The sequence below is a fragment of the Thunnus maccoyii genome, chromosome 15 (genome assembly GCF_910596095.1).
Source record: "Thunnus maccoyii chromosome 15, fThuMac1.1, whole genome shotgun sequence".
NCBI lineage: Eukaryota > Metazoa > Chordata > Actinopteri > Scombriformes > Scombridae > Thunnus > Thunnus maccoyii.
This window is the reverse complement of record NC_056547.1, coordinates 29,554,973-29,699,151: the sequence shown is the minus strand read 5'-3', so window position 1 is coordinate 29,699,151 and position 144,179 is coordinate 29,554,973. Positions and strand designations below refer to the sequence as shown.

The following is a 144,179-nucleotide window of genomic DNA, read 5'->3' as shown; positions in this document are numbered from 1 at the left end:
ACTGACTGTTAATGTGGACTGCAGGCAGTGAGTGTCTCAGGGGATCTGGCTAAGATTGTGCCACGGCAGCCATTTTGTGCCCATCTTACATTCAAACTTTCAAGCTCTTGTTGTGTGTGGAACAGTCTCATTGTCATTGATGATGTAAAACAGAGCAGAGAGACGAGGTAGATGTGTGTTAGAAGCAGGAAGGGACAGCCTCCTAATCATTTATGCAGATATATTCTCTTCTTTTACTTTTGAACATGTATTTGTATGTTGTATCACAGTTCCACACAGTACTGTAATGTGAATAATAATTGATTGATTGGTATTTGAAAATGTTTATCGGTGCTAATATGATACGTTTGGGTATTACTAACCAGGCAAAGGGGGCAACTGTCCCGGGCCCCAGGGCACCAGGGCCTCCAGGCGGCTCCTAAAGCCCCAGCATGACTTGTTTAACAGGGGCCCAGCAGCAGCTTAATCTTGCCATGTAGATACCAAACACTGCTGTTTTTTCAGCCCCACTTTGGGAAATATGAACATGATTTAACTCTTTTATTTTGTTTTAAACTTTTTGGTGAAGGATTTTGCCAAAATAAAAGGTTTGCTGGTTTAGATATCTGATCAAAGAAAAGAAGTGTAATTCAGTGATTGTCAGTACTGTGATGTTCAGTAATGTTCTGAGGTTTGATACCACTAATGAGCAGTTAGTATGTGAGACATGAGCATACTGCACCCTTTACTAAGGTTTTTAATCATATTTCACATTTTAAATAGAATTAAAAACCATGTAAACCTCATTAGTAACTTTATTTTTTTGTACCTGGTGTCGTCACACCACTAATGTTCATCTACCCTCCTCTCTGTTGTGTGTTGCATTGTGGGATAATAGTGTTCATTAACACCTCACACTGAGGCTGATAGATTTTAGTCTGCTTGCAGGAATTTAAATATATTTTATTTTGTCATTTTTTCTAGTGTGAACATGCTGATAACTGGAGCTGGGTATGGTTTCACATGTTCCAATACCAGTCGGAGCTGAAAGGATTAGTTGATGAATCTATTAGTCGTTCGACAGAAATGTAATCTCTAAGGTTTTTCATAATCAATTAGTCTGTGACAGTAAATTGAACATATTTGACTTTTAGACCTTTTGTTTTTGAAGATGTCTAATTGCATTCTGTGGTTGTGATGGAAATATTCCACTGTTTCCTGATACTTTGAAAGTGAAACTATCAATAATCAGCAGATGAATTGATAATGAATAAAATAGTTAGTTGCAGCTATAATACCAGTGCTGATGAGATACCAGAGTTTCAGTGCAGACACAAGGATGACACCAGTTATCAGCACTGATAACGCTCCAACACTCTAATATTAGAGGGCCACTTCACCAGTCTCCATGATGCTCAGTTTAATTGTTATGATTAGTGCACCTCTGTCTGGGTTAACCGTTGTATCATTTGTGTGTCAAGTCTGAGAAAATAACTTGGATCTAACCATTTAACAGCTTGTGTCACAAATAAGAGTTGGACTTCACCAAGCAGAGAGGGTCTAAGGAAATATCCTGTTGGTTGCATGTAGGAACCAGTGTTTTTAGAGTTTGACTCATACAAGGGAATAGGGATGTCAATGGTTAACTGTTAATCAGTTAACCATTGACACACACAGCGACTAGCAGCTAGTTAGCATGGCTAGCATTGTTAGCATAGCTATGTGTCGCACATAGACTGTATAAAAATAGGTGTAGCTGCAGTGTTTGTGGTTTAACAGCACCGTGCTGGACAGGTGACAGGTGTGTTAACAGTGCTTGTGCTCTGACAGACTTCACGTTGTGGATATAAAGTCACACAGCTGACAAACTGTTAGCCTAGCATGCTAATCCTACAGTCTATCTGTACCAATCAGTGTGGTAGAGGGCTAGTTCAGTACGTCAGGCCTGAGTACATCATGCCATCGATAGCTACTGGGACTAAACACATTGAAAACACTTTGAGGTGAAGATGGATGAGCTAAAAGTCAAGCTAACCAGGGCAGACAAGCTAGCTCTGACCACCAACTGCTGGACAGTTCTCACAAATGAAAGCTAACTTAGCTTTCTTAAAAAAAAAAAAATAAGCACTTAGTTACCAGGGTGTCGGTCTATCAAAAGCCAAATGAACTGAAACTGACATCCCTACTAGGGAGCAGAAGTCAGGATATCTGGGCCTCTGCTGCACATTTAAACCAATTCCCCCAACTTTATGAAAACACTAAATCACCAGAGTACCTCTGTAAATGTTGTCTGAATGCAGCATTTATAATTACAGTATCATAATAAACTTAATTTGTAGAGCACTTTTGTTACCATAGTTACAAAGTGCTTTCCATGGAAAATTAAAAATAAAATCCAGTGTAAAATTGGAAAATTATTTCAAGATCCCCTCCAGACATGACCAATACATACATACATACTCTGGTTGGAACAATAATGTGTGTTGATAAATCTAGAATCTATGAATACAAGATGTCTCCTACTTCACTGTAAAGTCATTCTCAGTGTTTGTGCACCGGAGGTTTCAAGTTTCCACATCACACTTGTGTAAGTTGAATATTGGACCACGATTGGTTCCAAACTATTTGTGATGTCACGAGTCCTGCTCGTAGACCCGCCCATTAAAATCAGCAGCTATTCCAGCAGATGAATGTGAAAACAAACTCTGCACAGAGAAGCTCAAACATCCGACTGTAGGAACAACAAACAAAAGAACACATTTTTGAGTTGAGATGGACTTTAAAAGAGATGGGAATTGTTAAGATTGTATTGATACCAATACTATTACTGATTCTATCTATCACTCCAATTCTTTATTGATTCCCTTATTAATTCCTGATCAATTTTCTGTGTGGAAAAAAAGTAGGCTTACACAGGGTTTCATCATCAATGCAACTGTTTTATTACCTCTACCGTTAATCCATCAACTTGCATGCTGATGAATATATATATAATAGTCCACAACCAAAAGTTAATAGTATTAATGAATGAATGAATTTGAAAGCTGTCTGTATGTTATTACCATCATGTGTCCAGCAGTGGAGAGCAGCCTCTCTGCTGCAGCGTTAGCTCCGGGAGGAAGCCATCGTTGTCCAGGACGCTGAGCGGCTGCAGGGTTTTTGCAGCGACTTGTTTTCTTCTTATTTTCTATTCTATTCTATTCTTTTCTTTTCTTTTTCTCATCTCAGAGTTGGTTGAAGTTGTTGAATGCTGCAGTGTGTGTTGGTCAGCTGGTCTCCACGCCGTAGGAAGTTCACAGTATACTTCACCTTTGTTTGGCAAAGGTCATTATTTATTTGTTAAATCAAAAAATGCTTGCAACTGCTGCCTTTTTTTTGAAGCTAGCTGAAGATAACTCTAGCGTGTGTGTGCGCTGTAGACAGTCTGGAGTGGAGTTCTGCCTTTTTTCGTTCCATCAGCATCACATGACTGGACATCAGTAAGAGGAATTGATAAGCTGGAAGGCATACGATTCCGATGGATTGGACAATTCAGAACCGGTTCTCAACAGGAACCAGTTCTGGATTTCCATCCCTAGACTTTAATTTGAAAACTAGCTGATCACTGAAGTAAAGAGGAGAACAAATCTGAGCAGATGTTTTATTCCAGCTTTTGTTCCTCAAAGCTTGGTCCTAGTTTTTCATACAAAGTATTGAAGTTCCATCGTCAGCCGTCCTCCCAGTACAGTCAGAGCTCAGCAGAGTGTGTGATTGGGATGCAGGTTCATCTCACACTCTGTGTATCCCACATGATATTGATTTGGATTCAGGGTTCTGCCAGTTTTGTGCCACGTCCGCCATTTTGCACCCAACACCACCATTTTGACAGTAGGATTAATGACACAAATGGAGGTGCTTGGTGATTAGCAGCACCGAATCAGAAGCTGCACTCCTTTTTTTTTTTTTTTTTCCTTTTTGTCTTGGGGTAGAGATGGGAAGTCAGGGCTGACACATCTGGCTCCTGCACCTCAGCGATAAGCCTGACATCCACCGATGAATCAAACAGCTGAAAAATGAAACACAGAACGCTTCCTCAATCGTGTGTAACAAGCAAGAGTCCAGGAGGAGGAGGAGGAGGAGGTGGAGGTGGAGGTGGTGGTGGTGCTGGAGAGAGACAGAAGGCGGACTGGGAGGAGTGGAGTTGCATCAGCCAAATGAATTGTCATGATGCAGATCATGCGTGAAATGAGCAGCAGATTCCACAGTGCAGTTGCAAATGGCCTTATTACCATTACACTCAGTCAGCTGGCACCGGGCCTGCTTGGCAAACAGAGTTAACCTGGTGTTGAGCAACCCGGGACAGACCGGGGACAGACCGGGACAGGAGCGTGTTTACAGCGGGAGCGTGCGAGGAAGACCGCTGTTTTGATTCTGAGGAGGACATTTTAGCAGCAGCCATCTGATCGACAGGCAGCTCTGTGCATAAAGAACATGGTGTGTGTGTGTGTGTGTGTGTGTGTGTGTGTGTGTGTGTGTGTGTGTGTTGGGGGATGGGAAGAGGGAATTAAGAGTTGGCATTATGTCAGGAGAGAGCTGCCATCTCTGCCTCCTTTCTACCCCTGCACGCACACACACACACACACACAAGCATACACACAAAGACTTGAAGACGGATAGCGCACGATGAAGAGTGTATCTCCTTTATTACCCCCCATACACACACACACACACACACACACATACACTGTCACACATGGCCGTGTACACATGCCTACACAGACTCCATATCCACTCCTGATTGGCCGGTGTAATATGAACAAATGAAGCCCTGAGCTCTGGCTACATTTAAGGGGCCCCTGAAAGTAAGCATGTGTTTATTTTTACAGTGAAAGAGGAGGGGGGGGGGGGGGGGAAAAAGACGAAGGGTTTGAGGAATTGGGGGAGGGTAGAGGAGCAGGGAGGGGTTTCTTTGTGGTACTGTACAGCTGGAGCAGGAGAGGGGGGGGGGTTACAAAATGCTGCCTTGTGTTGGAATGCTGTGCTGTATGTGGATGTCTGGACATCGTTTCTCTGCCGTTTTTATGATGGAGGTCTTCTTCTTCTTCTTCTTCTTCTTCTTCTTTGGCGCTCTCTCTCTAGTGTCACCAGCTTTTCAGTAAAGACGTCTTACCTGTCCAACTTTGTCTCGGTGTCGTGCATCATGAAAAGTGTGATTTTTTTGTTGAGGTGGAGCAACGTTTGCCCTCCGTCAACCTCCTCCACCCTGGTCGCTTTCTACCTCTCGCTCGCCTTTTTTTCTTTTCTTTTCCTTTATTGCATGGGCCTGGCAGAGCGCCCAAAGCCAAGAGGGGTGGGGTGGGTTGGGCGGGTGGTGGTGGTGGTGGTGGTGGTGGTGGGAGGGATTATGGGAGGAGGGGGTGGGATTGAGAAAGAGGGAGAAAGAGTGTGTGGCTGTAGCAGCTGACTGAAACAGTCATTATATTATGTAAAGGCAGTCGGCGGTGGCGGTGGCCGAGAGGAGGGGGTCGAGGAGGGGCGGGGGGGTGGGGGGTGGTGGTGGTGGTGGGGGGGTGGTGCCAGCGCTACTGACGTGCAGAACAAGGCCGTCCCCGATTGGCTCATCAGTGCCATTCTCAGCGGCGCTCTCCGGCTCATTAAAGGTGGAGGCTCGGCGGAGAGGTTGCTTGTGTTTTTCTCTCAGCAAATGGAGGCGACGACTTGGCTCCATCGCTGCGTCACAAATTAATTAGAGAAGAAGAAGAAGTGACGGGTGGAAGGCTGTATTGTGTGATCATTAGGACTCCTCCCTGTGTTAAAGAGGCTGCTGTAGATGCGAGGAGGATAACAGAGATGTTAGAGGAGGACAGAATGAACAGATTAGAGCGGTGGCAGCCAGAGCACCATGATACAATAGATGAGGGGAAACGATACAACGACACCAGCAGGAATAATCTCCTAATAGGAAGGTGATTAAGTGATAACAGGGCCAATTAAATCTCTGTTTGAATTGCAGTCACTGGTGCTCCGGCGTACATGACATTTTTGCCAAAATTCGGTGCGGGGTCCAGGTGTTGATGATGCGGTTGCTACGGCGCCGAGAACGAAAGCATCCATTTGCATGTTGTCGTCCACATGCATGATGTCCCGTCTGTCATGGTGGAGGAGGAGCCTGCACACACACACACACACACGAAAAGCACTGAAAACATGAAAAACTGTATATTGTGGGTGGTGGAGTGTAAGTCATCCAAAAAAAAGATGAGAATGTCACTACATGTGTTTCCATCCATGTGTATTTATTTGCATTAAAAAAAAAACAACCTGAGTGGAAACACCTCAGATTTGGAAAAAGAAAAATCCTGAAAAATTGAAGAAGTTTTTTTTATGCTGGCTGGTATATTAATACAAGCAAAATGTGACCAAGTGGCATGGAAGCAGAGCTTGTGAATAAATCATGACGTGCATGAAGCATGTGACTTAAATATCACTCAAGCTTCTAACTGAGGAGACAAAAAATAGCAGCAGACCAAAACATTGGTTAAAGCTACATTTAGATGGAAACTTGGCTGCTCCTGGACGTCAGAATAGTTTTCGGATGTCGTATATGTTGTAATTGTCGAAGCTTCTCAGGGGTTAATGAGATTTCAGCTGTGACTACCTACCTTTTTTTTTTTTTAGATTAACGTTTTAGGTATTTTTGCCTTAATTGGTCAGCGGGCAGTGAAGAGGCCGACAGGAAACGAGGGGAGAGAGATGATGGGTATGACGGGCAAAAAAAAAATGTCCCTGGCTGGCTGGAGTCGGAACAGGGATGTTGTGGTTACGTGGCATGCGCAGTAACAATTTGGCTACCAGGGTGCTTCTTTTTCTACAGTTTGATTCAAATAACACAACAGCTTGTTGCTGGGAGGCCATGCTTCTGAGTCTTTGCTTTTGAGTTTCACGCAGTTTCATCCAACAAGAAAACTGATACATCAACTTTACAGCTGCAACCATTAATCACTTCATCAATTAGTTGTCAGCTATTAAATGAATCGCCAACTATTTTTTATTATCAATTAATTGTTTGAAGTCATTTTTTAAGAAAAAATGTCAAAATTCTCTGATTCCAGCTTCTTAAATGTGAATATCTTCTGGTTTCTTTAGTCGGGACTAAACTAGACCATCGATGATCATCTTGGGCTGTGGGTAACAGTGATCAACATTTTTCACCATTTTCTGATATTTTATAGCCCAAACAATTAATCAATTAATCAAGAAAATGGAGAAAATAATTGTTTTCAACTTCCATTTGCTTACAACACATCAACTCTGACATCTATGTAGAAGAAGAATAGTCTCTTTTCTTTCTGTGGAGGTTTTTGGAAACAGCAGACAGAGATGCTGAGTGTTTACATCCAGCTGCAGTAGCTGGAGTGTTTCCTGGTGTTCACCGCTGCAGTCACTGTGTTCTGAAACATTGCTGACTCTGCAGCAGTGGCTTACCTGCTGAACATGCGTCCTGTAGCATATGCACGGCTAGCATTGTTAGCATTACTGTTGTCTGCTAATGTCTGATGTCTCCAGTCTCTGTGCTCTTATGTGACTGTAACGCATTATGTCTCTTGTTGTTTGTGTCTTTTATCTATGCTGCGTTCATGTTCACGTCAGCAGTAGGAAAGGTTTATGTTGTCAGAACTCTGACAAAGTCCCAACAACTATTTAAAAATTTAAAGTATGAAATTCTAAAGGTCATGTTTTTGCAGGGTTGTTGTTTGGGTTGCATTCTGTCAGTTTTTGTAACACTGATCATTTTTGGAAAAGCAGAAAAATGTAATTTTGCACAAAAAAAGTGCTACTAGGTGAACAATGACCATCAAGCAATGGAGTAAAGAAACACTGAGTCCAGTTGCAGGCAGACGTTTGCAGCTTTCCTCACAGGTCTACAACATGTACATGTAAATCCTGACCAACACAGGTCGTCCAGTCAGATGAAGAATGTGTGATGACAAATCAGTGAGGGGGGTTTGAAGCTAGGCGTGCAGGAAGCGTACAGTGAGTCTTTCTGCTTTGTCATTTCCTCGTCCAGCTCATGCTCTGCTGCAGTGTCTTGATTGGTTCACCGCTCTGTCTGCCTCCATGCTGAAGCCAGTCACATGACTAAGCTAATTCGCTCATAAGACTCGGCTTGCTGTCATCCTTACAAAAGTCTTCCTCGCTGGTATGAATCACATGGTAACACACACACACACACACACACACACACACACACACACGAGGCATCAAACATTTCTCAAATGTATTCGTCACCGTCAAGTAGAGAGATCCAGGCTATTCTTAGCCTGCTCTGTTTAACCCACTTCCATCTGAATGAGCTTACCATCAGCTGCTCATATTGTCTGATTATTTATTTATATGAGTTGCATCCTGGCATGTCACTGCACTGATTCTCAGGTCATTGAGGTTGTACTGGTTAGGATGCTTAACTGGACTGGTGATGCTGGATATAGAACATCGCTGCTCTGCATCATTGAACGTTTTTGTTCTTGTTTTTGCCTGTTAGCAGGAAAGCCAACAAGATCCCATCGGTTCCAACAGAAGACGTTTTTAAAAGTTTTTCTGTTTTTCAGTCATTTCTTCAAACAGCTGGTCACTGTAGGTTTTAGCAAATGTTACTCAAACAGGAGGAAACAGTGCATTTGTTGGGGACTATTTTCAGTGGTGGATGAATCCACACACTGATGTGTTTTTAGGTTTTCTGTGTTTTTAGGTTTTATTAGGTAAGTTTTTGAACAACAATGGAGCTCAATGGCTCATAGAAATAAGATATATCAGACTTTGATACACACAACACTACATATACTTACATACATCAATTCAGCATCGGTTTGAATCTGCATTCTACACATAGGAATGACAAGAAAACTATAGACTATGACTAGATATTTATAATTTAGTGTTCCATCCTGGGGGTCGAAGGGTTTTTCATCCCCCCTCTGTATGCTTCACTTCCTGTCTCCTCTCTACCATGCACTTCTCTCTGTATAAAGCAAGGAATCTCTGTATGTATGTATGTATGTATGTATGTATGTGTGTGTGTGTGTGTGTGTGTGTGTGTGTGTGTGTGTATGTATGTATGTATGTATGTATGTATGTATGTGTATGTGTGTATGTATGTATGTATGTGTGTGTGTGTGTGTGTGTATGTATGTATGTATGTGTGTGTGTGTGTGTGTGTATGTATATATGTGTGTATGTATGTATGTGTGTGTGTGTATGTATGTGTGTATGTATGTATGTATGTGTATGTGTGTGTGTATGTATGTGTGTGTGTGTATGTATGTGTGTATGTATGTATGTGTATGTATGTGTGTATGTATGTATGTGTGTATGTATGTCCTTTGCATATCTTGAGCACCGTTCATGCGATCAACTTCACACTTGGCAAGTGTATTGCTGGGGACCAAAGAACATGCAGTGTTGAATTTGGTGCAATTTGGACACGTGACACGTTTAATATTAATAAGCTTTGAATAAACAAGTGAACCGCTCAGCTCTGTGTCTTGAGTACAGCGGGGGGCTGAGTGATATAAACACCATCACATCACAGTGGGGCGGGGATTCTGGGCTCGGGCCTGCTGAACGGGACAAAGGCACAGAGGGGAGTAAAGGGACAGAGGCAGTAAAACTAGCCAATAGGACTGTAGACACGTTTGATTGGCAGCAGAATCAACCAATGGAAGACCTTAAACAGCTTCTACGGTTCAACCTCTGTTTAGTCTCACTGGTGAAGTTTCTGTCAGGATTTAAACCGTTTAATTTATTAATTCATTATCATTTTAATTGATACGTTTGTCAGTTGATACATCCACAGCCTGTGACTATGTTACTTTAACGTTAGCATACATTTTGTTGAATGTTGGCATGCTGGCCTGCATGTTTTGCTGTTTGTTGAGGCTTCTTGAGTTTTCATTCACATTCAACGCAGTCGCTGCTAGAAAATGATTGATGGTTCATACCTGACCCTAGACACTACTAATGAAAGGCCTCAAGACAAATACAGGTGCTTTTCATGATTAATAAAAAGGTGCATTGTGCTGGTGTAAATCAATCCAGTGTTCTAAATCCAGTTTCACATCCTTTATGTGTGGCTCCGCTAACAGCCGTTGTCTCCTTGTTTCCTGCAGGATGGAGCGGATGTCTGAGGAGGCGCTGAGGCTGAACCTGCTGAAGCGAGGCCTGGAGTCGCCCAGTGAGAGAGAGGAGGCGCTGGCCAAGCGTCTCAAAATGGAGGGCCACGAGGCCATGGAGCGCCTCAAGATGCTGGCACTGCTAAAACGCAAGGATCTAGCTGATCTTGCAGCCCTGGAGGTCGCGGGGCCCCTGGGAGATGGGAAGGGCCCCGGAGCTAGCTCCCTCCACCACCAGAGCCTAATGGGTGCCGCCGCTTATGAGGAGAAGCTAAATGGGAGTCTGAGGCTGGGCGGCCATGGTGGTCATGTTGGACCCAGTAAGAATGGGAAGGAGAACATGCTGGATGAGCCGGTGGATATGAGCGCTGGGAGAAGATGGTGAGATGATTTACTGGTATTTACTCATCAGAAGCAGAGTGAGGTGACTGTGGTGTCAGAATGTCAGCAGGACTAGTTGTGTTGAGAGGTTCAAACCTTTCTGCTGTTACATCATGGATTAGATTGGGGATGAGAGTTGAAACAGGGTTGACAAAATGTACACACCAAAACTTTGTAGACACTACTGTTGTTGATGAATGTATATGAAATTAATGTATGATATATATATATATATATATATATATATATATATATATATATATATACTTCCTCCCTGCTCTAGTGTGTCATACAACACTGTATTTATAGCTATGCTACAAGCAGCATTGTGACTGTTTGGTCTCTTACTTTGAAATTCACTTCACCTGTGTGCAGGGTTGGAAGTTAACAGAAGGCTTGAGGCAAAATGCCCCTAAAAAATATGAAATCTGGATGACGGGGGCTTTTAAATGCCCTCGTAAAATAGACAGTTGAACAAAGACTTCATAGGTTTTGCAAAGCGCAGTGTTTCCACTATCTGATTCCACCAGCAGTGCAGCGCCACCGCTAAATGACGAAGCCACTGCTGAAATGTCACTTTGTACATAATCACGACCAACGCAAAACACACGCACTCCCTCCGCTCGGAGCAGTGGACTGTAGCTGGCGGGGAGAGAACGGGAGGTTCGCTTCTCCGTCTCTCTCTCTCTCTCTCTCTCTCCTGTTTGCACGAGGGCGGGGCTGAGCTTCACACACACTCACACACAGCGGACAGCGAAGCAAAGAGGCCACAGAGGACAGAATGAAACGGACTTGAGGTGATACTTTACTAGAGGCAACTACGACCGCTCGCTGCCATAAATGCAACAAAATCCAGCAGTAAGGGAGACCGTACGAGCAATTTCTCAAACAACTGTTGAACAGGCAGAACATAAACTTCGATGTGTTTGACTTCCACACTCTACTCTGACTCCCCTCTCATCCACAGCCGCTGTGGTTTACAGACATACAGAGCTCCTTATGTTAATAGCGAACTGATCTGAACTCAGAACGGACGTTCATTGTTTGTAACAATCCAATCTAATAAGCTAAATATGTGAAAATGAGTAGAAGACTGTAGGCTGACAGCAGCCTGCCCCTCCTCTCTACCAGCACTACCTGCAGCAGTGAGTGTGAGCAGCAGCAGCAGCAGCAGCAGAGGAGATGGTGAATTATGCATTTTCAACATTTATTTCAACATCATTTTGACATTTATTACAACTACAGCTATCTGGGCCTCCAGAACCCTGCTGGTGTCAAAAGCTCCTGTAAATTAACATGAATATGAGGAACAATTCTCTGCTAGTTAAGTTTTTCCTGCTGCTGATTTTCGCAAATATGGATCCTGGCGTCATGCACGCAGCTACCAAAGCTGTCAAAGAGCCTCTGATATGATATGATATGATAGTGGAACAGCTTCATCAGCAGTATACTGCCATAAGGACAATCAGCAATGTTGCTGATGTTGAACTGTGATGTTGATACATAAAAATAAAATATGCATTAAATAAGTAAAACCACTCACGCAGTTCTAATCTGTAACTGGGATTATAACTCAGTGTGAGTATTTTTACGCATGAAATATTCTTGCATTATATGTTTGGCTGTTCCCTTCACTTTTTTAATAAGAATCATTGTCAAGGCCCTTGTAAAAAAAAAAAAGAAAAGTAATTTCCTACCCTGCCTGTGTGTGTCTGCTGGTTCTGTGATAAATGTACAGCCTCCAGTGTGAAAGGTGCTGGGCTGGAGCACACACACATTCACTGTGTTGTTTACCTGGATTACATCACCAACAGCACCACACTACTACAAAGTAATCAAACTCACTAATATACACATCATACTGGTCAGTATGCAGTTAACAGAGGTTTGCATCTGCATTATGGGACATATTTTACCTGGGAACATTTAAATGCAGGTAGCTGTGGGAATATGTCCAGACTCAGTGATCAGAAGAAGTTGTAACCTACTGCCTTTTTATACTGTTGAAAATATGTATTTGCTAGTTTTCTGACACATATTACAAGAAGATGAAATATCACTACATACTACTAAGCATAACAATAATCTGATCTTCCTCTTTTTAAGCACAGTCAGAGAAAAGTTCACTTAGCTGCTAGTAGCTATTAGTGCAGTGCAGTGAGGTAGTTTGTTGAACAGACGCAAAACCGCAGTCATGTCCTTTCAGATACCATAATGATACAGATGTGTTTCCTCTTTCTTGTCAAAAGCATCTTTTGGCTGAATGTAAACGGAACAGTCACCCCACATGCAAAGAGCTTATTAACTAACCAGACTCCATCTGACACTTTCATTTGATAGTTTGGCAAACTCACAGACATTAATTATCTAGAAATCATTCAGTTTGCCAGCAGCCGTTATCTTTTCAGCCAGTAAGGAGCACAAGCTGAACCTCTCACCTGGAGAGACCACAGGCTGTAGTCCAAGTCACAGCTGTTGTCGTTTGATAATTGCACTCTGTGAAATAACAATTAATGGTTCATCCCTACTTTTGTGCCTTGTTACTGTTACTGAAAACCTCATCTGAATTGTATATTTCTAATATTTGTTTGCCACTAAAAAATATCAACTAATTAGAGTTGTAACTGTAAAGTAATTGTGGAGATAGAGAGTTGTAGGGCTGGGCTTAAGTAGTTTTAAGGTTGTGTATCATCTACAGTGGTTTCAGAGATTATTCACTTTTTCCAATTTTGTTTTGTTATAGATTCAGTTTGCATTAAGTTCTGCATTTTTGGTAGTCTTGTAGTCTCTTGTAGGTATTTAGAGCCTTTGCTTTGGTGCTCTCCTCAGCTGCTTCCTGTTTGCTTTGATTATCTTGAGTTATCACTACAACTTCATTGGCGTCCATCTGTGGAGATACAAGATAGATAGACGTGTGTATGTGTATGTGTGTGTGTGTATATACAATAAGGTCCAACAATTGACAGTGCTCATTGAGCCAGAATCCAAAGGCCAAGCAGCTCTGTCTGACACCGCTCCCTGTTCACTGTATGGTGCTCTATATTTACTGTCTGAGTGTGTAAATGTATTCACTATATAGTGTCCTGGAAAATCCCACAACAACAACATTCTCTACACCTGCCAATAATGACACAAATGATGATGATGATGATGATGATGATGAGTGAGTGTCTGAAATCTGAACCTACTGCTCACTACTGAGTAAACTGTTATACAAGGAGTAGTCAATGAGCCAACGAGGGAGTGATTTAAGCCTCTGTAGACCTTCACAATCAAACTGTGTGGAGGCACAGATCTTAGTAAGGGTATTAAAGAGTTAGTAAAGACCGACTGTTCCCAGGAGCACAGTGCGTAGAGCCGGACATCCTCCAGAATTCTGTAACTCGGCAAGAAGGACCAAGAGCCTGTTGGCCACTAAAACAGAGCTTCAGAAGTTGTCTGCAGAGTTAATCCTAAGTTAAAGACATATGACAAAACCTGTGGAGTTTATCAGACGCCACAAGGAGATTGGTCAGAAGTCATGGAAGGATGACCACACTCACTGGTGTGGCTTCAGGATCAATCTGTGAATGTCCTTGAATGGCCCAGCTGGAGCCCAGACCTGAAGCAGACCTGAAGCAGACCTGAAGCAGACCTGAAGCAGACCTGAACCAGACCTGAACCAGACCTGAACCAGACTTGAACCAGACCTGAAGCAGACCTGATCTGCCAGGAAGAATGGGAGAAACTGCCCAGAGCTTGTAGAGACAAACTTGAAGGGGTCTTTCAGCTCGTTCCAGCTCTTCATTGAAGTTATATGATGTTTCTACTTACCAGACTCCTGTTCATTTGTTTGTTTGTTTGTGAATTGCTGCACCATCCATAGACACAGTTCTCCAAAATCCAGCCAGAGAGATTAGCTGTGTTTGGAAGCTTAGAGATGTCCACTAGAAGTCCAAACCAAGACCTCACTGTAAACTAATAGAAAGAGAAGAATTATAAGCCTTTATATAAAGAACCTTTCTTTATATAAATATAAAGAATGATGAAATTCAAAGCTTCATGTCCAGATCAAGTAGCATATTTAATGATGATCATGAGTGTTATTCCAAAAGCTGACGAGACATTTTGTTCTTCTCGTTTTCCCATCCAGCGATGCGGACCACGATAGACGAACTCCGTCTCCAGACGTCATCATCCTGTCAGACAATGAGGCCTCCAGTCCCAGAACAACGCCTCGCCCCGAGGAGCACCTGCACCATGCCAACCTGGACATGTTCAAGGTAAAAACATCGGCAGCTGTCACTTCTTTCAACTCTGCACAGCTCAAAAGGAAAAAGGCTCTCTAATTAACTTTGAATTGTACAACAGTTTTAAACCTGATTAACATGTCAGAGTCAGAGCTGTCAAAATGAACGCCTTAATTGTCCTGGATTAATCAACATAATGAAAGCATTAATAAGACATCACAGCAATAGAGCTTCTACATGGGAAATCATTAATGATGGAAAACTGTAGTACAAAGTACAGTAGAAATTGAAATGAATTGTAAGGATCACAATCTGAAACTGCTCCATTCAATGTCTTTATTTAAAGGTGTGTTCAGAGTTCTCAAGGAGGATATTCAGCTTAAAAGTTGTGTAACTAGTTGCCTTAAATTTGCCATCTCAAGACCATGTGTCACTGTTATTGTGTGTGTGTGTGTGTGTGTGTGTGTGTGTGTTCCAGGGGAAGACGGGAGAGGAGAGGCAGCAGATGATCAAAGCTCTGAGAGAGGAGCTGCGTCTAGAGGAAGCTCGCCTGGTGCTGCTGAAGAAGCTCAGGCAGAGTCAGATGCAGAAGGAGAATGTGGTGCAGAAGGTCAGTGCTGCTGCTAACACACACTTACTATACACACTTACTACACACACTACTAGCTGCTTGGCTGACATTGTGCTGCAGAGGTTTGGTTTACCTGCTGACCTTGCTGTGGTGTAATGCATATTAACAACATGACTAGACACTGACAAGATTCTTCCACAGTATACATTAGTGTTTAAGATCTTTAACTCTTTTTCTTACCATGTAAGCAGCCATTTATTTCACTAAAATATATATTAAAAAAAACATTTTCAATCACATCCTGATGTAGGCAATCCTTCAAGGTGAGCATCATTAGGTGAGCAGGCCTTAAGGGTCGGAGGCTGGCCATGAAGGAAATATAAAACAGTGGCTCTCAAAGGGGTCCGTGAAATAATTTGCTATAAATTACTTGCGCCACGCTGTGCAACAAAACAAGTAGCCATACTCATAGAACCTGAGGTTTGTGTTCATTACTCCCACCCACGTTAGCTTTGGGCCAATAGAAACTCTGATATGATTGTGACACATCATGTCAACCTATCATGAATCACTCACTTCAATCACAGCACAAAAAAGCGTTCTGCTGCTGCTTAGCTTGGCTTATTAGCCAGCTAGCTAGCTGGTGAGCATGGAGAGATATTTGAGTCAGTCCACATTGTCATGTGACACTAAGCTCATACTAGCTAAAGTGAGAAAATATGATGACAGCTGTGTAGATTAGTTTTATTCAGAACAGCAACAGGAGATCAAAATGCCTCATATGTCTTCAGGTGCTAGCGTACGAAACCATGAAGCTACCACGCTAAAGCTACATCTGATTACTAAGTCCTCCATGTTACAGATCAACTGGTTTTCCTGTTAACTGGTTACTTTTGTTTGTAAACATCAGGCGTTTCTCATGGCAACAGCAGATGTCCCAAAACCAGTCCATCCCAGGTGTGACACCTAAAGGAAAACTTAGGGTGCATTGTGCAGGACCAGTGAGCCGTGCAGCTTTCAGGATAACTCATACACCCAAACACACTGCCTGTTTTCAAGCAAAAACAACTGCATATTGTCTTCCAGGTTTAAAATACCTCTGCTAGATTAACTGGTGACCACAAGACCATCCTGTGAGCAATTTTCCATTCAGTTGGATGAATCAACGGACGTTGTCGCTTAGTTGATTGTTTTGGTTCACTATCCATGGGAAGGGAACGTTTTAGAGGCCTCCGTAGTTTAAGGAGGTGCCTGGGAGGATGACGGGGGAGGATAAATGTTTAAAAGTATGTAAGCATAGAGATATTAACATGATTCACATTGAAACATGTTATAGTTTATCAGTATGAAAGAGGTCTGAAGTGTTTAGGTTGAAAAGTTTTAGAATACAAATAGTTCCAACGGCATCTAAGAGTACAAATGGTGGTGAGCATGTGTTTAATGAGTGTAATGATTATGAGGGGGTCCTCTGTAAGGGGTCCCTGGCCCCAAAAAGAACCTCTGGCCTAAAATAACTCTGATCCAACCTCTTTACTGTGCTGTGTTCTGTCCACCTCAGCCTGCTAGTGTTGCAGCATTGCTCGCCTCTGCAACTGCCTACAGTGCATCATGTTGCTGCACATACAAATAAAAATTAGCACGTATGAATGTAAAAAAAATGATTGATGAATGAGGGTTCTCACAGCCAGTTCAGCAAAATACACAGATTCACTAAACTCAGAAGCTCACAAACCTGTTATCTCTCCTTGTAGCAAAGCACAGTGTTCAGAACATTTAGGTAGCAGCTGCTCATCCTTGGCCAACACTGACTTTAATCACTCACTTTAATGCACAGATGAAGGAGCGTTACCACCAACACATTCAGTACATGGACGACCAGCAGCAGCATTACAGTAACCTGGACATCTGCTGAACTTTACTGTGTATCTGAAGTATTTTGGGAGTATTTCTACCAAGAGCAAAAGCAAGCATGATGGTTACTGTGATGGATCATCTAACTGGAGCTGATCTTCACACTGTACAGAAACAAAAGGCTGCCTGGGAGGAAGAGATAACCAATAACACATGTAGAATACTATGATGTGCTTCTAAAAATGAAAAGTGTGATCCGAGCATGAAGCTTCAATCTTAAACCTTAGAAACACAAGTCAGTCAGTCATCATGTGAGCTAAGCTCTGTTGTAGTCCTTTCAGATTGGCTGTTGTTAATCTAAAGTAAGCTGTAAATGGGTGCTGTAATATGATCTAAAATATAATATGTAATATGAAGTGAAAAAAGAATATTGTTGTTTTTAATAATGTGTTGATGCATGTGTGCAGGTGCCGGTTGTCCAGAACGCTGCCTCCTCTGTGCAGCCTCCTCCCATCCACAGCTCTCCTGGCCTGGGGAAGCTGCCGGTGCGGCCGGGCCTGCACAACCCAGAGCCCCAGAACCTCCGCACTGCACAGGTGTGTGTGTGTGTGTGTGTGTGTGTGTGTGTGTGTGTGTGTGTGTGTGTGTGTGTGTGTGTGTGTGTGTGTGTGTGTGTGTGTATGCACACGCTCCTATACATGTCAGAAAGGATTTCATTGCTTTACTTGGGGTGAGGACATGATCTGTCCTCTCTTTTTCAGATAGGAATGTAAGAACAGCATAAACTTTGGTTAGAAGCTGGATGTGGATACTAGCCCTTGTAGACTCATACATACCATGATGTCATGACACTGCAAGGACACTGGGCCAAAAGGGGTTAAAATGCCATCTAAAACCACTTTTCTTTAAGGTTTAAAGGGTGAACTGCCTTACATATAATAGACTGAAAATGTTCCTCTACTTTGAACTCTCTATTGAGGATCCTTACTTCATAGATGATCCAGTTTTTTTCTTAGTTCCTGTCTAACTGCAGATTATAATAAATAACTCCTGTGCATATTCTCAACATGTCAAATATCAAACCTCAAAAAGCTTCTACATCAACAATGAGGAAAAAATGTTCTAAGTGAAGTGTGGTGAAGTCTGTAAGGCTGCAACGATTAGTGAATTAATCGATTAGTTGTCAACTATTAAATTAATCACCAACTAGTTTGATGATGGTAATTGTTCGGAGTCATTTTCTGAGAAAAAAGCTTCTTAAATGTGAATATTTTCTGGTTGCTATAGTGACAGTAAACTGAGTATCTTTGGGTTTCAAAACATTCAACATTTTCTAACATTTTATAGACCAAACAACTAATCCATTCATCGAGAAAATAATGGACAGATTAATGGATAATGAAAATAATCATTGGTTGCAGGCCTAGAAGTCTGCACCCCAAGCGGACTCTCTGGAAGTCTCACAAAGTCCGTTTGAGGCCCCTTGTGGACTTGGATAGGCCAGTCCTGACACATCTGGACATTTAGAGGCTTAAACTCAACCCGTTAAACTTGAATTTGACTGTGTCTTAGCTGTGGACTTGATTAATGTGGTCTTAGATGCGATTCCTCTGAAGGAATCTTAACAGAAAACTAAGCAGAGATACAATTTCATCCAACATAGGTGAATGTTCCAAAACTCACAGCCAGCAGAATGTCTAGCCTAAAGATTCTCCAGCTCTCTTCAAAGATTCTCTTCAGCCCTCTGTGATCCTAATGAGACAGAGGTCTGCTTCATCAGGTCAGGGTAAAGGTTCAGGTGCAGACGTTTGATGTAGTGAAGCCGTGGTGTAGACTGACATCAGGACTGAGTTCAGTGCAGAGAATGAATGGGTTAGTGGAAGGTCTCACTGTGTGTGTGTGTGTGTGTGTGTGTGTGTGTGTGTGTGTGTGTGTGTGTGTGTGTGTGTGAGAGAGAGAGAGAGAGAGAGAGAGAGAGAGAGAGATAATGAGTCAGTCTCCTACTGAAAGCCTTTGTTCTTGTGCTTTGTTCCTCCATTACATGTTGAGATGGTATTAAATATTCAGCGGATCTCTGTGTTTATGGATGACTGTGTGTATGTGTGTGTGTGTGTGTGTATGGGGGTCTTTGTGTGTGCTGGATTGTCTTGTTAGCCTGCTCTGTATGGATGATGATGTTCTGCCTGGTTTGTCAGTTCACTCACTAAGCAGCTGCTGCCCTCTGCTGCCTACACTGTGTAGAGTATCTGTACAAACACAACACACATGTAGCCTACCTCATATATTAACAAGTAGATATCCACCTAGCTAAAGCTAAAACAGCTCAATCATACAACAGTTTACAAAATCAATACAAACTTAATACATGAATAAATTAAGAAAAAAACAAGACTTAATATGAGAAACAGCTGTCAGTATAAAACACATTACAGTTCAACAGAGGTCTCCAAATGTAAGTAGATTAAAGTGAACTCCTGGTGATAGGGCTGGGCTTTGATAGCATTTAATCATATCTGCCAAATACCTTCCAATCACTTCTCCAATCAATTTATGTTTAGCTTCACTAATTAAAGTAAGTCAGCTCTTGTTAGCTGTAAAGACAAAAATACACATACACACATATTGAAATAACTGCTGATTTTGACACATTACCAAAACAGATCTAAACAGTGAAGGTCCTGATTCACATATTGATATGAAGGTATCCTGGTGGTTCAGGGGTTAAAGTTACAATAAACAACATTCAGCCTCACTAGATGTCAGCAAACAACTATTTGCTATGTAAAGATATAGTGAATTAATGGCGACCTGAGCAGAGAATGAAGTCACACTCCCTCTGTGTGTGTTGTTATCAGCTTCTCTGTTCTTTATTTTGGTAGCCGATCCAGCCATGCATGCATTTTATTTCATGTTAGTGCATTTGAGCATGTACGTTAATGCATGCCAGTCCCTCCGTGTCCTCCTTGTCCATTTCCAAGATGGCGGCCGTGTCACAAACTTTCTCAAATTACAGCTAAACAGTACACTAAAATATGTTTCTGAAAATGTTTGAGGTAAGAAATGGGCAGCGTAGTAACAGAATCTCAATCCATGTTGGATCAGCACTGCCTAGTTTGATCTGAGCTTTCTTTCTTTCTTTTTTCCAACTTTATTGAGTAAACAATGCACACATTTTGGTCTTAGATGTTGGTGCTATACTGCGACATCTAGTGGCTGAACGTCATGTATTGTAACTTTAAAGACATTGAGATGACTCATCACTGTGTTGGTGTTGTTGGACCAACAAGTCCACTTGCGGTTGTGGTATATCGTCACAGAGTAGTGTTTCTTTTTTCTCACAAACTGGCTGATTACAGACACCAGCTTGCAGAAAGGAGAGGAGATCTGTTGTTTTCATTTTCCGCACACAAGATAAACAAAAGTATCTTTTAGGACATGGAGGACTCTGAACTGACCAGACTACAGCCCAGTTTAGTTCTGGACTGTTGTCAAATTATTTACAGAATGAACATTCATTATCTACAGCTGATGTACTCTGATTTGACTGAAACAACATACATACAGTAATAGCAGTGCTGCATAACAACAGATTACTCAACCCCCACCCACTCATCACCCTCCCAAAACCTGCCATCTGCTAGCTGTTGGCTGGATTCACTGCAACATCAAACTTAGAGCATATTGCTTGTTATGTCTGTTTTAATATAAAAATACATACATTAGATGCTTAACTCACCATATTATTATTATTATTATTGTTATTATTATTATTATTATTATTATTATTATGGAACAGGCCCTCTGTAATGTATCTTTGATGACATTATTCAAACCAGAAGGTTTCTGTCCAACAGAATGAAATGTCTCTTTATTCTCTTTATTAATGCTTGTCTGTTTTTTTCCTCTCTGCAGGGTCACACAGTCATCAGGTCAGCAGCCAACGCCAACCTGCCGCCCATGCTGATGTCCCAGCGAGTGATAGCACCCAACCCCGCCCAGCTGGGCCAGCGGGTTTCCTCCAAGCCCGGCATGGGCCGCTCCAACTCCAGCATGGGCAACCCCATCAGCTACCAGCAGGTACAGATCCCAACCAGTCCCAGCTGTCTCTGCACTGCATCCAATAATACACTGTGTTGACTGAGGAGGAAGCATCTCTCTGTCTGTGTAAACTAACATTAACAGTTGAGTGAACAGGTGAGAGCAGCGGATCCCACAGCAAGCCAGACTGAAGCAGGTTGAATTAGAGCTATGAGAACGAACAGGCTGGACTGAAAGTTGCAGACGTTTTTTAAAGCCGTGTTTATGAGCTGCGTGTTAATCATGACGTTCAGCATGTTGATTATTTTCTGAGATGAGCGTAGTTTTTGTCACTTTCACCAGCTACCCCTGCAGTTCCTCTGGATACATGTATTCACCAGGACAATATTAGTTCAAACAACACATAGCATGTTGACCACAAGTGTATATTCACCATCAGTATGTCTCTCTGTGTGCTGGGCAGACGGACCATCTCCTCCTCATTATCAACCATTAACACAAGCATGGAGGAGTACTGTGATGTGCAGCAACATGTTTACTGTGTCATTCAGGCAAACACGGTGCTGTTGCTGCGTCTAAAAACCAAAATATAAAATATGAAGTTTTTTTTAGGTCTAATGTGTTTACTGCACATTGCTGAGTCATGTAAAGGTGAAAGGTAAAGTGCACGTCATGTTCCTGATCACTTTATGTCTGCTTCTGAAGGGGGGAATGTTCTAAACAGCCACTGCTATACAGAGTGAGCCTTGTCAAAGTAATAGTCATGAGAATTTCTAATAGGGTTTCTTGTTTATTCTTATTATATGTTTCATATGTTTGATATTCTTATTATATGTTTTATTCTTATTTATATGTTTCACAATGATCTAAAGTGGGATGTGTGTTAAAATACAACATACAAACAGCTACAGTAGGTGAGGATTTTGAAGGGTAAACAGAAGTGACGTTTTTCATCACCTTTACTTTGATAAGGCCAGACAGCAGTTTTTGTAGCAGCAGGAGAGATGAAGCCTTACAGACAACAGTTCAAATGATTCGGTGTATCTGACAGGATGTGGTGAAAGACAATGATCCAGGAGTCATATGCTTCAGATGATTGTAGGTGTTGTTTTTGATCATAGTGCAGGGTGTGCAGCTGCTCCGACCACCGACTATCACAGTATAACAGAACTCTGACACATTACTAATCAACAGAGGATGTGTGTCTCCCTGTAGGCCAGCCAGCAGGTGGCAGCTTCCCAGCGCTCAGGCTCCAGTGCCATGTACATGAACCTGGCCCACATGCAGGCAGCAGCGGCGGCGGGGGCCAGCGGGGTGGCGGGCGGCCTGGGCGGAGCCTCGGCCGTCAGCCCTTCCACCATGTCCAGCTCGGCCAGCGGCGGGGTGAGCTCCATGGCCGACCAGGCCAGCAGCCAGGCAGCAGCCAAGCTGGCCCTGAGGAAGCAGCTGGAGAAAACCCTGCTGGAGATCCCCCCACCCAAACCCCCAGCCCCGCTCCTCCACTTCCTGCCCTCTGCAGCCAACAGCGAGTTCATCTACATGGTGGGGCTGGAGGAGGTGGTACAGAGCGTCCTCGACAGTCAAGGTAAGCAGCAGACACATCTGCATCACTTTCTCATATCATTGTGTGAATGTCTGACGTGAAAACCTGTGAGGGATAAAGTAAAGCACCACATATAGACTGAGCCACTTCATGTGTCTGGGGCAGATTGAACAGCCATCCAATCATCTACATGGTGCTGTTTGTAAAAATTGAAAGGTGATTGTGTAAAGTAAAGTGTCCCAACACCCACACATGTAACAGTCAAGCAGCTACTTGTGTGACGTGTATCCAGTAACTGCCGACAGCGTCCAAGAGCCTGTTAAGACCTCATGCATGTTGAGGACACATGCAGATACATGACTCAGTGAAGCTCAGATGTTTTGTTGGTTTTATTTCATTTCCGCAGAATGAAGAAAACAGTCAGATTAATCAAACTGCATTACAGTTCTAATCAGATGTCACACACATGCAGGAGCTGAAGGACTAATACAATTAATGAAGCAATCAAACAGAGTTATCTAGAAGCCTGCAGGTGTTCTGCACATTTGCTGTTTTCTATGATTGATTTTTTTTACATGGGAAGTTGAACTGATAAGCGTTACATGGACCCAGTTATGTTTGAACTCCTAGACTTTAGTCACTAATATTTTAAGAGAGATATATCTCCACACACTTCTTTCTACATTGATGTAAACCTACTCAACTTAAAGCTGAAACTTTACACCTTAATGTCATATCTATTATTTTATGTACAATTACCTGTATTTCATATTAATGTTGAGAGACTGTCAGGTAGTAGTATTATCAGCCTCATTAAGAAAAATAGATAATAATGTTAATATCAGCTGGTAAGCAGTGATAATCATCTGTAGAGGTTCTGCCATAAGTCAACAATAAGTCCAGCATGTCATAAACGTCAACTTCTTCATGTTTGTTCATTATTGTCAATCTTAAAACAAGTTTACAGGTGCATTACCACCAACAGCTGGGCTGCTGTTATACAGTAGACTGTGGTGAATTGTGGGATACATTTGGCTGTAAAAGTGCTTCAAAGTGGTATTAGGAGAAGTGTTCATCAAGTGCAGGTTAAGTGGACTGTGTGTTGTTATCTTTCTGACGTGGTACACACTTCCCTGCTAGTGTGTTAATGTATACACAAGTGCACTTTAGACTACAAGTGTGGGTTAGAGATGCTCACTGTATCGATGGTTGATAGATTATTGGTCAACAAGTGAGAAAATTAAATCATTGTTATTGTTCTGATAATGACATTTCAGCTGATAATTACGTCTGATAAAACGGAGCTGTGGCTGCAGTCTTCTCCTCTCTGCTGTCTGTCACTGCCTGTTTGCATGAGGGCGGGGCTACACACACACACACACACACACACACACACACACACAAACTGCTTGTTACAAACTAGTATAAATTAATGTATCATTATTGTAGCGATGGTGAATACTCTTAACATTAATGTTTTAAAAAGAAGGGTTAGGGCGTTAGGGTTAGGGGTTAGGGCGTTATGGTTAAGGCGTTAGGGTTAGGGCATTGGGGTTAGGGTTAGGGTTACAGGGTTAGGGTTAGGGCGTTAGGGTTAAGGCGTTAGGGCGTCAGGGCGTTAGGGTTAGGGCATTAGGGTTAAGGCGTTAGGGTTAGGGCATTAGGGTTAAAGTTAGGGCGTAAGGGTTAGGGTTAAGGCGTTAGGGTTAGGGCATTAGGGTTAAAGTTAGGGCGTAAGGGTTAGGGTTAAGGCGTTAGGGTTAGGGCATTAGGGTTAAGGTTAGGGGGTTAGGGTTAAGGCATTGGGGTTAGGGTTAGGGTTACAGGGTTAGGGTTAGGGCGTTAGGGTTAAGGCGTCAGGGCGTTAGGGTAAGGGCGTCAGGGCGTTAGGGTTAGGGCGTTAGGGTTAAGGCGTTAGGGTTAGGGCATTAGGGTTAAGGTTAGGGGGTTAGGGTTAGGGTTACAGGGTTAGGGTTAGGGCGTTAGGGTTAAGGTTAGGGGGTTAGGGTTAAGGCATTGGGGTTAGGGTTAGGGCGTTAGAGTTAAGGTTAGGGGGTTAGGGTTAGGGTTACAGGGTTAGGGTTAGGGCGTTAGGGTTAAGGTTAGGGGGTTAGGGTTAAGGCATTGGGGTTAGGGTTAGGGTTACAGGGTTAGGGTTAGGGCATTGTTTACAGTCTGCATCAATGAAAACTGAATACCTATACACTGAGTCAACATCAACTTTATTACAATAGACATTTTCAATCACTCTTTGATCAAAATGTTGAAAAAACATTTAGACATACAGTTTGTGTGGTTTACAGTGTGTGTGGAGCCACAGCTTTATAACCAGGTGAATGGGGTATAAATAGATGAACATTAGATTGTTCACTGTCCATCATGGTTGAAGCAAGAAGCAGCACACCACCATCTCCACCTGTCATCGTCTGCTCTCTCTCTCTCTCTCTCTCTCTCTCTCTCTGTTGTAATGCACATGTGAGCGAGGCTCCGGATCGTTACTGTCGCTGTAAGCAGTCATGTTGGCTCTTCTCCGTAGGTAAACTCCGGGGGACGCTGGCCCGTATGGAACCCTTCTTCTGTGCCCAATGCAGAACTGACTTCACCCCCCACTGGAAGCAGGAGAAGAGCGGGCGAATCCTCTGTGAGCAGTGCATGACGTCCAATCAGAAGAAGGCTCTGAAGGCGGAGCACACTAACAGGCTGAAGAACGCCTTTGTGAAGGCTCTGCAGCAGGAGCAGGTCAGCAGCACTGTCCTTCCGCAACACATCCAGCATCTCTCTGCTTATGTATAGTTGTAATTTATGACACAAAGGCCATCTATATGTTCCTACTAGGAAGTTAGTTTCTGCAATTTTAATGAAACATTTCTTATATTTGTATCAACTAAAAGTTCTCTCACAAGATACAGTATATGGCCTTCATTTGACCTCCTTTGATCATAGTCTGTGCACCTTTGTGCCTTTAAAGAATAGATATGAGAGTGAAGAGTTATAAAAGGGCAAACTGTGACCCTCAGAACTATTGTCCTGAGGATCGTGAGTACAGCTGGCCTTTACTGTCACTATCTGTTAAAGGCTGATGTAGACCAAGGGTATGAAAGCAACTGTTGGGAACCACTAATTCAGACACAGTTTAATTGATGTGAACACTGCTCCATGTGGATTATTGAACGCGTGTGCTTTCATATCAGGAGATTGAACAGAGGCTGCAGCAGCAGGCGGCCCTCTCCCCCAGCTCGGCCCCTACTGGCCCCAACGCCTCCAAGACTGACTCCATGATCCGACACCATGCCCTCCGCCAGGTACAGCGCAGCACGACACCCACCAGTCCCGCTTATAAAAGTGTCCCATCCAGATATGTTTTAAGACACGGGAAGATACACTGCTTGAAATAATCATGTCAACTAAAATATGTAATGATAGAAACCAGTCTTAGAGTGTGTATGTCTTTACATTTATATTCACTTTATATCAGTGAATATATTGATATTTTTGATATTATTATTTATTAAATATGATAGACAAGCTCATAGCAAGTTAAAAGGGCTCTGAGTTTGATTGCATGATTTTAATATTTAGTACATTCAGCCAAAGATGACACGTTCATGATGGCATGGAACAAAGAAAGCACAGCATGTTTTAAGCTGGTAATGTATAATTGACTAAAACTAGTAATGCATGAACAAACTGTTGTTCACCTCCAGTTTACACTGTATCTGTGTAATCTGTGCACTGTGTGGCCATGGTGGTGGAGTTCATCGGATGTCTGTACTGTCTTCAGGCTCCCCAGCCTCAGGCCTCCCTGCAGAGAGGTCTGTCCAACTCTGCGCGAGGCGTCCTGTCTAACTTCGCCCAGGCCTCCCAGCTGTCAGTGGCTAGCAGCCTCATGGGGATGACCAGTGCAAAGCACTGTGGCAGTGGAGGCAGCAGTAGCAGCAGTAGCAGCAACAGACTGCAGCATGACAGCCGTCGCCAGATCTACAACATCCCAGGTACCTACAGCATACTGTAGTGTTTCTGTGTCGGCTTCATCTCATGTTCACATTTAGGTCCTTTTCCACTGCAGGAACCTGGAGCTTCCCTTTACCTGAACTTTGAAGGTCCTTGCAATTCCACTGTATTTTACAAACTTGGTAGGCTAATGCAGCTGTGAGACAAACAACAAACAGGCTCATAAATCAGAATCATAAAACAGTAAGGTGTCTTTATTGACCTGGTAGACAAAAAGGCACAGTGTGCAGTTGAACACCATGTATATTCATCTACTTTATAAGACTAGATTACTTTCACTATTACTTTCATTATGATGAGTGGATCCAAAACCACATTTTACTCTTAACTAGCAATTATTTTCATTATCAGTTCCCTTCTGATTATTTTCTCAATTAGTGGTTTTGTCTATAAAATGTCAGAAAATAGTGAAAAGTGCCTGTTATAGTTTCTTAAAGCTCACAGAGATCCTTGCCTGACTGAGGCTTTTATGCTCAATGCGTTCTCCATTGCAGTACTGTCTGAAACACCAGGGACAATACTGTCATAGAAATAAAATGTTCTGTGAAGAAGCAAGAAGTCAACAAGTGTTGCCATAGAACGTCACAGACCAAAACTGTGTGACGTGCTGCAGAGCTTCTCAGTTTGTCCCCCTGAAGCAAACTCGTGATACGGGCTATTCAAATAAAAACTGACTTGTCTTGATCAGAACAATAGTCATGTCACAATCACTACTGCTCTCAAGTTTCTCTTCAACAGAAATCATTTTCTTTCGCTGATTAATTCCAGTCATTTCTACTTGTTGCTGTTTTTTTCATTCGGTATTAATGAAACTTGACACTCGCTGCGGATGTTTCACATTAAAAACGAAATGGAGGAATTGTGTGCTTTAAGCCACGGGAGCTCTTAATGTGAAACATCAGCAGGAAATGTTCATTCACAGTAGTAGTAGTAATGCAGAGTGGTGAGTGTGACATGACTCTGTGGTAGAAATTTACAGTAAACGTAGAGGAAAAGTTGAGTTTGCATCAACAGCAAATTGAAACAGGAGCCGATCAGAAAACAGGGAAGCTTCTCAAAATATAATGAAATATACTTATAATAATGCCAATATTTTAGAATTGTTTGTGGACCTTACAGTACGCTCTCTGTGTTTCTGTCTCATCCCCTCCACAGGGTTAAATATTGCCTATCTGAACCCAGCGGCAGTTGGAGCCCATAAGAGCTCCAGCTTAGCAGACCGGCAGAGAGAGTACCTGTTGGACATGATCCCACCTCGATCCATATCGCAGTCCATCACCGGACAGAAATGAGCCCCGCCCAACCCTCCCGCCCCTCTGAAGCCACCCCCCCCCCCCATCCCGCCCTCCTACCCCACACTGAAGCACTCCCAGATCAGCCAACATCCCCCACCCCACCCCACCCATCGCATGCAGTGCCTGTCCGTGTGCCTACCTTAAACCAACCCATGAAAATCCACCAAGTCAGACAAAGACACTAAACTGTCAGTGCATCTCAAATTTTCTTATTATAGTAAAAATTCTTCTTCGTCAGCGTTGTTTAACAAATGTAATTCCCATTATTATCGCTGTTGGTAGCACTATTATTATACCTGCAACTACCTTTTTTGCTTCAGTTACTATTACTCATTATGCTTTTTTCTTTTATAAGTGTTTGATCCATTTTTTTTGTTTCTCTGCTGTCACTCCTTTATTTTGGGGAGTGACAGTGTATCATTGTAGGGTCGCTTTAGGCCGTGATCATATAGGATTTTTTTGCTCCACTCAATTATAAAACTTAGATGTGAGTATTGCTAGTAACAGAAGATCAACAGGGTGCATTCTGGTTGCTATGCAACATAAAGTTTAACGACTTTGAAGCTTTGTAATCAGTGTTAGCTTGCTAACTTGAAGTAACAAAGTGGATAATATTGATAGGAACAAAACAGACAATATTAAGTTAGTAACTGCTCTGCTCGCTCTTCAAAAGAGGATGAAGAGCTCGTTCTAAAAAACGGAGAATGTGGGGGGAGGGCATGAATTTGAGGACAGAGCACCCACACTTGTATCATCTCGCCGAAACGGCCCATTTCAAGAGCTGTTCTCACACTGATTCGCAGCTTAAGTTCAGACACATTCAGCTTGGAGTTCAGGGCAGCACCCCCAAATTTCGAGGAGTCACCCCTGCCACCATCAAAGCTAATTAACTGGAAATGACTAACAAAAGGTGCAGACGTGTTCAAAAGAGAATCCTATGCGATCAGAGTTTTGAAAACCTTTTTCCTTTGCTAGTCGGCTCCCACCATTCCCCCATCAGTTTCCTCATTTCTGATGTCAGCATCTCCTGTCCAGATTTGACAGTTACTAGATGGATGTACACGGGACACACTGTAGTTGTACTAATCAGGACGGACAGATGCAGCAACATCCCTACTGCACCTCCAGCTGACCAGCAGAACAATACAGACTCCAGTAAGGAGAGCTGATGCGTCCACATGTGTCATTGCTACAGGCCGGAGATCATCTAGTATTCACAGGGAGGAAGATGGTCTCCCCATCAGAGAAAAAGCAAGTTGATTTTCCCTTCCTGGTTCCATCCCATCTCACCACCTGCCGCTCACCCCTCCATGTCCCCCCCCTCAATACCTTTGGTTATCCAGTATGCACAGACTGAACCCTTTCTACCCAGCAGCTCCTCTTTGACATCACATGTTCTTTGAAAGTGAAAAGGACTCAAATCTGAAGGTGGAAGCACGTTTTGTGCATCCAAACCACAGATTCTGTACCTAGAAACCTAGAACCCTGGGTTCCTTTTCTTGTTATATTTGGGTTTTTTGATTGTTTTCTGATTGTTGCCCCTACCCCCCACCTCCCCTTTTTTCCTTTTTGGTTTGTTTCTTTGTTTTTTTGCGGCGTCTCCTAATGAAATGGTGGCGTACCTGAGAGGTATCAGCCCCTGGAGACGATAATAATCAACATAGCTAAAAACAGAAACTATTGAAATATCTGTATGGATTATGTATAGATACCTAGCTTCAGAGAAAAAAAAGGATGTGGATTATATCATTTATGGGAGAGACATGGATCAATCATTGTGTGCACGCTCTGCACACAAGTTGCCTCACTCCAGAGGAGCACTTTGCATATTTCCAATTGGAAAAACATTTTTTTTTAAAAAAAGAGGAAAAGAATGTTACAATTGAGAGTCCCTAAGGTCTGGATGCTGGATGATGGCCTACCAGAGAGTCAGGGGAGATATCCTTGAGTATTGTGGATTGCATCAAGTTGTGTTTTAATGGGTGATGAATGGTTTAATCCTAATTTACTTTGCCAGTGTTGATCTCTGTAAATGTTGGACCTGAAGTGTCAGTTTCCACATCCCTGCTGTCCGAGGTGTTGGGTTAGACCCAGCCTGTGAAAAAGATGCTGCTGGCCTGCGTACATGTACCTGCATCAGGACAGGGTCTGACTCACTGTCTGGAAACCTGAGCCAGTCAGCTCAAGTAAAGCTATGCTCCATCCTACCTTGCATTTTAGGTCTGAACTTAAGGTCTTTGGACCCCATCCAAAACAAATCTGTGATCAGAGCTCGGGTATTGGCATACTAATACACTGACCCGAGACCTGTGCAGTAATCTGATTAGACTGGGTATAGTTTGGATCAGGCCTTGGATATTAGGAACACTCTTTCTTACAGAATGACAAGGCATTCACCACTTTGCCCTCATTAAGTGAAAGTCATGAGAAATCTTCTTCTAGCCCTTTTCTGTTCAGATTTATAGCAAGATCATTTCAGGATGGATCATGAGGCCAAGCAGTGAATGATTTCAAACCTCAAAGATGTTTTTTGAGAATTCCACACTGTCAGACAGTTAAGACGACTATTAATGCATCTGCAGTTGCACTAGTCTCTGTTGTGACCTCAACACTCTGAATGTTACCCAGTGATTCAGTCATATCATGTTCCCAACACAAGCCTGGGGGGAAAAAATCCAAATGTCATTTTTTTTGTGTTTTTCAGCAGCTGGTTGTACCTTCAAATGCAAGCAGCTGATCTGTTTTCGCCCAGGGTGAAACCTACTTTAAAGCCTCATGTTTTCACAGTTCTTCTCCCCATCACACACTTCTTGTTGTGGAGCGTCACATCAAATGATGCACGTCAGTCGACGCCTGTAGGACACACCGAATGTGTCATACAGATAGAAGTAGTCAAGGTACAGAAGTCGGGATGTGCAGGTCTTCAGTCTGCTTGTAGCATCCTGAGATCACAAAAATAATATCTAAGAGGATGCAACCCATGCTGAATAATCATTTATCTTCACCTAATGTTGGCATTGGGAACACAGTGTGACTGAATGATGGAGAAACATACAGAGTGCAGAGGGCACACATGGAGCTATTGTCGCTCTAACTTATTTATGTTCTAAACAGACATTCAGTGGGATACTGTCAGACGCTGCTGCAGCAACACAAACCAGCAGCATGTTCTTCACAGATGAGGGTTTGACCATTGTTTCAGTTTGGCCGTATGGATGTCTCCTCGGTTAATGGCTAGTCACGTGGGACACCTACAGCACGGAGGCTCTTCCCTGACCACAGCTACAGAAAGACAGTCTGGAAAACCTGAAATGCAATTTCATTTGATTTTCACATTTTATTCATTCAACTGTTCAATCTGTTCTTTGTAAATATTTCATTTAGAGGCAGTAATATGTCCCAGTGCTTCACCAACATTTCCCATCAATACACAGGCTGTGTCACCCCGTCTTTAAGGAGATAACTGGTGTAAAGCTCATGCAGGCTACATCTAGTTGACTTTTTTTTATTGAACGCTTAGGTCATCAGACTTTCATCACTGACTATTTTCTAAAGTACTAACTTTGCCGGGTCAGACCCACCCTGACCAAAACAAAATAAAGCTTCTTGTTTCCTGTGATGTAGTTATGCTGCACTGACGCTGTGCAGACAGGCAGCCAGAAAAGACCACTGGTACCAACACAGAAATACACCTTAATGACCATATACAGAATGTCAGTAGAATGGGCTTTAATGAGTGTACTGCTCCACAACCCTATCAACAAGCAAGTGTTCAGTCTAAGTATGTTGTTTTTTGGGATTGGCTGTGGTCCATATTGGCATATCCTTGATAGAAAGTGTACTAACAGCATTTAGCTGGTTTCCTCAGGAGTGGTGGGCTCCCAGTTTGCAGTAGCTCAGGCATTTCAAGCAGTGTTCAGTCAGTGTGCAGTATTATCCATGGAACATGGTGACTCAGAGGCTGTGAGTCAGTCTGGGTTTTAGATGGGACAAGACATGGGGCTTTGAGCTGACTGTCCGACACATTTCAGTTTTATTAGTCAAATAATTGGTCAAGAAGGCAGAGCTTATACAGAAGTCTTTAACTTAATCCAACTTGTGAATGAAATGTTATGTGTGACTAAGAAATATGGGCAAAATACCTGGCAAAGTTTAAGAGTTTTAGTGAATAATTCTAGGCTTGAGCCTATTGAGAGTCCAAACAATGTCAGTCAGAGACACATCTTACAGGCAGGACACAAAGTGTTCATATTAGTCATTTTGTCAAGATGTAGAGTACAACTAGAGTGTAGTGTTGTGAAACAATGTGGCACAGGTTCATCGTTGAAATGAGACTGGCACACTGTTGCAGAGGGTTACAGATGGCCTAACACACCTCCAGACAGCCATGTTGGGTTCCTTCAGTTCTCGGGGAAACAGCTGATGTGTTTCTAACTAAATGTTTATCTCATTTTCTGTGCAGTTACTGTGTGACTGGGATAGTCACTGATTACTTATGTGTTTGGATGATATCTGCTTGTTGGCTAGCTGACCATAAGTCTGGTTACTTAACACACCCATGATAAATTCTGGACACACTCTCTTTAAGTTTTAATCCTGTTGTAAACAGGTTGTACAGACATTCATGTTCCCCACAGGCTGAGCTATAGTAATTAACCAGCAGGCCTCAGCTGGACTAAGTGTTTAATGATAATTAGCCATTGTTAGCATTCTAACATGCTAAAGTAAGATGGCAAACATGGTTAATTACCTGCCAGTTATCAGAATGTTGACCTTTGTCAATGTACGTACGTTAGCATGCTGGTGTTAGCATTTAGCTCAAAGCTCACAGCTGAGCCTAAGTACAACCTCACAGCTAGCATGGCTATAGACTCTTGTTCAAGCTTTTTCTGATGAAGGGCAAGTGATGCAAAAATGGAAAAAAAAGAGTCTAAGTTGAAAGTTAATATCCTTTTGTAAAAAAAATATCAGTTAAAAACAGCTTAAAATGCTTAGCTTTGGGGAAAATAAACTAAAGCACTTGATATTGAAGAATGTGTGTGTGTCTGGAACCAGCCACTAATACATCTTGTCAACACATTTGATTTGAACAAACAAGGCTAACAGTAGAAGTGTTCATGTTAGTTGATTTGAAGTAGCCCACCAGCTAGTTAGCTAAGCTAGCTAACAAAGCCCCACTCCTGGGTTCACCTGTGTTCCACCAGTTTTCACAGTGTTATTTCTTCTAGAGGCTTTTGTCTTCATTCTCTCTGAAAAGCTAAATATGATGTTGGATTTCTCTGTCCATGTTCTAAACGAAATTTGTATCTGCTCCTGGAACAGCCATTTTAACAGAGTCACTGTTCTTTGTTGAACGATGAAGTGCTCAGTTTTTTCTAGCTAGTAGATTATGTGATAGTTTTGGCTTTATTGAAAGACCAATGAAAGCCTTTACGGGAAAAACACAGTTACTGGCCAAGGCTGTTGGAACACAGTTCTTCTCAAGCCAAGACAATTTAGGACAAACACAATAGAACATCATTGTTATACATATTTGGCAAAAATATCTGCCTTTTCAAGCTTTTCACTTTTACTAAAATGTTATGTCTTAACCCAACAGCAGTCTTTCTAGGTGTCTCTGGTTCTGTGGCCTCGACTATATTTAAAGAGAGTACAGTCAGACACTAACTGCACAGCCTCTGCACATCTCCTGTGATTGTATGTGTTTGTGTGAATCAGTGTCACGTCACACTTATTCTCCACATCTTTTCAGTTCCATGACCCATATGCACACAATAGTCTGTTGTTTTTTTTTCCAGCCAGACTGTTAGATGGATGTGTTCTGGTTCATCACTTTATGATGCAAGAAAAATCCATTTGAGGAATCCAAACCTGCTTGATACTGCGTCAGAACGATCTGATGATAAACATCCCATTGAAATGGAAGACTGAATCAATTTTCCCTTTAGTGGAATGCTTGAAATTGGATGTAGAGATATATTTTCATGAATTTTTAATGTCTGGGGTAAATTTTTACTACCACTCACGATTTGATTTTAGCAACTTTTTTGCCATGCATCTCCTTTTGCTGCCAAGCTGAAGTTAAAAAAAAGAAAAAAAGCTCCTGTCTCTCTTGCTCTTTTGCAGATGCATCCACACACCTTTGTATTTGGACTGCGGATTCTTTTCAAATGTCAATTTTTAGATTTCCAAAGTCTTTTCTTTTTCTGATGTCTCAATTGAGTTCTGTTTTCTTTCTATTGCAGTTTTAAAAAATAAACAAATGTATTGACTATGAAATAAATGACACGATATTTGCTAGGTTTGAAGTAATAATGACTTATTGTACATAAGCATTTTTTCCTCCCTTGTACTGAAAAAAGAAATTAAATGGTTGTATATTGTGTAGAAAAGCAAACAAAAGCCATGAATATTGTGAAGCTTGTCATTTCGTTTTGTGATCACTGTGTATTATTGTGTAACAAATGTGCAAAATGTTTGGGATTCTTTTTTTTTTTTCCCTCCTCTGCTTCTTGAAGCGGTCTCCCTGGATGCATTCGCTTTGGTTTTGGACTAGTTAAGAGTTTGCAGGAAAGTGCTCATTGGTGCAGACAGACGGGGTCTGCAGTCTGTTACACAGAACACGTTCAGACATTTCTTTTGTTTTCTCTTATAGCATTGAAACTTGACATAACTGTTTCTTACAAAATCATTTGCTGAATTTGCTCTAGATAAAAGCACTTTGAATATTTCACCATGTGTGTTGGATTAGATGACCCTCCTGAACTAATAGTTTGATCTGGGGTCAGTTTGCTGATACTGGACTTTCACTACAGGACCAGACTGGTGTTTGTGCATGTTCACCACAAATCATGTTTATCCTACGTTACTGCTGACTATTTCTATATGTCCATGCATTCAGGCAGCCATTAGCTTTTTATGAACAAGTGAGTATTGAAATTTAAACATTAAACCTAGACTTGAGTCTAGACTAGACCTAAACCATCCATTGTCTGTTTTTATCCCATATTACCACACAGATTGATATGAAAAATCTGCACTGCATTACCATGCAACAGTAAAGTCATGTTGACAGCAGAAACAGACCTGATGCTCACTGAGAGGGATTACCTTCACTCAAGCTGCTTTTATGTTAAAACTAGTTGGAGTTAAGTGACACTTCATGGTATCTAGACACGCAGATAGTTTTATTTGTCCAGGTTTTGAGATCTGTCTGACATTTCTGCCTCTAACCCAACACAATGGAGGTCATTAGAATTTAGTTTGTGCAGCTCACAGTAGTTAAAAATTATATTTAATACTCAGCAGTAACAAGTCATTCCAGAATCATAGAGAGCATTTCTTCAGTAGAAAGCAGTTGCAGCTGTTCCCACAGTTTAAGATCAGCAGGATTCTGGAAAGAGAAGTCATTTTTCAATACTGTGGGCAGCAAAAACTAAGTTTCATTCATCTTCATTCTATTGGGGTTGAGACCGATATCTCAAAGCCCGGACAAATAAACTTACAAGTGTTTGCATTTGGGTTTTTTTGTTTAGTTTTTTTTTTGTATTGTTGGTGAACCAATCCTTTAATTGTAATGTTTTAATAAAATGAGTGGAAATCCATGAATGTCTAGCTGATAGGGAAAACACAAATGAAAGAAAAATCAGTGACTTGCTTAATGGACAATGATAAATGGTCAGTAATGTGTTCATGATTAGCAGTAAATAGGGTAAAAAAATAAAAAAAAAAACACCAGTATGATCCTTTACTGAGCTTCAACAGCTTTCCATCATTTAGATGCTGTTTCTAAAGCTTCACAAAGACATTTCTATTGGATGTTTTGGAATAAAGTGATCACATTTATACAGAAGTTTGGCACTCTGTATCAGCCAACAAGCTCTTACATCAGTGGAACCCTGGTCAGACCCAATAACACGTTCTTTTGTTAAATGGTCTCAGCTCTGCTTGAAACGATCAGGTCTAAACCAACGCCAACACCAGCATACAACATATATGGTCCTTTACTCTGGCTTTATCTTCTATTAGTTGTTGTTGCTAATGCAGGGAAACATTTAATTGCAAAATATTTTTTATCAATCTTCAGTTGCATTTCTTTTTGCATAATGTTGACAATGTTGCAAATGAACATCTGGGGAAGCAGAAACAGATGATGAAATTGAGCGGAGACTAATTTACGTCCTTTTTGTTTTGCTTACATCAATCCTGACCTTTTGCACATACTTGATATTTAACGGTCTTCAAAAAAGTAAAAGAAAATAATGCTGTTTGAATACTGCCAGTTGATTGACAATTATGCATTGATTGAAAAAATAAGCTAATTTTGGAGGAAATAACTTTGTAATATTTATCTCTTGCAAGCTATGTTTAATAAAGGTTGAAACAATTTGCTTCCAAGTGTGACTTCATTAATGTTTTTTTTTCTTATAGGAACAGACTACAACTCATAACTCATGACTCTGTCCACTTCTCTCTCATCTAATGTGACTTCATGAGTATTTCCTGGGGGGGGTTTAGCAGGTATTCACCATCATTTTGTCCATCATTCATCATGGACAAAACAAACTACAGCCTCCAAAATGACCACGTTGAGTCAACATCTCTTTACAACAGTCTGAATGAAAGCTGAACATTAGAACCTGCCTGAAGGTATTCGCTGCAGGGTTGCTGTGTTGTTGCTAGGTGGTGGACCTAATCTGTGTGTCAGGAAAATGTATTCAGTTGTCTTCTCACAACTGAAATAATTCTCATTCTTATTAGAGAAGCACTTATTTTGCACATGAAATTCAGTTTACTCTAGATGAGGAATACTTTTCAGCCTGTGGAAACAGTTGGATAACGTCATCTGTGGCTCTGGAAGAGAGAAAATAACCCTGATGATGTCTTCATTTGCCTCAGATTGGGTGAGACAAACCTGCATTACAAACTAGAGGTGTGGGGACTGAAATAATTATGCATTCATGGGATGGCATTAATGAAAGACACTATTGATTCCATTATGGGAAATGTAGTATCCAGTTTGACTGTCACCAGGGCCTAAAAGTCAGGATATCTGGGCCTCAGCTGCACTGATTTAGACAATGCTTTTTAAAATCTGTCCCTCTGAGTCCCCCACCTTTATGGAAGTGCAAAAGTAAAATGCTGGAATACCCCTTTAAGCCGTAAATATTGTAGAGACAATTTAAACAGGTTCAATATTTATTATCATTGTGCTGAAAAAGTGACACAATATTGTGAAATTGTTGAAAATTGGGTTTCAACCAATTCACTTCATTTAGTCCATTTTAGTGGCTGTTCCAGAGCATTTGATCGTATCATATGATCTTCATCAGCAGAGGGAGTTGTCCAGTTGCCATGACATTGTGATGCTTTTCTAGGGTGCTCCAGGGGTGCTCGGGGTTCAAGGCGCTGACTGAAAACTGCAACATCACAGGTTCATGTCAGGGTGAGAACTCTCCCCATTTCTCTCTCTCTCCTCATCTCTACTGCCAAACTCTCTTATAAAGGAAAACTAAATTTTCTAATCTTTTTCCTGAGAACTTTAAGGTCTTCTCATCAACGTTGGCTTAATAACTGAGTTGAAAGTTCATTTTTCACCAGAGGACACAACAATCTCACCTCACAGTGTTTGGATCCTGTATGAACCACTAGATGGCAGAGTGATGCAACAATAGATTTTATTCCAGACGTAAAATAAGTTGAAAATCTTTTCTGTCTGGGTTTTTATTAACTCAGGTTTCTGAAGGTGTGAAGCAACATGAGACACTGGAACCTCCAGTGAAACTAGGATGAATCAAACTTTAATTCAGAGTTGACATTTTAATACAAAGTAAGGGTTAAATGCCCCCAATCCCTCAACTATGCAAATGACCTCTATAAATACCAGTGTTGACCTCTGCTGTTGGAGATCTTATCTATTTGTCCCGTTTATTAGAATCAGTGCCTATATTTCTTTATGTTTTTGTCTCATTATAAATTCTGCTTTACATCTCTCTATGACCTTTCCATGATGTCATTTTTTGAGTGCTGAGATGCACTGGTTGGTTTGAGTAGAGTCTGATAATAAACACCACCCAGTGTTCACTAAATAGCCATCTTTATTTATACACCCTTATGGCCTTATGTTTAGATGATTGAGCAACAAATGTATGTGCATCATGGCCAGCTATAAGGCCCCAGCCTTTCACAAGGGCCCCGCACAAAGATTGTTTTTTAACCTGCTTGGTGGTGAATCCAAAACATGTCAACCCCACATACTGCAGAGAAAACCAGTCGCACAGCGATAAACATATTATAGACCTGTACCACTGAAGTAGTTTACTGTTGAACCATGAAATATGACAATTCATTTTTGTCATATTCTGCATACACTTTCCTTTTTGAGGGTTAGAAACTGGAACCTTGCTGCCTTTAAAGCGAATCAGTTAGCTTCATATACTGTGTCTGGAAATGTTTGTTTTAAGACATATACAGACAAGTGTACAGTGTAACTCTGGGAGTGTCCAGAGGTCATCAACTCAATCATAATCCTTGTCTGTGTCTCCTTAATTTTTTATCCATTATTTTTTAGTATTAAGTCTGCAAAGACAACAATCAGAAAATCCTGGATGACTCCTGATTATCTGGATGTAATCACACACACGATGAATTATCTCCTGAACATATTAAATCTAGGTTGTATGACAGCGAGGCTGAACATACTCAGTCCGCTGCAGTTGAGGTCTGGTGTCCATTATCAAAGGACATCTTAAGTTTTATATATCGCTGAGGAACTGAAAAACATAGACTGTTGTCAAGGACAATAATATACTCGTGATCTGCTTTATTTTTGTTTGTGTGTCCTCCATTGGTCTCTATTTTTTCAACATATTGTGTGTAATATGTCTGTCTATATTATGGTAATGTAAAGAGTTATTTCAGGAACTGTTCCTTACAGTTTTACAGTAGTTTCTTTTAGACTTGTTGTGTATGGGACACAGTCTGGCTGGGCGAAAACACATCATGTGAGCAGGAAATACAAGTGTGACTCGTGTATCAGCTCACAGAACAGCTTTTATAGCTTCATTTGCAGCTGGTTTGGTGCATGTGGGTGAGCACAGACGGCTTAAGGTGAACTTGGACTCCAAACAATATATTGTATAATGTACAGATCAAGACAATGTCAGACATGCATACAGTTTTAAGGATATTTCCAGGAATTCCAGGTCTGCTAGACAATGCCCATTCAACTGTATTATCATCCTCCTTGACTGGTTCATTGTGCATTTCTTTCACCTCATGTTGAGGTGCATGTAAGTTTCTCAGTGCTGTGTTTCCACTTAAACATGTTGATTAAAGGTATGCTATGCAGGATTTTCCTAAAAAACAATATAGACTCATACAAAAGTAATCTCTCTCAATCATCACTTATGATACTAGAAGTGTGTGGTGGTGTATGTATCTGCAGAGACTCTACCCTCTGCCTGTATTTTCTTATTATTTTGCTGTGTTCAGGATGCTTCTGGGCATCAACCTTTGGGCAGTGGGTGTGTAGCCCCCAGCCATTAACAACACGCAGGGTGTGAGGTGGGGACTCGTAGCGTAGCAACCAGGCTACATCACTGTCTCTGTCTCTCTCCTCTGTTCCACTTTGCTCTCTGTCTCTGTGTCATGGATGATTAAAGAGCTGCAGGTCTGTGTGTCTGTTGACCGAGGGCAGGGCTGAGCTACACATACACGCAGAGCAGGAAGGCCACAGCAGACAGGATGAAGCTCTGCATTCACACAAATCCAGCAATGCAGCACCTTCCTGCAGGGTTGTGCGGAGGTGTGGGTGTGTTTATTGGTGCTTTAGAACATAACCGCTGTGAAACAATCAGAAAACATTTTATTTATCTGATTCACATTTTTGTTCTCACCAGCAGCATTTGCTCTCTTCATTCACTCCCTAGCTCACTCAACAACTGCTCTCTCTCTCTCTCTCTCTCTCTCTCTCTCTCTCTCTCTCTCTCTCTCTCTCTCTCTCTCTCTCCAGGTAGAGGGGCTAACTTTGACTGCTGTGTGTTTACAACACCAACTGACAAATCCTGCACAGTATACCTGTAAGTAATCAGTTTGTGGATGTGTTTCAAGCATACAGACATGAACAGCTGCACATCCTTGTCAGTTCGTCTGCAGGAGGAAAACACATTACGTAACCTCAAGGTGGTCATGTGACCTGTGAAGTTTGGCTGTAAACAGCAAGTTAGAGGTACAATATGTGTCAGTGGGTGGGGCCTGAATTCTGAGAATCCCAGTTGAACGTGTGGAACACGAAGTCCTTTTAGTGTTTACACTCAGGTCTTCCTCAAGGACAAAGACGCAGCTGCTGGAAGACTTAGAGATTTAGAGACATGCAAAACACCATGGACTAAAATTACATTTATGCTGCAAAGGACCACAGACTGCTAGAGATTCATATACTGAAAAGCTTCAGACTCTAACATGAGATTGTTTGAGGCAAAAGTTGTATCTGCTGTATGATGACCTCCAGGGCCGTAACAGTGTGACCTTCCACATGTGTTCCAGGGAACTGCTCTCAGACTTTAAAGCATTCAGTAATTCAGTTCTCCCCAGTATTTTTAGACTGTGACACCTTAAAAAAAATAGTTCAGCATTTTGGGAACTATGCTTGATCACTTTCTCTCTGTGAGTGAGATGTTCAGATCGATATCAGTCTCATGTTTATGTGTTAATTGCAGAGCTGGAGTGAGGACGTGCTTAGCCTAGCTTAGCATAAAGATTGGAAGCATGGCGGAAACAGCTAGCCTGGCTCTGTCCAAAGTCCAAAAATACAGCTAGTTCAATGATTAACACGTTTTATCTTGATTGTTTAATCTGTCCACAAACAGAAATACCTCTGTGTGGCATCCCCGGCTATAATCGGGTTTCTAGATACAGTTGGTGAGCACAGTCTCTTTACAGGCACGATGGCACAAAACTACAAGACATCAGGAGGCTGCACAGTCACCGCACCGCACGCTGTTGTTCACCAACAAACTGTTCCACCACGTAACTCCCCTAAAACCTAATTGTCATGTTAGCATGTGTGCACTTTGACACAGCCATGCTAGCTGTTTCACTTCACAAAGAGGACAAGAAGACCTCCACCTGACCTCAATCTGCCTCCTCCACCCTCCAACCAATCAGCTGTTTCCCTGTTCATTAAAATGATGTCTACATGTGAGCCTTCATCACAGGTAATGACCTGCAGGTGTGGTCAGACTGAAGTTCACTCGCCATTCATTTCAAGTAAAGAAGGGGACAAGATGCATTTGGTTGTGTATTTCTTGAATTAGAGGCAATCCTCCACCCCCTCTATCAAATTGGCTGGACATTAAAGAGCTTTGCAGTTTCACAGGTGCAAACAGATGCATATACAGATCAAACACTGTGCAAAGCAAACAGAGTGGGATCACTTCTCAGCTGGAAGGAAATATATCCCCTTCTTCAAGGAAATATATCTCGCCCCCTTCTTCACTGAAATGAATAAGGACTGAATTTTAGTATGACTGTACCATCAGTCTTCATCAGCAGATGTACTTTGCTCAGTTGTCATGGAACTGTAGATTTTACGTGCTTCTCATCCATTGTGGCTTAACATTTGAGGCTGATGGTTTATTCTTGACTTTGGAAACAGCAGTTGGAGTAATTGGCCATTGAATTGAAACTGTTTTATCTTCTGCTGTTTCCAAAATCGATTGTGAAGATAGTTTTTAAAGCAGGGTTAGTACATCTGATAGCAGGTGATAACTCTGCTGTGTTCAAAAAAACTGAACTGTACACAGCCAAGATAAAATCATTAGTTTTTTATATGTCAGGAATTAAACTCCAGCAGCTTCAATATAAAATGAAAATAGTCAAAAGTAAGTGTTTGCTCTTGGCAAGTTTTTTAGTAAATATAAAGACTAGCAGCATCTTTTCTGTAACCTTGTGGTCATGTTGCTCTCAGATCACAGACTGATCTGACTGTTCCAAAGATCAAGTTAGAATACAGACAGCAGAACAACCTCTGACGCACTTCCACCTTCATGGAGTCAGTCTCCTCATCATCAAATCATAGCTCAGAGTCTGTCATATTTTATCGTGCTGTTTAATGTAACAGTTGGGGATAAATAAAACCTGACAGTAAGCATTATGACTGATACACACATACGCAGCTAGAGAGGACACAATACCATACTGCGACAGTGTTGATTCCTTCACTAAACAGCCTTTAGTTATTCATTTCCTCCATAAGTCAACCCACACTTATATAAATGAATTTGATTGGTTGGAGGGTGGAGGAGGCAGATTGAGGTCAGGTGGAGGTCTTCTTGTCCTCATGGTGAAACTTGTTTTTCAGGCGGTTTGCTGAAGGTGCTGCCAGACATTCCACAGTCCCTCAGTCTGTTTACTCGCTCTCTCTCTCTCTCTCGTTCTCACAGGCCCCGCCGTGCACACACACACACACACACACACACGACATACAAGATGTGCACATATTTTTTTTCTCTCCAGGAAAATTTGTCCTAATCAGATCTATGTGCAAAAAACAACATCTGCAATTCATGTTCCATCTTGTATGCTGTGTTGTATTTGCAAGTGCAGAAGCTGTGTTTGCACGGGTGGAGAAACGGTGTGTGCAGGTGGAGAAGCTGTGTATGCAGGTGGAGCTGTGGGTGCGGGTGGAGAAGCTGTGTGTGCATCTGAATCTGCGTGCACGGGTGGAGAAGCTGTGTGTGCAGGTGTAGAAGCTGTGTGTGTGGAGAAGCTGTGTGTTCTGGTAGAGCTGTGCGTGTGAGTGGAGACGCTGCCTTTGCAGGTGGAGAAGCTGTGTGTGCAGATGGAGAAGCTGTGTGTGCAGGTGAATCTGTGTGCTCGGGTGGAGAAGCTGTGTGTGCAGGTGTAGAAGCTGTGTGTGGAGAAGCTGTGTGTTCTGGTAGAGCTGTGTGTGTGAGTGGAGAAGCTGTGTGTGCAGGTGAATCTGTGTGCTCGGGTGGAGAAGCTGTGTGTGCAGATGGAGAAGCTGTGTGTGGGTGTAGTGTGGCAGGAGAGACTGTTGGTGTTTGTGACTGGAGAGAGAACTGAGGGGTGTACTACGAGGAGAGATTCATGTGTTAGTGAGGTATGTTGAGACTAAAGCAGTGTTTTCAGTGACATGAAGGTGGCTTTCTTTTAACCTGGCTATCACCATGGTAACTGATGCTGCAAACTTAACCTGATCCAGAGCAGGTTATGTTCTGAGTTTCGGCTTAAATCAATTATAAAAGTGTCTAACTTTCACTAACCACCTGATTTGCTGCCAAGTCTGTTTAACACTGCTGGTACTGCGCTATTAGAACACTGATCAGTCTTTTATCATACATACCATTGTTTCGATGTCATATTGTAAATTTGTAATGGTGCAATAGGTTAGGGTTATTTGTGGGATGGGATTTTATTAAAATATATCAAACTGTATTTCAAATTGTAAAAAAAGGAAAAAAAAAAACTAATAAAAACTAATGAAAAAAATACTTTGAACAAAAAAAAAAAGAAATCAATTAGTCTGGTATTTATCACAGATAATATTCAATCTATAAAATTAATTTTACTTTGATTTGGCCAAAGTCAGATCTAAATGCACTTCTTGAATATAATGTTTAAATCTGCTGCATCAAGTTTAAAGTTTCAGAGCTCTGAATGTGGGAGGCACTGAGAATGCTTTGAGTGATAAAATAAATATATTATCTTACGAATTTACGCAACAAGCAATTTTCTGCCAGCATTCCTCTCTTGCCTTATTTGCAGCAACAGCGTTGTTTTTTGCTATGATAATGTATCTATATTCTTCATAGCTCTCTATTATAATGACCTGTTCCTCCTGACTGAAGTAGGCAGCACGCAATCGCTCCGTTTTGTATGAAAGAAGAGTCAAATGACGTGCTAAACGTCCCCTTTTATGGGAACATGCACAGAGCCTGAAGCACAAAGTCTGGGTAAACAAAGAAAGTTGATAATCATCGTCATGATACCACTTATCTGATTCACAGCTTTGTTTTCGCTACCGCTGCTCCCTCTCTTCATTCACTCTCTTAGCTCGCTTGACCACCACTCTCTCTCTCTCTCTCTCTCTCTCGCCCACGCTCTCAGCTCACTCATGTTCTCTCTCTCTCTCTCAGTTTCTCGTCTTTTTTAAAACCAGTCGAGAAGTCGACAACAAAGTCAACAAGTAAACAAGGTTCTTCTTCCGATGGGTGTCTTAAGTCTGACCACCGGCTTACATGATTGGCAACCACAGCATGATGTCGGGTTGCGTTCGGTGAAAGTTGACTCTGGTTCAGCTTCTTGCCGGACAGCCACTGAGTTGTTTTGCTGAACCCCATATGGTCCCCACTCCCGCAGCCTAAACGCACTACTCCTATTCAAATCAATGGAAGGACTGCCATTTTTCCTGCATCACTGGCTTTGGTGTAAATGCAGCCTAAGACCTGGATACGGCGCCTCCACTCAGCCTTGCTTCCAGTTTTGCCCAGTGGTCACTTGCAGCACTTCCATTATAAAAGAGACGTCTGTAAAACTGCTGACATGATGCTGCGAACTGCATATAAGGTCAATTTGTAAAACTTTCCTCGAGCCTAGAAACACGATTTTAAAATCTGTGATGTCATCCAAATGTAAAGTCTACGTGCTGAGTGGGAACAGGCAGGCCAGCAGGAGAAACATCACTGCACATATTCAGTTGGCCTCATACCCCCAGAAGTAAACCCGGAAGCTAGAAAGGTCTTTGGCATATGCGCCAGGCGAGCAGTTCTCATTGGACTGAATAGGCACCATCTTTGAGTCTGGTGACCAGATTTTATAATACATCAATGGGTAACACTATACTTTAATTCTCACTGTTTTGCATTTATAAGCATTATATAAACAGTTAATAAAAAACTCAATATAATATTATAAGCAGATATAAGGATTTAAGTGTTTATTAATGTTCGGTATATTATAACTTCTATGAGGACATGTCTTATTCTCATTATAGCTGTCTTTTACTATATAGTCATTCGCTATCTGTATATATAGCAGCCTTCACAGGAGGAGATTGAACAGAGTGATTAAGACAGAGAGTGGCGATATTGACTCTATAAGGCCTTTTTCTCTTCAGTAACAGCAGCCCGTGGAGATGCCAAATAGTTCCATACACACATTCCAGAAGTGAAAGAAGCCTCGGCAGCAAGAGCAGAAAGCCCCTCCTGTCTGACGCCAAGTTCTCTCAGCAGCACTGTGTAAAAAACAGTCCACTTCCTCCAGAGGATGCTGACATGCCCAGCCCGCGTGCCCCGTGCATGAACAAGGACCTCAGCCAATCACAGAAGGCAGCAGCATCATTCAGCCAATTGGTGCTCTGCTTGTGTTTCAGGAGACAAAGTTATCTGTAGAGGGGGGTTTTTGGATGGAAGAAACAGCACAGAGAGAGAGAAGCGGAGAAACCTGTAATCTGTTATTTTCATGATCGAACATGAGAATTACCCAGTGTGAACTCTCATAAAGTTTCTACTATGTCTGAAACATGAAGCACAATTAGAGAAATGATCCAGCTCAACGTGACAAAGTTTTAAAAATCTTTTTTTACAATGTTTGATATTCACTAGATTTTTTTTATAATTTGTGAAATATAAATCAAGCAGAAAGAAAGGCTTTCAGAGAGCAGAAAAAGACAATATTTTGTGCCAGTTTCCAGTGTTTTCCTCAGAACATTCGTCTTGTCAGGATGACAGTATCTGAAATTACATTTAAGGCGTTTATGGGATTATAAGTATAATTCATCATAATTATAATTATAAAATCAGATTTTTCACTTGAAGATCAGCTCATCAGTCATGATGAGTCATCACTCATCACCAGGTGGATGATGTCATTATGGTTATTCTCAGCTCAGACTTTTAGACTACAAAGTTTACAACAGATAGCCTGTGTTATATATGTGGGCATTTACCAGGCAGGGAGGGTAAAGACAGTAACTCGTTCCATTATGTTAAATGTTGTGTTTTTTGAGTTTGAACTGTACTTGAACTGACAGAATATCTCGACCAAGCAGCAACTACCACAGCCTGAGGCTGAAGCCAATGCTGAGGTACCTTCAAGTACCACATACGTCCACTAGATGCTCCAACTGACTCCCATTCAAAAAGCCCCAACTTCTCTCTAGAGTCTAAGTCTGTCATTTTTTTCAACGAGTCATTATGGTCTCAATCTCTAAATTCAGGCCCTCTAATGAGTGTACTGGCCATCATTTTGAAAAATTTTGCTCCATTAATAAGAAATTAAAGGCTTATAGTAGCTTTGATGTCTGCCATTTGAGCATTGATTGACAGCTGTAATTGACAGTTGGCTCACCTGCTGCTCTCCTCGGTTCCGGGACTCACACTGAGTCAGACTATTCTCGCAATATTTCACGAATTTCAATGTTACTTCTCAGTGTTTCCATGGTAGCAGGGTGTGTTTCCAGAGCGTGAAAGGCCCCACACTCCTTATCTGGAAGGTCCTGGCTCCAAATGGAAAAGATGGCGCCGACCATAAGCTGCGACTCTGGGCTTCAAACTGGCTCCAATGCAAACTAACGAGTGACATCACACCTCGCTACGTCCATCTTTATATACAGTCTGTGATCTCAACCTCTGCTGCTTCAATTTTAGCCCTATCTTCTTAATCTCTTGTGAGTTTACCAACTTTCAGGAAGTGCCCTTTAATTGCTTTCCACTTACTTACATTCATAACATCTCCATCATGAAGAAAAATGGAAAATTAGAAAAGAATTTTAGTAATTTGGTGTTTTTAGCCAACTCATCACATTTTAAGACACTGACTGGAGTCTGTGTTTTGATCTTGGAATAAGACATCTAACTGGAATCTGACAGATGTGCCTCTTTACATTGAGTTACTTATTTAAAGAACCAGTTGATCTCACTACACTGCATCATGAGTTTCAATTATACAGTAAATATACAGTAAACTATCAGCGATGCATGATACTGACGGGTGCTACTTTGAACAATAATAACTGTAAGCTTCAGTCTAGCTCTAGTGCTTCATCATCCACGTTCCATTTACTGTAACTCATGTGTGTGTGTTTTCTCAGAGGCATGAGTTGTATCGTAGCTAACCTCAGGCTCATGACCAGGCTGGCTGTGTAAGCACAATGTACTTCCTGTGGTGAATCACAGCCTACGCCGAGGGAACAAACAGAGGGAGGATGAGGAAATAGATGCCTGGAGGCTGTGGGTGTGGGTGGACATGCAGCTCTTGAATGTTAGCCCTCGTGAACAACTGCCTCAGCCAAACAGGAGGCGAGTGCTCAGCAGCCTCAGCCAATCACAGAGCGAGTCTGGGGAGAGAGCGACACATGCAACATGCTGGTTTCATGACATGATCATAATCATGCTGTTGTTGCCCGCACACACCTCAAACATGAGGGCATGTTGCGGCAGGTTTATAAAATGAGCTCGGAACAGTACTCACAAATTCGTCATAAATAAAGTACAAGGTGTATCCCTGATTTATTATAACATCATTCATAATTCAACCTGTGATGGTGTGCAGACGATGACAAATTAAAAGGAAAACCAACATTAAGTTTCTCAGTAAGGTGTTGGGCCATTCCCATAGGTGTTGAAATGGGTTGAGATCTGGTGACTGTGAAGGCCATACATATGATTCACATCATTTTCATCCTCATCAAATCATTCAGTGACCCTCCATGCTCTATGGATGGGGGTATTGTCATCCTGGAAGAGACCACTCCCATCAGGATAGAAATGTTTCATCATAGGATAAAGGTGATGACTCAGAAAAACTTTGTATTGATTTGCAGTGACCCTTCCCTCTACGGGGACAAGTGGACCCAAACCATGTTAGCAAAATGCCCCCCACAGCATAACAGAGCCACCAGATCCCCTCACTGTAGTGTTTTTTCCTTTAATTTGTCACCCATTTGGATATCACACAGTCAGTGTCATACAGTCAGTTAGGGGGAAATGGGAGCAGACCACAGGGATAGTGAATGACAGTGAATGACAGTGAGTGACAGTGAATGACAGAGACTGCAGCTGGGAGTTAGAATAGTTTTACTGAATGACGTGAAGTCATGATTGAATCAGAGCTAAGCAACATCACATAGTCTGTAGTCTGCTTCCTTCTGTTACTTGCAATGGAGATCTTGATAGACTGACTCAACAGAGTCCAGACACACAGAGAAAATCCCCATGAAACCCAGATCTATAAAGCAAAAGGGAAAGTGAAATCAAATACAGGTAGTTTCATATGATCTGTGGTGGGTGAGTGAAATGTTATCAGAACTCTGAACTCTCAGAACAAATGAAATAATATAATATATTTATTTATTTATATTTAATATATTTTTCTTATTGTTAGCCCACCACAGCCGCCCATTGAGGGTTTCTGTCATCTGTCTCTGAAAACAAAGAGACGTGTTCCTGAGAATATTCATATTCTAAAATGAATGAGTTCCTTCTACAGCACTTGATATTACAAGTTGAAAAGTTTGAGTTAAAAAGGTTAAATAATAATTCATTTTCAGTATACAAAAACACATGCACTGCAGTTCCCATGAAAATTTACCAGCACAACAGCACACATAACCTGCCAAGGTTAATGGTCATCATTAAAGGTCATCATTAAATGCCAAGAGCTTATGGGAAATGGTGTTCAATAAAGGCCAAACCATTTTACATCAATTTTTAAAAGGCCAAACCATATTACATCAATTTTTAAAACATAACAATCCTTATCTAGTCAAATGGAGTAAAGCACATCTCCTTATTGAAAAGTAACACAGTAGTAAAGCTATCCCTGCAAAGCTCACCAGGATCACTTCTCCCTCAAAAGGACAGAAACACAGCATTTGTGCTCCTATTTAGCAACGACACAATGCAAACCTTCCCATCGAATATAAACATAGCTACTGTGGGGAATATAATCAAAGCATGAACAATACATAGATGTATTGCTGTGCTGATGATATCAATGGGTGCAATCCAACGCTGGACCATGAATCAGAATCATAAACATCTTCATCGGCCAAGTATGTTTATGCATACAAGGAAGTTGACTCTAATTTAGTGGCTCTCAATGTATTCACACACAACACAACAATATACAGATACAGGAAATGTCTAGCAGGTGAAAATGTTTCTGTGAGCTGAAACAGGAAACAAGTAGTGCAGGAAGTGAAGAGTACATGGAGTGCTGAGAGAAATATTGAACATTAAAAAAAAGTGACACGTTACTTTATGTACACACAGGAGGTGGTTACGTACAGTATAATTATAATGATAATAATACATTTAATTTATACTGCACTTTTCATTCACAGTGAATCTCAAAATGTAGCCTGTACAAATATAAAGTAATGAATGACATGTGTTGCACATTTTGTGTTTTAGACTAAATTAAATACATATAATTTATAGGTACAGTGGGTGTTATAGTGCTCCAGGGTTACTGCACAGTGCCACAGTGAGTAAACTGTTCATGAGTGTGACAGTGAGGGGGAAGACACTGTTCCTGTGTCTGGTGGTTTTTGAGTACAGTGTTCTGTAGCCTTCCAGAGGGGAGAAGTGGAACAGGTTATGTCCAGGGTTTGAGAGGTCTGCAGTGATTTTCCTGCCCATTTCCTGACTCTGGAGGTGTACAGGTCCTGGGTAGTGGGCAGGTCGGCCCCAACGATCTTTCTGCAGACCTGACTGACCGTTGTAGTCTGTTCCTGTCCTGTTTGGTGGCCAATCCAAACCGGACAGTGATGGATGTACAGAGAACTGACTCACATTTTGATGATGTTTGATGTGTCGATGTTGGACTCCCACTTCAGGTTGTGGGAGATTTTAGAACCCAGAAACCTGAAGGGTTTCACAGCCGACACAGTGCTGTTGAGTATGGTGAGTGGGGGCGGTGATGGGGGATTCCTCCTGAAGTCCACTGTCATCTCCACAGTTTTGAGAGTGTTCAGCTCCAGATTGTTGCAACCTCAACATAGTTCCAGTTGTTCAACCTCCTGTCTGTATGCAGACTCATCTCACATCTCGGATGAAGCCGATGACTGCTGTGTGGTCTGAGGTGCAGTCATTGGTGCAGAGAAAGAGGAGCAGTGGGGGAGAGCACACATCCCTGAGGGACACCAGCGCCTGCTGTCCCCCAGCCTCACCTCCCGCTTCCTGTCTGTCAGGAAGTTTGTGTTCCACTGACAAGTGGAGGTTGGCATAGTGAGCTGGGTGAGGAAGACTTCTGGGATGATGGTATTGAACGTTGAGCTGAAGTCCACAAACAAGATCCTTGCATACGACCCTGGGGATTCAAGATGTTGCAGGATGTAGTGCAGTCATGTTGATTACATCATCCACTGACCTGTTTGCCTGGTAGGCAAACTGCAGGGGGTACAGCAGGGGGCCTGTGATGTACCTACAGGTGGGTCAAAAGCAGTCCCTCAAAGGAGGCACTGCATTTGGGCAGTCAGCTTTCTCTGTGAAAGCCACAACTCAGTGGAATGCCCTACCTGATGATATGAAGAACTGTAGTTCTATCAATGCATTCAAGACCAGACTGAAACATGTACTAAAGACCAATCAGCTGTGACCTTTGAGTCACACAGCTTAGTTTAGTTTACATTATTGCTAATAGACATTGTGGGTGTATGTGATGTGCTGTGTGTAGCTTTGTATTTTGTATTTTGTATGGTGTGTTCTGTGTGGGGTTTTTTGGGGTTTTTTTTTTTGCTTTTTACTGTTTGTTGTTGTGCTTTTGTACGTTTTTTGTCAGGGACTGCAGATGCAAATTAGCTTCAAGCTAACTCTGGTGCAGTGCATCTTTAATGTTTCAAATGGCACACTGTCCCAATCAATAAATAAATAAATTAATCACTCCATGACCACAGACGTTAGGGCAACAGGCCTGTAGTCAAAACCTATACCTGGATATCCATGGTGGGGCTCCTCTTAAGCCTTTGTGTCAAGAATAAATCAAACTTCACCCAAACAGGAGGAAATAGTGCATTTGTTGAGGACTATTTCCAGCGGCGGACTAATCCACATTTGTTACTCTAACGAGTATTTCTGGCAGCAGCACGTGTTTGTGGGACTGAATCAAAATAAACTACAGTGTGTGTGTTCATGTCACTCAGTGTAAAAGGCTCATTGGATGTCTGCAGCACTCTCTCATAAGGTAACACAGTTCATTTTCTCTGTCTCCATATTTAGACGTTTGGCATGAACGTGCAATTGTACTATCAGAGATCGTAATTGTACCCCAAGCCAACTTCATTTACTTAAACCACTCATCACACTTCTTATTTTCTTCCCTTATGATTTTCTGTTTTTGCCATGTCTTCTAAATGTGTTGTTTAGTTTGTGTGAAGTCAGCTTTTCATGTTGTGTCAGTTATGTAATTGCTCTTTGCACTAATAAAAAAGCCATGCATCACAAGTAAGGGGATCAATTTCTCTTCCATATTAGTCTTTCTTGGAAAGCAGATGGACAGTGGACATGTGGATAGTGTTTTCCAATCACGTCAGTCAAACGGGCACAGATTCCATTTGTCAACCCTTGCTCTATATTTGACTGTGCCCTCCCTCAGCCTCACAACAGCCTCACTGCACAAGAATAACTTGTACATTGTACACTAATACACAAAGAGTTTGCTTAAAAAATAGTTTGACATTTTGGGAAAATTCCTGCTAAGAGTTAGATGAGAAGATTGATACCACTCCCACGCTAAATATGAAGCTACTGCCAGCAGGCTAACTTAGCTTAACACAAACACTAGAAATGGGAAAACAAAGGTAAAATCTGCTGGCTCTGTACAAAGGTAACAAAATCTGCCTACCAAGACCTCTGAGGCTCACCATTTAACACGTGTCAACTACAAAAACCGCAGTGTAAAATAGACAAATAATCATTTTACAGTGTGTTATCTGTCAGATCATTTCTTGGTGGGCATCAGTAACTTTCAGCTGCTGCTTAGAGCCAAAAATAGTCTGACTCATAACCACCCCGTAAAACCACATGTTGTTTTTTGGTTTTTATATGACATGATGAAGGCACTAGAAGGTCAGGAGGAGTACCTGTGAGGACCATAACTGTGCATACCAACTTTCTTCATGGCCACTGTTTTCAGTCTGCAGCAGTGATGCAGAGCAACAACCACTTTCACCCAAAGATAAACAGTTTCCTTATCTGTTGCTGTCAGTAGGAGCCAGACGTCAGCAGAGCAGAGAAGAGAACATACTCTCTCCCTCTGGCTGCACGTACCCATACACCAGCTGGTATAATGACACTTACACATTCTAAAACATTAATACAAATATGTCTTTTGTTCATAATACCACATAAATCCTGAAGAACTGTTTATTCTAATACATATCTCAGTCAACAACAACCTTCAACCTAAACATTTATGCTGCTGTAATGCAGTGAGACACATTAAATATCTCTCAGTCACAAATCAGTGGTACTCTGGTAACTCTTATTTGGAACGTAAACCCATCAGCACATAGATTTAATTGTTCATGTAAAGTCCCCACAGGGTTCAACGTCATTGTTCTAGTGCACACCTTTCTATTTGTACAAATGCAGGCCATCTGTGATGCAAGAGGCAGATTCCTAGATGTGTTTGTGGGCTATCAATGCTCTGTACATGATGCCACGGTTCTGTGCAACAGTCTCATCTTCTGCCAGGCCCTGTACCCTCCAGCTGGCTATTACCTCCTTGGGGATGGTGCCTATCCTTTCCTGGAAACGCCAATTTGCACCCAAACACCCTACAAGCACGTCTGCAAGGTCCAGGAGAGGTATAATTTGCATCGCTCCAGGACTGCTTCTGTCATTGAACGATCTTTTGGAATGATGAAGACACGCTAGCGAGCCACACTCTCAGGGGTCCTGGAGGTCCATCCAAATTTTGCACCAGACATAATTGCTTACTGTGCATTCTTACACAATCTTTGCATTAACATGAATGATGTTCTGGAAGAGATGGCCTGGAAACCACATAAGGGACAGGATTGCTGCCTACCTGTCTGCACTAGCATGATTATTTGTGAATTTTGTGCACTCATTTTCTTTTTTTGTATTTGAGTTGTGGGCATTTTTCATTTCACCAAAAAATGAAGCAGTCCTGATTTTGTTAATTTCCCAAATAGCCAATTAAAACTGCACAAGCTGGCCTTATAAACCATAAAACAGTGTTTTCTCTTTTTCTCTTTAGCACTACAAAATCACGTTTTTACTCTAAATGTTGCACCATGAAGTCACATGTCAGTAGGTGCCCTTGTACCTCACTACATAATAAAAGTGACACATCATCGTGGTATGTCATCTTATGGCACTCCTGTGTAACCCCAAAGAAGACAAATGCAGTTGTCAGGCATGATTGTTGTCTTACACTGCAATTTTTACATGGTTTATAAGTGTGATGCACAATAAATAACATATTTAAATGCTAGTGTGCAGTTGTTGCCCTACATAAACTTCTCACCTCAGATATGATGACATTTCCTATGTTGAAAAAAACTTCCCTTTAAAACTGCAACGGCTGAAGTTTTCACTCCCTGTCTTCCTGTCTTTTGTGGAAGGGAAAGTGAGCCATGTTTGCAGACATGCCATTATCAAGATCTATTTTTAAACAACACTTGCTTTGCATTAATTCAAAAAGATTTTTTCCTTCTACTATTACTATCCACATCAAATTTCCTGGATCATATTTTCATTTGCTATATTTCATGTTGCATGTACTGAAAGCCTGTTGTGCATTACTAGAATGTATCTGTGGTCATTACATCTGTGTACAAACATTAATGAATGTTGTCCCTCTGAAACATAAATATGTGTTTACCTTTTCCTTTATGGCACCTAAGTTTTGTGGTCAGAAGTATAGTTTAGATAATACATCATTCCTGTCTCTGGAGATATGAAGGATACACAAAGGGATTGTCAAATGTTTTAGTTCATTTATTATTTCTCCCCTGCAAATAAAATAAAGACCTTCCAGAACCCAGAAGCCACCCTCACATAAGAAATACAACAGTTATACATAAATAATATTAATTTTAAAACACATATATATTTTAAAACACAGACACACACACACATACACACGTGTTTGTTTTTGTTCTGCTGGTGTCGCTCTTCTTCTTTGTCTGCTTCCTTCTATAAATAATCAATCAGCCCTTCAGTGGTCACATGTTTCTTTGGGCAGGTGGGGGGGGGGGGGGGGGGGGGGGGGGGTGGGGGGGGTTCAGGTGAGGATGTTGAGGATGTGCTAGGGAGGGAAACAGGATCTGATGGGGCTGGAATCAGAAATTGCAGAGGGACCTGGGAGTATAGTAGGGTCTGACATGCATGATGACAGGAGGAGTTAGAGACAGCTTGTATCCCATTGTCTCATGCATGTTAAGATAAAATGGCCGAGTGGAAGGGCTTTCCTCCCCCTGGTCTGTTCCACGCCCACTGACATGACTTCTTAGTTCCCAGTGCAAACAGTGCCATGTGAGAAATGTCACTGCTGCATTTAAGATGATAATATATTCATTCTATGATGACAAATTTACCTTGTACTTCATTTTGAGGTTCTCCCATTTGTTTGAGGGACACAACACCATCAAGGTCTAATTCCTTCATAAAAAACCTGTTAAGCAGTATGTCAGAGAGGATGGTGAACTAAATGTTTTGGTCAGAAACATCATCTTTTATACGCAGCACTAGTAATAGGCTACATAAACGTGTAACAGTGTGGGCAGTGAGGTGGCATGTTCACTCTGCAGTAGACCTATAGACACAAATCACACCTACTCTTTATCAGCATTTCTTTTTGTGGTAAACATGTTTTCATTTTCCAGCCTGATGTTTATGAGCTGCTTTGTTTTTGCAACAGTCCCTTTACAATCAAATGAAGATGACATTTTCTACCCTAGAGAAGGGCATGTTTCATCCTCAATACAATGTAACCTTAAAGTTGTTAACATCTGTATGACCATATTAAATGTCAGTCTGTGTTAGAGCAGTTTAAGAGTAAATGTTTGTACAGGATGTCACACAGAACTTACATTTGTGTGGAGCGTCTTCCACACAGAGGGGCTGCTTTAGAAAAGGCCCTGCTTCTTCTTCTTTCATACACATTACTAGTTCTAAAGGCTTTCAGTGAGCAGAGTTACCAGAGGGAAAAAGCAGATGCACAGAATTTTTTTTAACATTCCTTTAATAAAAAAAGAAATCAACCCATAGGGTTTCATACAAAAATACTTGTTTTGAGTATCAAGGATGCTTTACAAACATATTTCTCACAAATCAGTCTTTAACAGTGATTTTTTTATCTTTGAGCCCTGAAAGAACAGAAGTTGTGAAACCACCACAGGAAGGATCTCACAGTGAAATGTTGTCTAGGACAACTGCAGACCAGATATAATGATTATCCTCACATAATGTGTGCTCCGTGATTCTGGAGCGTGAATGCTCTTGTGGATTGTGTTTGGCACTTGCAGTGTCAAGAAATCACCGCTTACCACCAAACCTGAGTTTGGAAATCAAATGTGAGGTTAAAATAAGTCTGGAGTGTTTTACCTATTGAGTTTCACGCTCCACATCAGAAACATTATTCAAACTTAAAAAAAAATAAATGCTTGTAGGCAGTAGTAGAGCATAATGCATCAATAAAAAAGTGCAATAAAAACAACAAACCATATTTGATTTCAAACACTGGTACATAAGAAAATATGGATGCTGCATGGGGTTCACTCAGCATCCAGGCAAGATAACTCTACATGCTGTAATTCTCAAAGGCAACAATATTCCAAAAATCTGAACAGCAACACAAACTAACTGGACTGAAGTAATGGAAAGGATGGTCTCTCTAGTGAAATCCCTTACAGATACAGGGTTTGACTGGAATGACAAAGCATCATGCGGGAAAGACAAACCCCAAAGCAAAGATGTCACAGCAGGCTGAGGCCTGACTCATACAATGCTTGGCCCCGATAACAAAGTCATAAAGTGGCTGTGAATGGGCAATGAGACCCTGATATCAAGTCTCTGGAAGGGACAGCTTATTCGGAAATGTAGTGCGCCACAGACTCTGTGGCTGGACCTCCAGGTCTGCGAGGACCTGAAGAACACCACATGGAAGACTCAGGGTCGGCGAAGGCGATTAAGTGCAGTGAAGACAGCTGATAGAACAGGCGAGCATCTTTCTGTCCACCTCCACAGTCCTGGCTTTACTTCTCCACGTCAACACATCTCCTCTGGAGTTTGGACCTTCCGCTCCTTTTCAAGTGCCTTAGATTAACGGTCCCTGAGAGCTGGACCACAGTTCTAGATTCCCTGCTGGACTTCAACAGACAGGAAGCATGCGAGCGTTGCCATTGAACTCTTCCTCAGCCTGGAAAAAAAAATACAGTTTTATTAGACAGGCTGTCAGCAAAGATAACTTCTTATTAGCTTGATTGAGAGTTTTAAAGTCACTTATAGAAACCAGTTGTTTGAGACACCTACCTCAGTGTACGCTGGTGGCGGCGGGAACTGGAATGCCGGTACGTTCATGAAGATGGGGCTGTCATCACCATCAAAGTCGTCCAGGAGTGGAGTGAGGGGCTGGTCCAGGCGGCAGTCGCGGGTGATGTCACAGTAGCTGGGCGGCTCAGAGGGCATCCTGAGAGACACCCAGCTCTGAGAGGCGTTGCTGACTGAACCTTCCTGACTGCTCACGCTGTTGCTGCGGCTGCCAAGACCAGCGGTCCCGATGACAAGAGGCAGCTCCAGGATCAGTTTCTCACTTCCAGGGATGTGGACGTAAATCTAGAAAAAGGATCATGGACACATATGTTAACAATGATTTTAAATTCTCTTACCAGTTCTTAAAATGTAATAACTGAGAATTTGACTGCATGCAAAAGCTGAAGGCTTACCATCAGAGCGTACTCCACACGGATGATGTTGCAGCCCAGGATGGATGGTTTGATCTTTGGAACCCTGATGGTCTTCCCTTGCCAGGCGTCACACATGCCAGAGATGATGTGGTTTCCACGCACAGATGACAACTTCTGGCGGAAGACTTTGGTCCTGCCGTTGGCCTGGTAGATGTGTTTGGCAATGATGGCGGCTTTGGGCACCACAATGCGGGAGCAGGTGTTCTCAAACTTTGCATTGATGTAAATGTCTTCACCTTCACAGAAGCCACGGCGATCGATTTTAGCATTCAGTGACACCTGACCATCTGGAATGAACATGCAGGTGACTTTCTTCTCTTTCATGCCACCTGTGGGAGACTGAGGAAATACAGGACAGTTAGGCTCAACTCATCTAGAGACTCAAGCAGAATTTATTGTAATTGCATAACAAAAGAGCAAACACACAAGAGCAAAGCTGATAAATGCCCATATATAGAGATCTCTTCTGTTGTTCTGTTTTCAGTGAACTCACCAGCAGGTCTGGGGTGTTGACATCCAGAGGCTCCTCCACCTCAAAGAGTTTCTTGCATTCGAGGGTGGGCTGCTGTGGCCTCTCCATCAGGGCCTTCACATAGTAGTGGACATAGCCAAACTTCCCTTTGTATGACGACACCAGCTGACTGTGAGAAGATGAACAAAGTTAAAACCAAACCTATTCTGTAAAATAAACCTCAATGAAAAGCTTCACATTCAAAAACAAATTGTGAAAGCTGCCTTACCCTTGCTCGGGGAGCTCAAATCCAAAGGTGTACTCATATTTGTTGCCAGGCCTCAAGACGACTGATCCATCAGAGTCTGGAAAAAAGAAAAAGAAAAATTATTTTACTCTGTCATCCATCAATGGCATGCTCCTCTCCCTGAATCCAGTAATAAAAGTTGTCTCGACTACACTTGGCTACTGACTCCTGTGTGGGTGGATGATACGAACAGCTGTACGATACCACACGGGGAACACCAGTGTAATAATTATCCTCATGTGCCAGGAGGAGTTCCTCTACTCTGCTGTACTAGTACAATCATTTACAGAATGAACCCACTGCCTGCCAGTCATTCCTCAGAGTCAATGGATCTATTCACACTAGTAACTCACGAGTAGAAATAGGTAAAAGCAACTGAATATTACTCTTTACAGCACCAACAAAGATGTTACGATTAGTTCGCGACTGATTCAAGTTACGCTAACAAATATATCGAAGCCGTGTTAACTTGATAACGTTACAAGGATTACAAAGTTCCAGTGTGGACTGTGATAATATTTAACTGCGAAGAGTTATAAAGCTTTAATAAAGTAAATGTCTGTACCTGTGGGTTGCTCGTCGAGCCGCAGTACCTCCTCGTATCTGAGGTACTCAGCCTCCTGGCGACATCGCTGTTTGCCTTTAGCGTACTCCACCTTGGCGCAGCCCAGACCCAGCACCTTCACTGCGGACACACGCGTCACCTCGGTCACTTCCACCTCCACCCGGCCAGACACCTTCTCACCGCCGCAGTAAAAAGTCTTGCTGGGATCCGAAAAGATAATTTGGAAGGTTTTCACTCTCTTTGTCATAGCCACCATGACTGCGTATTTAGGATACCCAAAACAGACAAAAAAAACTGGGCTGAAACGTGTCGAGCCTTCTGGCTATTTGATGGAGCCGCTGGGAAGCGATCGCTCGAATTGGGAAGTACTGACTTCCACTTCTGTCTGCTGTAAACAAAGAGGGCACTGCAGTTTTTATATGACGAGCCTCAGCTGCCCATGAGGAGCCAGAGTGAACAGCATGGCTCAGCGCGTGCTCACTGATCTTATTGGTGGAGAACGGTTGTTTGTGTGAGCTCTAGCCAATCAGCACTCGAAACCGACGCGTGGACACCGCATGGCTGGGAGACTGTACAGCATGCTCAGCAGATGTAGCACAGGAAGTTGAAGTCAGACACAGAAAAGAACATTTGTAGTAAACACATGAAATTAGGTGAAGGCGGTTTGGATATCAGAATATACCTGAGTATTGAGTCATCATTGGAAGTGTTTCATCGTCACAGACATCGATCCTGAAAACCCTCAGTCTATTATTAGTAGGGATGGGCTGGAAATATGTACATCCAGACAAAAAAACAGCATGATTAAGTTTTGAATATATGCATGTATCTCCTAATAGCATATACTAATAAAATATAATATATACTATATATTAACGAATTTGTTACAAGCACTTCACAGTTTTGGATAATAGTCAACAGACAAACGTGTACTATAAGGTAAATTAAATAGTTAAATAATACAGTGTGGATTTGGCTGCTGAATGAAAATGTGGTTGGTAAAGTTATCAGTATGAGTAAATGTACTGAACTATAAGTTTAGCAGTAGAGAGAGAATCAGATTTGAGGAGAGACAGATGGGGAAATCCACCGGACTTGAGCTGAGGATGTTGGGGTTCATGGTTGTCACCTTAACCAGGCCAGTGGTTCCCAACCTTTTTTGCCAGATGTATCAGATAAACTCAAGTACCCCTTCATCCAAATGTGTTCATTTAAATATAATAAACTGTGTACTATTTAATCTTTTCATACAATTGACCCTGTCAATCTTAATTAACGTTGGTTTAGTTAAGTTTGCATTTGTACTACTACCACTAAGAGTGGCAGGAGATGGACATTTCATTACTTTTAGCTAACTATATCAACCACTCATCCATTGTCTTTGGTTATTTCAAACATTTTGCCATTATGTTTAGTTTGCTAACTGTTTCAGCATCTTTTGCTTGCAAATATTAGCAAAATAATATATCTTCAAGACAATGTCTTAGTAAAGGGTTTCACACATTTTACAGATTATTTGTATACAAGTAACCACATTTACTTACTGTTTACTCAACTCATACTGCATTTTGTGGAAAATACCCCAATTACATTTTTTATTCTGCGTATGAGACAGAATTGACATTTAGTCAACTAGTTAAGGTATGACTCATTTTAAGCAACCATATCCACTTGATTTTACATCTTTACCTCAAAATGACTCGTTTTAAGCAACCATATCCACTTGATTTTACATCTTTACTTCAAAATGACTCATTTTAAGCAACCATATCCACTTGATTTTACATCTTTACCTCAAAATGACTCATTTTAAGCAACCATATCCACTTGATTTTACATCTTTACTTCAAAATGACTCATTTTAAGCAACCATATCCACTTGATTTTACATCTTTACCTCAAAATGACTCATTTTAAGCAACCATATCCACTTGATTTTACATCTTTACTTCAAAATGACTCATTTAAAGCAACCATATCCACTTGATTTTACATCTTTACCTCACAAAGAGCAACTGACAGAACAATATCAACTGATTCACAACTCAGTGTCCTCTTAAATGTTGTGGAGCTTTTGATTGTATCACACAGTCTGCATCAGCAGACTGAGTTAGATCTGTGCCAAGGAACTGTAGACGTTAAATCTTTCCAGGATTCTGAGAATCTCTGGGACTTTTCTTCCATGTGGACTTGAAGGCTCATTCTTGACCTTGATAACAGCAGTTGATATGAGATGTGAACATGGGCCACTGATATTAATGGAAAATATTTATGCCCCATCCACCCTGTACTATATGACTTCCACACTATTGTTAAGTATAAGCCACACCTTAGTTACTGCACTGCAAACTACCTGCAAACTAAGAATGTCAGGGACATAATCATAAAACATTGGCATATTCTGCAAAATGACTCATCCCTAAATTTAACCTGTGGTAACTTTTAAAAGGGCAAGAAACATAAGGGATAGAGTTGTAAGAACATGTCAACACTTTGAAGTGTCCAACAGTCAACTAACAACTAAACCTCTTCAAGGCAATTTTAAGTGTGGAGCCTGCATAAACTGCCTGTATACCAAAATATGAACTCTTTTAACCAAACACTCTGTTTGAATGGACAGTAGCAGCTGTGGCAGAAGATCTATCAGTGACACAGCAGGTCGTTTTCGATGCTTATCAACTGACTCTCTATCACATCAGAGGTGAGAGTTCAGACTGATTTGTATTGACCTCTGTGGGAAAGTGGGTTACACAAACAGCAAAATGCTCTCTGGTAGCTTACAACAACATTCAAACCCTTAAACTCAAAAATCATTTCTGACAAAAGAAAGAAGTTTAAAGTTCAAGTTTATTGTCATGTCTGCCTTATCAAATGCAGCTGAGATAAAGTCTTGTTTCATCAGGGTCAGGGAACTAAAAGCCAACAAAACATATTATAAAACAATTTACAATGATTATTATTACTATTTCATAACACAATATTATACTACAATATATACAGTGCATACACACACACACACACACACACACACACACATATATATATATATATATATATATACAAATGTTTAAATATGTGCACATGCACAGCTATTTTCACAATGTGCACACCATGTACATGGCCTAAGTGTATTGTAATGTAAATAGTTACATTAGTTCTTCATCCATTTACTACCTAGTGTATATAGATGTTTCTTGTACCACTGCATATATAACTACACCCATGCTTTACATGTACTGTATGTATATGTTATATATCTGTGTACTGACCATTAGAAGCCAAGATAGTGTTTGTTGCAGGGCTGTTGTATTGGATTGTAAGTGTAATTCTATGGACGCCTCATATATGAGGACTGAAGAGGACATCACAGAGATACAGTGTCTTCATAATGTTTCATTAGCAGAAGTCCTGTTATTCTGAGAAGTGGATACAATGGTCCAACATGGGGTCTAATTCTTTGCAGTCAGATTTGTTGAAGACGACATGAACATCAGTCTGTCTGTGGCTCCGCCTGGCTGACTGCATCATTGAAATTAAATATATATTGGTGCTAATGTTTCAAGCTGTGATGAAGAGAAGTTTTTGAATGTGTGGCATTCTCTTCTCTCGCAGCTCTTTCTTCTGTACGTATGGCGTCATGTGACCTGCACAGCCAACTGCTGTTCCTTGCGGCGTGGACTAGAAGCTGTTTTGGATCTGATGACATCTCTTTGTTCCCTTCTGTGAACTTTCACCCAATTTTTTGTAGACGCCCTGATTCCATCGGCAGAATGTTCTTTAAAGGGATACTGCACCCAAATCCTCAGTCATTTGAAGACGTAGAGGCTGGTTGTAAAGAGTCGGCAGCTTGCTTCTTTACTGAGAATATAGGCTGTTATTCAGAAAGTGAATTGATCAGTCCTCTGATTCTGCACTTCCTGTAAACAAAATATGCATGCATGTATGATATGAGTGTACTGTTACACGTTCACTGAAATAGAGACTTATGTAATTAGGTGGCAATAACTACCTGCCTTGTGCTTGATGTTTGTACGTAAAGGAAAAAACTGAGTGATGTGCTTTGAGGTGATCAGTAAGCAACAATGTGTCCGACCAATGAATGAGATGGGTACATGTTTGTCAGCCAATGAATGAGCTGAGTGACGTAACGTGCACAAAGCAATACATGCACCTGTGGTGAGCTCCACAGGCTCATGCATGTCAAAACATAATAGATGGACAGAGGACAAATACTTAATTACAATACAAAACGTTGGCTTTTTATATCACAGAGAGCTAAAGAAGGTTGTCAGGAGACATTCTGTTGTGCCACCCAATCAGAAAAGAGCCTCCTTTCCAGGATGACTCCTGAAAGAACATGATGAAACCTGAACTCATTGTCTGTTTAACAGCTGAGTTACTCTGCTAGTGTAACCCTGCTGCCCCCTAGTGGAGGAAACGTACTGCCACAGTTACAAACATGGATATATAGTGAACCAGTTCTGGGGGAGATCATATCAATTATTTGTAATGCATCATGTTTTAGATCGTCTAAAATTATTTTATCTCAGCATTTATCTTCGGGTTATTAATCAGACCGATTCTTAAATTTTTTAGGTCTCAAAATCGACCACAACCTCCCCAGCAGGATGCTGACGACTCCATTCTCTGATTGATAGGAACCAGACCAGTGTTGGTGCTTAGGTTCTGTCTTCTTCTCTGAATTCATCCATGGTACCTGAGGACATTGACCTTTGCTCTTGATGTATCAAATCCCACATTTCAGCAGGAAGCTGTAGTGAACTCTAGTACAAACAGCCAGCTCAGGAAAGATGTCATTTCATCTCTGCAGTATTTGAGTTGATAAATTACACTACATTACAGAACATTTTGTTTTGAATGAAACACACATGCTTACATGTATGACAGCACTTTTCATCCATTGCACTGACTTTGATTTTAGTGAACGTGTTATTGTGTACACCGTAGCACTGGAAGAACACAATTGTTCTGCTGTGTAGTGTACATCCTGTTAGAAAGTTCACCTACAGACTTATCGCCTGCAGTGACCTGTTTTTTTACTGACATTCAGTCAGTTTATAGAAACCTGTACACATGTCATTTTATCCTTATTGTTAAGATATTACGAGACTAAAAGAAAAGTGAGGAGTTATTGAGTCACTGATTTTTTTTTATTGAGCACAGAGTAGAAAACAAACAAAATCTGATGCAGTAAACACACCTGTTTTTACAAATGTGATAATTACAAAGCAAGTGACAGCATATCAAAGTACTGATCAGTGTTGTCAGCTGGTCCCAGAGCTCTGCGTCAATCTGCTGCTTCTGAAAAATAAAGGATGCAAAGGTTCAGCTGTTGCATTCAACAACAAAGTGTTACAGTGATTTTATTCATGCATCACTTTCAAATGACACAGATGATCAAATATTAGGTTGATAAAAGTATTGTAAAACTGACAACAGAAGCAAAAGACAGGTCATGTTCCCTGCAGGTTTTCTTCAGCAGGCTGCTAAAGAAACCCGCTGGGATGGGTTTTATTTTCTGGTCAATTCCACAGCAAGTCAGGAACAGAGATGCCTGAAAGCCTTGGTATATGACCAAACACAAAGCAGAGGAGGCAGTGGTGGATACTCACAGTGAAGGGCTGCTGACAGTCCTCATGGATGTCTCCAGGATGGTTCAGCAATCTGAAAGCAGTTTATTCATTCAATCACTGAAGTATATCTTATACATTTCATATTTCCTTGATCTTCACAAACACTCAGGTGAAACATCAGTTCCATTTCCTAGATTATAACTGTTATTGTAGGTCTAAATAACAAAAAGAAACTTCTGCACATCTTCATTCATCAGAAGGATTCTTGTTATATAAAATACTGACTTGACCTGTGATGATTAATATAAAACAAAAAAATGTTACAAGCTTGACATTAATGCTCACCTGTGTTACATCAGGCTGGATGGAGGCTGGGTAAAGGAGGCTCTGCTCTACTGCACAAACCTGCAGAACAAGAATCAGGATTTAAAAATCAGAAACGTGTTGATGACAAGCACATGCATTTTTATTAGTGTACCATGTCATTCATGTGATCATTTTCCACACACACACACACATCACAGCCACATTCAACCAAAAGTGGGTATACTTTGATATAAAACCTAATGTAGAAAGAATAGAGACTTCATCATAAAGCTAAAAACGTGAAGTGAGCAATTTCACAGCAAGAAATTAAAATCTGGATGTGTGTAGAAGCAGCCTGTTCTTTAGTCAGCTCCTGTGGATCAGCCAGCAGGCTCAGGACTACATGAACATGATTTCTTAGAGGATGGGTGTGTTTCAACAGATATACCAGGACTCCACACACATGCAGCAAGGAGACCAACGATGCCACATGTTGAGATTCTCTAGCACTGACTTATGAACAAACCAGCTGACGATCCAGCTGGCTGCAGATACCATACAGTGCTGTTACTGTTAACATCCAGTCATTCACACATGATGTAATCATAGAAAGACAAACCCACTCACCACTGTTGGAAGTCCATAAGACTCATGATTCTGTCATCAGTGTGACCTGAAGAGAGAGTGACAACTTTCAGTAAAGTGCCAACAAATGACATGACAGTCACATGATGGTGTAAAATAAGTTTTAAAAGCACAACTTTAATAGCAAAAAGTCAACTGCTGTTCACACAAAGTGAAACCTGACTTCACTCATACATCTTCTGTTCATTCTGCACCAGAGTCGAGCTTCCTGTGGCTCAGATGTCTGATGAAGAGTTATTTGTCAGACACCAGTGTTGTCATGGTACATTACGGTGGAGCACTGCCTGCTACTACTCAAACAGTGTCCACAGGTCAGCGTATGTTCTGCAGTAATATCCCACAGGGCTCATGGCAGTGAACATGTGGGTAAAGCGAAACTACAGATTTGCTCTCTGAGGCATTTCCAACGACATGACCCTACAGATCAAGGTCTGTCGGGATAGACCTCAGCTTTCACCAAATCAGCCAAATCATTTCTTTCACTTTGACACTCACCTCTTATTGTTGAATCCCTGCTGAAGCCTTGGGATAAGGAGGCTCTTACTGCAGTGCAAACCTGCAGGAAGTAGAGGCAGGACAGTAAGAAATCTGTTTACAGCCTCACATACATTAAGAATAATCAGTCAGTTCCACACAGCCAGGTGTACAGAGAAAAATAAAAGCACTGCATCAGACGGTACTCAGCATCCCTCCCCCAGTTTATTTAACTGGAATCAGTATTGGGAGACCAGATGAGAAAGTGTGTATCCCTGATGTTTCCTTTGACTGCCTGCACTTTACACAGTACAACTTCTGCTTTGAGTCAACACTACAAACAAGAGTCCTAATTTAAAAGATGGATGAACTGCTCCTACAGTAACATATCTGCTCTACACATCACTTTTAATAACTATAGACAATTAAAGAGTGGTTTCAAATCCATGATCAACCTGTTTTCTTAGAGGATGGGTGTGTTTCAACAGATATACCAGGACTCCACACACATGCAGCAAGGAGACCAACGATGCCACATGTTGAGATTCTCTAGCACTGACTTATGAACAAACCAGCTGACGATCCAGCTGGCTGCAGATACCATACAGTGCTGTTACTAGTCTGTCTCTAGTTTATGCTAATCCATTGAGTGTCCTGTACAATGTCACTGCTGATTGTGGTTTGTTTTCCTCCTAGTATCACAGCTCTATCCATTTATAGCAGCCACCTGTTGGTTTGTTTTGGCACTTGGTGGGGGTGGTGGGTGTCATGGGAAACAGTGATGTCAATACACACCCTTTGTACTTCCATGCTGTTGCCTCAGTGCAGAGAGGCAAGGAGGGGAGGCTGCAGCAGAAACCTGTAGGAGGAAGAGGCAGGATGAAGGATATGTTTCCAGGAGCATCAGCACATTCAGATCTCAGAGTCATTACGTTGTTCAGAGAGGCAGCTGTCACTCACAGTTTCAGAGCAGTTGAACATATTTAGCCAATCATCATAACAAGTCACTAGTGGATGTATTCTGTAGCACAACTTACCCTGCTGGCTGGTGGTCTGCTCCTGCACCTGCACCTGCCACAGACACAACACTGTTAAAATCCACTGGCATTAGCAAACATTAACAAGCTGTCAAAGAAGCAGCTGTCACTTCTCATCAGTAACACTGCTGCAGAGAGTGAACAGCAGTGGGTTGCAAGAGAATTAATTGCTCTTTGCACTGTATGGAGCTCTACGGCCCACCTGACAGGACCAGAGCTCATACTGTGCCAACAAACATTTTACACTTAAACATAATGTGTAGTCATTGTCAGAGTTCTGGTTGTGTTTCCACTGTACTGCCTGCAATTTATAAACAGAGGATGTGTTTAAATAGAAGTATGTTTCAATATACAGGTGATATTCTGATTCTTTCATTTTGCATTTCTTTCATTAGCCATTTTATGTGCAGTGTTGGGAGAACATTACTTTTTCTATTATATTTCCCAGGAATGTTTGGGTAGCATCAGGATTTTCAAAATCATGTAATCATAATAAGATTTAAAAAGAAAAGAAAAACCAAAAAAAAACAACAAAAAAAAACAACCCACAAACACTCAAGTATTGTGCTGTATCCAGCAGATGTTACTGAGTGTAAGATGCTTCTTACTGACAGTAGAGTTAAAGGTAAACTGGATAAATCAACTTCTGAATGAAGATATTTTTGGGCAGCAGCAGTGTCAGTGTGATTGCACAGACGCATGCAGATCATTTAATAAGACTTAGCATTAAAACGGTAATTAGTTCATTTGTCTATTAAAAGCTTACTTTAGTTTTAATCAAGTTTGTCATGAAACTTAGAAAGAAAAAAAGGTTGTTGAGTATTTTTTGATCTTACTTGACAAACTAAAACATCAGCACACACTTAACATGCTATCATTCCAGCTGGAAACCTCCTTATCTTAATTGGAATGACATGGTGGGCAATTAGAGCAAACACGCCCACAACACTGACAGTGGCTTTACATCAACTCTGCACAGCAGAGTGTGATGGCAATGTGTGCATCTCTACTCAGGAGAACTCTGTGCTGCACACCAGTCTCCAGGCTAACTCATTCTAAGCAGAGAGGCTTGATTTTATTTCTTCCAGTGAATACAGTAAGACTCATTACCAAGATGACAAATACTAACCTCATGTCCCAGAGGGGCAGCACATACTGCAAGGGCTCTTCCACATCACACTCCCAGCAATGAGGTCATCACCTACAAAAGAGAGATTGGGTTTCATTTCTCTCAATATGCCACTGAAGCACCTTGTAGCCAAGCTAGTAACTAAATATGTATAGGATACCTCATGCATATTGCATTTTATGTATAATACACTGTTGTCAAGGCAAAACATTAAAACCAACAGACAGGTGAGTGTGCCAGGCCTCATTGTCACCGTTCAGCAACCATCAGTGCAGAGGTGAAAGCAAAACCTGATGTTCTGTAGCCACTGCTGGCCTGGGATCAGCCCACTGAACAGGACAACCCCACTGATTAGTCTGAACTGTGGCACTGAAGTGGATGATTCAAGTTATGGGTTATTTCTCCCCTCCCCTCCCCTCCCCTCCCCTCCCCCACAGGCAGTGATTTTATGAACATGGCAGGTCATTTGCTGTCACTCTGCATTTGTGTTTGCACTCTTCATCTTGACATTATTAATAGCACAATTAGCCCTAGCTTATTCCTTTCATTTATTCATGACTAAGATTTTCCCCACTGTCAAAATACACAAAAACTTGACAAACCTTATCAGCCAGTTGTAGATACTTGCTGCTGGTTTGAGCAGCTTTATAAAACCCATTTCTCAGGTGATTCTCCATTTCTTGACCAAACGACGTGGCAACAAGGGTAGCAGCTGCTTTCTTCGTCCAACTGCCATCTATAATCAAAGAAAACAGAAACTTAATTCCCTCTGATGTACTCAAGGCAACATCTCAAATGTTATTACAAGTATATAGGAGGCGCTAATTGTGGCTACGGCAGCTTTTGTGTGTAATTTGTGTTGCTAGTAAATTAATGTCCTCAGCATATCAAGTTTCAGGCGGTGCACAGAATAGGGTTTTGCAAGTCAAATATGTGCCCATTAAGCCTTTTCCCCGCTTTATTGGACAGAAACTTACTCAAAATAATGGGAGTGTTAGTAGTTAACCAGAAACGAGTGCACAACGCACTGAAGACACGACTACTACATAGCCATGTTAGCATCGAGCTAACTGTTAGCTACAGTCACCGCGCCACACGAGGACAATGTGGCGCTCAACATTTGGAGACGTCACGTTTCAACTTTCGGATAAATTCACACGTGCTGAACCACGGTGCTCGTGTGTGGATGTCATTCGTCATTCCACATATGTTAAAGATCTAGTAACTAACTCAAGAAACTTACCTGTTCTGCGCGCTCTCTTCCAGAAGCCTTCGCGCTACCAAGGACAACGTCGGAAAGAACTCTGACTGTTCTGCGAAATAATTTATAGATTGCGTTACGACAATCCCAACTGCTTTTCGACAGCTCCACTGTGCGTTCATGAAAACTCGGAAATCCCACTTCCCATTGAAACACTTTTTTTTTTACCTGCCTTATGTCAAGTAGTCCATGTCAAAATGATCTCTTGCTCATATTCACGCACTTTTCTTAATGTATCTGTCTTTGGATACGTCCCTGTCACACATGTTGTTATTTAAGGAGATTCTGAGTTTTGTATTGTATGTTAGTGGCATACACAGCACACGGCTGTCCATGGCAAAGACGAAAGACGCACAGGGTACACTGGCGCAGTTCGCGAGATGCGGCTCTTTCCCACCCTTAGTTTACCTTTACATTACATTGTATGCTTATCTGCACTACAGTGTATCTGCTTTTTTGTTTGATGTAGAAGATTGTCACAGCCACTATTTTGTTAATGAGGTGAGTTAGAAAAGAAACGATTCAACGAGCCTAGAAACTAAATGATCTGCTGAAACGTCCTGACGCAGGATAAAAATACATGTCCAGACTAATTCCTGTAATTCTGTAATTTCCGGGTTTCGTCCTGTCACCAACTGGGCTGTTGTCTCAAAACAGATGAAGCCCCGGACATGCACCCAGACCATGATGAAGATGACCCCGAAGCAAAAGACGCAGCTCTGAGTGCTTTTATATTTACACCTGCAGCTTGGGTTAACATATTCCTAATAAGTGATATAGTTGTTAAAGTAAAATTACATTATTAGCCATCACTAGCCTAGCTTTTGTCCAGTGTATTTTACATTAACTACGACAAATTGACGCGTGCTAAAACTGATCACTGGATTATTGTAGTTTGTGTAGTGTACTCCCATGTATTACCACTAAATGTCTACACTAGACTCTTCTGAGAGTTGTGGGTAGACAGATTTTCATTCACCAGATGATTCAGAGAGTATCTGTAAAATCGTGCCTGGTGAGGCACCAACACATTCTGTCTACTGACAATGTGCAATATCGATGGGGGTGATCCACACACTGAATGCTTGTTTAAAACAGCGTTGGGTAAGGCTCAATGCAAAGGCCCCAGACTCTCAAATCTGCCTCCTATTAAACACAAAGCAAGCCGAGTGTGTGCAGCTTCAAAGTGAAGACAAACAGATCAGCCTGGGTGTCAGAGAACATCCTTATCTTCATCTTTGAAGCTGTGATTTGTTGACTTGGATCAGAGCAGGAGAGAAAGTTACTCTTGCTATCATTTACTCCATAAAGTGAGGACCTCGTCTATCCATGTCCACTAGAGAAGGATCAAATTTGAGCTCATGTTTTGGGAATTTGCCATCACTGGCTAATTTAATTATTCATGTTGAGATAAACATCACATTGAAACTCAATTTGATTTGTGGTCAACCTTTTACACAAGGGCATTAAAATGTATACATTTGGGAAAATCACCATTTCAGTTTTCATTAAAACCCATCTTACTTGCTTTGTGTAGTGTTACACAAATGCTGTCAAACACAGTTTAATAATGCCAACAGCCCACTGAAGAATGCTGACAAATGGAAGAACAAAAGTACTACATCCTTTAAATACAAAAACAAAGACATATGGATACTTGGCTTAGAAACCCTTTGCTTACATTCTTTTTTAACAAATAATTTAGAAAAGTTTTGCATTGAAAGTGTTTTCAAGATAAGACAACAAATTAATCCCAAAAAAATTTATAATACAAGTTTAAAAAAAAAAAGATGTAATGCAAATATGGTTACAAAGGAAGGTTAACACAACAGGATAATTGACCAGGTTGAAACCATTATATCTGTCCCAAATTTAAAACATGTGTTTTTCATATATAAAAAACATAAAAGTTTACAGACAGCAGAGTTTGTTAATGTTTAAAAAGGTCCCTTCACACAGTTATTCTAGAATTAAAAGGGTTTTGCAGGAACAGGGTTGATGCAGAATTGCGTTGTGGTCGAAGCACATTCAGTGACTCTGCTGTTCCAACGTTCAGAATCCTGGACTGTCACCGCTCTCATCTAAATTAAACAATTATTTCTCCGCACAACAATCTGGTGCACAACACTACACTGTATGTGTGAGTTCAGCTGTACAGTTCTGCAGTAAGTCTACATGTGCTTATCCTTCAGAGTCCTTCAGGGTCACTCCATACTGTCTGGATCTGCCTGTGCCATGTAGGCGTCCAGCTCAGCGTCCAGGTGACCTTTGGTCTTTGACATATAAGCGTCCAGCTGGTTGTCCAATTGTTCGCGGGTCACAGTGGGCCGGCCAACACCTCGGCCCCGCCCACGGCCACGACCGCCTCGGCCGGCGAAACCGCCACGCCCGCGCAGCCCGCCGCGTCCTGTCACCAACACACACACACACACACACACACACACACACACACACACACACAGAGCAGATCAACAGTTGTATTGGGTTAGCACTGTGGCAATTCATGATAACTGAAAATTCTTTTTTAAATGCATGAATAATAGAGAAAATCAAACAGGTCAGTCCTCACCTCTGGCTATTCCTCCTCGTGCTGCTCCTCTGGATAGAGCTCCACCACGGCCAGGGGCTCCTCCACGGTGACGCCCTCCTCTACGCATCGCCAGACGGCCAGCAGAGCCACGGCCTCGCATGGGCCCACCTGTAGACACTCGCTTCCCTGTGCAACACAAAGTGATATCATCACTCACTGAGAAAACAGGATACAACACACACTGAGCCTGATTTAACATTTATAACCATAAGCATCAACTTTCCTGTCTATCATATGTTTTTCTTGAAAGTTGCTAGAAATGTGAAATGAGAACTGTAGTAAGTGTATTTTGTAGGTAACAGAGTTCAAGGCTGTGGACAGGCACCTCTCAGGGACAGAGCGCCCCTCATCAGTCCTCCTCTGCCTCGTCCTCGCAGGCCTCCCCTGGTCATCCCTCGCATTCCTCCTCTGCCTCCAGCAGCTCCTCCACGCATTAGAGCCCCGACGGGCCGGCCCAGCCTGGCCTGGATGTTGCTCTTCCCCAGGCGCTGCTTCAGGCTCTGACACAAGTTATTCACAGATACAATAATGACAATATGAAACGGTGATAGGCACTCAGTGACGGCTCAACTAGTTGATGAGTCAGCCACTTTATCCACTCTCCACACTGCTGCAGTTTGTGTGTAACACCTATCAGGGCAGGCTTCTTTAAACCATACTGTCAAACTATTAAGTCAATTTAATGACAATTCATTTCAAAAGTCAAGATTTCTTTATCGTCATTTCTCTGTACTTGCATACACTCAAATTAAATTCCATTTCTCCAAGACCAAAAACAGTGCATTTGCAGAATAAATGTTTTAAACAAAAACTACTAAAAATATAATGTTACTAAAAATATACTTAGCAAAAATGTATTGAGAAAGTTTCAGAAACAAAAAGTTACAGAATTATATAACTACACATAAGTAAACAAAAGTATAAAAGCCTCAAAATGATTATTTATGCTTTCATCTAAAGAGTCTGAATAAAAGGAGGGAAAGAAGACTGCAAGCTAACCATGGATGTAAATAATGCAAGATTCAAAATACTTAAAAAATGGCTTTGCAAATGTTTTATGCAGAAGGAAACGCACTCAACACATTTGTTAAATCTCCAAGATACACAGAACGGGCCTCATGCAAGAACCACTTGTACAAACAGATTCCTTCTCAAGAGGCACAAGAGTGATTTAAAAGGAAACTTTGGTATTTTCCAACCTGGACCTTATTTTCCCATCTTTTTATGTCTAAGTGACTAATGGAGACAACGAATTCTGAAATGAATCCAGTATTGAGCCAGAACACTTCAGTCAGCAGCCGTGAAACAGGCTGCAATGTAATCCTTTGGGATAATTGCACTAAAAAAAGAGCTGGAGAGAGGAGTACCAGGAGGAGTTTGTTGTGTTGGAGTACAGAAAATAGCTTAAGTCTTATCTAAAAGATTTTCAAAGTCATGGATGAATATTTAGCTGATTTCAACAACTCAACTCTTGCTGCATTTCAGAACAAGACGTCTCTTTAAGCGAGACTTGGAAAGGTAAAGGAAAACGGTTTATTTCTCTGTACGGTCCTTACCATAATGTAGTCAGACACTTATAATAATCTGAGGCTGTTGGTGACAAAAACAAGCACTTTGAATGGATGTACATTACGTTACAGCCTGTTCTGTGGCTGCTGGCTGAAGTGTTCTCACTCAATACCGGACCAGTTTCAAAAAATGTTGTCCCACATAGTCACCAAGATACAGGCTCAAAAATACCTACGTTTCCTTTTAAGGAAATTTGTGGCATTCGTCATTTTTTTCATACTTAGAATTTTCTGAACAGACGGTCTCTGCCTCTTCACAAGGGGAAAACACTTGTTTAACTTACAATAGTAATGATTTCATCTGAATGACACTGGAGTTTAAATGATACCAAAGTTAAATAAAAATACATAAACAAAATGAATGCAAAATTCTGTTCACCCTATTATCATCATGGCTGCCAATTGACAGAAAGGGTTTTTATTTTGGCGCAGCAACTTCTACATTTCAGTAGTATCTAGGAAACTTCTCTCATTGTGACAGCTGCCTCTGTGTCTCTCTGTCTACTATCATGTTGTGTTGCAGTTGACAGTGTGACATCACCTACTGTAGACTGAAATATTCTCTGCTCTAATATCTCTGGGACTGTCACATTCCCTGACTGCCTCTCCTATTAGTCATGGAATGCTTTGCTTTAGAAAGATAATTTTAGCATCTAATTTCACGCCAAAGTTTTCCCTCTACACTGTATTAATATTTTCTAATTGTTGTGTGTCCCCCTACTACTAAACGCAGCGTAAGGCTCTGCAGTGTGAGATTGTTTTTACTCTTTAGTAACAGTTTGGTGAATGAAACTCACCCAAAAATGGAGCAGAACAGGTTGCCTTTTATGGCGATTTTAGAGGCCTTGATTATGCTAATAAGCAGATCTCACAAACACACACCTCCTTATGAACAGGTGACATTCATCAGGCTGAAATGAGCAACTTACAACAAGTTTGGCCTGTTAATAAGAGTTTGTTGAGTCTGACTTGAACACTCGTACAAGCAAACCTCACAGAAGAAAGTCAGTTTTAGGATAAGAATATGAAAACGTTCTTGCATGAGGCCCAACGTGTTTTGATGAGTAACGTTCAATATAAACATAAAGAAACCTTCAGTCCCAAATTAAAAATGACCACTTCACTCATTTTACTAGTCGTGTTTAGCACTACTCGACCTGTGAAAACACTTGTATAGACAGAGACGCCATCAAGCTGCATTATGTGTTTGTGGAGCTGAGGGAGTGGGGGATTAAAAATGGAATCTCAGGCCCTGATCAGATCTGTCTCACACATGTTTCCACGCGTTTTTGGAAGTGCAAAACTAAATCAGTCAAGTACTCCTAATTCTCCTTTTAGTTGTGAGGCGTTAGCTAGAAGCTACGCTGCAGTATGTTCACCGACTTCTGCTGCTGGGTTTATAAAAGCTGGAAACAGAGGACTGATGAGAGCCATTATGTGTATAAATATGTGGGCTCTGAGCTAAAAGCTGTATTATTGACACCATGATAGATCCCTTTCACATTACATTGTGTCATTTCATTGTCAATATCAAAAAAACTGATTCATGCAGGTTGTAGTAGGCCGTATGAATCAATATGATAGTCTTAAGAAGACATATTTCCTGGCGTGTATATGCTTCTCACTAGATCCAGGTTCATCAAATATTTTCATACAAGACAATTCAGAGAGTTTTTAGTTATCATTTTGGTCTTTCTTGCACTTTTTAAAAAAAGAAAAGCTACTATTCATGTATTTGATTATCAAACCAATTCCCAACCCCAATTTTAGCATTGTTGACAAATCTTGTTTTGGAAAAACAAGAAGAGAACTGAAGCCATAAAAACCCCTCTGCCATTACTAGTCTGCACTGTTACAGTATTTTTACAACATGGCTCTGTGTGGTGAAAAAGGTCCACCGACACACAGCCTGTGTGAACTTTCTCCTCACCTGTTTGTGATTCAGAGCAGCTTGCACTGAGGGCCGGTTCTCCATCTGCTGGGCCAGCCGGCGATTGCGGGCACTGGCCAAATGCTGCTGTTGCATGGTGGCTCGAATGCTAACTGCAGTGGGCTGCTTGTTCTTCAGCATGTTAGTGAAGCTTTAGAGGTGGGAGGGAAAAAAGAGGGAGGAAGTAAAAGAAGGGGACAGGGGATATACAGAAGAGGAGGAGGAAGCAGGGTTCCACATCAAGTCATTTCTCATGTTATGGTTGTGGCCACAGAGACTGTGGTGGCTCTTTTGTCATTTAAGACTTGTTGGCACTCATTTTCTCTCTCAATCATATGACATTCCAGAATTATTTATACATTAATTTCGCATTGTGTTTTCAAACCAAGCACAAGAAGAAAGGCAAATTGATGAAATAAAAAACTCAAAAGTAAAAACAGACTGAAGGACAGAAGCAGAGTAGGTGCCAGAAGAGCAGCACAATTTGCCACTTACAGGCCTCCAGCTGACTGGCTGGGGTGTCATCATGCTGCAGCAGCAGAGGCCCTGGACATGAGGAGTGCTTGGCAACCCAGCCACTTACAGCATGGACCGTGACGAGTGGGTAACCCACTGAGTGACTGAGCAGGGAAGGCGAGATGGGAGGGGGAAGGGGAGCTCTTGGTCACGTCCAAGCTAGGGCTGGGTACCTGGTCTTTTATAGGCTCGGAGCAGAGAGGAGAGAGACAGTGACAGATCAGGAGGATAAAAGGAGCATGTGCTTCACGTCCACTGGTTTGAGAGAGAGAAAGGTTTGAGAGATCAAGAGATGTCATCTCCCTGGTTTAGTTTAAGTTTTCCTCTCCCTTTGAAAGCGTATACTTTATGTATACTGTGATGTGTAAGTAACAGGGAGCAGATGTGCCATGGCATTTTCAGGACAGTGGTCTGGTCCAACATAGGCTTACCAAGTATGACCACTACCCTCTCCCCTTGTCTACATGTGTGCACTGCTCACACAAGACATTTAGCCCGGGCGAGCCCCTTCTGCTCCACGATACAATCACGTTTAACGCCTGTACATCAACAAATGTTGAAAGGGCCGATGTTGAGTGAGCAGTACACACAGTGGGGCCAGTCAGAATAGCATCCATGTCGGGTCCGGTCCCTGACAGTAGCCTTCCGCAGAGAGCACTAGAACCTTCACAAGCCAAGGCTGGCCCTTGCATCTGGTGTCTAACTGCTGACAGGGTGCGTGGCGCCTCACCGCTCATTCAGGGACACTTTGGTGGTGCTTTTCAGGACAACTTTTTGGGAGGAGGCAGCGCTCATTTTGACAGGCTTCGCTTGCAGACTCCTGAAAACAAATGGGACGGAAAATAAAATGAGGTCAACTGGTAGTCACAAGATGAATTCAGACTGCAAGAAAATATGGCAGAATGGACATTTGACACAATTACATGAAGTGTATGATACAGAGTTATTTTTATTGTAATATTTATTCTCAGCCTAAAGCCGTGTCCACACACAGAGCACTTGAGCTGTATTTTCCAGTCGTCTGTCACACACACACACATCTGACAAGGGTTGGGCAATTTGATTTTCAAATTTTTGTCTTTGCATGGTGTGTAAAATGTCTAAATTGTAAAATCAAGTTATTACAATATGCACAGAAAGGTTACTTTTACTCAAATAGTAAGGCAGTAACTGCAGTTTACTGGACTGTGGTGACTCCAGGTGGCTAGCTGTCTCTGGCTATCTCACAGTGAATTTAAAGGTTACATCTATGAGAAGAAGTGACTGACAATGACTCTGCACACCGATCTGTGCTCTCAGTTTCTGTTAGCTGACGAGGTATCATCTCTGGTTACGAGAGCTAAAGTGCCGGGAGTCGACTGAACAGTTTCCAGATTCTACATTGTACAGTTTGTAAAATGATGTGCTGACTTAGCTGAAGCAACTGGTACTGACAGTCAATAGCTGCGTGGGATATTCTGTATATTATGCTTAATGATGGTAGCCTTGAACATGGTGCAGGTCTTTTATCATTTTTGCTCAACTGTCTAAAAAAAAACAAAACAAACAAACAAAAAAAACATTGTAGCAGGCGGTGTGGATAAATCTACAACAAGCACACAGGATGGTGATACTTTATGTTTACTGAGGTCGTAATGGGTGGTGGTATATGCTAATAGTGTTGCTAATATTTTATCCACCCCATTAACATACATGAGGGGGGCAAAATATTAGGGACACTTTGATATGATGCATTTCAGTACACCACCACCATCTACTACGACCTCAATAATAAACAAAGTACAATTATCACCTTTCTGACATCATCACCAAAAACTGAAAATGCTTTGGAAAAGTGGAATTTATAGCAGATCTGTTGTATTGGATTGTTGCATTAGACTGCACAGGTGTTCCTAATAAAGTGCTCAGTGAGTGTACGGCTCCCATGGATGCATCTCTTCATACATCCGTGACAGCCCCAAATAACAGTTTGGGTGTTGCTTTTTGGTTGGTTTACTCAGTTTAGGAGAGCTTCCAAAATACTTAAAAACACCCTCACCCCTTTTTCTATGACACATTACTATCAGATCCTTGCGTGAAGCTTTTTATAACTTTAACCAGCTACTACATCAAACTATTACCAAACAATTATTATGAAGCAGTGGGTAGGTAAGCTGACATGGTCAACACCACCCACTCCTGCTTCTCAGCTGCCAGGCCATAACTTATGTCACGCGTAGACAAACATATGCGCTGGAGGATCGACAGCAGGAGGGCTTCCCTTCTCATTAGCCGTGGAATGACAATGCGGGTTTTGATTCGGATAGAACGAGCTGGTTTAAGCATTGTCCTTACTCCGCTCTTCCTTCAGTTGTATTAGTGTAATTAGTAAAATACCTGTTAGCATCTAAGTGCTCTAGAATGAAAGTAACGTTACCAATGCTCAAAGACACACAGTTGAATCTGTCAGGAATAAAGCTGTCCCAGTAACCTCTTACTGTGTTAGTTCTGCATTTCTGGGTCAGGAATACAGAGTAGCCTTTTTCAAATGTCCTCCTTCTTGATCCAAAGAAACTGGCTAAACTTGGCTAACAAAAATAACGTAGTTAGAATATAAAAAGGACCTACATCTGCGGCCCGCTTTGTAGTTGCACTTATTTGTGTTTAATTATTGAAGAAGTTCAAGTACAATTCAAATGTTTAATAATTTTCAGCAGTTTTTACTTACAGTGAATGTTGCGTTGGTCGAGAGAAGCCTTAGAGCCAGCTCGGGTTAGCTTCAGTAGCTAGCTAGTACTAGCACGGTATGGCCGTTATATTCTCCTGTATAGCTAACCTATAAAATGTTTCGCTTCCAAGCTAAGCGCTCTAAAAGAAACGACCGAACTCTAATTGAATTCAGGTCTTTTTTTCTCAGAATAACTAAAGAATGCTAAAGACAAGACCTGGCGATGTGTCTTCCTAAAATGGTGCTGGCTGACTGACTCTCCTCGGGAAGAAAATGGAGAGGATTTTAAGACTTCAACGTCACGACGACGTAGCTTCCTGTCCGGCTGTGTTGATGATTTAGTAAAATGGCTGCGGTAGCTCTAGTAGAGACTTCTTCAGGTAAAGATGTTATTGCCGAAGGGCTGCTCGACCTACTGAAACCAGCTATTCAGCAACTCGACTTGCATGTGCACTCAGTCAGGTAAATTGGGTTCGTTATTGAATCTTTAATTTATGATGTTTATTCATCTACATCACACGCCGCTGCTGCCTGTCAGAATCTCGTATCTCGTGACTTGTGTATATGTCTACTCGGTGGTGTTTATCAGCTTTTTATATTTAACATTTCCCGCTGTGTATGTGAAATTTCACCTGAATACTTGTTTGCTGTGTATTTTCTTTGTAAATGTTTGTTTAGAATGATTTCAGTGAAACTGCGTATTTCAATAATGAATATAAACAGGATTTGCATAACTCCATTGCATTTACACTAAAAAAATGTGCGGCATTCTTCATCTCGTCACTTTCCACTTTATTATTATTGTGATGATTTTTTTATCTTTGCAGAGAGAGCCAGGTGGAATTAAGAGAACACATAGACAATCTTGCCACAGGTAAATAACTTGATAATGTGTATGTTAAAGGATAAGTTCACAATTTTAAAGCCTATCTTAATACAAATGGTATGCGCCCATATGTACATTGAAATCGTTTTTGGTCACTGTAAGTAATCCTTCTCTCCATAGCGGCCACAAAGAAATCCCTATTTTAGGGAAATGAATTATCCACCCTCTTTCTGTGTGATAGGCCTTTCAAGATTCAGCTGAAGCTATTATGATGCTCATTAACTTAGACCCAGCTGAACCATAAACTGCATTTTTACACACAACTGGTCTGTGATTTTTTCCCCCATCACTTACATTAAAATCACTTTAAGAAGGAATTTTCTTCACACTATGCACAGACAGAACAATTACAACAAAAACCTGTCAATGAACATGTGGGCATGTTGATATAGTTTTAGCAAAGGCTTCAAAAATTGAATTGAATATATGTAATTATGTGGATACATGAACATTTTAATACATTTATTAAGTACCTTAAATAACAAATGTGCTTGCTAACAAGTGGTTTGGTCTTGTGTTTCTTGTAATGTACATTCTTTGCAGAGTTATGCAGGATAAATGAACATCAGAAGGTGGCTTTAGACCTGGACCCCTATGTAAAGAAGCTGCTGAATGCAAGACGTAGAGTAGTGCTGGTAAACAACATACTGCAGAATGCTCAGGTCAGTGGCCAGCCTTTGGTGTGGGACTCCTGTTCAGGTTACTCAATAGCTGAACAAGTCAATGTTTTTTATATCAACAACAATGACTATGTGTAATGTTAAAGGTGTTGCTCCACAGAGAATGATCACAGCTCTGCAGTTTCCATCAGCTCTACTGAGCTTTTTAGCAACTTCAGCTTGTTGTTTGTGGTCAGCTTGTTGTGGTTTTCTGGTCTGCAAATTCTTCTTTCATCAACCTGGTTTCCAACAGCAGTGGGCAGCTGTTTTCCGAGAAAAATCTCTGATAAACAACTGTACACTACCTGCTCAGCACACAGTTAGAGACCAGCTGGTGAACATGGCTAAACAGACAGATATTTATCAGGAGTTGGTGGAGACCAAAGCAGTGTAGCAAGTGCTACTGCCAATACAGCTGCCACTACTGCTACCATTACTACCACTACCACCCCTAATACCACTATACTGCTACAATTACTATTATCACCATCACTATTACTATTGCTCCTAGAGCTCATCGGGTGCTGAACTGGTTTAAAAACAGAAAAATGGCAACAAACAGTAAAGTAATATACAATCCACAAATGAACCTCAATATTCTGTCCCCAGGAACGTCTGAGGCGACTCAACCACAACGTAGCCAAGGAGACAGCACGACGAAAGACCATGCTGGAGGCGTCAGGAGTGTTCACCTCCCGCTCCCCCAGTAAACCCTGAGCCTCCACCTCCTGCTCTGCACAGCAAATACTCTGGACTGTCCTGACCAGGAGGGACACATCAATACAGGAAACTGTAACATGAGGAAGACAAGTCTTCCTTTGACCTTTAGCTAGCTGTTTGTCTAATGGCATGCTCATGTTCCGCACTGCTTTGTCTGATGTTGTCATAATAAAAAGTCAGGCTGCCACCTGCTTAGTGTTAGGCAGCCGCAAATAAGTTATTGTCTTAATCCTCTGACAAAACAGAGAATCAGCTTTACAGTATCACCTGATCATAGTAAATCTACACAAATGGCTACACATAAGTAGCCACTAAAAGGTAATGATCATATACATTTATTTGTAGTTTTTCTTCTCATCATGTCAATGACTCGTTCCTGCACTCTGAGGGACATTAATTTACATTGATTCTACAGTCAAGGACAGATCATTTAAATTATTCTACACGTGAACAAAATGTTGTAAAAGACCGCAACTGTAATGTTACTGAGTATGCAGGATAGATGACAACACTTGGCCGGAGTGATCTTGTGGACCAAAATAACAGATCCTTGTTTCACTGCTGGAAGCATCATCCTAATGCACTGTCTTTAAAGTATCAGTCTCCATGTCTTCTTCTGCTCTCTGGTTTTGGCCAGGAAACAACTTGAGAAAGTGAAAGAGTTTAGCTGACCGTTGTTTTCCCTTAAATTAAAAAGTACAGACATGTTCCACTCCTTTGTTTTCCAAGATTTGTTTATGGATGCCCCTGTATTCTCTGGAGAGCTCTGCTGACATAAATGTGCTGTAGCAAACCAACACAGAGCATATTGATTGGTTGAATATTAGATGATGAAAATTAGCCAAGTGGAGAATGTTGTGTCTCTATGATTATGCAACATAATGCCTACATAATGCTTCTCATTTCCATTTTTTGTTAAGATATTCATGGCTTCTTTGTGAATGTTTTGTAAAGTATACATTAACATTGTGTTCTTATCTCTTTAAGCTTGTGCATAAACTGTTTTCTTAAATTACTAATTTGTCAACATGCCCATGAAATCAAGGCAAAGGCTGTTATTGCACCCCACAGATGAAGATGTTGCTCAGAATGTAAAACATACTGATAGTTAACCTATTTTTAGCGCCTTGCAAGCAACATGGGCCAAAAATGTTATTTTTTCCTGAAGGTGGCACTACAGGAAAGGACATAGCATTACTAAAATAAAAAGTGATCACAATGGGAGCATGTACGGCTTCATTTAAACCCTAGCAAATGTTTCCTTATTCATTTATTATTGGAAACTAAATTCTTCTATGTACATGTTGAGTTGTATGCGTGCCTGTACACAAATTGCATACTTTTGTATGTTCAGCTGACCTTCTGTGAACTGACTAAAAGACTTTAGGTCACTCCACTTTAGCAGTTAATTAGAAGTGTAGCAATTTAAAACAGTCTCTGTTTTATCTATAATAAGTAAATTACATAGTTCTTTACAGGACGCTTTGAAGGAATCATTAGAAAGTCATTAACAGTTTAATAATCAACATGTAAAATAAGAAGTTATCATCTGACCATAATATAATGAGATATACCGTGTCTGCAAAGTTTTGACCAAAATCTATTCACTGGGGAACATGAACATTTCAAGTCAACTATTGACCACCAAAGTGTTGATCGGGGGAAATATTTACCTGATTGTTGCACTAGAGGAAGGGGGTCACCAAATCCAGGAGGAGTCATCCTCTGGGGACAATAAACATCCATACTATATTTTTACAGTCTGCTGTTGTCCTGCTACGAAACAAAGAGTTGAGGGGCTCAACACTGACAAGTAGATGCAGTCCTGTAAGATTTTTTAAAATGCATTGATTGATTTTTGATTCCAAAGTAGCAAAACTAAATGTTTTTCAAATACTGATGAATTTTCACATAATGTGGAACTCCCCTCATACTCTTGAAATATAAAAGAAATCACACGTGCATCATAGATTCAATTACTGAGCCCGTTTTTCACAGATTTGTAAATATGACTGAACTAATAAATTAATTCGACTAACACTTACATTGCAGGAGTCATGAGGATGTTAGGGTGTAAAAATAGGGTGGCAGCCAAGAAAAGATTGAGAAACTGTGTAGTTGTGGGTATAACATTGAATCAGTTATAGTTTTTTTCAACGTGTTAACTCTGCTCATAAAAGAGTGGAGTGTTGCTCAAATAACAGTTGCAGTTCGTGTGTGTGTGTGTGTGTGTGTGTGTGTGTGAGTGTGTGCGCGCGTTTGTGTATGTGTGTGTGTGTGTGTGTGTGTGCGTAGAGAGGGGGGGCGGGGGGGACTAATCTCAGCGGCGCCACCTTAAAAAAACAGTCTCGCGGGCCTGTCAATCTAGACGAACCAGACAGACCCTGACTCGCGGCCCTGCTGTGAGAAGCGCTACGCGATTGGTCGAGAGCGGTAGTCCCTGTGAGACCTGACCGCCTATTGGCTGCAGCATGTCGAGACACTGACGCGCACGACGTCTCCCCTCTATTGTTATTGTGGCGTGCGCGAGAGGAACAGGCAGGATGCACGAGGAGACAGTGGGGCTGATAAAAGGATAAAACAACTGAGAAACACCAAGCTAGCGCAGTACATCATATGAAAAATAAACACTAGCTCATTACATTACAGCAATTCACAGAAACATCAAACCTGTAAACACAGAGCAATATACAGGTCTGATACAGAGGGGAATAAACACAAATACCAGCTCTGGTCAACACATACAACACGTAGAGCTATCTCAGTACAGCACTTCAGGCAATTGTCGAAAAGCTCAAAGGTCTTTCTGTCCAAGTTCTTCTCTCCACTCCGGCTGATGTGTAAGTAGAAACAATTTATCTCAATCGTTTGTTTCTCGTGCTTTCGCCAGTATTCCAACCAGACCAGACAACCGAGCATATGAGGTGGAAGTCAGTCAAATTAACGTTAGCTTGCTAAATTGTTGCTTACTGTAACCTGCTTTTATCTTCAGCAAACGCTGTCCTGCTGTCTCGGTCTTTCAATGTTACGGTTCATACTGGGCGAAATTGTGTTCTGTATTCTGTTTTCTCGGTTTCATTAGCTCCTGTGTCTTATTTCCCTCTATTCGTTCAACTTTAAGCAGGCAGGCAAATGAACCCATGTAGAAATGAATTATGTGTCATGTATGTATTTATTTACTATGTACGCTGGTTGTTGAACATGTTGAGACGGCGGACTTCGTGACGCATGATGACCAATATGGGGTCAGAGAAGTGAATGTATAGCCAAGAAATTGAAACTATAAAAGAACTAATACCTTAATAAACAAAGGAACTCTTACAGTAGAGGAAGAATCAAAATTGTCAAGTCTGAAAGAAGAAATAGACCAATTATATATTAATATGACAAAATAGCCTTTATACGTTCTAGAGCAAAATGGCTGGAGGAAGGTGAGAGGAATACAAGCTATTTTTTGCATTGGAAAAAATACATTATAAGAGAAATAATGTGACATCTTTAAAAATAGATAACTATAAATTCCAATCCTCCTGATGTAGGGAATCACGCCATTCTCATTTATATAGTTCCAACTATAACCAGAGTGTTAGAAATGTACTAATACTGTAAGAGAATTTACTCCACTGATATCAAATGAATTTAGATTGGATTGTGATAAATCTATCTCAAAATCGGACATATTTGAAGCTGGTAACAAAATGAAAAAAGGAAACTCTCTAGGAATGGATGGTCTTTCCATTGAATTTTATAAGTGTTTTTGGAATATAATTGAAACTCTGCTTTTCTCTATGTTATAATGAAGAAATGGGTAGGGTATAATAACACTGTTTCCCAAAGCAGACAAAGATCATCTTTTGATAGATAACTGGAGAGCAATAAAACATTACTAAATGTAGACTATAAAATACTCTCACTAATCTTTGCCAGACGTTTAAGAAAAGGCTTAAGTGAAATCTTAAATGAAACTCAAACCGGCCTTATGGCTAATCAACATACAACTTGTAACATTAAGCTTATTCTTGATCTCATAGATTACTCTGAATATGTAGAATCAGATGCTTAATTTTATTTCTGGATTTTTTTAAAGGCATTCAACACAGTGGAGCATCAGTTCCTAATTAGGTCACTTCATACCTTTGGCTTTGTTAAAACATTCATCTTCGATGTAGCTACTGATGAAGCGTGTTTCCAAATACCACTAAAAGATTTCCAGTTCACGGATCAGTCCGTCAAGGTTGTCCCAGTTCTCCGTTTCTCTTTCTTATAGTTGCTGAATTGCTTTCAATACATATTTTACATTGCCTTTATTGTCAAGGTTTAAGTATTTTTGAGAGAGAGATCAGAATAACTCAGTTAGCTGATGACACTGTCCTTTTTTTAAAGAACAAACATCAAATTGAGAAAGTAATCAATAAGATACATCCCCTCTCTCTGCCATCAGAATGAAAATTTAATGTATCAAAATGTGAAATCTTAAGTCTATAACACTACACACTTAGTGTATAACACTAAGGAAACTTTAATGTGTGATATACCAGTTTAAAAAAGTATTAAATACCTTGGAATCCATATTTCTAAAAATCTCACTGAACGACAGGAAAATAATTTTAAGCCCAAAATGTGGCTTCAGAGAGATTTGTCCTTGTTAGGCAGAGTTCTTCTGAGTAAAGCAGATGGTATCTCTAGATTTGTTTACCCTACCCTCTCTCTTTTTATCCAACAGGGTAAAAAAACAACACTTATTAATTAATTTTATTTGGAAAAATAAATGCCATCATTTGAAAAAAGGAGATGTTAGCAGCCTGAGAAGTGAAGGACACATGGAGGTACTGGACTATACCTTCACATTAAAAAGGATTAAAGAATATTTGAAAGCTCCAGAATCCTTTTGACATTTCATACTGCAGAATATTTTTAGAATACAATTGCAACAAAATTACCACAACAGTTGTCTAACTTTCATCAACAGGTTCTTATGGCAGCAAAATGATGCTTTCTCTCCTCACAAAACTATTAGTACATAGAGTACATAACCTGAAAGAATAAATCACTCTATTTGCAACATTGTATTGACAGGAATATAATTTTTTCTTGCAGACCTACAAAACGATGAAGCTCAAATTCTCAGCTATGTGGAATTTCTCAGATCTGAAATCTTTCCTGTCACTTGCAATGATGAAATGCCACTATGAGAGGCAAGAGTTACAGGAACCTACCATCTTTGTTAACAGATTAAATATTAATGTACTAATAAAAATATAAGAAATTATTTCCACAGAAAAAGGGAAATTATTCCACGGGGGAAATTTGTGTGGAACTCCCATTTTCCTTATATTCAGTGGGAAACAACATGACTTCTCCCAGATAGATTCGTTATCCCAAACAAATTGAAAGAAAATTTGAATTTTGGAAAAAGGAAGAAGAAACAACTAAACATGTATTTTATGAATGTCAATACACATTGGGATTCTGGAAAATTGAGGACTATTTTGACACTCAAACCAATCATTCAATTAGAAGCCAAGGATGTAATACTATACTATAAAAACAAAAAGCAGAAGGTTCAGCAGACTGTCAAGTTATTCATTTTACTGAGGAAACTTCACATCAGTAAAGCCAAATTCTCAAAGTCTCGCCCATCGTCTGAACCTTTCAGTAGTAGTAATAAGTATTTTGAGTCTATCCAAATCATAAACAATAAGAAATGTGCTTATACAGTTGATACACTACAAGAATTTTTTGCAGCGTTTTTGTTTGTTTGTTTCTATTATTATCACATTTAGTCTATGTCCTGTTGCTGTGTTGAATATATCGTCCTATTGAGAGTGGAGTCATGCCTGTTATGTTATACCTATTTCATTAGGATGACTACATGTTTTCTGTTTTTGTCTTAATGACATATGTTGCAAGTGACAATTCCTACAGTGATGGGAAAAAGCGTATAGCTTGAAACGGTTCTGCTTGGGTTGTGTTAGACAGAAAGATAACAGTCAATTTTGTTTTCCTGAGAATAACACTTCAAGTTTTCAATTGAAGTATGGTGCCCTCTGGGTATCAAAATGATTTTAGAGGTTGGGGTCTGTATGATGAACTGTATGTGTAAGAGGACATGGATGGAGGGTGTGTGTGTGTGTGTGTGTGTGTGTGTGTGTGTGTGTGTGTGTGTGTGTGTGTGTGTGTGTGTGTGTGTGTGTGTGTGTGGTGGGGTGGGGGGGCTCTATGAGTTGTAATGCTGTAATAAATGGCCATGTAGCAGGACAACTTGTGGTTTCAGCATAATTTCGCTGTATAGTATGTTTGGTTGTAAATGGAAATGTCATGAATGAAACTCCTCAGAGAGGGCTTAAATGTGTCATTTCAGAGAGGTGTAAATGTTACATGTTAAGCTGTAACTTCCAAAGGTGGAAAATAACTAAGTACATTTACTCACAAGTACAAGTATTTCCATGTTATGCTCCACTGCATTCATTTGACACCTGTAGGTACCCGTTGGTTATAGGGCTTCAACTAACACTTATTTTTATTATCAATTATTATGCCAATTATTTTGTCAATTAATCATTCAGTCTTTCACAAGTTCAGAGCTCAACTTTATCAAGTTGCTTGTTTTGTGAGACCAACGGTCCAAAACACAGAAATTCAGTTCACTAACACAGAAGACTAAGAGAACCAATTATACTCAAGTTTGTCATTTTTGCTTAAAGATGACTGAAAATGACTTAAATGATTATCAAAAGTGATTCATTTTCTGTTGATTGACTAATTGATCAGTCGATAAATTGTTTCACCACTAGAAGATCAGCCTATTACATTTTATGATTTTTTTATAGATTCAGTGCCACTTTAGAAAGTAGTAAACACAAGTAGTAAAGTAGTTACAGCAAAATTCTGCTTACATGTTAATGCATATATGATAATACTCCAGTAATATCTGGTATCTAATATGGTGTGCGTGGTGTGTGTGGTGCATGGTGTGTGGTGTGTGTGGTGCGTGGTGTGTGGTGCATGGTGTGTGGTGTGTGTGGTGCGTGGTGTGTGTGGTGTGCGTGGTGTGCGTGTGGTGCGTGGTGTGGGTGGTGTGCGCATGGTGTGTGGGTGGTGTGTGGTGTGCGTGTGGTGCGTGGTGGTGCGTGGTGTGGGTGGTATGTGCGTGGTGTGCGTGGTGTGTGTGGTGTGCGTGTGGTGCGTGGTGTGCGTGGTGTGCGTGTGGTGTGTGGTGTGTGCGTGGTGTGGGTGGTGTGCGTGGTGTGCGTGGTGTGTGTGGTGTGCGTGTGGTGTGTGGTGTGCGTGGTATCTGAGAATACTGTAATAATAAGATACAACTCTTAAAAGCACCACTATAAAAAGCAGTATTACTTTTGATTCCTAAAGTAGATTTTTTGTGGTAATACTCATGCACATTTATTTAAAGGAACAATCCACCAATAAAACTGCCACAAAATTTGGTGTAGTTGTCATGGGGAGTAAAACTCAGCCTGTGAAAACAATTGTATTATGTTGTGTGTATGTCTGAAAGAGCTTTCTAAAGTTTGAGAAAAACCTGAGTGGTCTCCTCAGGTTGGGCTCGTTACCAATTAGGGTTATGTGGATTTTGAAAGGGGACTAAAAGTCAGCATATCTTGGCCCCTTCAGCTTTGATTTTGGCCATCCTTTTTTTAATCTATGTCTCAAAAGTGTAATAAAATTGCTGTAGTTACATTTTTGTGGAGTATGGAGTAATGGAGTATTAATGTGGTATTTACCACATTTACGTTAGTAAAGGATCTGAATACTCTTCAACCACTGATCATCTCTAATAACTGTTGGATTTGCACCCTTAACTGGCTTCCACTAATTCCTGGTCTCCCCGCTCTACTAACAGGGACTGATTCAGAGTTGGGCCATCATGATCCCAGTGAACTTTCTGGTCACTCATTGGCTGACCAACTTAATACCAGGTAAGCAAGACAGCAAACATGTATGACAGCAATACCAAGTGTTTTAGCTCTCAATGACTGTAATACTTTCAAATGACCAAAACTAATAGAAAGGTGGCTAATGTGGAAACTAAATGGAAAGTGGACATTTGAGTTTGACTTTGTTCTGGGTGGGATATAACATGCAGTTGCCTGAAATATACTATCCAGGGGACTGCTGCTCTGGTTTCAAGCCAAGATTACCATGGCTGCCTGGTATAAATGAGTACTGACTTGTTTTTCTGAGGAGTTATAAAGGACAAGTTCACAATTTTTCAAGTGTGCACAACAGTCAGGTGCTCAAATTAACATTGATACAGGGTTTTCTTGTCATAATTATTCCCACTGTTCACACTGACCATTAGAAGATCCCTTCACAATGCACTTACAATGTAAGTGATGGGGGACAAAATCCACCTCATATAAGCTTCACATCAACTTTTAAATGACTGTGTGGACACACTGTGGATTTTGGCCTCCATCACTTCCATTGAAAGCACATTTGAAGGATCTTTTAACATCCAGTATGAACAGGAGGAATGATTACAGCGAGGAAAACCTCTTTCACTGTTCATATGGACACCTGACTGTTGTTTTAAGACACACTTGAAAAACTGTGAACCTTTAAAATAAAGGTCCTGTTGTCTGGTTGGATGCTTGGCTTGTTTCTTACCTGTCCCTAATTTCTTTGGACTTGTTTGTGTCTGACTGAATAATAGCCAACACACAGGAACACCCCCGATTAAATTTAAAATATCATTCATCTCCGTTTACATCCAGTTCACTGTATAAAAGCATAATCTCAAGGGCTTTGTTTGAATGCTGGTTTGCTTCATTGTCCAAAGGCAACTGGCGACCTTGTAAGAATGTCAGCAGTGCAGTATGAGCAAGTAAAACACTAATTAATCCAAGCTCACCTCTTAAAACTCACCACTCAACTGCTTCTAATGTGTGATTGTCATGTTTTAGCTTGAGCTTTTAGTGTGTTGTTTTTTATGATCCTTTTAACTTATGTAAAGCGTCCTTGAGTACCTTGAAAAGGGTTCTATAAATAAAATGTATTATTATAATTATTAACACATCTCAACATGGAATAAATCAGCTCCCTGCTTGACTGTATTATCCTCCATGCCAACAGTAGGATTTAAACCCACAGTGTTTGGTTAGCAGCCTATATTTCACTATTACTGTCTTTAAAGGATTACTCCACTTTCACCTATTCTTGTAACATTGACAATAACAAAGGTCAAAGATCAAAAGTGATGCAGCAAAATCAGAAACATTGTCTTTTTTATTCCATGTATTGAGCTTTTTTTTTTTGTCAAAACCTGGCACCTACATTACCCACAATTCAACTCGACTGGCAACAGTTTAGTTGGAGCTCCAGGTGTGTTATGCTAGTAGTGGCTAATGTAGCCTGGGACCACAAGCCTCAAGCAGAGAGGAGGAACAGCCATCAGATGTCTGCTATAACCTCACTTCTTTCTCAAGTGACCTCACTTGTGTCAATTTATCAGATTTCACACAGCTCCGTCTGGAGACACACATATGCAGCAGTACTCCCCAACACCCCAAACATACTTTGATATTTAAAATAGCTGCAGTTCCCTTTTAAGCTCGGATAGGAGCCACAAAGGTTAATTAAACAACAGAATATAAAGGCGGTAATGATAATAAATGTGCATTCCTGCCCATACAGTATCTACTTACTCACATACATATACACACACAGATTAATAAGGTTTCATTATCCTATCCCAAAATGACAGCACTTCTGGACATTCACAAAACATATGGATATCAGAAGCAACTGATTTTTGCAAGGTGTAACATAATACCTATGGATGACTTTAAAACGAAGATGTTTGTACTCCGATTCATCTTTATATTTGACACAAAACCTACATTTAGACACACATTTGTGATGAACTCAGTCGTCGGGTGTCATAGACTCCATGGTGTTTGATTGCATAGTTGTAAGCACATACTGTGGAGAAAGATGACCTGGGTAAATTTAAACGACTTTTTAAATTTTGAAAACATCTTAGTCCTTTATCATGTGTAATATCTGAATAAATCAATTTGCTTTGCCTCAGAGGGAAGTAAATTGATTTTCTTCCATTCTTAAGGAGGTTAATCCTGAAAATTGGAGTATGTAAATGCCAGTCCTTTCCTACTTCAATATTTTTTTCTGTATGCTTCCAAATGTATCAGTTGACAAGCCAGAAAACATCAGCAAGTGAAGATGTGAAATAATTTCCTTTTCAATCTGTATCCAAAAGGTGATGAAAGCATAACTATAGTGTTAAAAATTTGGAAAGTCCACATAAATTTCTATCATACTGTAATGTAGTTAGTTTTGGTTTGTGATGAATACATGTATAAGGTGAAATGATCGGAATCAAATGGGGGAGATTTGGTGATCCAGGCAGTCGTCTATGTACAGATGCCTGGGACACCTACTGGTCCTGGGATGCACAAATGTATGTTGAGAAAATCCTTCTACCAGCAAATGAGATTTACATCCAGAGAAGGGTGTTTGTCACTTAGAATCTATTCCTTACACCAGAGTACGATGAAGGGCCAGTATGAGTGGATAATATATGTTCATGTAAGATAACAAGCCCTCCTCTTGTGTCCGCTTGCAGCAGCATCATGTCGGTGAACCCTCCGAGCAGCAATGACGCCTGCCTCAGTATCGTCCACAGCCTCATGTGTCACCGGCAGGGTGGAGAGAACGAGGGTTTCGCCAAGCGGGCCATCGAGAGCCTGGTGAAGAAGCTGAAGGAAAAGAAAGACGAGCTGGACTCGCTCATCACTGCCATCACCACCAATGGTGTCCATCCCAGCAAGTGTGTCACCATCCAGAGGACACTGGATGGACGGCTGCAGGTCAGTCCTCCTCACAATCTTTGATATCAGTTCCATTTATCTTCATATTTTAGGAATTTAGGAATGATCTGTGGATAATTAGGAATTAGGAATTTCTACAGATGATTTGGACTGTTGCAGTTATAATTTGATTCAAAATTAATTCTATAATCAGGGTTCATGTATTCAGAATATTAGAATAGTAATTCTCCAAAATGAAAATAAGAACAGTTAATATTACCTAGTAAGGAAAGATATGTTGATGAATATATATTTTATTTCATTAATATATCCAGTAGATAGCAACATTCTATCAATCTCTCCGTAACCCTTTCACACCTGACCTGTGGTGCAGTTCAAACGGACTGGTGGGTTTGTCCGTTTGGTTGGGTTTGTGTAAGCTGGTGTGAAAGCTGCTGCTGTCTCTCTGGTGCAGACGAAACAACCAGACTGAGACTGTCTGATAAGGAAGGTCTCAGTCCACTTCCAAGTGAACCTTGGTGTAGTTTTGTTAGTGCTGTGAAAGCAGAGCAGACCAACATGTAGATGTGTGATTTTAGTATACATTCTTATGTTCTAAAGCTAACGCATTATTAAATCCATCAGTAGATCTGAAGTGTCAAGAGAGCGATCTTTTGACCTGTATTAGTAAATGTATTTGGTGAAACGGTAACACAGATGCGTCAGCACATGAGTGTGCCGTGTATTTGAGCAGTTATTAAAAAGTCAGTGAAACATAGTGACCTCACACTAACTATCCACCTCTGTAATATCATGCTAGTCAGTCACCAGAATTAGATTTTCCTCCATGGATCAGGATGACATCACCACAACTGTTCAATACATTAGTTACCTGTCGAGCCATGTGACTCCATGTCTACAGCTCTTGATTTGTTTGTAATAAGGCAGTGTGAACTAAAAGCATCTTTTTATTCTCAGTCAGCCTCGTTGTAGATTTGTCCCAGTGGCCAACCATGGTCCTGCAACACAAAACAGCCCTGCAGCCACATCTGAAAAGACACATTCAATGGCGGACACTGTCAAATTATTACCCTTTACATAGAATTTCCAAACCCATCACTACATGATGGTGTAAGATGGTGGATGACGGTCAGGGTTTTTTCAGCAGTGGTGCTGTTGTGTATGAGCAGAGCCCACAACGCCAGGACCGATATTAACACACGCCGGCAGTGGAATAACTTTAAACTACTTCTTGTTCCAGATAGGTTTATTCATGGAGTCATGTGTGTAATCTTTTACTGGAGCTTTTGATACCAGAAGGGCTCTGGAGGTCCAGATAAGTGTCATTGAAATAAATGTCAAAAAATGAAATGCCTCAACACAGTTGGGGGGTTTGGAGGTTCTCCCTTGAGAAAATTTGATGCTATTTGACTAAAAACTTTGCATTTTCACGTCATTTTGGACCATTATCATTACAATATATATAAAAAAAACAACACAAGTTGTAGTTTTTCACAGTACACTCAGACATTAGCAAGATGAAAAGTGAAACAAATATGCTGACTGATGAAGTAAGCATTATGTCCTGAAGTAATCCTAATTCACAACAGCATCTCAATTGATTTATATTTTAAATATAAGTAAATAAATATGTTTTGAGAGCAGCAACAGCAAAGTTTACAACAAAGAACAACAAAAAGAAACAAATGTAAAATGTTAGTAAAATAAATATAATAATAAATATAAATATTTCTGACATCAAAACATTGAGTGAAGTTTTGAAAGAATGAAGAACACTGTCCTCTGTCCTCCTCATTGTGCTGCTGCTGTGATTCACTGCCAGCAGGTACCACTGGTAGAGGGAGGGGGGGGGGCTACATTTACAGGAATCTGACTAGTTTCAATATAAGTGACAAACTAAGCTAAACATTTACAGCAGCTACATACAGACAGCTTTCGTTTTAGCTTGTTCATAACACTGTGCTTGAACATACAGGCAGTTGAGCAACTTGTGTAAAACTTTATCTGTCATTTCACCTGGTTCATTGTCTCCACTGTGGCCTCTCCCCTGCTGTGGAGGAGCTGAGCCCCACCCTATCACCAATCTTGCATGAGTCCCTTTCTGACAGGGAGCAGGGTAGACTATTACTTCAATAGTTGTGGAAATGGTTTTAGAATGATCATTTAAACCTTCACACATGCAGTTTAGCATCTTTCACTGTAGCTCGTATCTGCTTAGGGTCTGACATCTGACCCCCCCCCGCTACAGGGAGGGGTCGTTGATTTTAAACACAAAACAAAATCCATTTGTTGTTTTATTCTGCTAACTGTCACCTGATGGAATGCAGCCTTGACAGCTGACAGGATTTACTGTTCCACACTGAGTGTAGTAGAGGTCAGTGAAGCTAGGTGTGTCTTGATCCTTGTAGGACAGAGAGGAGGTGTTAAAATGAATAACACTCTTTCTAAGCCACTTACAATTAACATCGGGCCTCCCAGAGCTGCTGCCTCTCTCCACTGCTTTATTCCTCGTGCACAAATAATTGTATTACTCGTGATGACTGATGACACAGTTTGGCACATTTACTGTGGATTAATAACAGGTGATAGATAGTGGTTGGGTTTGAAACAAGATCAGATATATCAGCATGTAGGAGGGAGGTGTCTAATATTGTGAGCTGGTGCAGTGATCATAACCTTCAGCTTAATATTGTAAAAACTAAAGAGGAGAGGAGAAGGTGGAGAAACTGCCAGGAAAGCAGTTGAAAATAGACAAGACAATGTTCTAAGCTATTTAATATCTGTGAATTTAATTCTCATCATATTTGCATAAAACAGTAGCAAACAGCTGATGCACCAGTTGGTTTTACCTCCTTGTTCTCCTTTTCTTTTAACTTCTTCCTCATGTCAATAAAGAACACAGTTTCTCCTCTCGCCTCTGATATAAAACATGATCAAAGCTGATAGTGCGTACGCTCACGTCCATTATGATACACTTGGGTATTGGACTTATTGACAAATAGACCCAATATGTGGCGGTGAAGTGAGATCCTACCCGACCCGATCAGACTTAGTTGAATTTTTAGTCGTGTCTGGATTCCTCAGGATCAAGTGGACTCATGGAGAACTTTAGTCACCCATTATAACAGTTTCTAAGCAGAAAATCAGTCATCTTACTGCTAGATAATACAGTTCATTGCACATAGTAGGAAATAAACACCTATTACAATAACAGAACTATTGATGTTACCTAAAGAGATAAAAGTGGTATTTATGATACAAAGCAGCAGTTGATCACTTTGAGCTGCACAGACACTCAAGCTTTTGTCAGACTGCAACGTGCCGTCATCTGGCAAAGCACTGCGTCGGCCAATCAAATACATGCAAGCACACAATCCTGGTAGACAATTGTGTAACATGAACGGTGTATTCTGTCTCTTCTGTCTATGTTGCCATTGTTGTGTAAAATCCTGTCTCATAGCATTAAAAACACTGTGCCGTCTGGTGTCTGATAAGACCTCAAAGTTCTGCTTTTTTCATGTCTCATGGTACATGAAACCACACAAAGCACTTTTCACACTGGGCAGTTTTTGCTTCATAGTGCCTTCAAATGCATTTAAACACAGACACATTTTCCCCAAATACTGTAAATCTGCAGTATTGTAAACTATAAGCTTATTACTATCACTAACCCACAGGTGATTTATGTTGGGGGTGGGTTGGGAGGGGGATGTGAATGTGACATTGTCTTGTGAACTACAAGACAACATAGAAAAAAGGCATATAACAACTGTTGTAATGGACACAACACTCTGGGACCAGAATCAGTTGATAGTATAATAAAGTGACTGTTCATACAGTATATGAACTCAAAAGTGACTCTTGATAGACTTATGTGACGAGCTGAGATGAAGGAGCTCAGCAGTGTGTTTGCTTGTCCTTGTGTCCTCTATTCTATATTCAGAAAAATTAGAGCTCATTAGCACATGTTAAGCCAACAGTAAGAACATCTGTTGTCTAATATTGCAACAGCACATCATCACAGAGAGCTCTGTGAACTCACAAAGAGCATCTCATTTTGAAATACACATTTCATTTTCTACTGGGCCACATGGCCCAGTGCAGTCTCTCTATGCCACACATTTCTTCCACAGGAAAACCAACTCCAGTCTGTATTTAAGTAGAAAGTGGAGTGGCCATTTTCAGCAGTTTAAGTGTTGAGGCCAAAAATTCAAAACAACAGTGCAAAGAAACATAGTGAAGCGTCTGCTCTGCTCTTCTTCTGGGCTGCGCTGGTTATGACAGTCTGTGGAAGTGTTATATTTAAATGTTGATTTGCCCTGGGCAAACATTTTATCATTCAGACAGCAAGCAGACTGTAGACATCTGTGAGATTACAAATATATATATCCAAAGATACAAGCCAGTGCTGAATAACAGGCTATCCCCCTAAGGTTTGCATAGGAAACGCTGTATGACTGAATCACAGAGTGACATCCACAGCACTGAGAACACAAATGGAACCAGAATGAAGTAGCTGTAAAAAGAGTGACAGTCCTTGGAATAGATTCATTGGCTGGTACAGAGTGTGTTGGAACTGTGTTGTGACAATGCTGTGCTCTCTCTCCTCAGGTGGCAGGAAGGAAAGGTTTTCCTCATGTGATTTATGCACGGCTGTGGCGCTGGCCTGACCTCCACAAAAATGAACTCAAGCATGTCAAGTTCTGCCAGTACGCCTTTGACCTGAAGTATGACAACGTGTGCGTCAACCCCTACCATTATGAGAGGGTGGTGTCACCGGGCATCAGTAGGTTCATAGCTTTCATATTTCAAAAAAAAGCAGCTCTCATCAAGACTTCACAGGTTTCACTGTCTCTGTGCTAAAAGTTTTTATCATTGACTGATATTAGTAAGCATAAACGTTATATATGTCATCCTGCTGAAGTGAGCTGATTTGATGCTTCAATTTCTGTATGATGTCTTTAAGTTTTCATGTTTTCCTTTCTGGTTCTCTCTGTCCTCTCTGGCAGTTGGTCTCAGCCTCCAAAATACAGGTGAGTTCCATCCTACAGCAGCACATCATGATTGAAATGTACTCATGTGATCACACTGTCAGACATGTTGACCTCCCTGTGCAAAAGACAGACCAAGAATTTCATTTCATTTCAAGTCAAGCGTCTCAATGCAGTCGTACATACACAAGGTTAAGACACAATAAAGCACCGTGGCTTATAAGTTTGTGTATATATATTAGTTTAAACTGGCTAGCCAACCTGAGGCAGCATAGGGGTGATGTTGAAAAAGCTGCTGAGAATTGAGAATGAGGTGGGCCATACTTAAAGCAGGGTGAGTTAAAGCTAAAGCCTCTTTCAGACATGCACCTTGTTAAATAAATGTGATGGTAAGTTTGCTCGTCGGTCTTATGTGTGAATAAGAAATTCTTCTCATGTCAGATAAAAGAAGCTTTTCTGTGCGCCTGTGGTGCGGGTTAAATAGACTTTAAAAAGTACAGCATGTAGGCAAGTAGGAATTAAATGACAACTTAATGCCTTTCTATGCTTATGTGAGATGTGAGAAGAGGTTGTGAGAATTCCTTACTCTCATGATGGACATGAATTAAGGCTTCAAGTGCAAAATGAAATCCATCAGTAATGCAGAAATCACTGTTTTCTGATGTCACTTATTTTCCAACTCAGCACTGTTCTCCAGCACTGACAGTCTATAGGCCAGTTGATAAATAGAAGTGGTCCTGTCATAAGGAACAGATACCTATATCTGAATGACAGAGATGATAGATGAGCGGTGTTACAAACTCACCAGGAAACTCTTAATAGACCACTTTCCTTCCTTCAGTTGCAGCTTATACTTTTCTCAACCACAAGGTGTATGAGACAAAGCACAGCCTCAGGTACTCTGTCCTAACCACAGGGGGGAAAGTGTGTGGTCACAGTGTTTAGATTTAAGAACACAGCAATGCATTTCACAGCAGTGTGTCCCGGAGGGGATTCCAGTCTGTGTAGTTTGGTGGTCACTAGTCTGATTGAAATACTTCTCTCTCACTTCCCACTAACAACAGTTATGTCACTTACATTTGTGCAGCAAGCTTTATCATTAATTTGATAGCTCTCTAACCTTGTAGAAATAAAAAATCAGTTGGAATCTATATAGTTTTGAAAAGTAATCATCAGAAATACATCCATGTGATACTGTAAAGTCTCTAGTGTCACAGCAGTAACCTGGCTGCACAGTTATGTTAATAAGGTCCTTACATGGCTATAAATAACCAATAATGGCCTTTTCATTAGACTGTTGGAGTGTTAATTACCTGAGCACTAGTGATATTCAGGACCTGGCTGATTGTTTTCAACCTGGCCTTTAGATGCAATACCCTGCAGTGGTCCTTCACCCACCCTAACCTCCTCCTGCTCCCTACAGCACCACCAGGCGGGCTGATCAAAGAGGAATACATCCATGACTGTATACAGATGGACCTCCCACCTGGCATGCCTCTGTCTGACCACCAAGTGGCCCTGAAGCTGCCTCCTCCAGACCACTACGGCCAGCCCCTGCCTCCCCCACAGATGTCCTCCGAGCCCCACGGACCCCCACCTGTCACCAGATACACTAACCTGCCTGTCTCACCCAAAGGTCTGTATTCATTATTAGATGATTTTATCACTGTGGCTGGCTTTTTAGTATTCGACTTTTCCAATAATTATTACATGAACGTTCATTGTTTGAAGTTTGAATAATGTTACAATGGATCAAAGGACTGTGTGTAATCTGATGTGTTCAGATCCTCTGCATGTACAGAAGCACAGTACCGAGTGTAGGTCACACATGTTGTAGTAGCACTCAGAGCCCAACACATAATGACTGTAGTTAAATAGAGGAAAACAGAGGAAAATATGCCTGAAGCATAAAAAAACATTTTGGTTGTTTTCTGTGCGTGAAGCGTGAGCTGAAACATAGCCTGTGTGGACAGCTGTATTAATTGAAGTAGAAGTGTGTCTGTTCCATCAGACATGCATGAGATGGACAACTGGAAAAATGTTTCAGGCTAACACAAACATGAAAGCTAATGTTGTATTTGATGGAAGTTTAAATAGGCAGCTGTTCACCAGTGTGTTCATCATACCAACATTAGAAGTTTACAGCTTCTTCTGCTGCCCCCAGGTGGCAAAGAATCAATGCAGCTTTAAAAATGAGCATTTAATTGGATCGTGGCAGAAAATGCATTCCATGTAAGGGTATGGGTTCAGATATATATAATATATATATATATATAAATATTCAGAAACATGGTACAGTATTGGCAAATTATTAGGAATCAGTAGTTACAGGGTTTTTTTTGCTTGTTGGACTAATGGATTTGTTTGTTTGTTTGAATTTGGGCTTTCAAACACCTATACCTCAGAGCAGACATTTCTCAGTACAAATACTGTGTATAAGTCAGGCCTGACGTGTTCCTCGGTTCATCTCTTGCAGTGTCCGGCTCTGGCTCCATGCTACCACTGCAGGGCGGTCATGGTGACAGCCGTCTCCAAACTGCGTCTCCACAGGCTCAAGTCATGACTCCAGCACCACGTCCCCCAACCCCAACTCAAACCCCTCCTCAGCAACAGGGTTCCCAACAACCCCCGCAACCCCCACACCCACAACAACCCTCCCTACCTCCTCCTCACACCCATGGACAGAACGGGTACAGCAGCAATAAACACTCTCAGAGTCAGGCTGCCTTCCACAGTGAGTTCACACACACACAGTACATGCCTGCACACCTGTCACATGTACTTATACATGGATATTTAACCATAAGAAATATATTAACATTCACCCTGTTGTAAGTGCTATTACCTGTGCAGGTTAGGTATTGGGTGTAAATTTAGTTTTGACCTTTTTATAACTGCAATAAAGCAAAACGTTTTAAAGGAAACATTCTACAGTCCATGGGAAGCTCCTTCTCCTCTAGTGCCACCATGAGGTTAGCATTTGGTTGTCAGTGAAATGTCTCGACAACTAGCGGATGGATTGCCATGAAATTTGATAAAGACATTCATGTTCCTCTCTGGATGAATTCATTGTTGTGATCCTTTGACTTTTCATCAGGTCAACATTTTAAAATTTTTAAATACGCTGGTTTATGTTCCCATCAGCCTCAGCTGCACTTTGTGTTTGTGCTAATTAACAAATTTTAGCATGCTAATACAGAAAACTAAGATGGTGAACATGCTAAACATTATGCCTGCAAAACATCAGCATGTTAGCATTGTCCCTGTGAGCATGGTAGCATGCTGACATTAGCATTTAGCTCAAAGCACCGTTGTGCAAAAGTACAGCCTCACAGAGCTGATAGCATGGCTGTAGACTCATGTTTCAGACCTGAAATGCAGTGAATCAAACCATATTAACAAGTATATGGTATCATAAATACCTACAAAATATGATTATAGAGCATGCTAATCAGAAATATGACACAGTTTCTGGTAGGAAAGCTGCTCAACATGGTCTTGGTTACCATTCAAGTCATGGGTTCATGTGTTTTGATTTAACTAGAGGCGACTGCATCTTATAGCCAATGTTTAGGTTCAGCACTGTAAATTACTGCATAATCAATGTAATCATATTAACTTTCAATTTCATTCTGAATCTTTGCTCATATAAAGTTTTGCAAAAGTTTTCCTCTAGAGAGTGTCTAGATCTCTGTGAGAAGAAATGTTTCTTTATGTTTATAATATTAATATGTTATAAAGTGTGTACATTTACATGGAATTGGGGTGTAATCTTGTCAAAATTCTTCATTTCAGGAGCATTATCTAGAAATCAGTACATAACTACAGTTAGAGTTAGAGGGCTGGGTGATTAATCCAATTTTATTTTCAATATCAATTTTGGCTTCCAACGATTATGAAAACAAGATAATTGAGATAAAAAGATAATTGTGCTGCATTCCATTTTGCAATGACACTCTGGTTTTGTCTTGTGTTATAAATCCAGTGCATCATGCGTTGGAGCAGCCAGACAGCACGATGAGAGACAGATGTGTCTGAATTCAACAGTCAAATGTTCAGTGATGGAAACGGACTTATTTAGATATCTACAGGCTACTTTGTTTTAGTTTCAGTCAGACTCGGGATGCTATTATTTTAGATACAAGGATGCTTCACTGCGCGTAATGATCTCTGCTTTCATCCAGCTGCTTGGCGCCGTGCTTTCTCTGTCTGCAGTCTGTTATTGTGCACATGCTTACTTTAGAAACCTGGTTACACATACACATGGCAGAGAAATCAGTGTTCTCCAGGGAGTAAAAATCTACCTGTGTGGAAACCAGGTTTACTCTGATTCAATACTCCCATTACAGAAAGCAGCTTTCTTGTTGACATGACTTTCTGGAGAAAACCAACTGTAAACAAGTGCATGTAAACACACTGCATGATAATACAAGTCAAAGTACCATGATGAATGATCATTTTAGTATTGATCACTCTCCACTCAACAAGCATCTTAACAATCGCTACAATAGTATAATTATAATAAGTAATATACTGAGTGATTATTGTACTGTATTTTAACACCTAACATGAGTCATCTTTTACTTTCCTGTAATTCAGCAGTTTGGACAGGCAGCAGCACAGCCTCCTATGCTCCAATAGGACCCCTGCAGAATGGGCGTGGTCACCAACAACCTCCCCTCCATCATCCAAACCACCACTGTAAGATTCTTCAAAACCTGTGTTTTTTGTTTGTTTTTATATGAAGGTATTAGTGCAAAGATTATGTCAGAGTGAAATAGCTTTTATAGATCTTAATGCCTGTGGTATGCTTATAAAACTTGCATGCACACTCCTCCACCACCCACAAATTGTCAAATCAGTTAAAAAAAAAATTCAGTGCAGCATACAGCTCTACAATAGTGCTGAGTGTTTGTTTTTTCTTTGTTTGTTTTTCTGCTTCAGACTAATCTACTCCTACATCTGTTTTTCAGGGTCTCAGCATCACGGTTCAACCTCTTTCCCTCCTTCTGTGTCCAATCATCCAGGTAAGAGACAGTTTATCTTGATTGTATCGTGTCAGATTGAGACATTAACCTCTTAAACTCAACAAGGATGCCGTGTCCTTGGCCGACATTACTGTCTTTCAGAGGCTGTGGCTGGCTCAGTTTTAAAGCTAGCTACTGGTATCATATGAAACTAGATGACCTAAGCCATCCACTGGTACCAAACCACAGCATACATTTTTCCTATGGTGTTCCTTAAGGTCTTGGTATCTTAAAGCTGGAGTGCGGGGTTTTTGTCTCCCCCTTCTGGCAGTGAGAGTAAAGGGGGGCGCTCAGCTAATCACAGCTGAGCAGCACACTCTCATACACACTCCGAATGACAGGCACACAGAGAGGGCCGGTAAAAACAGATGTATTTTTCTGAAAATTGTATTTTTCTGACAGCCCACCAGAATTAGTCCCAGTATGCCAGCACACCACTGGCTGTAAACTACTGTTGCAGCTGTAAAATGGTAGATAAATTGTTTTGAGTTTTGAGAAATTGAAATGTTTTACAACCTTTGAGTGCTTTGACTGAATTTCTTGAATGCATTTTCTTATTTCATACAAATAAAATAGACGCACACGACAAACACCTACTCAAGTGAACTGAAAACTCCAAATCTCCAAGGTGTCTTCACAGATGTTCACCATAAACAATAAAAGTGATATTTCAGACATTGGTAATGGCCAGTCTGTCACACACTGTCTGCTCTGTTGTCATTGCAGGACCAGAGTTTTGGTGCTCTATCTCCTACTTTGAAATGGACGTTCAGGTGGGTGAGATGTTCAAGGTGCCCTCCAGCTGTCCTGTAGTGACTGTGGATGGTTATGTTGACCCGTCAGGAGGCGACCGCTTCTGCCTCGGCCAGCTGAGTAACGTCCATCGCACAGATGCCAGCGAGAGAGCCAGGTGTGTGTGGTGAAATCAAACATTCTGTTACTCCATCTCATAAATACATTTAACATCACACCTCATCACCAAACACATGTTTATCATGTTTATTAAATCAATGCAGTAATAGGGCAAAAGCAACAACCTTTATGAATCTTACAGTTTGAGATGAGACAGTGTCAGTACGACAGATATAAGGTCTCCGTATGCTTTAAAGAAATGACATGTTGTCCTGTGACATACGTATTTCTAGCTGTTAGGAACAGCACAGTGAAAAGCCTGCTGTCAGACATCAAAAAAGAGAACTTGAGAGAAGTTCAAAGGCGCCTACTGTCACACAACCCTGTCCAATCACTGTGTAAAGTGGATGGAATAGTTCATTTCACAGGCATCAGAGAGCTGTTGAGGACTTTCCAACAAGCACTTAGTTTGAAGCATGCTGAGACCTTTAGGGGCCTTAGTGCCCTTACAGGAATAAAGTTATAATTTTCCCACAGTAAAAGCATAATATTACAGGAGTGAAGTTTTAATGGATTCTTTCTCCCCTTGTTTCCTGTCTGTCACTTCACTGTCAACTGCACAATAAAGGCAAAAATGCCCCCCCCAAAAAAAATCTTTTAGAAAAGGAGTGAAAGTCAGCGGGCTTTATAACTTACAATAATATGAATGCAGCTAGACTCATCACACATGGCAGCAGTACAGTATTGTGTGCATAGTGTGAACAGGATCCTCTGGTATCTCGCTCACAGCGCTCTGTCTGACAGACCCTGTGGTTGAGTGTCATTCATCACACTGAGCAGAAGGGCAGGAGGTGGCACAGCTGAGACAGACACAACAGAGCTCTATGCTGCTCTTAAGATAATGACATTCAATACAAATAGTAACAGTCAGGATATACTAAAACACGCACATGTAATCCAATCTGCCCAACTGAATCCTAATATATAAACATACATGTATCTTTTCCCCATAATATTGAGACTTTTCCTCTTTATTTTTGTAATATTATGCATTTTAATAATTACAGCCTTATTGTCATAACTTTACCTTTTTCTCAAATTATACACCTGTATTCCTGAAACGTCTGATTTTTTGACAGTGGCTCTAATAATTAACCTGATGCACCAGATGGTTTGTTACAACAAGAGAGAAGCTGTCCTGGAAACTGTGAAAAGGGCAGGCACTTTCAAAAAAATACTTGGCAGATGATTGGATGAACCATCTGTCTGTCAGCGTTTATCACCGTCATACCTTGCAAGGCAGCTAGATTCTCAAGATCACATATAACTTGAAGCAGGACGAGATGGATCCTGCCAAGATCTCATGATGTAGTGATCTTGCGTATCCAGCTGACTGGCAAGGTAACCTAATAATGTCAGAGCAGTTGTTGTTTCAGCTCTGTTTGTGCTGATGTTTTTTCTGTGTGTTCCAGGTTACACATAGGTAAAGGGGTGCAGCTGGAGTGTCGCGGAGAGGGTGATGTGTGGATGCGCTGTATGAGTGACCACGCTGTGTTTGTACAGAGCTACTACCTCGACAGGGAGGCGGGCCGAGCACCAGGTGATGCTGTGCACAAGATCTACCCTGGAGCCTACATCAAGGTCTGAATCCAGCTCCCACACATTCATCACATTTTTAGACTCATATATGTTCTCTGTTTTCAAACTGTTTAACTGTTGTGTTTATTTAAGAACAGCAGTAGCCAGCATTGGGCTCATGATACACTTCCTTGAATGTAGCCATTATTAGATGCAAACAGGTAGCTGAATGCATCGTATTGTAAAGTGTTATTGAATAATGAATGGTACTGTGCGTCGTCAGGCTGTTGAAGTGTAAGCTGCTTGTGTCTTGGTTAGGTGTTTGACCTGCGGCAGTGCCACAGACAGATGCAGCAGCAGGCAGCGACAGCTCAGGCTGCAGCTGCTGCACAGGCGGCTGCTGTGGCAGGAAATATTCCCGGTCCAGGCAGCGTCGGAGGCATCGCACCTGCAGTCAGTAAGTAATGTTGACACTTTGCACATTTGACATTTACAATACATGATGGAAGCCAATTTGAAATGCAAAATGCACTGTGCTGAAGCATGTGTATATGTAGTCTTTATTTTAAGCTTGCATTATACTTTTTGGGATTTCTATGTTATATGTACTATGTACTGCTGCTATGGTGTAGAAGATTGGTTACTGGTTAAATAATGATAATATACTGTAACGAGGTGATGGCTCATGACTTCTCCCTTTTCTTTCTGTGTGCATCAAAAACAAACATCTAAATATAGTGACTACATTATAAAAGTTGAGAATAAATACATACGGAGGTTAATTGTGTGTGTGTATGTGTGTGTGTGTGTGTGTGTGTGTGTGACTGTTGCTCACACTTATACCAACATCTAGAACTGGCTCAAAGTTGCTGTTTGTAAACCACATGAGCATACGTGTGAATTCATCACATATGAAATGTCTACATGTAACTAAATGCTGCTCCACATGTAATAAACATGTGAAATGTGTTTTACATGTTAGAAATGTACATGTGTTATTAAATGAGGGGTTACCTGGTCAGCCATGTCCACTTGTTACTGTAGGAATGATCGATTATCAATCAATCATTCATTAAGAATCAGTCAGTGACAGAATGAACTTTTCTGTGTGATTTGATGGGGAATGACTGTGACGGAGTGCCCTGTTAGCTGAATGGTTACTGTGCATGCCACACAACCACGACGTCCCTGCTTTGAATCCAGCCAGGGACCTTTGTTGCATGTCATACTCACCTCTCTCCCCTTGTTTCCTGTCTGCCTCCTCACTATCCCCTGTCCAACAAAGGCAAAACTGCCAAAAAGAAAAGGAGGACCATCAGATAGTGTATGTCTGATTTCAGTCTCTTGTTCACCGGCAGGTCTGTCTGCAGCAGCAGGGATCGGTGTGGACGACCTGAGGCGACTGTGTATCCTGCGGCTCAGCTTCGTGAAGGGCTGGGGGCCTGACTACCCCCGGCAGAGCATCAAACACACCCCCTGCTGGGTGGAGGTCCACCTGCACCGCGCTCTACAGCTTCTGGATGAGGTGTTGCACACTATGCCATTGGCAGATCCAGGGCCTGCTAACTGAGGACGAAGACCATATTCAAATTCCAATCTGGATTCTATGAATGTGCGCACACAGACACACACACGTTTGAATATTTTTGCTTCAGGCCAAATATGCTATCTAATTGATACACAAGGAAAACCAATCAAAAACACACAGAAAACATAAACGACCAACAACACATTATGCTTGTAACAATCAATGTACACACATCACTCATGCTGTCACAGACACACACATGCACACGCACACTCTAACCAAAACGTCTGTGGCCAGACAGACATAAAACTGCTGATGTCTTTGGGATTTTTCTAATGCTTTACTCTCTACAATCTCAACTCTCAACACACGGGAGTTGGATCTCTGAAGGTAAAGATTTTGACTTTGTGTTCTGACCAATTTGTCTCTGTCCTAAAGACATTTGTATGCACTGTAGAAATCCAGGGATGTTTCAGAAATCCAGTTCCCCTATATGCACTTTGGATTTCTTCTAATTGTAGAAGCATTGTGCACATTCATTAATGGAATACACACAGACATGTAAAAATCATGCATGATTTGGCTGCACAGGCAGCTGAACATCCAGGAGTCAAAAACACTCTAGATAACTAACTGCATACCTCTGGAACATGCTGTCAGTAAATCCACACTGAAGACAAACAGCCTGACAGTTCTCTTTATGTCTTATGAACAACAGAACTGATGTATAAATATGGATTAGGGATCCAGTGTTATGTCATCTCTGTGCTCGTACTGTGCTCTTCACTGTCTGTTGATCTAAACTCCAACTGTTAGCATCAATAACTGGTTAGCTCTCTTATTACGCTCAGCTCAAGTTATATTATTTTTATACCAAAAGACTAAAACACCAAAAACATTTAGCTTTAAAGTAGTGTTGTCGTTCTTTGTAATGAAACAGTGCTACCCTGTATGTAACCAAATGGTTGGTGCAAATCACCAAAGCCAGAATACCTCATAACTACAGTGCATAACTAGTTTTCCGCCTAAACCGCACACACTCTCTTCATCGCTGACAGGCTGAAGTCAAGTTAGGAGGAGTCACTAAAACTAATAGAAAGTGCTAATAATAAATCCCTCTGATAGGATCCTGACTGCAACGCTCTATTTACTAGGTTTTATATTTATTTCAGTTTATTACTGGCAGTACTGGATACATTAACTGATATTTGTTACTTTGGAATATTAGTTACACTTTACAGTTTTACAGCTTAATTGACTTGTGAAAGACGGTTACAGTAACTTCTAATGGTTGTAGAGTAAAAACAGCCACCAGCCACTCCAGAGACAGAAGCCTGAGTGCTTATATGGTCAGACCAAACATTCAGCTCCAACCTGTGCATGTGACACCAGTGCCTTTCTGTTCTCCTGGTCTGACCTGTTCTGTTAGGAGATCATCTGTGGTATCGTGTGCCTGTTCCTAGCAGTTTATTTGAACTCTGGGTTGTTTCTGCCGCTAGGTCCATGTGTTTTGCCATGAGAGAACAACGTCCTGCTCTTTAATCATGGCTGAACTTATCCAGGCTAAACAGATCCTATGAATTCTCATTTAACTGAAGTTATCTTGAAATAAAGGCAACGTGAGTAGAGAGTTGAAACCATCATCAGTATTCATCTGATTGGCTGAGTACTGATCATGAGGCAGGTATGTTGGGAAGCCTCCCAGCATGCACTGGGGCAACAGATTCATGGACATAAGTGTAATTTTGTGTGTTTTTGCGTTATTGTTACCAGTACTATTTTGTCCTACATTGTGCTCCATAATGTTTCCAGTGTCCACACTACACGTTTGATATGCAATCAGTTATTTGTGTGTTCAGACAGATTCGCTTCAGGTTAAGGTACATTGATAAAGCCCTGCAATATGCGCAAGTATTTCACTCAAGTTGAATCATTTTCAACTGGTGTGGATACATATTTGCATCAGTTCAGGTCACCTGGGGTGTCTCTGTCTGAACCATGAGTTAGGCTGGTTATACCGTGAGTGATTTTTTTTTCCAGATTAAGAAGTGATTATTACATAGCTGAATTTCACTGGACTGTGTTTGATATACTGTCTCACTTAAATCATTTACCTCTAGTTGATAAACGTATTGACTCTGGCACTCATGTCCTCTTGCATACATTATTATTATTATTATTCTGTACGTTTCTTAGCTCGTCTGTAACTCAAACCATTCAACTGACATGTATCGTTCTTATATCAAACTGTGCGGAATTATGTGTAGATTTATACAAATTCATTGCATAAATTTGCATACTTGATGACGTAATGCATTTGATTTAATGCATTTTTTTGACCTATCTCCTACAATTCTTATGCAACAAAGACATTCCATATGTCAACCCGTGCAGAATTCATTGTAGATTTATGCCATGACTTTTGTTATTGATACTACTTATACTTTTTGATTTATTAACGTTTAAATAAAAATACAGACTACCATTGTATTTATGTCAGCCACTGCGTACAGTAGAAACTCCAGTCAAATTTTAAAATGCTCTGTATGACATGCTGATCAAACATGCACACTTTCATAATGATGACTTGTATAGAGTTCTAAAATACATGACAGTCAATGAAGCCCAGTCCACTCCCAGTGTATATAAGGGCTTCATTGACCATTATGAAGCCCTTACATATAATGCAGTGGAAACTCCATTCAAATTTACAACTTTCAATCTCTATATATCACCACTTAATTAACTCATGATTACAACACTTAACACATAATTTGACATATAACGTACGTCAAGCTAATGAGCTGTTTTCACTTCCAGTGTGCTAATAAGAGGTATCATTTACAGTTTCCAAATATTTACTTCAACATGCAAATGAAGTGTGATGGAACACATAATTCTAGCAATTCTATTTAGAGTTTATGGGATGGATAACAGACAAATAGCTGCATTCAAATGTAAATATAAGTCACCCAAATGTTAAACTACATTGACCACTTGAAATGCATATAACACCAATCTACTGCAAAACCCATCAATGATAAATCAAACTGATCAGCTGACAGCAATCACACCTTTTCTTCAGGAAATGCTCCTTCTCTAGTTCCAATTTAAAACCATTTGTTTCAATCCAGGTAAAAACAGTCCGTCCTTGTGATGCAAGTACAGTTCATAGATTTTACTGTTCAAATGACAATACCCCATCATAAAGTCATAGTGAAATGTCAGCTTTTCTGTTTCCAACAGTCAGAAAGTTTGAATTTAGTTAACTTTTAACAGCTAACAGTCTTTTTTAAGCGTATCTATTTTATGTTGTTGTATATTTTGTGTTGTGCAAAAGTAACAAACACAGTTGAACAAGACTAAAGGTTGAAGGTGAACGGCAAACATCGTCATTTTCAGACACAAATGACTCCTTTTCTTAAAGGCCTAATGAGAACATGTTGAAATAGTAATGATCATCTCAGATGAGAACAAATGTTCACAATATAGAATAACCCATAACTATAATTGATAAAATATATAACAAAATAAAATCAGTGCACTTCAAAAAAGAACCAATTAAACTAGTTTCAGAAGAGTTTCTTTGCATTGTCAGAATATGTTAGAGGTTGTTGCTCATCTTTAAATGTCCTTCTGTAGCCTTAGTGCCAGCTGGTCAGCACTCAGCCAATCATATGACTGCTTCTCTCTCTCTCTCTACACATGTGGTCTTTATTCCAAATACGAGAACACTATAATCCAATATTAGGTTATGTGGGTGAGAATGAACTTGACCTGGATTAGTTAAACCATCCAGACATTCCATCAATTTCTAATGCAGTTTCTTGTTTGACTCACCACCCCTTCTTTGAAGGCAAGTTTTCACAAGATGCATGAAGAAATATCAAACTTGAGCTGCTGTTTCATTGTTCCCACTCACATTAAAGAATAATTAAGTATAGCTTTGGATTTTTGAAGTCTATTTTAAAGCAAAACTCAGCTGCCACATACTGTATATATTTAAAGAGTTATCCCTTCTGCCCCTACTGGCTATGATCCTGTTGTAGAGTGACTCCAATGGAAGAGGTGGAGGACAAATCCTCGTCTTCGTTCTGTGTAAAAATGCATTCCAAGCTGAGATTTCAGCAGTCAGACTTAGTCAAATCAAAAGTGGTAAATATCTTCCAAAGTCTGTCTTTTTAGAACAAAATACCCTCTTTGTGTCTCCACTGACAGTGTTTCTGGGATGTAACGCTGCTGCAGAGGAATATTTTCTAGTAGATGAATGTAGGTTTGTTGCCAGAGCAAAACATGAGCAATAAACCCTACATGTGATGAAAACACCCACTTGATTTGTCTAACTCACGGTGCTGCCCCACTGTACGCGACTGACCATGGGAAGTGAGTAATTCACTGCACAAAGCATGCTGGGATACCTGGCAACACGCACCAAGCTGGCGGGACAAATTCAAAAATTCAAACGGTGCTCACATCAAGACAAGCCAATCAAGCTGCAGCACCAGCGACTTTCTGAACAGCCATGTGTACCAGCTGTGCGACTGGCGGGGCAGGAAGGACGCCAGTTTATATGAATTGGTGGCGTACAGTGAGGCAGCACCGTCAGACTGCTGCAGCCTCCTATTCTCCTCAGCTGAGCTTAGAATGTATTTTGCACAGGAGGACTGGGAAGGAATCACTTCAGTCACCCTTAACTCTTTCATCATATGCATATTGTATAAAGACTTAAAAATACAAACCTATCCTTTACTGCCATAGGCCAGCACACTGCACAGCCTGGATGTATATATTACTGTATACATGTATAGTCCTTTAGGTCACCAGTGATTGATAATGATACACCAGAGTTCTAATAAACTGCTCCAAGCAGGCGTGCTGTCAACTTGGTCTTAGATACTAAGATGAGTCTGGCAGTGTTCTGGCATACACCAGATGTGACTAAATAAATGGTACAGTATAATCAATGTCACAAGCTCAAATCTTTGGACAAATCAGAACTGTGCTATACTGGGTATATTGTTCTTGATCCAGATCAAAATGTGAATAAATGTACCAATGAGTTTTATTGTAGAGGTGAGGTTTGCGAGGCAAGAGGTGGAGTTTCATTCTGTCAGGAAACTGTGGAATCTGAGAAACATTAGTCATCGGATTCAGCTGCTTTACAAAGATCAGCCGTAAACATATGCATATTTGTGATTTGTGCCTTTTGTTGTCAACAGTAGATGCACCAACACTGGATTGTAAGACAGACATTAGTTTGTCTTTATACATATAAAGATTCACATTGCACATAGTGATTTGGTTTTCATCTGTTCGAGATCTTTTGATGATATTCTGTGGTTCCCTCAGGTATCTGTGTAGCTCACTGAAGATATCATAAAGTGTCAAACTGGTTTATAGTGATAGACATAACTATTAACAAAGCACTCATCATACCTGAGTAGTATTATTTATTGCCTTAGTATTTTGTGAGTGTAAAATATGACTGAGTAAGCTTGGCACTATTTTAATCTTAGCATGGACAACACAATTAGATGTCATATTTATCTGTTCTCTGCCCATATTCAGGGAAGTACAAATGTTCAAGTAGGCGTTCTCAGATAGTAAGCAAATTCATCATCATCATCATCATCATCATCAGAGGATTACCCAGATTTCTCTACAATCAAATCACTGCTGATCATATCAAATCACCTCCATGATGTGTCCAGAAATGCTTTGCAGTTAGCGACTGTGTATTTGATCATCACTATTGATGTAATAACGCAGGAAAATCCAGACAACTCAAGCCAACCTTCATTATATGACAAATGTTTTCAGCTTGTAGTTTTAATCAGCTGTTTGACTGGATGAAACTGGTACCATCCAGTTTGCCAGAGTTTTCCATGTAAGCAGTAATCTTACTGCTTCTTATCATACGGGACCATAATTAAATATTCATTTATTATTCCGTTTTTATCAGTCAATTTATTCTTTAGGCTATATATGTTGTTGCATGCTGTCTCTGTACAAATTTCACATTTTTGTATGTTCAGCTGAATGAATTGGACGTGAACCAACTGAACAATGTCTGTTCTTCCTGTAATTAATACCAATTACACTGTTCTTTCCAGGAAACTTTTGAGGAAATTAATTTTCAAAGAAATGGTAAACCCATGAAATAAAGCCTTGCCATTTTTTTTTCCAGAATCAATGCTGGTTCCCCTTGAGAGCTCAGTACCTTTGATGAAGTTAAAAGCTGCTGTAAAAAAAAAAAAAAAGCATAATTAAGTCCACCTCAGATCCATGACACAACATGCAACATGTGATACTCAGCTGCTCCACACAGTGGAGGTTGAACATCATCTGTTATCACTCACAGCATGAGTATAGTAGAATATGTATCAGTATTAAAACACATTGTAATAAAAACACTTTCATATTCTAAAAATACTTCAGCTGATCGATGCAGTCCTTGTGATTCCAATGTAAACACACATCTGACAGCCCACACAGTTCTGAGCCTTCTCAAATAGGACAGGCGCCTGGTTTGAATGTGCTGCTGCATCTTAACACGCCCACACTCCAGGCATGACTGCCTCTATGGCTTTGTGCATGGACCAAAGTAAATGCATTAAATAGCGATAAGTATCTTCATTGTAAACAGAGACAACACCTCTCTTTATACATATTTCATGTGTGATGTAGATGGTGTGCAGCTGATGTGTAGCAGTCAGTTAAACTAGTATCCCCCCCCCTCCCCCTCCCCAGCCCAGACTCAAGTGGTTCTGCACCATGTCTGTTTAACAAAACAATTCAAGATCTACTAAATAGATTTTTCCAGACCTTTCAACCACATCTTACAGTCTTTGTCAGTGGATGGAGTTTAGTCAGATGGACATTGCAGTAGGAGAAGTAGTGATAATCATAAAGAAGAGTGAGCAACCTCCATCTGCCAATGATGACTGTGAGAGGTGGTCGAAAGCTCTGAAAAAAGCTAGTAAGTGAGTTAAGATTGTTTTTGTTTGTCCATTTTTTGAAGATGATTCTTTGATTACTGCTTATTACTTACTGTATGCTGCAGTAAGTAATAAGCATCATCATACCACTAAGAGGAACAACAGTATTAATCATAGTGATGTGAGTTGAAGCTGCAGTTACCATAGACTTTTGTAACAGTCCGTACTTATCCATTACATATCTCTTCCTTTAGGAGTGCTGCATTCTGGGTAGAATGTTGGCAGTAGTTGTTGTGAGCCTTGGTAGCTGTGATGGGCCTCATCACTGTCCAGGGACGGCTGGATAAACATACTGCTTTACTGCTTTACTGTCCTGGTGCTTTTCTTTATTAGAGTCTTGCACATAGTTGAGGAGTCAGAGGGAGGTCAAATGCCAGCCAGGGTGTGTTGGAAAATGACAAGTCCTATTTACATATTGGAGAAAAAAAAATGAAATGGCACCACAATTTTCTAAACAGTTTTGGGTTAAATATCCAAATATTTTATGAATTCTCTTTGTCATTTCTTACAATATGAGGTAGGAGGACAAAATGTAAAACATTTCTGGACAAAATCTGATTTCATCCCATACCAAAACCACTGATGATACATTTATCATTTATCTATTTTTAATGTCCTTGTGAATTTTGTTCAGTGTCCAAATGGTGACACAATCAGAAAATATATATACATCATCCCTTACATAAAACATGGAACATGTTTATTCTGACACTTAATATAGAAAATATGTACTAAAGAATTTCATTTGGCTAGAGTATTGTTTTTTTAATCTTGTAGGTATTTTATTGTAAATATGTGCTGCTCTTGTAATGTGGACTGTATATTAAAATAAAATAAACATATGACATTGTCATATTTATACAAACATTGTTGATGAAGTCTTGCTACTAGTTGATAATTGAATCTGTTTTACAGAGAAACACAAACATGCTTCACTGATGTTCTACATGAACCATGGACATAAAGTCCCTCACTTCTCAGAATCCTATTTTTGTCCCTGGAGTTTCCATGTGTTATTTGTGAGATTGATGTCAATGCATATAAATGCACCATTATGTATTTACATGTTTAGTTTTTTATAGAAACAAACTAAAGACACTGACTTCACTGTGTTTCTCCTCCTCTGAAACTCGACCTAGAGCCTTGACATGAACACACATACATCAGTATGATGCTAGATGACTCTCAGAGGAAGAAGAAATGAAACGCTTACCTCATGCTTATCACCTATAATGAAAAAAAGACTTATTAAACTACAAATATTGAAATCTACCATGGGTGCAGATATAGGCCATACACATACAGTACAGGTATTTCGCTGTCATTAGTGATCATTTTCCATACCAAGTGTTTTAAGAGTGTGCTGGAGGTTACAAACAATGCTTGTGTTATACATATAGTGGAGCTTATGGCAGCCCAATGGTTTCAATGCATTATGTAACTCATTATCAATAAAAGCCTTCCTAATGAAATATGGAGTTCAGTGTGTGATAAATGCTGAATAGATGATAGGAAGACAAGATTAGGCCTAACCTCACAAGCAGGACTCCTCTCTAGTGGTAAAGTCCAGAAAGAACATCTCAGAACATATAAATGCAAAGTTACCATCTTACATGGAGCAGAACATCTTGTCAGTTAGTGGGAGCAGTGGGGCACTCAGGGCCAGCTGTTGCACAAGATGGATGATGAGACTTTACATCAGGAGACCATTAAACACCTTAACTTCTCTGCTGGTTCACGCTTAAGACCGAGTGAGACTGGAGATGTCATCTGAGGGGAACATCAGTGAAACAGCAAGGACCCGGGACAAGAGACTGAGGGAACAGACATCAGCTGTCTGTCAACACCAGAACAAAACAACTCACAGCATCGATTGGAAAGAGGTTAAAGGTCAACACCTGAGCCATCTTCTTTCACTAAAGAAGACCTCAAGCTGCGTTTGAAAACTCCAAAAAGCTTGCAAGTGGACCTTTGAATTGTGATGTTGTCACTCATACTGCTCACACAAAGTTGTCTGGTTATAAGAGTATATTAATCCTGACCTGCTATGAGCCAGTGAAGACTTCCCCTAAATATTTTATATTGAGTGTGAAGAACAAAATCTTGACTACAGTTCATGTGGGGGAATACTGAAGATGGCAGTCAAATAGTTAAACTGAATGTGACATTGAAGAATTACAGTCATCGGAAGACTGAAAACTCTGCTGAGGACAGACATGTCCAGAACGTATGAAGTGGTGAGTCGGGCCATGCTTATATAATGCATGAGATGTTAATCCACCCTGAGGTAGAAATTCAAGATCATTTATTGAAGAAGCCTTTCTCATCTGTTTTAATAGTTATTGCAAAACATCCAAATGTAGTTTCAGTAAATAAAGAAGAAGAGAATGAAGATGTACAGAGATCGCTGGGTTCCTGCACAGAGACAGAGATGCATCTGTTTTGATGTGATTCTTACAAGAACCAGAAGTTCACTGCTGGAATAATGCTGCCTGCTCCCAGGTTTTCTGTGGGTCAGTCAGTTTGTGTGGATTTGATTTAATATATACCCCAATATAAACTAAAACAATATAGATTTGATACAAAACAGGAACAAAAAAATAATCAAAGAATCAGCTCACCTGTCTGTCATCACCACTCCACTACAAGAAGACTGCACAGACAACCAGTGCCTTTGTTGTTTGCCGGCCTGCAGCTTGCCTTACACCAGGATTACCTACCTGCTTGCCTTGTCTGCCTGCCGAGCCCGCCAAGTCAAGGCTCTCATCCTTGGGATTCTCTCTACCGAGCCTTTTCCCAGATTCCTCCCCCTGACCTCAGCCCTAACACCAGCCAGCCTCCATCTCACCATCTGCCTGCTCAAGCAATTTTGTTATTTCACTGTTACCTACTGGTACAGTGTCTGCGTTTGGGTCCACCTGCTTCATCCCACATGACACCAGGACATTTGTGTAGCTGTGCCAAGTTGGTAATCCAGGTTTAGGAGCAGTCATACTGTTGATTGAACTATTTTTTAGTGCACTTGTAAAGCTGGTAAGCCTAAAGAGGAAGAAACATATGTTATATTAGAGTGTTTCCATCTTGGAATATATGTATATATATGAGAAGAAGCAGAAGAGACAATAATATCCAGAGTCAGATTTGGTCATACAGGACATAAACAGCACATTATTTAAAATAGAACATAATACAGGAAGATAGGACTTTTGTGGAGAAGAGACTTTAGAACATGTGATGCTTCACTGTCAAAGAAATGAAGCTGAGAGAAAAGATCTGATTCAGCGATTCAATTAAACTTTGATTTATGGGAGATTTTTAAGAAGAATATTATCTGTTATATTGATTTGACATAAATCTAGACTTTTTGGTTCTTTGAAACTGGTTTATAATTGATCTGGAACTGTTGTCATAGCAACAAGTCCTTAAAACAAACCTGAAAAGGTGCAGTTTATTGACAGCTAGCAGTCAATAAACAGTTAGCAGTTAGCTGGATCATGACCAAGACCAATTTTCTCAATTATATTTTATAATGAAGAGTTACCTATATTTAAACATCATTAAATATACAACAAAACAAAGTTTGTACACTAAAAAGTAACCATTTCAAATTTAGTTTGAGATACTGTGAGCGAGAAGACATAAACTCAACGCAAAGATTCTTAATTGGTCTAAATTAAAGACATTTAATTTAACATAAAACTTATTAAATGATTAATGACAGATGTCACTTTATTGAGATATGTTTATGGAAGTAAAGATATTTTAAGCTGTTTAATAAGTCTCATTTTCATGGCAACATCAATCAGTCTAACCACACTTACTGCCAATATCTGACAGTAAAGAAAATGTCAGCACAATTTAGAATAAAATAACAGCAGCAACAATGTAGGAAAACAAATAAATGAGACTTATTCCATAATTCTATTGCCCTTAAATCAATCTTGAAAGAAAGATTCAAATTAGCTGGATGAGAAAGAACAGGATTATTTTAGCCTGATAACAGCATGTTAGCCTGAATTAGTTGATCCACACTCAACCAGTGAGTGGCGGTAATGCAATATTTCGTTGTTTGCCAACCGCAAATAGACATCAAGAGGAAGAAGAAGGACAGACTCGGAAGAGTCACATTCGTGTGCGAGCAAAACGAGATAGTAAATAGACCGTTGAGCTCTTCTGTGCTTACAATTCTCCTCAAAATTGTAGTTTTGAAAGCACTAGCCGTCAGCTTCATTATTAGCAACATCTAGCTGCTAGCTAGCAGCTGAAGAGCAGCTGACATTAACAGTTAGCAGATTGACAGCTAACTAGCTAGCAGTGTGACAGGCCAACAACAACAAGCTAGTATGGACTCTTGGGTTCGCTTTAACGCCCAGAGCCAAGCAAAGGAGAGAATTATTAGGTAATGTTATGGCTTTTATTAACAATAACGTTTGAAACCTCACTGTAGCTGCAAATGTTAATGTAGCTAAAGTAGTCAAAGTTTGCTAGTTAGCTACATCTCTGCTAGCTTAATTAAAGTCACGTTAGACAACTTATAAACAAATGAGTAAAAAACTTTACGCACAGTGATGAACGTTGCTACCCTACAGAGATAACACTTTCAACTAACTAAGTTGTTCTGACTTGCTTTATTATATACTTTTTTGACTTTTTGATGAGTTTTCAGGCTTGGCTTCATCTCAGGCCTTACGAGTGATAGTGAAGAGTTGAGCAGGCACATATCATTGACCACAGTGTAACAGTGTGAGCTGCAGTTATTGCACATTTCTGAATGTCAACACAAAATTCCAGCTTAACACATACGTGTTTTCTAAATGCACTGGAAGTTTGAGCACTTAAATAAAATAAAAGCTAATAAGTTTATAGACCCAGAAATACATGAATATAATGTTGCATCTTACACATTTACATTTGTTTCCTGCGCTCTTTGTCTTTGTTTAAGTGTTAAGTGTTCAATTGAATGTCATTATTTTATATGCCATATCATATTATATATGTGCCACTCTGGTCGTGACCATAACTTTTGTCATTGGATCCCCATTTTCTTCATTATGAATCGCTATGGTCTGTGTTTGATGTGTAGATTCTGTATTGTACTGTAAAATCACTAACATTTAGTTATTAAACCAGACTTGAGTTTGTTTTTTATAAGAGATGAATGAGTTCTTGACACTCATCACAGTGAGTCTGCTTCCCTAAATGATGTATAAAAATTCAACTGTGTGGCCAGGTCTCCGTCATCTTACATGAATTATTCTGGAAGCTGTGGTTTGCTCATTGATCATGTGTGTTGTCCTGTCACAGGGCTGCCCAGTATGCCTGCACTCTGCTGGGCTACACACTGCAGAAAGGAGGGGCAGCAGGTGAACTTCGCAAAACTGTCAGTCAGCTGGAAGCACATATGAGCCTGACAAGAAAGTGTGAGTGAACCAGCTCGTTTGACTGTTTTTTTTTTCCTACGTAACAATGCTGAGAAGTTACAACTGATGTGTGTTTGTGTCACGCAGTGCTGCGTTTGGGAAACTCTGTGGAGGCACTGGAGGCAGCGAAGAGGGCCATACACCTCTCTGACAGTGTGCTGAAGCTCTGCCTCACCATCAGCCACCTCAACAGAGCCATGTACTTTGCCTGTGATAATGTCCTGTGGGCTGGAAAAACAGGCCTCATCTCTAAACTGGACCAGCACAAGTGGAGTCAGAGATCTTTCAGGTCAGTTAGTTTTTTTTCTTATGTTTTATGTGTACGTTTTCACAACAAATGCATCTATGGCTCTTTGTCAGATAACCAGTAACCCTTTGAGCTGAAGCTGATGTGACACTTTTCAGTGTAATGACACAGTAACATAAGTTTCATAGTGTTGTTTTCATAAGATCATACATGCTGAAAGATTTGAATTTGTTCAACTGTGTGCTTGAACATTTGCTTAAAACTTGCAGGTACTACCTCTTTGCTCTGATCCTCAACCTGACCCGAGACGTGTACGAGCTCCATCTCCTCATGGAGTGTGAAGCACGTTACAGAGCCACCAAATCACCACCCTCACCCTACCCCAGCACCACCACCCAGCCCTCTGATGATCTGTCCTCCTCCTCCTCCTCACCCGCCGCTCCGGCCGCCGTCGCCCTGCCCATGATGTCAGCGTGGCTGCGCAGACAGCTTCACCTGCTGGTGACGGTGCTGTACAGTAACCCGCCGCTGCTGTTGGACCTGCTGAAGAACAGTTGTGATATCTTCATCCCGCTGGATCGGCTGGGGATTTACCCCACGGGGACAGGCTTTGTCGGGGCGTGTGGCCTGGCCTCCTCTGTCCTCTCCATCCTCACCATGGTACACCCTTGGCTCAAACTCAAGCCATGAACACTGAAACACAGATGAGGGTCACATCTGAGGAGCTAAAGGGAGGACTGAATCAGAATCTAACAGTTAACAGACTCATCATTCTGTGAAGACAGCAGCTGCTGGTGGGATTTTGTTTTGAAATAGGTGGCAGGACATCAAAATCCTTGAAATGTCCCTCAAAATAACCGACAGGGTGGATCCATGAGGAGCTTCTTTTACTCAGCATCACATACCGCATTCACTGATTAACAACTCAGCTGGTTACTGACCTGCATGTCTGCTGGACCACAGTTCCAGCTACGCTTCAGACTGAAGAGAAGAAGTGTGGTGATGCTGCACAGAGCCCACTGCTTGTCCTTATTGTCTCTCACTCTCACAAAGCAAGGCCTTGACCCTGACAGTCCTGCATCACTATCTGTCACCGTGTGATTGGCCCAGCCCGCTCTGATCCTCTTCTCGTGTTTTTAACTTCATTATGTTAACAGACAGAACCAAAAACCCCTGAGTTATGAGGCTCATCAGTCATTACAGTCTCATCAGAAGCAGCTCTGCTCTCTCGTGTTCTTTGCCTCCTCATTGGCATCTGCTCTCCAACTGGCTCATATTAAATAAGACCCACCCTCTTGGTGTTCAGCAACCAATCAAAATGACAAATGACAACCGGTGACCATGAAATTTAGTTTTTTTGTTATTGATCTGCTTCAGTCCTGTGAGATAGAGATGCAGGAACATGATATGTAGTTTGAAGGTAAAGCCTATATTTCATTTAAAGAGAAACTTGTAAGGAGTGACATGTGGTACCATTCCTCTCACCCCCACCATAGAGTCAACACAATCTCACTATAGATTTAGTTTTCTGAATAAAACATGTAATAATAAAAACACACATTGTCCACAGACAACCAGAACATCCATTGAAGGCCTTATAATCTTGACAAAACTAATACATTTACAGTAGAAATTCTATATTAAGACTTTCAGTGTGAAGTGTCTAAAAACTAAAACGATGTTAAAATACTGTTGACTTGTTCTGGGCCTCAAGAATAATCTGATGAGCTTTTGGAAGGAAATCTAATTAATTAATTATTTCCTGTAGTAGCAGTCAGTAATAACAGAACTACTACTGAAATGACACTGTAATGTCTCTGCTATCATCAGGAAGGTGCATACCCCTGACTCTACTGTACATGCATAACTCTGATGCAGTCTTGTTTTAGAAGTCTTATTAATCAACATCTCAGCAGTTATATCTGCAGCTCTTCATCTTTCTACTTAAGAGGCCAGCACCTCACTGAAACAGGTGTAAAAACATCTGCAGTGAGCTGGGAGGAGATTAAGGATGCAACATGAATCTTTTAACTGGTTGATTTTTTTTGTGACTGAATGTGTGTTCTCAGATGTCGGCAAAAGAAGAAATGTCCAAATAATTTTATATAAGATGGGGAGAGTCTCGAGGGACCACAGCATGTAGGAGTTGCTCAGAGGATGGAAGACAGATCATGTTGTTCAATAGGTTACTTCATGCTTGTACTCTGAAGAGGCAGTCACAGCAGCTGTCCCTGATTGTTACAGATGAGTTCAGTGAGTTGTGGAGCTGATGTTTTAAGGAAGCAGTACCTTGTATCTGACTTGCATGGAGTGAAGTGGTTCTACAACTCTGTTCAGAGCTGCTGCTACAGTATTAAGAGTATGAAGGCCAAACACAGTACCACTAGTGGTAGCAAAAATATCATTTTCAATTATCATCGTCTACCATCAGCTAATATATCATCCACTGGTGGTCAGTCATGTATCCCTCAAGATTCTCCCATAAAATATCAGCCGTCCTTGTGCAAAATCACTACTGAAGTCAAAAATGGTCATTTCTCAGCCTTCTGTCACTGATCTGAATGAACTTGTTTCTCTTCTGTGAGTCCTATGTCACACTGGGTTAGTTAGTAGTGTCAGTGTGAGGCGGATCAACGGTTCAGCATTTAAAAACCACTTTCCCATTTGAAAGAAGCTTCAGGAACAGACCTACAGACATAGTTTGTTAGTTTATGAATTGAAGATTGAGAAAGCATAGATGAGTTCTATTTAACGCAAATACATATTTTCTAATATCAAAACATTATTTTCTAAATTAGAAGCTGAAATATCACTATCACTGCCTGTATCTTTACCATTCTGACTGGACTACATGATGGAATGCTTCTACTCATCCATATCTGTCAGTCAACACCTACTGAATGTTCTCATTTGTGGACCTTTGTTGTGGTCCAACTTGTTGACAAGTTTGATTTTGTTGTTGATATTTCTGCCTGCAATAAAGAGCTTATATGTGGCTGGACTGACTGCACAGTCTGTTTCATCTGCTTTCATTCTGACACACAGAACAACACTCAAGATAAATAAAAAAAAAACACATTTATTCAGTCCCTCTTGACTGTAACAAAGGAGAGGTGAAAACTCAAAGTAAAAACAACATAAAAACTGACAGTGAATGGTGTCTGTCCTTCTCAACACATCACGGGACCAGCGGCTGTCAGGTGGAACAACAGGCCTTTCTGTCCAGGTGACACATGACGGCTGAGCTGAAGGGACTCCAATAAGCTTTCCAAAGTTTACTGTGGAGAGATCAGAGCAACTGTGTTATATATGAACCCATCATAACCATAACCACCCTCATCATTTTGAATTTATGCTACAATCACACATCTACCATCACAAAATACTGTGACTGGTCTGTTTGCTGACCACTTGAAAGCTGACAGACCACCCGAAAAGGTGTTTAGTCCGTATCAGAGTTTGACTGACAGCTTTCAGAATGAACAAAACACACTAAACTAACAAACACACCAGAGTTTGTTTTAACCAAACTTAAGGTGTGAAAGTACTGAAGTGAAAATTAATGTTTGATTTTGTGTTCCTTCATAGAAATCTATCCATTATCACAACTATGAGTGTGTGCAGATGTCACCAACCTGAACTCTTCATCACTCCTGGGTCTCCATGCTCTCATCCTCTCCATCTCCTCCCTCCTCCAGAGCTTCATCTTCCTCCTCCTTCCTCTCCGGAGGTTTCTCATAAGCTTTCTCTGACGGGGTGACGATCACACCGTCCCATGTAGACATCTCTGTAGCCAGGTCTGTGACAGCGATTGCACAGTTAATATAAAAATATTAGAAACACTCCTCCAGTATGACACAGCAGCATTTATACTGAAGTTGCGTTTGAAAGAGATCACAGCCACGACATAAAAAGACGACCAACTGTGCAGATATTTGGCTGATTGCTTAAATCTCCAAAATGAAAACATGGTCTCATAGAGATGCTATACGCCTCACACTGAAGAATGAGATTCTCTTACAGCTGGCGTCTCCCTCCAGGCCGAGGATCTTCCTGTAACCTCCATGAGACAGAACCCTCACCAGTGTCTGAGCTGTGAAACACACCATGTCCTGCACAAACACACAGAAACTCAACATCATCATCATCATCATCACACTGTCGTTAGGTTCATGAAACACTTCTGATGTATTCTATAAATCAAATATATTATGATCCATGGTGGGTTTTTGAGGACACAGTTGTCCCCTACATCAATGCAACCACAACTCTGGGACCTAGGTTATAAACACACATCAGCTGATGAGACCACCAGTCATACCAGGGCGTCCTCAGTTTAGTAGAACTTTAAAGGAGTATTGTAATCTAAATCCCAGGACCAGACCTACCTGCTGTTCTAGAGTCATGACTGTGTGGACTCTGAAGTTTCCACTCTCACAGGGGTCGGTGATGCCCACAGAGCCGGGCAGGAAGAGACCAGCAGCCAGCATCTGCAGGCAGCGCCTTCAAAAAACACATCACATATGAGTCCCACACAAAGCTTTAGAGACAAGGCCACGCCCCCAGCACCTGTACAGATGTGAGACAGAGGTGAGCGGGGACCAACCTGTAGGCCACGTTCAGAGAGAGAGGCTGTCTGGATGGGTTGTTCATCACTGCAGAGTGGCCCTGGAACACAATAGAACACCAGCCTCACCACTATGACCTCATCACTGATGCCGTACATACACCAATATATAATACCTGTCCAGTATACCATTCAAGGCTCGTGAAGTGTGAAGCAGCAGACTTGTGGTCTTACCAGCAGGTCCAGGATCCAGGGAGTGAGAGGTTCAAACCCAGGGAAACGCAGCCTCAGGTCCTTCAGCAGGCGGATCAGAACTTTGACCCTGAAGATTATCAACATCAAATAATCCAATAAATTCAGAGAGACACTCACAGCTGTGCATGGATCAGCTCTGCTAATGAAAACAGCAGCCAATGAGAGTTAAAAGAGACTTCCTCACGTGGACTGAGAGGCGTTTTCTTCAAACCAGCGAGCGTGTCGGATGGCAGCGAGAGCGCTCTGCAGCACCTTGATGTCCACTGAGGAAACAAGAAAAAGAGAATAAGACACTGACGCATGGAATGAACCTGCAGCACTGGCAGCTTCAAAAGTAATAAATCGGCCGTGTGTGTGTGTTTGTATGTGTGTGTGTGAGCTCGTACAGTGCAGCTCAGGGTCCAGCTTGCGCAGGTTGGGCGGGACGGTGGTGATGAGGATCTTGACAGTAGCGTCAGCTGAACTGATCTCAAAGCCCGTCTCATTGGTCAGCATAGAAAGCACTGACGCCAGCAGATAAACACAGTCAGTATCCACCAGCCTCACGTTACATTCATGATCAATTCACCACTTAACTCTTGTCAAATACAAAGTGTTTTCAGACAATTAGCAGGAGTTATTATAACAGACACTCGTGATTTAAATGAAACAATGTCACTCATGAAATTCCTTTCTTTACTGTGGACAGTTCAGCTGAACCTGATTACATATCAGCTAGACAAACTGTGTTCACAGGAGCTCATCTGTTACATGATCCTGTTCACTTAAAGCAATGTTGAGAAAGTCATCAAGCCCTCAGCGTGGTATACCTTCAGTAGGGTCCTGTGTGCGAAGGGTCTCCACTACCTTGTTGCCGAGAGCAGCGACTGCCTCCACTGGAAACGACAAAAAGAAACCTCATCATCTGTATGATGTAAGATACATTATATGACTGCTGGTTTGTAACACTGCAATTAACAATACAGGACATGTGTTTAGATCAATACACAGGTGACTCTGATTCTAAATATCTGACTTGATGTGTTATGCTGTCTACGGTGTAAACTATAGATTGTGTGCAGTGTTGGGGGACAACGTTACTTTCTTAATGACACTTCTCACTGACATGACATTTGAAAATCATATTACATTTCCAGCAGTAAGCCTCTAGTAGTGGGACAGTAAACAAATGCTGTATCACTCAGAAATGATGATCTCTCTGTCATGGGATTAAAGGAGAGAATCAAGCAACAACATTATGGAGCAGAGAGAGACGCAGACACTTCAGGGCAGCAGTCTGTCCAGAGGGACGCACCTGGCTCTGGACAGCTGGTCTGGAGACGGTCTCATGTTCTCTCTCTGTTCCGTTCTGTCAAACACTTTTTTGCCCCATTGTTATCTGCCCCACAACTGAACTGCACTGCCCACCAAACAGCACATAAAGGTGACGACGTTTGTCCCAGTGTGAAAATACAGTGTTGTCTTTTCTATGATGGATATCTGAGACATTTTGGTTTAACTAAGTGGAACACAAGGTAGAAGCTACAATCTAGTCCTCATGGGTTCTCAAGTTCAGGTTAGCGGAGGCTCCAGGTTACAAAGATCTGTTGGACACTTCTTAATCAAAATCATACTTTTGCCAGTTTTTGACTTTTTATGAAGTATTTAAACAACAATTGAGATCTTTGGCTTTTTTTGTTAAATGAGAAGAAAAGCGTCTCTCGAAAAAACATTTTAAATTTCTCAAAGGAGGACACTGGACAAAGATATCATGTTGGTATCATATCAGCACTAGTATGGAAAAAGTTTTAACTATTCACAGCCCTGCCATGATACTGTGTCAATAATGAAATGGTGCTACCAAAGACGTGCTAAGACGGTATAAAACTAGACGTCAGGATTCAGTGACATAGTGGAGAGCTCTATGGTTGTTTGGTTGATGAGTATGGTGCAGGGTAATGGACAAAATTAAGACTACTGAGAAGTTGGTGGAGGCTATGTCCTTGCTAAAGCCAGCTACAGATCTGGCCAAAGGTGGCGCTGGATGTTGAGAGGCCGGCAGTGGGGAATGAGAAGCCAACTAGTCCTTCAACCAATGTGGTAACTCGTGTGTAACCTAGCAACCCACTGGACTAGCTACTGGCTTGGCTGGTCATTAGCTTCCGAGGCTGGTAATGTGTTGCTACCTAGGCTAAATTTGAGCATTAAAAATTTGAATATTTAAAATTAGGCATGAAATTAGAATTGGATTGTAGAAAAAGATTGACAGCACTAGTATCATCATATGGAAGCATGTGCACTAGTGGAGCCTTCTGAATCTGGAGACTCTGAACATGTCAAAATTTGTTATAATAACGATCATTTGTATTGCCAGGCTATGAATTGTACCGTCACTGACATCACTCTGCACTGTTTACTGGCTGCAAACATTTTGATGTGTCATCATCTGAGTGACAAGGACAACCACATCCAAAGGTTCAGAAATAAGATTGGATTGTTTGGAGTTTGGATTGTTATAGTAATAACCTCTTCAATATTTAAGCAGATGACATCACTTCCTACTGATCACTTACATGTTGGGAGGATCTTGAGGATTACAACCAGGTCAGCAACGTTGTGTCCGGTTGTCATGGTGCCCTTCTTGTAAGAGCCCACCTGACGTACCTCTTCAATTTGCTACGAAGAGACACAGGGACACTATTATTAACATGTAACACACTGATGTTATTAACTAGCTCATTATTCACAGGCTCCACATCCATTCACTGATTCTGCTGAATCTACAGGTTTAGCAGAAGTTAGACATGACTGATTATCTAGGAAACAAATCTAATCAATATTTGTCACATACATCTATATAAAAATGAACAATGAAATGCCACATTGATCTGAACTACAATAATAAGCTTCAGGATGTTAGATAGTGTCAGAAACATGACTCACCACTTCAAAGTTGCCAGGAGCAACAATCAGGTTGTCAATGACATTGTTGATTTTTGTAACCAGGGACAAGATGGAGGACTAAACGCAGGAAGAGACCAACAAACAACGTTTCTGTCAGTGAATCTGAACAAAACAAAACAAAACAGAGTGAGACTAAATGTTATGCGGTGGACTGACCTGCTCTGCAGGCGTGGGGCTCAGGTCCTGGTTTCTCTTCAGCAGACACTCGCTGAAAGCCGTCTCATCAGGTGCAGGCTTCACTCTGGGGAAGGCCATCTCACACTGGTGAAAAACAACAGTCTGCTTTACTACTAGCCTAGTCACACAAGTAGGCTAAGATGGTAGTTTAATTAGGATAACATGGTCTCCTGAACATCAGTCACACAGCTGAGCACGCCCTGGATTTATTATTTTTCCAGTGGTTTAACTTCTCACCTTGCTGCACTGATGTACAGGTGAACCCAGTGACTCTCACTGTTGAGTGTGGTTACAGTTGCAACAGAGCACATCACTGACCGCACACACACAACCACACATCAGTGAGGGTGGCTGTGGTCAGAGGTGAAACAGACTAAAGACTTGCTTTTTTTCGCCCATATAGTTTGGTGTGGGTACAGGGCACACAACATGAAAGGAACTGTCATACAAAGAATATAAACTCCATGTGAATCAAAAACTCAGACAAGGTGTATCAGAATCTCTGTCCAGTGTCTTTACAATACCAAAACAACTCAACAAAGCAGCCTGTACCCTCCTACCCTACACCCCTTGGCTGCAAAGACACCCCCCTGTGTTGAAGTTCCTGTCTAAATGTTACTCACCACATAAAAATCAAATGGGATGTGTGGGACAAACGGCCGGTACCTAAACAAGCAAAAAGAAAAAAACAAACAGCTTGTATTTAGTAATAATGACAGCAACAGTGATCATAAAAGAATATCTGATGTAAATAATGTGGTGCTTCAGTTATGACTGGATGGCATTATTGCCCATTGAAGTAGTAGTGGGGGGTATGGACAGAAGTTAATATTGTATATATAATAATATGGAAAAGTGTCAAAAGAAAGTGAAGAAGGCTATATTTTCTTAGGCCTTCAGCTGTCAAACTAATTTTAAAGGTGTGTGCTGCCCTGTCTTCAAAAAGTGAATATTGGCTTGGACTCTGCAGGTGAATGGTGTAACTTAAGAGGACATTTAAATTTGAAATAACACTGTGTTCGCACTAATCTTTTAAGTACATGTATTTCAATTTGTGGGATGACTTTGTGGAATGATCTGGATGAAGAAATCAGAGTAAACATATCACATAGTTTAAAAAGATATAGGAGATTGCCAGGTAGAGATATGAGGAAGCTCTCTAATGATGACGTTGTTATTGGCTTTCTTTTTTTCACATTCTTGATGTGGTAGTGTTTGATTATGTATGACTTCGTTGTGTATGATGGACACTGGGTGGATAGTTGGACTATGTGAATCTTTAGTATAGTATATAGGTAACACTAGACAAGCATGTTGCTGCTTCCTACTTCGTTTCGGCCATGAAATATTTATTTATGTTGCTTATTGAGAGTCTGTTGTATGTGTTCATTGTTAACTTTATTGGTTATTTTTATTTTATATACCGTTTTTATGTTAAAATGTTTTATGTTATGTTAAATAAAGTTTATTCAATTCGATACAAAACATGATTATGCTGAATCTACCCATACACTGATCCAGATGGGCTTTTTATTCCCTCAGGATGTTACTGAATACAAGCGGATAGCAGCTCAGTGTCTGAACTCACCCCTGGACCAGTCCTCCACGGGACCCAAAGCGGCCTCCCCGACCCCTGCCGCGGTCCCCTCTGGACATAAACACAGCAACATGTCGGAAATGCTCAAGTACATTTACTCCACAAAGCTAATGTTTGAAATAATGATTAGTATTATTTCCTTCCCCTGCTTCCATCCTCAGCTGCTACGCCCCCATAAACACACACACACACACACACACACACACACACACACACACACACACACACACACACACACACACACACACAATACATCCATTCATTCAGCTATAGCTGTTTGGCTAGGTAATGTTAGCTAAATGACGATAGCTAAGTGGTTTGTTCTAAAAGTACCTCTGTCAGGGTAAAATTTCCTCCACGTGTAAGACATGATAGTTCTGGGATAACACAATTGGAATAATCACCAAATTTGCTAACTCGCTAATATCTTAGGTAACGTTAGTAGCCAACAATGCATGCAGCTAGCTTCATGTTACGCTAACATTACTCGCTCTACCAGACACCTGAGCTATGACGACTACAATCAACACTTTGCTTGTATAAAACTGTTCAAAGGAATAGAATATAATGTTAAATTAATTGAAATATAATTACCTCATTGCGTACGACGTTTTGGTGATTAAATGCGAAAATTATAGGAGAACCGTTCACCGTCCCTCAGCAGACCATAGACCATGGATGTATTCTAAGAGCCGGCTGCAACTGCTGCTTCCGGTTCTTCTTCTTCTTCTTGTACACTGAGATTGTAAAACAACGAAATTGCGCATTACCGCTTCCAACAGGTGTGGAGCACGAGTCCGGATTCGAAATTAAAAAGATAAATACATCTGATTGACAAGAGCCGTGACACTGTTTGCATAAAAGCTGGCAAACCCTTTAAGTAAAGGCGTGGACTGCCCGTCCACCTCAAGGTGTCATTATCAGTCTTTACAGCTTGTGGAAGTTAGTATGCACACAGACTATCTCAGTGAGCCTTTCGGTGAGGTACAGTGCATGTGTCAACCTGTCCCTTTATTTCATGACGAAATATACCAAAATAATAAAGGAAAAGGAGAGAAAGACACCACACAAATACTTTGAATAAAAAGGGGGGAAGAGGACTAAGTGCTGAGTGCAAGGGATTGACGGATCTTCTGAATCAAATGAAATGGTGTTGGTTCTTCCAAGATCCTGAAATAAAATATATAACGTTTGTTTCCTGAACCTCTCTGAAGGCTGTACCGAGTTAATTACTTTTACTAATAATTAATCTGTAATTTTCGGGGTTGTAGCAGTAGGTGAAGAGAATGGAGCAGGAATTAAGGAAACAGTTGAAGATGAAGCACTCAGAAAAGTTGAAGTGGCAGATTGAGTTTAACCACTAAAAGGAGATGAACTGGGAGTTGAGGTTAAAGCATGTTAAGAAGATAAAGCAAGATGCAAGATTGGAAGTTGCATCATATGAGGGAGTTGGAGTAGTATTTAAATCTGTTTTAGTGATCACAGAATTTTTATCAACTAAAAAAGATAGATGTTTAGCATTAACATAAATTAAAGTAGCAGCAAAAGGAATGAAAGGTGTTGAAGCAGCAGATGAAGTGGAAAGACTGATTTAAAGGAAGGGTGGCAGGATTTCTGAAAACTGAATGAGTCACTCAAAAGAGTTGAAGTTGCAGCTAAAACAAGAGTAGAAGATGAAGCATTGAAAGAAGCTGAAGTTAATAATTAACAAGTTTAAGCACCAAAAATGGTCGAAGCAAGATTTTAAGATGAATTACATGAATGAGTAGAAGCAACAGTTCAAGTGGAAGTACTGTAAGAGTACGAGTGAAAGTTGAAAGGTAAATAGATTAAAACAGTGGAAGTGATTGTATAAATAAAACTATTTAAAGGATGAGTAGTTGGAAATGACACACTGGGTTGAAGTGTCAGCTAAAATTAAAGCAGTGAAGAGTTGAAAATCAATCACAATTCACAATGTGAGTTCAATCACAAAAAATGAAGAAATACCTGACATTTCTTGTGTGAATAGTGAACAGATGTTTGAACAGTATGAACAGATGTTGTTGAAATCAGCAAAATATTCAGCCATGACTTCCGAAATCTTTTAGATAACACTAATCTACATTTTCTGTACTCCAACACAACAAACTCTTCCCGGTACTCCTCTCTCCAACTCTGTCATGGCTGAATATTTAGCTGATTTTGACAACAACTCAACTCTCGAAAAATGCTTTATTTCTCTGTATGTTCCTTTCTCTAATGTTGTCAGACACTCATATTAACAATCTGAGCCTGTCAGTGGCAAAAACAAGTGGGCATTCATTGACGGGGTGGTGTTGCCCCAAAGGATTACATTGTAGCCTGTTTCACAGCTGCCAGCTGAAGCACTCTTGCTCAATACTGGACCAATTTCAAAAACTGTTGTCCCTTTTAGTCACTTAAACACAAAAAGATACTGAAGTTTTCCTTTAAGTAATAGCAGTAATAGCGGTAGCAGACACACATATACAAACACAGCCGGATACAGGTACAAAAACTCAGATAATCCTGAGAGAGTGGGAGGACTTTTGTTTTATTAGATTTAATTGCAAACAAACAATAAGCAATCTACTAAGGCTTTCAGCTCGATAGTTAAGCCTGGCAATGCGGTATACAGCAGGCTCTACCACTCATTTTTTGCAAGCAAATTTAAGATTAGATTAAGAATTGTAATACAAACACTCAAACCACAAACTACACAAACTAAATTGAGCTCACTTTTCTAGCCAAAGTAAACACTGAGGGTGTATATTAGGCAGATTTGCCTTTATATATTAATGATACAATCAGTGACACAGAGGAGATATCATTCATTTCCAGACCAGCCTCTAATCCCTGCCCATTCTCACACTGAATGAATAAAAACCCCTGACATGAAAGAGAGATCACCACAGATCACCAGATATCACCAGAGTAATATTGGACTAAGGTTTAGTGGCTCGTAGTCACCATGGCACAACTGAGATGGATCAACACACTGTGTTTAGTGACCATTGGTATTTCAGGTAAGAAAGTCCATACATGGTGTACATCTTTAGTACTTTTACTATGTCTTGGACTGCTGCTGATTATTTCTCTTTCTTTCTTAATGTGTATGCTTTTATTGTGTATGTTAAATGTGCACACACTGCAAAACAATTTGCCTCTGGGATAATGATAAAGTTTAATATTCCTGTGTTGATAGTGAGTAGGTTGTAGGTAGTAGTAGGTTGAAAGAATGAAATGAATGTGGTGACTTGTAGCAAGGCTGTAATCATTTACAACTCATCAAAGTAAGTTAGATGTTCTGCTCAAATGACTATACTGGTGTTTTTGCATATTTAGCCCATTTACTTAAATACTTATATGGTTCTTTACATTTGTCTGAGTACTTTAAGGATGGTTGGCTTAAAAGTTGTTATTGATAGTTTATTCTTGACCTTGGAAGGTTTAAGTTGCAATAGCAATCACTATGGTCATATTGTTCCATCTTGGTGAATCCTCAAAATACACAGGGAAACACCCATCACCAACTCAGCACTCCCAGATTCAAGGGAAGAAAAGGTTGAGAGACACTGCAGTTGTCCTTACCTCATGTGATGAATCAGACTAGAAACATCAGTGTGTGAGTGATATTCTGGCACCTGCTTCTCTCTCAAGTTATGACATAATGTGTCACATTGAAACCTGCAGGGGTGATGTCTGTCCAGTCCTTTCACCTGGAAGACTGTCCCGGTGCACAGGAACTCCGCTATATTCGAGAGAAGGCCTATTTTTTCCCAATTGAGATCACCAACAGAGTCTTCACAACCGCACTGCAAAACCCAGAATCTGAAGAATATAAAAGCATGTATGAAGAAGTCAGAAACTTGGTAAGAGTAATAACAACAGATGATCATGACCACAGTAGTACCATTTTAGTAGCTTTTTTTTGCAACCTGGAAGGAGTTTTCACTCAACAATTAAAAAGTTACACATCGTGGTATCTTGTAGGCTGATTCAAGTATTTCTAGACTTAACATACTTAGACTTGAATTCTTTAACTCCAACAAAAACATGAGTATGATAGATTTAGCATTTCTCCACTGTTTCATTCCCGGTAGTGGGATGATGACTTTGAAAACCATTCATATAGCAAATATGTTTTACAGAAACTACTTTAAAGAACAACTGTTAGTGAATAATGCACAAGTAAAATGTATATTTTAGAGAGGGGTGCATTGGGGGGACTTGGACCTTTATTTTTCCAAAATCTTGGCACTGTGCTACAATTGAGTGGTGGTTGAGATAAAAATGTAGTATCTTTTGGTATACATTATATGGAGATTTAGCTGACATTTTCACCTGAAATTTTCAATTTCATCATGACTTTAAAGTCATGTTCTTAATATTTTGCCCTCCTCATGTATGTTAATGTTGTGTAAAAAATAATAGGATCACCATTCAATTTAATGCAAACCAGTACACCACCACCACCTCAAGAATAAACATAAAGTAGAATTATCACCTTTCTGATGACGTCAACAAAAACTGAAAATGTAGAAGCTTTGTAAAAGTAGAATTTATGGCAGAGCTGTTGTATCGGACTTCATTAGATTGCACAGGTGTTCCTGATAAAGTGGCCCGTGAGTGTATACTCATGAGAACACTGTTGCCAAGAAACCCAGTCCAATATCCCCAGGAATTTAAGTCCATATTGGACAATTCTGCACCTCACAATTTACTTCCAATGCCAACAGTGACAATTCAGGAAATAGTTTGTCTTTTACGTAGTGAAAAGGAGTGTGTCCTTTATGTAGCAAGAAGACAAGTAAGGGTGTGGAGCTCGAGGTGGTGGATGGGTGTGTAGCATGACTCTCATGCTGGACACGAGTATGTATCCCCCCACAGACTTGCAATAAATGTTCACCTTTTTATTGATCATAACCACAACCATACCAAGGTTGCCATGCGCATATATTGTAATAGACAAAAAATGTTGACTGTTGGCATTTGATGTAATCTGGGGTTTTGCAGTATTTTCAAATATCTATGATCTTTTCTGCTGATAGGGTTGGGAAACTGCTAGCAAATATAGATGTCTTTGAAAATTGTCAATAATTTTGGGATAGATTGATTTTTGCATTTTCAAAGCCATGTTGAGGACAGAGAAAAAAGTAGACAAGAAAGAAACTCAAAAGATAAACTTTCTTCAGCACCAGCATTTGTGGAAACATCAGCATATAAAACAACTTATGCAGTGAGAAACTTTTCACTTACAAAGATGGGACTACCACATCAGTGGGCTTTCTAACTTTTCTACCTTTACTCTCGTTTACAATGACAGTCTTGTCACAGTCTCTAGAGTGCAACCAATGGAGAAACTGTAGGTATTCACAGTAAAGGGCAAGCCAGCTACTCAGTGATGAGATAAGACAACCTTTAATACCCCCAAGGGAGATTTGTCTTTGGCCAGGATTGCATTGTGATTTGAGTTTTACACAATCTGGATGCAATCCAGCTGCTGTTAATACAGAAGTTAGGCCCAGCAATAAATACATACATGCTGTCAACTGTCACTACACTATAACCTCTGTATTTCAAAGTTAAGGTATAATTTGATCTGTAATTGTTTTTGTTTTTTTGTTCTTTTGCAGCTTGATAGCATCTATGGCTGCTGTGACAGAAATACTTGTCCAACAAACCGCTTCTATGCAGGTGTTGCGGCAATGACTTTCAGGTATCATCAACATCATTGATCTCTCAGTGATTGAGGAACTGTATTTAAGTATATACACTATGCCAGATGAAACACAACTTCTAATGATACTGGAGGTGCAGACTCCACTTCTTAGCCAAACCTTAAGTGGAACCTTGCTGAAGTGTCATTGGTATCCATGTTGTCTGAAGACAACAATGGGTTGTTTTGTTTTGGTTTTTTTTTACCAATAATATATTTTGCACTAGTTCTCTAAATTAAACAACATTTGGTTAGATTTAGGCACAAAACCATCTTGGTTAGGTTTAGGGAACGATCATGGTTTGGGTTAAAATTACTTCTTCATTAAGGTTAGGGAACCTTCCTCGTCATGGTTACAATAAAACCACTTGGTTAAGGTTTGAGAATGATCACAGCCATGGTATTTGTGGCTCTAGATGTGATGGAGTGGAGCTGACGGGGGCTTTGGGTTTAGCCCTGAGCCAGACCCAGGGGTCCTCAGGGACAGTGACTGGAGCAGGAACAGAAGCAATGGCTGGAGCAGCAGCTGGCAGAGTAGAAGCTGGGAAAGGGAGCAGTGACAGCCAGCTCCTCAGCACTGGTGGCGGTGGCTCGTGCAGGGCCGTGGATGATAGTGTCCAGGTGCCTCTCAGCCTCCTGGATTTTGCAGAAATTTTCCATAGAAAATATTCTCACTGATGTAGCTCTCACAGCCAGATAATGAAGTGGAGTCATGGCTTCTTGAGCGTGTGCTCAGCCTGTCACTCTGATAATTAAAATCCAAATGTCCGATGACTAAATTCTTTATCCAGTTAAAAGAATTTGTTAAAAACAACCAAGATCTAAAAAGTGTATCATAAAAAAGTGGCTTAAAACTAGATAAAAGTCAGTTTATGGTAGAGAGAGAACAGTTGAATGGTGACTACTAAGGCATCTTTTCCTTGTTTTTTTTTCTTGATAGGTGGGTAGTAGATGTTCTGCTGGCATAGTGTACATGACAAAGTTGTGTATTACTTCTACTTGCGCTCATAATGATACTTTCTTTCACAGGTCTGGATCGGTAATCGCAAATGCAACTATAGTCTTCAATACCATGTCTATCAATGCAGCTGTCTGCCATATATACTTTCTACTGAATGTCCATAAATTCCAGCCAGACGATCTCGAAATTAATCTGGACTACACAACCAGTAAGATCTAACTTTGTACATATAATTCCAGTTGTTCCTCCTTAGTGATGTACATTTTGTTTCTTGAAGTGATGTTCTACATGTGTAATTAGTATTTCTTTTTTTTTCTTGTAGTGGACAAAATAAAACGAGCTGAAGTACCTAAGACTACAACCACCACCACCACCACCACAGAGCGCAGAACAACCACAACTACTACTACCACCGCAACTACAGCAACACCTACAACTACCATAACCACAACACCCACTACTACTACCACCGCAACTACAACAACACCTACAACTACCATAACCACAACACCCACTACTACTACTACCACCGCAACTACAACAACACCTACAACTACAATAACCACAACACCCACTACTACTACCACCGCAACTACAACAACACCTACAACTACCATAACCACAACACCCACTACTACTACTACCACCGCAACTACAACAACACCTACAACTACAATAACCACAACACCCACTACTACTACCACCGCAACTACAACACCTACAACTACCATAACCACAACACCCACTACTACTACCACCGCAACTACAACAACACCTACAACTACTACAACCACACCTACTACTACACCTACAACTACAACCACAACTAAACTTACTACAACTAAAACACCTACAAGTAGCATGACTACAACAACAACACCAACATCTACAAAATCTGAAACTACCACTACACCCATAACTCCAGCACTCACATCTTCACGTAAAACAAACACATCTTCTGATACCATATTGGTTTCGACCACCAAGGCAAATGATGGAAACCATAGTAACATTCACACAGATTCTCACCATGTTTCAACTGGAAAGCCTAATGATCACCTGACACCAGGTGGCAGCAGCAGCAGCAGCAGCAGTGACTGGGTACCTGGATGGGCTATTGCCCTCTTAGTACTGGCCTCCGCTATCTTGTTACTACTCATAATCATCTTTATCATGATGGTGAGTTATCAAGCAGGTTTAATACATTGTATTTTTTCATTCTACAGTTTTTACTGATAATTTCTATATGGAATGTTACTATAACTGCTTATTTTGATTACATCTCAGCTTACAAATACCATCTCAAAATTGAATTGAATTAAAGCTGAACCTGTGTCCCATTTCAAGAGCCACCAAAGCCAAACGAAAAGAAACATCTTGTGCATCACACACATTCAAAAACAAGTATTTGAGTAGACCTTTTTCATGACAATCAAACAAAGACAATACCAGGCCCTGCCCAGCACCAAACAGCAGACAAAAGTGTATGATTTTCAGCTTGTTGGGGAGTTCTGTCCCCAACAGGAAAAAAACCCTCATTAATGTAGCTTTAATGTTATTAATTACATATGTGCTTCTCCCTGCAATTGACAAATCAAATGTCTACCATGAGAAAGGTCTGTTTTAACAAACTGAAATATTAGGTCCAACATATACAGAGCCACTAAGAGCTGAATCAAGATGTTATTTATGTATCAGCATGTGTGTGAATTGTTAGGCAGGTTGAGCTGGAGCGACATAGAACACTTGTGTCAGGCACAGAAGTAGGGAATGATAGAAACTTTTTTTTATCTGAATAGGTAGCCATATTTGCATTCCTCATTCACTGTTTAATACATCCATGGGTCAGCAGTCTGAATAAACCAGAATAGTCAGCTGTACTCTGTAAAGGCCAAGTCTTTTATGAGAGGAACTGAAATGGGACAGAGCTTACTGATATGGTTATAACTTGAACAGGGTGTTACAGAGACGAACTCTACTGCCTACTCTCTGAACTCTGTCTGTTTTGATGCTCTTATGTTTCAGTTGGTTCAACAGTGTTGTAAGAAAACAGAAAGCGGCCACATGGACACTGCTGAGGATCCATATTACAATAAAATGAAACAACCCCCCCAGGACTCTCTGCCAGTATACTCACCCCAAACCCCAGAGACACAGCAACCAGCGTCAACCCCTGTCATCATTGTAAGGACCATAAAGCTATACTAACACCTGTGCAAAATAATATTTTATGTCTGTATTTGTATTGTAAACATATCTTGATATACTGTAGAACCTACAGCTATAGAAAATAATTTATCTAATTTATGTCTTAGATTTCACTTTTCCATAGGATGTTCTGTTCCTAGGTGTAAGTGTTGGAGTCACATTGGAGGGAAAAGTTAATTTTGAAAGCTCTATAGATCAAATACATCAGTGGTTTGACAAAAAAAAGTATTATCTTAACTTAAGGTCTACTTACCAGCTTTTTCTGTAGCTTTCAACTGCATCTCACTGTCAAAAATGAACTTTCACACTCTAATTACATGGTTGTTTTTTCAAGGTTTATTTTCCAATTTCATTTACTTTTCCATCTCAGAAACCTCATAGACTAAATAAAAGTGTATTATATCAAACATTTAAACTTAATTGTATATTTTCAAATTAAGGAAAATCATGTTTTTGGTGGTATCTCAAAAAAATTCTATTTGTCTGTCTTGTTCATTATTAGCCTGATATGATGTTTGAATTTGATCCTCTCACCTTTTTCAACAGGGGGGCACACCCAACAAGAACAAGGCAGGGTTCTATGCAGTGAATCCTTGAGATTCTCTGGATGAATGCAGTGTCAAGCAACAGGTATGTGTATTGTGCAGTTTAGTGAACATCGCAGCCTTTTAGGAGGTTTACAGTTGTAAGCAAAGTTTGGGCACCCTTTGATAAATAACATATTTTGGCAATTTTTTTAATTGAAGTGATGTAAACACAGCTTCTCTAGGAAATGGAACTTAAACACAATATTTTCAGCAAACATTAATGCATAGTTACTTTTTATGTCATAAATTGAACAAATTCAAATTGCCTTTCTGACCAGCACAGGAGCAGTTCTCTCCAAGAGATTTCTTGGTCTTCCAGATCTCATCTTGACCTCCACAGTTGCGCTAAACTGCCATCTCATAATTACATTTTGCACTGTGGAAACTGCAAGTTGACAACACTTTGCTATCTTCTTATAGCCGTACCCTGCACTGTGGACATCAATAACTTTCATTTTCATAGTCTTACACAGCTGCTTAGGGGAACCCATGGCTGCTGAGTGTTTGCACAAAGTTTGAAGAGTCAGAATATTTGTACAGCTTTGAAACTGGCACCAGCCGACATTTCCTAATAACAGTTGTTGACATGGCTCAGGCCTAATGGGTTGTTTAAGGTCTAAGACCTTGTAAAAAGAATCTGAGACTTCGGAACTTTTAGAGTGCCCAAACTTTTGTACATGCCACAATGTTGGGTTGTTTTGTTTTTTTTTTTAACTATGCACTAGTATTTGCTGAAAATATTGTGTTTTGTGTTCCACACTATGTCTCCATAGTGATTTTGATTTTTTTAGAAGTTGAAGTAGTACATTCTCCTCTAACAGTGTAGGAGATTATCTTACCCATTAGACTCATAAAAGCCATCAATAAGCGTTGTCACCAAGCTGAACACAAGGCTGGTTCCTGCAGAGTGTACATATTGGAGATACAGAGTTTATTTTTTACCTATAGCAACATTATAATAAATGGCTAAACAAATTACAACCTCAGCATGTTCTGTAACTGATAGCTATCTAATGCCATGTCATAATGCAGAGGGAGTGAGGTGTCTCTGACCTCTCCCACTCTCACAACAGATCTTAATCATGGCTTACTCATTAGAAGATTTCTTTGACAGTCGAGATGTTAAACAATACATAAAGGTTGGGCTTTATGTGTTTGGGTATGGATATATGAGTTTGTTAAACAAAGCCTTCTCATTCAGACAATTAAGGGTGTGCTTTTCTATTCATAAATGTACTAATACAGTGTTTAAAGGCCACAACACAAGTCCAAAACTCCCCACAAGTTTGGGAACAAAGCCAATGTCACCTTCAGTCAGTAAAGAGAATAATGTCCAAAAATTTGTAGGTTTCTGTTAAAATCACAATGTGGCCAGTTCAGTCAGTAGTTTAGCTACCATTTTAAATCAGTGTGCAAGTGTATACTGTATAATACTGCATATTTATGATCACTGGTGACATAAACGTAACCAAATGCATTGCCAAAATGTAAAAATAAATATTGAATTAAACACAACCTTTTTTTCTTTGGTGTAAAGTGTATAAATGTCAGTGGTTCCCAAACTTTTTCTTTCATGCCCTCATTTGAAAGCCAAAAAAAGCAGCACCATCTCCCCTTTAACAACTATACTTATGGTATTTTTTAAAAATGCAATGGTAAACTAATAACAAAGCACACGTCACATTTTTTTAGAAATAACATTGCTAAGAACATAATTGACATGTATTTTTTGTTGTACGAATGGAAATGCTAATTCAACTTAACCCAAACTGCCAAAGTTTTGAACACAAAGGACACAGTGCTCTCCTGCTGTCTGTGAACTCCAGAGCAAGACAGGCATCACCAGCTTTTCTTTCCCTCTCTGTCAAAAATCTATCCATCCTGTACTTTACCTGTTGCTTTGCTCATGGATACATGTTAGCAAACTGAATTTGATCTGCAGCATCAGAGCGCTCGTGTTTCACTCTTCTTATCGCTCCCAAATAAATACAACTCAAGGACTTTTCTCACAGCATACATGTTGAACATTGATAATGACTCTGTTATAGCAATCATTGCACTACAATACAGCAATGAAAATATTAGTAGTGACACCTGTGTTTGACAGGTCAAAATGCTGTGAAAAAGGTTAATTTAACTCTGATTCCACTCCACATTTACCCGTATCCATATATGAATGCATGAAATACATTTGGGCCGCTCCCACACTTAGGCCCACAGAAATTCTAAATATGAAATCAGTGATATGTTGAATGTTCTGCACATTTGAAGATGGCAAAGTTCATTTTAAAATAATTAAATTCACCTTGGTGATTTGTGCTTATTCTTCCAGGCAGACTGCAATGCAGAGGCAGAGTGAAGAAAGACGAACTCCATCAACAGTGAAGAAACAGTCTGGATAGATGGAGCAGAAATAAATTATCAGTAGATGTTATTTATTACACAGATTATTACACATTTATTTTTTGCCATATTTAAGTTGTATGAATAGAATTCTGATGTTAAGATTAATATAAGTTAATATTGTATATACCAGTATAGATAATTGTAAAATTCTTTTCTGCATAGCAAGTATTCACTACAAGTGAGTAATGAGTGGCTGATGTGCTTTTTATTTTAATAAATGTTTACATGATTTTAGGAACACATAATAAATTAATAGGAACTAAATATGTATGCCTGAATTACCATATTTGTTAGACATTTCAAATGTTTTAAATTGTATGTTTATATTGAAAAATCAGATTAAATCTATTTTGATTATAGGAAAATGTTGGAGTTTTGCATGTTTGGCTCTTTTATTGTGTATTTCTACTTTCCAGACAGACTTGAAGTCTGCCGTATCTAGAAGTGTCTGGTATATCTAGAAGTGTTAACTCAAGGGATGGACTTGTTAATAGATGCTCAGTTCAGAGCTGAAGAGACTTTCTGTTTGAGATGTGAAAAGTCTTTAAGAATCTGATGCAAGTTTAGTCAGAACACTTGGGCTACAGCATCAGATACAGAAATATACATGCGCACACATTTAGCAAGATAACAAATAGAAACCAAAAAGCTTTAGTGACATGAGGAGGAGGTCGGGGTGGTGGAGGGAGTGTTGGCATTAAAGAATCAGCACAGTAATAGAGACAGTTTATAACGGCTGCCTAAAATACTTGAATGAATATGATTGGATGATACTGGTCTATAGCAGATATATTATGTATTAATAAGCCAATAATATGTGACAGCTGATGTGAGGGTGACTTGAGTCCTCTTCTTAATATCAGTCTCATACGCTCTTATTGTTCTTACATTATTGTGAAATTGTATTACTGTTAAATGATAATTCAGTGCAGACTTTTCCAGTTAATCTACACTTGCATTACCGTGCAATAATAATGTAAAACTGACAAAAACAAACACAACTTTTACCTGAAACTGATATTTACCATAATGGACTCCAGTTGAAGATATTAATGAGCAGAGCATAGGCAACAGGAAAGTCCTCATCGCGATGTACAATGCCCTTCTTCTGACTCACTAAGATTATTGTGGAACAGTTTGTTGCACCACCACAGTGTAACAGAACAGTTTTAGACCACATTTACTGTGTAAAGACCAATGTATACACAACATGTATACACAGTACAGAATCCTCTTTCTCTGCGGGCACTCAAACCAGTGGTTTCCAACCTTTAGCTGTATTTTACCACTGAGTAAATGACTCCTGATGAACAGATAAATTGTATAGATATGTCATATTTTATAGAATGCATAACAATAACAGTACAGAACAATTACTAAGTGCAATTAACCCAAATAGTGAACTTAATATCAGAAAGATATTTGTGTAAAAACCAGCAATTTGGATTTGTTTTTCATGTATTATTTCAAGTGATTATTGCAGTGCATCAGAGACTAATTATCCTTATATTTTTAGAAACTTTTTATACAATTCTATGTCCGCACTATTATTGTTATTATTTTTTCTATTTTTAATTAGGGTTGTTTTTGACGCAATATATACAGTGTTCTCTAGTTGTTTTATCTGCATACTGTTGTAATGCTGTAATGCTGGACTGAACTGTTTAGCTGACTTGATACAAGAGCTTGGCATAGAGTGAATGAGGGCTCTGTGAATATAGCTTATGCTCATGTCTACACCGCACCTGACATTTTTATAGGTTTACATCTTCATTTATTTTTCTAAATAAATAACAATATACACTTTAAAAATAAAAGTTACATTTAGTTGTTTTCTTCGAGGAAATTAATGAAATGCTTATTAGACTTAAAGTATATCAAGAAAAAAAAAGTTTTCTTACACCCCTTGAAAACAGGAGGGCCTTGCGACCCCCTGTGAAGCTTAAGTGACCCCTATATTAGGGGTCAGGACCCCCAGGTTGGGAACCAGTGACTTAAACTACTTCTCATCCCCCCGACACATATACCCAACCCAGCCCAGGTTTCCAGTAAATGAGCAACAATGTGGAAGAACATTATGGTATCAGTGGTGTGCCACTCATACCTAGTGCTGAAATGTCCTTTTAATAAATTTGTTTAACTAGGATGTGCCCCAAGGGAACACTCCCATGTTTAATGTCCAAGGGGCTCTTTGGTCAAGTGTGTTGCTCACCCAGGTGAAGCTGCCCTTCCTTTATCCAAATAAGAGCAGCAACCCAATAAATCAAAAATACTCACGTCACCTGTCACCAGAACCCGATTGAACACATGGAAGATTTTGGACCCACGTGTTACACAGCGCTCTCCACCCCCACCATCAATACATCAAATGAGGGAATATCGTTTGGAAGAATGCTGTTCATCCCTCCAGCAGAGTTCAGAGACTGTAAAATCAATGCCAAGGGGCACTGAAGCTGTTCTGGCAGCATGTGGTGGCCCAACACCTTACTAAGACACTTTCTGTTGGTTTTTCCTTTAATTTGTCACCTGTCTGTATATATACTGCACATATATACATATATGTACATATATGTATTGTATATGTACATACACATACATACATAAAGGTGTTTTTTTTATAATAAATCACACTCCATGGACAAAGGTGCTCTGTAGAGTCAAGGGCCACTCCAACTGAGGAAGATCCAAGGCTTGTCTTGAGTATAATAAAAAGTCTTGATTATTACTTGGCTGACCAACATGTTTTGTCTGAAAGTCTGCATCAGGGTATGAAATAAAATACACTTACACTAAAATACACAGGCACTGAAGTAGAACATGACCTGACAGGTGTGGGGATAGAAGAAGGGTGGGGCTGCCGAAATCACGCAGGAGATCAGTGAGGTGGCACTGTGATCACCTACCCAGAAAAGACTACTTATCTATCCTAAATATGCTAAGACTATACAACAAATTCAATTTCAAAATTAATTCAGCATCAGAAACGAAGCACCAGAAGCACCTCCACACACACAAAAAGCTTTAATGGTTGAAGTTTCCCTCTGAAGTAATTTTTTGCCAACATAAAAATATCAACAGGGACATTCCAAGAGATAGACAACAAAGGAAGTGTTGCAGTAAATGAATCTATTGATCACATTTGTCTTATTAGTATGGACATCGGTAAAGCCTATTTGATATTTCTGCAATGGTTGTTTCTTCCACCTTGTTGTCTTTTGGGTCGACCTGTTAATGAAGTAGCCTTGCAATCTGAAGGAAAGTAACTTTACCTGATGAAAACTTTCACGTTGGTGTCAACCATACAATATCAAGACTCAAGGTGCCTTGGATTTTTCTCTGAGAAACTTTTCACAGCATTGTAAAAAACATGAATAACTTTGTAGTTGCTAAGTGTTTAAAGTTGTGTCTTTTGGGAGTAATGGCCTGTTTTAATTCTTTTGAATTTTGATGCTGATCTCTTTCTTGCTTACATTTGGATGCCATTCATCAGTCCACTTAATCACTCGACTGACTGCCTCATGGATTTGCTCTGTGGCACATGTGAGCCTCCTGTTCTTACTATAATCAGTCATCATAATGTATGACCTAAAGTGAACCTCATCGGTATTAATTACTTATCAGTAACATATCCGCTGTCAAAAAACTGTGTGGGTGCAGTGAAAAGTCGCATCGTGCTTTGAAGAATGTAAATATTTGATGGTGATGCATTTCACAGGGTTGTACAGGGATCTGTGACGATAGCATACAAACACATACCTTCTCCAATATGAACGTATTGTCTCATATTGTTTAAATGGTATTGTGGTACCATAGTACTGGGCAGGTAAAGGTGAAGCTAATAGGGCTACTGAATGGTGTGTATACAGTCATACGTGATTAACTCCACTCTTTCTTCTATTTGAGAAACAACATTTACTCACAGCTGTTAACTGGAAGATTAATGGCTTCTGCATTGTCAGCACAACAGTTGGCAGAATGGAACAAACACAATAGCACTTTAAATAGGCAACAGTACAATGCAGGGTGTAACCAAATACAATGCTAATGTAGCCACATGAATCTTTCAAAACTGCACGCACGCACACACACACACACACACACACACACACACACACACACACACACACACACACACACACACACACACTCCAAGACACGCTCACTACCTTTGAGTTTCATCTCTTGTTATTTCCATTATTATCTTTCTTTTAAGCATCCAGTATCTCCAGTATAATGTCGTTGTAGTATTGGAGCTCCCCTTTTTAACAACACTGAGTCCAATAGAAGGGCCTCTGTCTATCATGTGTGATCTGCAGGCAGGTGTCTATCTATGCACTGGATGTGGAATCTGTGGATGTGATCACACATTTGTTTGCCACATGGTCAGAATGGCAAATATTGCCACCTTGTTAGAATCATGTAAATGTACTTTTAATTCAGTCTGACTATTCATCCAACATTTCAGACCAGACTGTTTACTGTACACAACTACTGGTCTTAAAACCAGGACGTTTGATGTGGATATGAATACTCCCTGGAGGAAAATCCTAATGATTTTATTGACCCCTGACTTCAGCTTGAGTGCCAATATCAGGCAAATTTCCCACTTGTGTACACATTAAATATCACAATCTAATAAGCCCATTATTAAAAAAATTACTAAGCACATTCATGCTCCCCAGAGGATGAACCCTTTCCTTTTCCCTTCATGAAATTTTCTTCTACTCAGGACAAAATGTCAGTGGTAATCACAACCAAATAATCATTCAGGTAATCCATAGACTGTTTATGAACCAAACCATTTTGATGTTGGGATGGCTGTAGTTGAAGCAAGTTGGCTGTTCACAGCGTTGCTGCCCCTACATGTCCAAGTGTCCTTGAGCAAGACACCGAGCCGTGTATGTGAGGGAAAAAGTCACTATGGACAAAAACCTCTGCCAAATGTAATGTAATGATTCT

General features: G+C 40.5%; 7 protein-coding genes, 1 long non-coding RNA gene and 3 other non-coding genes across 15 annotated transcripts in view; 4 read left to right on the top strand and 7 right to left on the bottom strand.

Annotated features, from left to right (window-relative positions):
* The window catches only part of gatad2b (GATA zinc finger domain containing 2B), a 47,155-nt gene extending 19,099 nt beyond the window's left edge, over positions 1-28,056 (top strand). The window contains exons 1-11 of one of the 2 annotated variants that reach the window (XM_042435635.1): positions 8,082-8,158; positions 10,125-10,508; positions 14,641-14,770; positions 15,216-15,347; positions 17,627-17,755; positions 21,072-21,236; positions 22,413-22,782; positions 25,277-25,479; positions 25,932-26,042; positions 26,522-26,732; positions 27,907-28,056. In XM_042435635.1, coding sequence (XP_042291569.1) covers positions 10,126-10,508; positions 14,641-14,770; positions 15,216-15,347; positions 17,627-17,755; positions 21,072-21,236; positions 22,413-22,782; positions 25,277-25,479; positions 25,932-26,042; positions 26,522-26,732; positions 27,907-28,043 — 1,971 coding nt within the window. In that variant the 5' untranslated portion in view covers positions 8,082-8,158; position 10,125 and the 3' untranslated portion in view covers positions 28,044-28,056. Of the gene's footprint in view, positions 1-8,081; positions 8,159-10,124; positions 10,509-14,640; positions 14,771-15,215; positions 15,348-17,626; positions 17,756-21,071; positions 21,237-22,412; positions 22,783-25,276; positions 25,480-25,931; positions 26,043-26,521; positions 26,733-27,906 lie in introns of those variants that run through there. The other variant, XM_042435634.1, reaches the window with a different exon arrangement.
* Positions 28,057-55,281: 27,225 nt separating this feature from the next.
* txnipa (thioredoxin interacting protein a) lies at positions 55,282-58,772 on the bottom strand. The gene is made up of 6 exons (XM_042436565.1): positions 58,330-58,772; positions 57,747-57,822; positions 57,500-57,647; positions 56,986-57,345; positions 56,573-56,875; positions 55,282-56,459 (listed from the first exon to the last, which is right to left on the bottom strand). The coding sequence occupies exons 1-6, from the start codon at positions 58,583-58,585 to the stop codon at positions 56,412-56,414; spliced, it is 1,191 nt and encodes a 396-aa protein (XP_042292499.1). The 5' UTR covers positions 58,586-58,772; the 3' UTR covers positions 55,282-56,411.
* Positions 58,773-63,481: 4,709 nt separating this feature from the next.
* On the bottom strand, positions 63,482-78,174 carry chtopa (chromatin target of PRMT1a). Of its 2 annotated transcripts, none has more exons than XM_042434855.1 (16): positions 78,087-78,174; positions 76,110-76,199; positions 74,864-75,014; positions 71,691-71,865; positions 71,345-71,491; positions 68,944-71,182; positions 68,758-68,827; positions 68,117-68,250; positions 67,515-67,586; positions 66,386-66,419; positions 66,144-66,207; positions 65,370-65,430; positions 64,857-64,902; positions 64,269-64,328; positions 63,963-64,014; positions 63,482-63,651 (listed from the first exon to the last, which is right to left on the bottom strand). In XM_042434855.1, the coding sequence occupies exons 2-6, from the start codon at positions 76,172-76,174 to the stop codon at positions 70,980-70,982; spliced, it is 741 nt and encodes a 246-aa protein (XP_042290789.1). In that variant the 5' UTR covers positions 76,175-76,199; positions 78,087-78,174; the 3' UTR covers positions 63,482-63,651; positions 63,963-64,014; positions 64,269-64,328; positions 64,857-64,902; positions 65,370-65,430; positions 66,144-66,207; positions 66,386-66,419; positions 67,515-67,586; positions 68,117-68,250; positions 68,758-68,827; positions 68,944-70,979. The 2 variants fall into 2 exon arrangements, with proteins under 2 accessions (XP_042290789.1, XP_042290790.1); XM_042434856.1 differs by having other exon boundaries at positions 66,386-66,413.
* On the bottom strand, positions 64,658-64,795 carry LOC121913859. The gene has a single exon (XR_006100389.1). It is a non-coding gene; the product is annotated as a small nucleolar RNA SNORA8 (small nucleolar RNA).
* On the bottom strand, positions 65,192-65,325 carry LOC121913864. The gene has a single exon (XR_006100394.1). It is a non-coding gene; the product is annotated as a small nucleolar RNA SNORA18 (small nucleolar RNA).
* LOC121913858 lies at positions 65,823-65,960 on the bottom strand. The gene has a single exon (XR_006100388.1). It is a non-coding gene; the product is annotated as a small nucleolar RNA SNORA8 (small nucleolar RNA).
* A 258-nt stretch (positions 78,175-78,432) lies between the features above and the next one.
* snapin (SNAP associated protein) lies at positions 78,433-80,567 on the top strand. Its single transcript, XM_042434857.1, has 4 exons — positions 78,433-78,548; positions 78,914-78,960; positions 79,516-79,634; positions 80,241-80,567. The coding sequence occupies exons 1-4, from the start codon at positions 78,433-78,435 to the stop codon at positions 80,346-80,348; spliced, it is 390 nt and encodes a 129-aa protein (XP_042290791.1). The 3' UTR covers positions 80,349-80,567.
* Positions 80,497-82,589, bottom strand: LOC121912624. The gene is made up of 2 exons (XR_006100121.1): positions 82,397-82,589; positions 80,497-82,076 (listed from the first exon to the last, which is right to left on the bottom strand). It is a non-coding gene; the product is annotated as an uncharacterized LOC121912624 (long non-coding RNA).
* A 151-nt stretch (positions 82,590-82,740) lies between these two features.
* smad10a (SMAD family member 10a) lies at positions 82,741-110,196 on the top strand. Of its 3 annotated transcripts, none has more exons than XM_042435443.1 (13): positions 82,741-83,191; positions 88,213-88,288; positions 90,958-91,198; positions 95,771-95,945; positions 96,169-96,192; positions 97,574-97,786; positions 98,627-98,884; positions 100,750-100,851; positions 101,124-101,177; positions 101,904-102,087; positions 103,502-103,670; positions 103,926-104,064; positions 104,966-110,196. In XM_042435443.1, the coding sequence occupies exons 1-13, from the start codon at positions 83,188-83,190 to the stop codon at positions 105,175-105,177; spliced, it is 1,851 nt and encodes a 616-aa protein (XP_042291377.1). In that variant the 5' UTR covers positions 82,741-83,187; the 3' UTR covers positions 105,178-110,196. The 3 variants fall into 3 exon arrangements, with proteins under 3 accessions (XP_042291377.1, XP_042291378.1, XP_042291376.1); XM_042435444.1 differs by having other exon boundaries at positions 90,955-91,198; positions 100,753-100,851; XM_042435442.1 differs by having other exon boundaries at positions 90,955-91,198.
* Positions 110,197-116,155: 5,959 nt separating this feature from the next.
* pex11b (peroxisomal biogenesis factor 11 beta) lies at positions 116,156-120,810 on the top strand. Its single transcript, XM_042435766.1, has 4 exons — positions 116,156-116,532; positions 117,438-117,553; positions 117,641-117,842; positions 118,070-120,810. Exons 1-4 carry the CDS (start codon positions 116,477-116,479, stop codon positions 118,488-118,490), a joined length of 795 nt encoding a protein of 264 aa, XP_042291700.1. The 5' UTR covers positions 116,156-116,476; the 3' UTR covers positions 118,491-120,810.
* A 49-nt stretch (positions 120,811-120,859) lies between these two features.
* ilf2 (interleukin enhancer binding factor 2) lies at positions 120,860-128,057 on the bottom strand. Its single transcript, XM_042435765.1, has 15 exons — positions 127,934-128,057; positions 127,331-127,390; positions 126,366-126,408; positions 125,722-125,826; positions 125,545-125,622; positions 125,175-125,277; positions 123,432-123,497; positions 123,009-123,125; positions 122,807-122,885; positions 122,602-122,689; positions 122,407-122,468; positions 122,189-122,303; positions 121,822-121,912; positions 121,436-121,599; positions 120,860-121,078 (listed from the first exon to the last, which is right to left on the bottom strand). The coding sequence occupies exons 1-14, from the start codon at positions 127,936-127,938 to the stop codon at positions 121,448-121,450; spliced, it is 1,164 nt and encodes a 387-aa protein (XP_042291699.1). The 5' UTR covers positions 127,939-128,057; the 3' UTR covers positions 120,860-121,078; positions 121,436-121,447.
* Between the last annotated feature and the right edge of the window lie 16,122 nt (positions 128,058-144,179).

Excerpts from the sequence above, each read along its gene's own strand:
- txnipa (XM_042436565.1), bottom strand. The coding sequence starts at position 58,585 with ATGGTGGCTATGACAAAGAGAGTGAAAACCTTCCAAATTATCTTTTCG. Across the intron at positions 57,823-58,329 it reads GCTCGACGAGCAACCCACAG|ACTCTGATGGATCAGTCGTC; the intron begins GTACAGACATTT and ends TCTTTTTTCCAG. Across the intron at positions 56,876-56,985 it reads GTGTGGAGTACGCTCTGATG|ATTTACGTCCACATCCCTGG; the intron begins GTAAGCCTTCAG and ends TCCTTTTTCTAG.
- chtopa (XM_042434855.1), bottom strand. The coding sequence starts at position 76,174 with ATGAGCGCTGCCTCCTCCCAAAAAGTTGTCCTGAAAAGCACCACCAAA. Across the intron at positions 75,015-76,109 it reads AAAGTGTCCCTGAATGAGCG|CTTCACTAACATGCTGAAGA; the intron begins GTGAGGCGCCAC and ends CCACCTCTAAAG. Across the intron at positions 71,183-71,344 it reads ACGAGGAGGAATAGCCAGAG|GACGCGGCGGGCTGCGCGGG; the intron begins GTGAGGACTGAC and ends TGTTGGTGACAG.
- snapin (XM_042434857.1), top strand. The coding sequence starts at position 78,433 with ATGGCTGCGGTAGCTCTAGTAGAGACTTCTTCAGGTAAAGATGTTATT. Across the intron at positions 78,961-79,515 it reads CATAGACAATCTTGCCACAG|AGTTATGCAGGATAAATGAA; the intron begins GTAAATAACTTG and ends CATTCTTTGCAG. Across the intron at positions 79,635-80,240 it reads ACATACTGCAGAATGCTCAG|GAACGTCTGAGGCGACTCAA; the intron begins GTCAGTGGCCAG and ends TTCTGTCCCCAG.
- smad10a (XM_042435442.1), top strand. Across the intron at positions 102,088-103,501 it reads GATGCCAGCGAGAGAGCCAG|GTTACACATAGGTAAAGGGG; the intron begins GTGTGTGTGGTG and ends TGTGTGTTCCAG. Across the intron at positions 104,065-104,965 it reads AGGCATCGCACCTGCAGTCA|GTCTGTCTGCAGCAGCAGGG; the intron begins GTAAGTAATGTT and ends GTTCACCGGCAG.
- pex11b (XM_042435766.1), top strand. The coding sequence starts at position 116,477 with ATGGACTCTTGGGTTCGCTTTAACGCCCAGAGCCAAGCAAAGGAGAGA. Across the intron at positions 116,533-117,437 it reads GCAAAGGAGAGAATTATTAG|GGCTGCCCAGTATGCCTGCA; the intron begins GTAATGTTATGG and ends GTCCTGTCACAG. Across the intron at positions 117,843-118,069 it reads TGGAGTCAGAGATCTTTCAG|GTACTACCTCTTTGCTCTGA; the intron begins GTCAGTTAGTTT and ends TAAAACTTGCAG.
- ilf2 (XM_042435765.1), bottom strand. Across the intron at positions 121,913-122,188 it reads TCATGACTCTAGAACAGCAG|GACATGGTGTGTTTCACAGC; the intron begins GTAGGTCTGGTC and ends GTGTTTGTGCAG. Across the intron at positions 121,600-121,821 it reads CCTGGAGGGAGACGCCAGCT|ACCTGGCTACAGAGATGTCT; the intron begins GTAAGAGAATCT and ends TCGCTGTCACAG.